At 45.7% G+C, this 144,179-nt stretch overlaps 1 protein-coding gene across 1 annotated transcript; it reads left to right on the top strand.

Moving 5' to 3' along the window:
- The first annotated feature begins 82,126 nt into the window (after positions 1–82,126).
- On the top strand, positions 82,127–143,377 carry DAP (death associated protein). Its single transcript, XM_007188254.3, has 4 exons — positions 82,127–82,372; positions 94,672–94,768; positions 139,954–139,996; positions 141,451–143,377. Exons 1-4 carry the CDS (start codon positions 82,318–82,320, stop codon positions 141,562–141,564), a joined length of 309 nt encoding a protein of 102 aa, XP_007188316.1. The 5' UTR covers positions 82,127–82,317; the 3' UTR covers positions 141,565–143,377.
- The last annotated feature ends 802 nt before the right edge of the window (positions 143,378–144,179 follow it).

The following is a 144,179-nucleotide window of genomic DNA, read 5'->3' as shown; positions in this document are numbered from 1 at the left end:
CGGGTGGGGCTCCCTCGGCTTCTGTGTCGGGAGCTACTACCACTGGCTCTGTCTTGCTCAGGGAAGGCGGAAAGCACTCAGCAAGCCGTGACTGCACGTGTATCACACACGTACACACACACACGAGAATGGTCCCCCTCCTCTTTTCTGAGTCAAGCTTTGTCTCTTCTCCCCAAGAGAATGGCTTTGGGGGCCCCTCTGTCCCATAAAGACCTCCAGGTAAGCAGCTCCGAGGGCTTCTGCCCACAGCTCATGCCTCTGAGCTTAGGCACAGGCCAAGGGCCTGGGTGGGGAAACCAACCTTCCAAAACACTCCAGGTTGTTTTTTTTCAACCCTCAACCCAGCACACAGCCTCTCTCCATTCTTTGCCCAACCTCAAAAATCCCACATGCAAATTAACTTCTACAGACCCCTCCGGGCTTGCTTGAGCTCTCAGTCCGTCAGTTTTGCCCAGATGCATGGAGATCCTAGGCCAGGGGGGTCTCAAAGTGTGGTGCTTGACCAGCAGGGGCAGCACCTGGGAGCTTGCATCTCTGGAGTCAGGCCCAGGAAGCTGCGATTACAGGAGTTCTCCACGTGGTCCCTACGCTCACACGTGAGAATCGCTGCCTTCGTGTGTGCCTTCCGCAGCCACGGATGCACCCTCAGAGGACAAAGTCTCTGCCCTCCAGGAGTGATCTTGGGTCTAGGGTCAGCTTCCCCGGAAGCCAAGCCTGAGACACGGAGCAGCTCTTGGAGGAAGGAGCGCTACATCCCGGAGAAGGGGCAAGGGAAGCAAACAGGGAGGTGGTCTCCACGGGGGTGGCCCTCAGCCGGACCCCAAGGAGAGCTCCGGAGCATGAACAGCGTCCCAGAGCCGGTCCCATTCGAGGCAAGGAGGGTGGATTTGTCCCCATGCCACCGGGAGGCTATGAGCTGCCTCCCCACCAGGGCTGATGCCAAACCTTCTGGGTGCTTCCAGTTCCCGGGGGGCAATTCCCAGACAGGAGAGTGGCTCTGAGCCACCAGCAGCCCAGACTCAGAGCAGCGGGGGTACCGGTGCCGTAGAGGTGACCTGGGGGGGGGTCACTTCTATTTAGCCCCCCTGGATCCCTGAAATGTCACAGGCCTTCAAGATATCTGACCCAAGGACTGAGGAGAGGGCAGTGGGTTCGGAGTGAGGTTCCTGGGTGGATTCCTTTCCCAGGTCTGCTGTAACAAAGTAGCACAGACTGGGTGGTTTCAACAGCAGAAACTTACTCTCTCACAATTCTGGAGGCTAGAAGCCAGAGATCAAGGTGTCTGCAGGGCCATGCTCCCACCCAAGGCTTTCAGGGAGAACCCTTCCTTGCCTCTTCCTAGGTTCTGGTCCCAGCAGCCCTTGGCATTCCCTGGCTTGTAGATACAACACTCCAGTCTCTGCCACCTTCATCTCATGGCCTTCTCCCTGAGTGCCTGTGTTTCTGAATGTTCTTTCCTTTCCCTATAAGGACACCAGTCACTGAGTTTAGGGACCACCTTAATCCAGCATCATCTCATCTCGACCCTTAACTGCTTACACCTGCAAGGACTCTATGTCCAACAAGGTCATTTTTGTAGGTACCAGTGGCTAGGACTTCAACATAGCTTTTAGGGGGGGACACAACTGAACCTACAACCCTGAGAATTGGGCCACAGGGGACTTAACGTGCCACAGAGGCCGCCACACACCAAGCCAACCTCCAGGGAACTCTGTATCGGGCCCTTGAGCGGGAAGCTCCTAACAGACAACATTAAAGCCAATTCTGAGAGGCTAAAAGAACAGTCATCACCCAGGGGTCAATTGCCTAAAGAAAAAGCGCATTCGAACAGCCGGGAAAATTCCTTGTACTGGTTCTGCTTCTTGGTACAGTGGGTAGAGTTTGGCCCTTGCAAGAGTGCCAAAGTGCCAGCAAGGGCGGCATCCAATGACTGTCCCACACAGGGAGCCAGTCCGGGCACCTGGTGCTCGCTGAGCCAGATGTGACTGTGAAGTAGCCCCCAGGCGCTTTTCCTACCCAGTAACTATGCTTCGTCGTTTTCCCTTTTTTTTTTTTTTTAAAACGTAATGGGAACTTTATTTTTTTTATTTATTTTTTTAACATCTTTATTGGAGTATAATTGCTTTACAATGGTGTGTTAGTTTCTGCTGTATAACAAAGTGAATCAGCTATACGTATATATATATCCCCATGTCCCCTCCCTCTTGCGTCTCCCTCCCACCCTCCATATCCCACCCCTCTAGGTGGTCACAAAGCACCGAGCTGATCTCCCTGTGCTATGCGGCTGCTTCCCACTAGCTATCTATTTCACATTTGGTAGTGTATATATGTCCATGCCACTCTCTCAGTTCGTCCCAGCTTACCCATCCCCCTCCCCGTGTCCTCAAGTCGTCTGAGTCTTTATTCCTGTCCTGCCGCTAGGCTCTTCAGAACCATTTTTTTCTTTTGGTCTTTCCTCTACCAACACCAGACTGTGAGGTTGCGGGAAAGAGACGGCCCCAAAGAGGCAGCCAGATCAAGTCACCAGACTCTGCTTTGGGGAGCTCTGGGGTGAACTTCTGGGAATCCAGAGCAGAGGCATGGTCTTGGAAATCGCAATTCTCCGTCGTACGGTCCAGACAGGTGAGGGAGGAAAGGATTGATGTCATTATTCCCAGTAATATCAAGAGCCCAGCCTGGGGGGACGCAGAGTAGAGAGCTCATCCACAGCACAGAGTGTGGACGGAGAGCCCTTCCTGGGTGGGAGCTGTGAGGCTCAGGGTAGGACAGCCAGCAGGGAAGGCGAGGGTGAGGCTCAGCGCCCTCTTGAGACCAAACTCCCCCCTCCCCAGTAGGGTCACGACCCAAGAGCGGCACAGGCTTGTCTGAGCGTCTAGAGGGGAGCTGACTCCTCAGATGTCCTGAGCTACATGGGATGGTTCTTGGAGCACAGAAGAGGAAGCCCCCCAAGTTGGAGTGGGGTGTCAGAAGAGCTGGTTGTTGAGAGGGGGCGTGTGAGGAGGGTAGGCGACTGTGCTCTGAGATCAGGAGCCGTGTGTGCAGCCTGAGCTGGGGACTGGATGCAGGGCGAGGCTGAGTCTGCAGAAGCTAAGCCAAGACCTGGGTGTGAACAGGTCCAGCGGTGATGACAGCTCAGCTCCACTGGATCAATCACAGAGGGTCCCCACTGTGGTCAGAGGTCCCACTGCGGTCAGAGGGTCCCACTGTGGTCAGAGGCTGGCTCCCAGACCAGACCTTTTGCCTCCTGGCCATGTTTGCTAGGACACAGATCACCCCAGGGGAAAAGGATAGGGGTGAATGGATTAGAAATCCTGAATTAACTATGTATTTTCCCCCCGCAAAAAAGATACTGAATTTTCAACCAGGGCTGAAAGAATTACCGGGAATCGGCAAGATTAAGTTCTCTGCCATTAGCAGAAATGAAGCCTTGTGAGCTAAATTAAGCTCAATTATAAAACAATAAAGAAAGTTTCATGTCTGTACACTGGAGTTTTTATGATTGTGAAATTTGTACCCACCATACGAGAACTGTAATTGCAATGCAAAGCAGTATGTGATATATGTTGTATCAATTGTAGCAGCAAAGTGTTTTATGATTTCAAAGAAAGGAGAAAGCATACCTACTGGAGTTTTAGAACATGTCTCTGTTTGTAACTCAGCCTGTTCATTTTATAGATTGCCTGACACCTTTCCTCAAACCCAACTTCCCAAAACTATATTAGTTATGATTCTTTCTGCTGCAAGTGACAGAAACCCTAATTCAAACCAGCTTCAGAAAAGGAAAAGGACTTTATTTGCTCTCAAAACTGAAGAATCCAGAGGGAGTTCTTGCTTCAGGTATGGTTTGATCCAGGCTGAAATCAAATGATTTCTTTGGGTTAGAGCTCTGTCTCTGGATTTCTCAGTTCTCCTTCCTTGATGTTCAGTTCATGCTCAAGCCCCATGTGCTCACAAGCTATCTGCCACAGTTCCAGTCTCATTTTATGCCAACAGGAAAAGGAAGTATGCTTCCCTGATAACAACAAAGGCCTGGGAACTGAATATCCTTAGCTGTGGTGGGTGGGATTTGTGCCATGTGACCATGAGGAAGCCAATCACTCTGGTCTGAAGGCTGGAAAGTGCTGATTGGTAACACATGGAATAAGCTTGTCTCAAAATGCATCATCAGAGAATGGGAGCAAAGGTTCCCAGAGGGCAAGGAGAGACAGCTGGGGGCCAAAACAATAAAGGTCCAGCATCCTGTCTCAGATTGCAGCACACAGTTTGGTTGCTTTCCCTTCCGATGCAGACAGACTGTTCCTGAGGCTGGGAAACATTCTGCTTGTTTTCCCATCACAGAGTCACAGAATTGTGAGCTCGATGGGCTCTTTGGATTAGTTAATGTCATTGGCTTCAAATAATGTATACCAATGTCTGTCCGTTTGGGCTGCTGTAACAAATACCATAGACTGGGTGGCTTATAAACAACAGACATTTTTCACTCACAGTTCTGGAGGCTGGAAGTTCAAGATCAAGTTACCAGCAGATGTGGTGTCTGGTGAGGATCTGCTCCTCTCTGTGTCTTCTCTCTGTGTCCTCACATGGTGGAAGGGCAAGGGATCACTCTGAGGTCTCTTTTATAAGGGCACTAATCCCATTCATGGGGGTCCCACCCTCATGGCCTAATCACTTCCCTAAAGCCCCCACCTCCTAACACCATCACCTTGGGGTTTAGGATTTTAATATATGAATTTTGGGGGGCACAAATTTTCCGACACAAATATTGGGTGCAAGTTACCTTCAGAGGAAAAAAAGCAACATACCATCAAGCCACAGAGGGGGTCTCATAGACCCTAAGAAAGAACGGATTTGCATCCAGCCTCAGAAAGAGATGAAAGCAGGCCCTGGAAAACCAGGAACGCAGGAGGTGCCCCTCTGTTTTCTGTCCCTCTTTCTTTCTGCATGCCTAAGGCAGCCTCTTTTCTCATTTCCATCAGAGCTTTGTCCGCTTCTGTCTGCACTGTGAAAACAGCCCCAGCCCCAGTGGTAGAGGATATTTGGTAGCTGGGGCTGTCTTTCCCCTCTTATTCTAAATCATTGACTCCACACCTGGTTCCAGGTGAGCCACGGTCAGAGCATCACATTTTCCCAGCCACAGGGATTGACTCAGCTGCAAGCACGTGATTCAAGCAAAGCCAATGTTGATGAGGCTTCAGGGGGAGAAGGGTGCACTCTTCCCCACAGACTTGAACTTGGGAGTTGTAAGCTGGAGCTGCTGCAGCTTTCTTGGTAACGTAATCTGGGATTGCACCATCCAGAGAAAACAGAGTCAAGTAATGGAGACAGAATCTGGGTCCTGTTATGATGTTCAGGGTCCTGGATCAAACTAAACCTCTATTGAGTCCTAGCTTTAGACTTTTCAGTTATAGAGTCAATAGATCCCCTTCTGCTTAAGTCAGTTGAGCTAGATTCCAGCCACTTGCACCTGAAATAATTCTGATATACAGTATCCATATGTTACTGTTTGTATTAGTCTGTTCCAGCTGACATAACGAAATACCACAGACTGGATGGTTTAAACAACAGACATTTATTTTCTCACAGTTGTGGAGGCTAGAAGCCCAAGATCAAGGCGTTGGTTTCTGGTCCAATGAGACGTCTCTCTCTCCTGGGCTTGCAGATGGCCTTTCTCACTCTTGCCTCACATGGCCTTTTCTCTGTGTCTGCATGCAGAAGGAGAGAAATACCTGGTGTCTCCCCCTTTTCTTATAAGGACTCCAGTTCTATTGGATTAGGGCCGTACCCTTATGACCTCATTTAACCTTCATTACCCCCTTTAAAGGCTCTATCTCCAAATACTATCACATGGGGGATTAGGGCTTCAACATACAAATTTTAGAGGGACACAATTCAATCCATAATACCATTTTAGTAGCATACGTAGAATGAGTATCTCTTATAAAATCCAGGCTTCAAGGAAAAGAATCTTAGTAGCCCAGCTTGGGTCATGTATCCATAACTGGCCCATCCAACTGTTGCTGGAGAGTTTTGTAATGCCATCATGGGTGTGGGCATTTCCAGCAAAAGAGGGCACCATTGGAAGCCAGGCAGATGTATGCCATATGCAATTTGTCCCAATGTACCAATGCTTAGATGTCTTCCCTGAACCTGGGGTAAAGAGTACTTTTACCTACTTGGTCTATGTTCTCAGCATATTGATGAGCCTTGCTAGGTCTAGGACTAAGAATATAATATATTAGGTTGTGTAAGGCCATCTCTCTTTAAAGGCACCTCCACTAGCAGAGAATATGGTTGTCATTCTTTGAAGGGTTGCCATGTTTTACTCTGAATCATTAGCATGTTGTCCACCAGTGTCCCTGGGTTCCTCGGCCTCCTCCTTGGTGAGGAAGCTTTTCAGTTAGCACATGATGGAATCCCAGTTACGTGCAACTAAATACTACTGATGGAGGGGCCTCTTACATCAGCCTCAGGAATTGTGGAGGAACTACAGAGTCTCCCTCAAGTTTGCCCCTCCCAATACAGGTCTACTGTGCAGAGTGGGCCTTTCAATGGTCAGGTTTCAAACACACTCCACCATGAGTAAACATGTAGATCTTTCAGCAGAAGTCCTCATAGGTTAATTGGATTTGTTTCTCATCTTGTGTTATGGACTGAATGTCTGTGCCCCCACCCCCAAATTCCTATGGTAAAGCCCTAACACCCAATGTGATGGTATTTGGAGGTGAGGCCTTTGGGAGGTAATTAGATTTAAATGAGGTCATGAGGGTGGGGTCTCTAAGATGGGATTAGTGTCCTTAGAAGAAGAGGAAGAGACCAGAGCCCTCTCTCTGTCATGTGAGGACACAGCAAGAGGGTAACAGTACAAGCCAGGAAGAGGGTTTTCAGCGGGATCCCACCGTGCTGGCACCCTCATCTTGGATTTCCCAGCCTCCAGAACTGTGAGAAATACAGTTTGTTGTTTAAGCCACCCAGTCTATGGGATTTTGTTATAGCAGCCTGAGTAGAAGATATCTCGCCTAAAAAATTGGATGAAAAACATCCAAGGAATGAAGAGAAGGAAGCAAGCCTTCTTCTTAATGTGGATATTTGCTGGGTCCAATGTGGATATAAATCTATTCTTAGATACTTGGGGAAGTTTTTCTCAGACACAGCTTGCATTCAAAGGTTCTTTACATCATCAAAATGTACTCAGATTTGCAAATCAGTGAGGGCTGCGGCAGTACTAATGTAAACAGGGAACAGGTGCAGGATGCTGTGGGTGACAACCAGAGGCAAGTGTCTGCACGGCATTGAGTGACTAATGGGAGAAGGATCAAATGAAACAGAAGAAGAAAGCCTGGCTATTGAATACTATGAGTATCCAATTACTATGGGCATCAGTCAGGGCTCAATCAAAGAAGCAGAACCTAGGACATGTGTATACATACATATGTATCTGTAGATGTGTGCGAGCATATATATTATATATTACATTTTATATACATATATCATGTCATATATTATATATTATACATTTTACATTGTGTATTATGTTATATTATTAAATATTATATTATATATCATGCATTACATGAATTTTGTGTTATAGACAAAGATTTGACATTATGCAATTGTGGAAACTGTGGTCCCAGAGCCTGACTCTGGAGCTTGATATCTACAGGGCATGCAGTCAGGAAGAAAAGATGGTCATAAACTGGAAGGGGGACAAGGACAAGCTGGTACCCATCATGTGTCGGGTCTTGTTGCCTCTAACATTGTGATACAGGTGTGCTGAAGAAGTCTGGTCCTTTGTCACGATGCTAAGCACACATGAGCCCAGAAGAGCAGACACAGGTCCCACGGCTGCCTTATGCCAACGCACCAACACATCAGCGACAACGCACGTGAGCTACAAATGGCTGCCACTTGGCTTCCATCCTCAAAATCTCCCAGGAGATACCCTCTTATGGCCCATCCTGACTGGAACCACATAGGGAAGAGATTCTGACACATTGCAAACCACCTTACTATGGCTGTGTAATAAATTACCCTAAAACTCAGTGTTGTAAAACAACCATTTGTTATCCTCATGTATTCAGAGGGTCAGGAATTGGATGGGGCACAGCAGCCATGGCTCACCTCTGCTCCATAATGTCTGGGGTCTTGAAGGCTAGGGGTTGGAATGATCTGAAGCCTGTTTACTCACAGGTCTAGTGGGTGATGCTGGCTGAGGCTGGGTTCCCAGCTCCTCTCCACGCAGGATCCTCCATGTTTGGCCTTCCTCACAGAATGGGGGCTGGGTTCCCAGGGCAAACATCTGACAGAGCGCCAAGTGGAAGCCACATCGTTTTTATGACCTAGTCTTGGCAGTAACGTAGTATCACCTTCCCCATTTTGTCTTGGTTGGAGCAGTCCCAAGCCTCACCCAGGTTCACTGGGAGGAAACACAGACCCCACCCCTCAGTGGGAAGATAGACACTTGCATTTTAATAAGAGACTGTGGGGTGACATATGTGTATACATGCAAGTGTTGTTGGAAACACAAGCTGCCATTCTACATGTGCCAATGTGATCATCCCACATTATAGGGAAAACCATTCCAGTGCCATTTTGTTTGACCCAGGGAGTGAGAATTCTGACTTACCCTATATCTCCTGTCCCAGCTTGGCTCCCTAATTTTCAGTAAGGCTTCTATCCCAAAAGAGAAGTCTGCACTGACCTTAGGACTTCTAATGCCTGATAAAGAAGAGCATTTTTCCTGATCATGCTGGCAAGTTCCTGGGGAACACTCTGGTTGGTCTAGCTTGGGTCATGTGCTCATCGCTGAACCAATCACAGTGACCAGGGAAATGGAGAACTCTTATTGGTGCTTCCTGGGGCAGGCTGGTCTCATAGTCAGATTCATCCCCACACACGGACAGAGCAGGGATTTTACTGAGGTTCAGGAATGTCTCCAAGATGAGGAGATGTGGAGCAGACCAAAAATATTTCACGTCACCACCCAAAGGAGAAAGATGTAATCATGCTAATATTTCAGTCATCAATAGCTAATCACTTATATTTTCTGATTAAATTTTTATGTGGATATCCAGATGATTCACTGTAAAATAAAATAGCCAATCAATTTAACTCCAAAGGAACTCAAGGGAAAAGACTCCTTAAGTAAATGTATGGAATACTATTAAGTATCACGAGGGAAATTTTACACCAACATAAGATGTAACCTAGTCAGTGTGGAAACATCACACCTCACAACCCCAGGCATCAGCTCAAAAACTTGGCCTGGGTATTACTCTGTATTAACAGAGTACCATAGACCAGGCAGCTTAAACAACAGACTTATTTTCTCACAGTTCTGAAGGCCAGAAGTCTGAGATCAAGGTGTCAGCAGGATTAGTTCCTTCGGAGGCTGTGAGGGAGAATCTGGTCCATGCCTTTCTCCTGGTTTCTGGTGGTTTACTGGCCATCTCTGGTGTTCCTTGGCTTGTAGAAGCATCACCCCAATCTCTGTCTTCATCTTCACATGGCCTTCTCCCTGTGTGTGTCTCTGTTTCCTAAGTTCCTCTTATTATAAGGACACCAGTTATAATTTATTAGGGTCCATCCTAATGAACTCATTTTCATTTGATTATCTCTGTAAAGTCCCAATTTCCCAAAAAGATCATATTCTAAAGTACTGGGGCTTAGGACTTCAGCATATCATTTTTTTTGACGCGTGTGAGTGGGGGACATACTTCAAGCCATATAAGGCTGGTTTCATGTCAAATATTTTAAGTACACTTAAAATCTACTTGCTACTCCCTAAAATTCACATCTTATGGAATCATCTTAGCAAAGACCATTATTTCCTTTTGGAACACTTCTGCTATCATTAATAGTCATCTTTCCATGAAAGCAAAAGCTAATACTTCCTCAAATATTAACACAATATGATTATTGAATATTTCTTGCTTATTTGGCTATTCCTGTATAAGATATTACATAACATTTTCCTCTATCCACAAGAACTAGGAATGGACAAACACAGTTCCATACCTGAAACCGAAGAAGCAAACATTACCTCTGTCAGAGACAAGCTAATATTAATCATCATTGCCAAAGTAAGAAGAAATGTCCTGTCATTCAAAGCAAACTGGTCAGGCAACTTAGTCAAGTATAATCAAATATTTGGAGAAAATTCTAGAGTGTTAGAAAACTATATCAACATGAAAAGTCTTGGAGTACTCATTGGCTTGGAGGAAATAAGTATGAGGCAAAGTTTATATGTCCTTTTTTTCATGATTGTTTCAAGTTACCTTTTTCTGTAGTCAGCAAAAAATAGTGATTTATCTCATAAATACAAAAAGAAAGCTATAATCTGTCACTAGCTCACCTTTGTAATTAGATCCTTAGCTGGTGCATAGTCTCAAAAATGGAGGTTGAAATCCCGTCTATTAACTGTTAAAGTCTGGACTTGTGTATGGTTTGTTGTTCATTAAACTGGTAAATACTTGGTTAGAGGCTGCATCTGTGAATTATTGATTAGCCTTAAGTTTACCTGGACTTTTGGGGGGAAAAAACAGAGTTCTAATCCATAGAGGACAAAACTATTTAAAACTTTCAGCCTTAATTTTTCCAGTCATTCCATGGGCATGCCCATATTTACCTTATTAAGAGAGTGAATTCCAATTTTCAAAGTGTTAACAAATAGTCTTTTTCCCCATCAAAGTATCAAACGCTTTCCAAGTAAGAAGAAAGGCTACAGTATTTAGGGACAATATAGAATACTAGGTTGTTGGAATTCAAATTCAAAAGGCTTTCCTCTATTGTCCTTTTATTGGTCAAATAGGGATGGAGAGAAAAGAAAAGCCACATTCAATATGATTGTTAATTTTCTGGGGTGTGATAACAGTATTGTGGTTATATAAGAGATTGCCCTCAGTTTAAGGAAGTGCATGCTGTAGTACTTAGGGATGAAATGTCAAGACATTGGCAACTAACTTTCAAAAGATTCAGTAAAAACCATAATATATATTTACATATATTTAAAATTTGCAATTGAGCTTAGAATTTAGATCCTATTATGTTATTTTCCCACTTTCTGTATATTTGGCAATTTTTATAACAAAATGTTGTGAAGGAAAAGAGATGGTGACAATGGGAAAAGTTTTCTTCTTCTGGTAAATGTGTCAATTAACACTCATCCTATATCCACACATCCAAAGTTCAACTCATCACATCCCCTCAACACCCCAAAAGAACATAGTAAGGCTTAAAGCCCTTGGAAATATTGTTGGGAAGTGAAAACATTTCCGTTTATATTTTCAAATTATTGCTTACTTCATGGAGTGTTTTGAGGTTTAAATGGACTATTTTGAGTAAGGTGCTTAGGAAAATACTTGGCACAAAGTAAGTACCCAATGCAAGTTGGCTACTGTAAACTGTTACTGCCTACAAATACAATACATGCTGTTGGCCTGGTGCTAGCAGTTAAGTGCTGTTCTACTAGGAAATTACAGGCATTGGTAGGAAGAAAAGACCCCTACTGGCTCTGGTGAATGGAGAAGGTCAGACAGAGCTAGCAGGATGGGGGCTTCCACGAACAGGGAGGTTAGAATTCAGAGATGTGGAAGGGATACACATGCTCTCTCACTCTCTTTCAGTAATTCGAGAAAGAAAATAAATCTTCTATTAAAATGTGAATCTTTAACTGACCCTACCCTGACCCCAGCCTAAAATGGCATGAAGTGCAATTACTGTGATGAACACTTGTCAGAGTTAAGCAATGACACTTTGAACCAGAAAAACTACTCCTTTAAAATGTTTGTTGACTTATTTCATTAAAAACGTCTACCTTTCTTTACATAGGAAACTTCAAATTTTCTTTGCAGAACTTTAAGAAAAGTTGTGATGTAAGCCATATCATACCGATCGGCTAAGACTCTACTAAACAAAATAGGGCTACATTTTTACAATGAATATACATGGAACATTCCAAGGTAGACATACTCTCCATGTGTTATCTCCTTTGAGCCTCCAGAACTCTTGGTGGCAGTCAGGGTGTGAGCCTAGCTTGTCTCTTTCTACACCCCACACTTTCTTTTGGAGAATTTTGAAGGGAAAGTCAGCACGTGCGTTTCTGGAGCCTCACTCTTGAAACCGCCAGCTGGAACATCTGGAGCATGATTATAATCCATCCAGGAGATTCCATCTGGGAACTATATTAGCTGAAGAACCTTGTGTGAAACTTTCAACATTTCAGAACCTCAATTTTCTTATCCTTATTTACCACTCAGATTATTACATTGACCAAGGAAGGTGTATGAAGGCACTTGGTGAATTTTAATACTCTATATGAATGTTATTGGTATTGCTTTAAATGACCAATTCTCTAAAGAACTTACAGAGGAAAACTTAATAAAGAGCAGTGAATAGTTTCACTCTCCAACTTGACATCTAATACAAACTGCTACTTACTAAGTGCTAGCTATGGGCCAGACTCTGGGCCCAGCTTTTTCATGCATTATCTCGATCTAACCTTCAGAACAATGCTACAAAGTGGGCATGATTGCTATTCCCATTTTACAGATGAAGTGTACAAATACCCCACCCAGGACCACGCATCATGGATGTGGGAGCCAGGCTTTGCCCTCAAGTGTGTGGGTCCAGAGCCAGCCGTCTCCCCCGCTGTGCTTCTTGCAGGGTTTGCAGTCCCTGCCTGTGCACGTGGGCTTGTAAGAATATGGTTAATTTTACTAAATCACATCTCACAGAATTGTCTCTCCAACCACCCCAGACGCACAGGCAACAAACACGGGGTGCTGTGCACCACTGTGGTTGTGCGGTTACTTGGTGCACAGCATCACTGGGGCAAGAGATAACTGCTATACCAGGGCGTTCCAACATGCAGCCAATGGGGGGAATCATTACCTGGTTCATCTCAAGTGTCCTAAACACAGCTCCTTCTGCCCCCAACACACTGGCTAACTCATACCCCACCACAGCCCTACACATACCCACCCTTCAGGTTCTTGTTCTAAAGGTCATGCCATCTGGAAACATCTTCCCTGGTGCCCTCCCCTCCCAAGTCCCCTCCAGTTCCCCCTCAGAGCAGCTTTAATGTTCCTCTCCTGTCCTCCCAGGGCCCCAGATACTTTTCCCAATAAGCACTTCTCCCAATTCATGTGTAGCAGATGGAGAAAAGCTTTATTCTTAGGAGGTGGTGGGAGTATTGAGAGTCTGGCTTACTCACAAAAGGATTCTACTAAGTCAAGAGGCTGGATAATAAAGAAAGGCAAAAAACAGAAGGGGGGTTTAGTGAGAATGGTTAGAAATGACCCAACTCCGTGTTTGTTACTCTGCAGAAGAAGCATTTAGGAAAGAAGGATGTGGAGGGAGGGGAGAGGACCCGAATGTAACCATCACTAATAACTGTCCCAGACAGAGCGCTTTACAGTTTGCACCACGGCTTCTAGGCACAAACTGCTCAATGAATATTTAAACATGATTAGAACTACCTTATTACCTGTGTCCTTCTTGATTAATTGGGGGAAAAGTTCTACATGCTGATAAGTGTTCTGTGCTTATATGTGCACTAGAGTCATTCATCTAGGACAGTGCCACATCTAAATCCGATAATTTGGAATGACAGAACGTAGTATTACTTATAAAAGAAATTGTCTGTTATATAAGTATCACCAACTCAGACCTACTAACAAAGCTCATTATTGCAAAATACATTTCCTGGGATACCTTGTTTTTATTTATAGATAAGATCCACTTGCAATTACCTTATGAGTTATACATGTAAATGTAGGGCCTAAAATGTTTGGTGACTGGATCTTGAATTTGAAATTTGCCCCTTGTATTGAAATATTATCATTAGCTTTAAAGAAAGTGTTTGCTAAATGAAAGAAATATCACTTGAGTTCCAGTCTAAATGATTACAAAGTTTCAATTGATGAGGCCTAAATGGATGAGGTATGTTTGCTATCAGAGATCTTGACTTTCCATAAATTATGATTTAGATTAGCTGCCTAAAATATATAGATGGAAAATTATACTCTTTATATATTTTATCTTCTGCCGGTGGAAGAATATAAAAAAATCATCCAAAACTTGGGTCATGCTTCCCCCCAAAACTGTATACCTATATTCATCAAAAAAGCTGTTCTAGAATGTCCACAGGAGGACTATTAGTAATAGTCCCAAACTGGAAACCACCCAAATGCCCATCAACTGTAGACTAGATAAATAGAGCTATTCTAGAATATTTGCCTATTCTATTAGTTGTCTAGTCTATCACAATATATTATTTTATATATAATAACATTGTAATAAGGTATGCTCTATTACAATATAGTATTTTATATATAATCATAACAGTATTATAATAAGACAACAAATTCCACACAATGGAATATTGTGCAGCACTGAAAATGAACACCCTACGACTGCATTCTACAACATGGATGAGCCTCTTAAACATATTTTTGAGCAAGAGAACACAAGAGACTTCACGTATAAGAAGCATGAAAACGGGCAAAGCCCATGTATGCCTTTATTTATTTTTTTATTTTTTTATTTTTTTATTTTTTTATGGGAATTATTTATTTATTTATTTATTTTTGGCTGTGTTGAGTCTTCGCTTCTGTGCGAGGGCTTTCTCTAGTTGCGGCAAGCGGGGGCCACTCCTCATCACGGTGCGCGGGCCTCTCACTATCACGGCCTCTCCTGTTGCGGAGCACAGGCTCCAGACGCGCAGGCTCAGTAATTGTGGCGCACGGGCTCAGCCGCTCCACGGCACGTGGGATCTTCCCAGACCAGGGCTCGAACCCGTGTCCCCTGCATTGGCAGGCAGACTCCCACCCACTGCGCCACCAGGGAAGCCCTCCCATGTATGCCTGTAGAAGTCAGCCCAGGGATTACCCTTGGAGGGAGTGGTGACTGAAAGGGGACATGAGGGGTTTCTGGAGTGTTGGAAACTTTGTTTCTTGCTCAGATCACTGAATATATGGATGTGTTTCATTGTTGAACATTTACTGGGTGGAATTTTTCTGTACCATGGTATACATCAAGAAAAGTGTTTTCTTTTTTTAATTGGAGTGAAAAAATAATACCCAGCTCAGAGGAGTACAGAACCTGCCACAGGAGAAGGTGTTTACAGTCCACTGTCATTGAAATTGCATTAGAATTCTGTCTGATGAAGAACAAATTCAAAATAAAACACTACAAACAGATGCTAGAACTGCCGGAGGGTCCAACACACTTTAAAACACTGTGTGTGTGTGTGTGTGTGTGTGTGTGTGTGTGTGTGTGTGGTGGCGGGTAAATTAAGAATTTGGGATTAACACACACACACTACTATATATAAAATAGGTAACCAACAAGGACCTACTGTATAGCACAGGGAACTCTACTCAATATCTTGTAATAACCTATAATGGAAAAGAATCTAAAAAAGAATCTATATCTGTATAACTGAATCACTGTGCTGTACACCTTAAACTAATGCAACATTGTAAATCAACTATGCTTCAATAAAATACAAAAAATACCAAAACAACAACAATGACAAAAACCACTGCAGAATGAAGAGACTGCTCATTTGGCTTTGCCAGGCATTATGGAGTTAAAAATGCAGACACACCTGAAGGAGCTGAGTGTGGAGGGCAATAGAAATCACTCTGGACATGGTAATGTGCTTGAGGTCCAGGGGGAAATTCTGCATTTGCAAGTTGCACGACCCCAGGCAAATCATAATTTCTCAATTCCCTCACCTGTCAAATGAGACCAAGAATACCTACCATACAAGCTTGTTTAAAGGATCAAATGAGAGAAAGAGTGGGAAACATTTGTTGACTGCAAGGTACTATACACATGAAGTCACCAGGTTAGAGTGGGTTTTTTTCAACATCCTGTACAAACCAGGCACAAAATACTGTCACTCCTGGCCACAGTGAGGCTACAGTCTGAACATAGGGGTGTGTTTTTATACTTCAAGTCAAAATGATTCATCCAGAGCAACCCAATACCAGAAATTGGAATGCTGTTTCACTGTTCATTTATTAAACTTTTATCTAAAACACAAGATCTAATAATTCAAAACAACACCATTTTATTTTTTTTTTTTTTAAATAAAATTTGTTGTTTTTGGCTGCGTCGCATGGCTTGCAGGATTGCAGTTCCCTGACCAGGGATTGAACCCGGGGCCCCGGCAGTGAAAGCGCTGAGTCCTAACCACTGAACCACCAGGGAACTCCCAAAACAACACCATTTTAATTCAGAATTATCTCTCATAATCCTTCAAAGAAATAAAAGATTGCTTCATTATCCAGTGTTCTAAGACCAATTTTATCACTTTGTGATCACCTATGGCTTGCACTTTTCATCTTTATGAGCCCTTCCTTCCAGTGTATGTGCACCTAACTCTAATTTGGTCTAATTTGGGATCCACAAATATAAACTTCACATAGCATTTGACTTACCTCCGAATTAAAGTTATCGCTCTAGTTCTAAATTCCTTCCTCCAAAACATTATTGTTTGTTGAATTATTGATCTTGTTTGGAAAATTAGAATATTAGCTTTCAAGTCCTTTACATTAAAATGCCGTTTGTTAATTTGCATTAAATAGCTGGCATTATGGGCCCACTGAGAATTAACTTTGCTTCTAGCTGTTACTAATTATTAACATATTTTTACCCTTGGCCTTCAAGTATTTGTTTTGATACCCTACTTTCCTAGCTGTTCCAAGTCATAAGTCATCAGGGAGGAAGCAATTAAACTACCAGATTGCCCTAATGGCATTAATCCTGGGAGATCATTCATATTATGAATTAGAGTTTGTGTTTCAACAACTGGTAAAGACCAATCTGTTTAAATATTGAGAATTAATAGAGACTTCGTGATTTTATGTATGAATATCCAGAGTCTTCTGCTTGACTTTGGATTTCTGGCATTGGAGAGACCTGGGGATGTCCATTTCTTCCTCAAAAGCAGAGAAATCCTGGGTAAATATTACAAAATGTTTTAAAAGTACATAGTCAAGTTCAAACGTAAGGGGAATTTTCTGGTGCTGCCAGAAACTGTTCGGGTGCTCACACAAAGAAATGCAGGTTTGGACAAGGGCCCTACCAACTGAGGGCCAGAGTTTTAATGCCCATGTGGGGAGACATTGGTGGGGTCTTAGACCCTGGGGAGCTAGAAGTAGCTGGAATTGCTAGCCCTACATAAACCCAGCACCTTTGTAGGCCTTCTGCCTCCATCATAAAGTCATTCTGTTATTGGAAGTGGAGTAGGATTAGTTATATATGGCTGTGTAACAAATTACCCCAAAGCCTCTCAGCTTAAAACAACAAACATTTATTATCTTACACTTTCTGTAGGTCAGGCAACTGGATGTGGCTTAGCAGAACCCTCACACCCAGGATCCCTCACCAGGCTGAAATCAGGGTGTCAACCAGGGGTGGGTTTGCTTCCAAGCTCACTCATGTGGCTGTTGGGAATATTTCATTCCTCACAAGCTGTTGGCCTGAAGGCCTCAGTTCATTGCTGAATACCGGTCAGAGGTCTCTCTCAGATCCTCGCCACTGAGTCTCCCTATAGGGCAGCTCGCAACATGGCAACAAGCTTCCATCAGAACAAGTAAGCAAGACAGTGAGAGACGGTAGGCATGATGAAAGCCAGAACCTTTTGTAACCAACCTCAGAAGAGGAATCCCATCGTTTTTGCTACATTCTGTCTGTTTATTAGGTGCAGATCATGCTCAAGGGGTGGGATTTATGCAAGGCTGTGAAGACTGGGAGACAGAGATGGTTGGGAACCATCTTAGAAGCTGTTTAACACATGGTTATTGATCTGGACCCATATGTTCTTGCCCAGGAGTCGGTTATTAGAATGTAGAACTTTGGAGGAGAGATCTTGCAGACCTAAGATTCAGAGCTCTAAGGTGTGCAACCCAGCTGGCATTGGTGCTTCTGGGGGTAATGCTGACACTGGTGGTATGAGAAGAAGCTAGAAGCTGGAACCACTGCCATCACTGGGATGATGAACCATTGCCAAGATGATGCTTCAGGAGTAGTGAGCAAACAGGAAGTCTATTCTCTCTCCTTCTGCCTCCCACTCTCACTCTGAGCCCCTTATTGGCAAAAGCCGAAAGAGAGGAAGATGGCAGAAGGGAAATATGATTTGCAGAATCCCAACCCTGGCATCAGAAAATACAGTGTAGAAGGAGCAGGGCAAAGGCTGAGAGCCCACAGCTGAATAACCAGCACAAACAGCAAAAAGGACTATCTTCCTACTGGTCCAAGAAGGTGGCAAGAGGCTTCTCTCTGCCTGGGGATCTGTATGGAAAACAATATTAACATCTCCAATGGGAGATCAAAACAGTAATTTTGTACATAGCATAGATGTGGAGTATGAATTTACGCTATCCACATAATACAGGGATCTCAACAAATAACAACAAAAAATCCCAGGTAAGTGAATCCTTGTGGTTCCCAGCAGGAGCAGATGCAAAACCCCTCTGTAGGGACGTTTATATAACTCAGGGCATATGGGCTTCCCACAGAAAGAAAGAAATCTCCACTAAAGATGAGCTCATTATCAAAAATTAAAAAACCAAAGAGGAAATGGTTCACCATAATGGGATTCAATGATCACAAAAACAGAAGAAAAAAAAGAAAGAAAATAGAAGTAGCCCAGTCAAGGGCTTGAGAGGTTAGAAGAATCTTTAAGAGATTTTAAGTTCATCTGTTAAAAAGAATAACAAAGATCAAAAAATAATCATAAAGAAAGAACAAGAAAACACGAGGAAAAAGAGGCAGATTTTTCTAACAGTTAAAATAGGACATCTAGAGGAGAAAAATATGTCGATTAAAATTTAAAACTCAGTGGTCAGGTTAAATAGCAGATTAGACAAAACTGAAGGGAGAATTAGCCAACTGAAGGCTGTAGATCTAAACAAATTATCTAGAATGTAGCACAGAGAGAGACAAAGAGTTATTTCTTAAAGGGGGTTTCTAGTTAAACATGGCACCTTTAATATAAACATTTATCACCCTCCTTCATGAAATCTCCCCTAAAGTGGTAGTGGTAAAAAGAAGGCAGAGGGACTTCCCTGGCGGTCCAGTGGTTAAGACTCAGCACTTCCACTGGAGGGGACATGGGTTTGATCCCTGGTCAAGGAACTAAGATCCCACATGCCACAAGGTGCAGCCCCCCCCCCAAAAGAAAGCAGAAGCTCAAAGGACAGACAGAATGGGAGAGGAGTGCAGTAATAAAATGTTAGTAATTAACATTTAACCCAGAAAAAGCTAAAACCTAAACTGGCAAACCTAAACTGGCAAACCTAAAATGGCAAAACTGGAAAGCAGGCTGATTCATGCTGTAAAGATCTGGTACCTCTGAGAGCAGGGGTGCATGTAGAACTCCAAACAGAACTGGCTGAAAGACTGAATGAGAAAAGGTTGGGACCAGTTCCCCTCTCATTCCCTAGCAGAAAACTGAGGAGAAGTTGAGCTAGACAGACTCTGGACTCAGCAAAATTCACCTCTATCATAGACAAGGACCATGCTAAAAACTGACGAGTCAGCAAAATTCTGCAAATTGCAAGATGAGCCCTGGACACTTTCTGCATCTGAGTTTGAGAATGTCGGCAGCCACTGCCTACCCCTCAGACAGGCAAATGCAGGACATCCCCTTTGGGAGAACGAGCAGCTCCAAAGAAAACATCGACTATTTTTAATATAAAATACTTTCCTCCAATGCCTTGTAATTTTTTAGCTAGCTTCATATTAAGAGTGAGGATTAAAAAGTTGATTGGGGGACTTCTCTGGTGGTCCAGTGGTAAAGAATCCATCTTCCAATGCAGGGGACGTGGGTTCAATCCCTGGTTGGGGAACTAAGATCCCACATGCTGCAGGCCAACTAAGCCCACTGGCCACAATTACTGAGCTTGTGCACCTCAATGAGAGAGCCCGCAGGCTGCAAACTACAGAGCCCATGAGCTCTGGAACCCGTGCACCACAACTAGAGAGAGAAGCCCGCATGCCACAACTAGAGAGAAGCCTGCACGCCACAATGAAGAGTCCGCACCACATCAGTAGATCCCGAGTACCACAACTAAGACCTGATGCAGCCAAAAAAAAAGTTGATTGGAAGCTCTCTGTACTGAAAAGAAAAAGAAAAGAAAGAAGTGAAAAGAAAAGTAAAGAGGCTCTGAGGAAACATAGGCAATACTTAGAATTAGAAGAAACAGAAAAAAGAAGCAAAAAAAAAGTATAATATCTTCAGAGTTATAAGAGAGGACAGCACATACATTAAACAAAAACAGGAGACAATTAAAAAAGGAAGAACTGAAGAACAAAAATAATCTCTTGGAAAATAAAAATATGATGGTAAAAAGAAAATTTTCCATGATGAGGTGAAAGATAATGGAAGAAAGGGGAGTGACGACAAAGAAGGTGTAAATGAGAGCTAATTCCTCACCTTCTGTAGTAAAAAATCAGTAGATGATATCCAAATCTGAAAAATCAATAATAACATCAGCATGTTGTAGTAATACAGAGGTGAATATCAGAAGAAGCAAACAAGAGTTGAAAACAGTTGTGTCTGGGAGTTGGAATCTAGTGTGAGGCAGGGACTACTCTATCTGGTCATAAGTCTTTTAGAACCATTTGACTTTTAAGCATTGCATATGTATTACTTCAACAAAAATAAAGTTAAAACTATATATGTATACATATACCTGTGTGTGCATGCATAGGAATCACATGGGATAAAATGAGAAGATCCAACATATGTCTAAAATATCGTTTCAGAAGGAGAAATAGAGAAAATGGGAGAGATACAATATTTTTAAAGATAATGGCTAAGAACTTTGCATTTTTAAAGAAATACATGCTGTTCAGATTAAGGAAGCTCTTTAAGTCTCAAGCTGTGCCTGCTTGATGAAACTGTTATGTAGGTTAAATGAGCTAATACTTATGATGGGATTAGAAGGAGCCCTGTCACAGAATAAGCTCTCAGTATATGTCAGTATCACTATTTCTTAATATGCAATTGAGACAACATTCCAGGATCCTCAGGGTCCTGGAAGAAGAATTGAGGGGTCCACGTGCCCTACCAAACTGTAATGCGTTAAAGGGCACCACAAAAGCCTTATTTGATTTTACTGATATGCATCTAGTTATCCAAGTCTGATAATTCAGTTTTGCAGGTGTAATAACATCAGTAGGTACCATCTATTGAGCGCCAACTGTGTGTGACTCCCTGTGTTTTACATGCAGCATCTTATTTAACCCTCGTGACAATCCTATGCAATGGGCGCTATCAGGATGCCCATTTTACAGATGAGGAACCCAAGGCACAGGGGGGTTGATTAACCTCCCCCGAAAGATAGAGAATAGCAGACCCAGGGTTTGAATCCAAGTATTCCCAGCTCCAGAGTTAACTTCTCTAGAAAAGGGTTTCTCACCCTCAGCACTACTGGCACCCTGGGCTGGATAACGCTTTGCTGTGCGGCTGTCCTGTGCATTGCAGGATGTTGAGAAGCACCCCTGGCCCTGAACCACTAACTCCCCCATCCAATCATGATAAATAAAATGTCTTCAGACGTTACCAAATGTCCACTGAAGGTGAACAATCCCCTGGTTAAGAGCCACTGCTCTGGATCATCTTCCTGTATCCCCAGACTAGAGGCTACAGTCGTCTCCTTAAATCAGCAGAACAGAGGTCAGGAAATGGGCTCAGGGGTCAGGACGACAGGCTCTGTTGTCTACATGGGGCTCTGAGTCTGTCCACACCTCAGTCTTCTGTACTTTAAAATGAAAATGGATTGGATGTGAGCTGAGGATTCTATCACCTCTGAAATCACATGATCTCCATACAACCTGGAAATATTTTTGAGTATGGTGATCCAAAAGTGGTATGTTTCTACCAGTCAGAATGGCCATCATCAAAAAGTCTACAAATAATAAATGCTGGAGAGGGTGTGGAGAAAAAGGGAACCCTCCTACACTATTGGTGGGAATGTAAATTGGTACAGCCACTATGGAGAACAGTATGGAGGTTCCTTAAAAACTAAAAATGGAATTACCATATGATCCAGCAATCCCACTCCGCTGCATATATCCAGAAAAGAAAAAAACTCTAATTCGAAAAGATACATGCACCCCAATGTTCATAGCAGCACTATTTACAATAGCCAAGACATGGAAGCAACCTAAGTGTCCATCGACAGATGAATGGATAAAGAAGATGTGGTATATATGTACAATGGAATATTACTCAGCCATAAAAAAGAATGAAATAATGCCATTTGCAGCAACATGGATGGACCTAGAGATTACCATACTAAGTGAAGTAAATCAGGCAAAGACAAATATCATATGATATCACTTATATGTGGAATCTTAAAAAGTGATATTAATGAACTTATTTACAAAACAGAATCAGACTCATAGATATAGAAAACAAATTTATGGTTACAGAAGGGGAAAGGTAGGAGGGAGAGATAAATTAGGAGTTTGGGATTAACAGATATACACCACTATATATAAAATAGATAAATAACAAGGACCTACTGTATACCACAGGGAACTATATTCAGAATCTTGTAATAACCTATAATGGAAAAGAATCTGAAAAAGAATATAAATATAACTGAATCACTTTGCTGTACACCTGACACTAACACAATGTTGTAAATCAACTGTACTTCGATTTAAAAATAGTGGTATGTTTCTGAGGCACAAATTGCAGCTGCCTACTCTACCGTGCCCCCTGGTTTGAGCGACTCATTAAAATGGCCCCATAATGGGAGCCCCCGGAAGGAATGGCCAGTGAAGTCAGAGCAGCTTGTTTATCCTCTCATTTGTAGTTCAGTCAATCGGCCATGTATCTGTTCCATGACACTCTACCAATTTACTCAATATGCTGCAGCATCCAAAGGGACACAGAGCAATAAACAGTATTGCAACACGTGATTATTCTCTGAGGGAGCACAGAATTACTAGAGAATTCTAAAATAGAACCATTCTCCTCTGCCTGAAATGAGTAGATATCTTATTTTTAAAGAACATGAGTTCTTTTGAAAAAATTAACTTGTTTTCTAAAATAAAATCTAAATTTACCTGTTTTTCAGCGGAACTTTGAGATCCTCAAAGAATGAAAATGCAGGGTCCACTTACACAGTATCTAATATCTGTTCAGCACTTTTAAACCTATGACCATGTTTTAGTACCTACTTTTTATTTTCACAACACTGTGAGTTCAATATCCATTTTGCAACTATTATCATTCTTAGATGAAGAGAGTTAGGCACAGACCGCTAATTGCCACAGATTACATGACAGAATAGTGCTGAGGTCCTTCCATCTCGGGGTTCTCATTTCAGTGGTGTCCATTACCCAACAAAGAACACATGTTGACCTGAAACGACAACTTCTCCACACATTCCATGGCGGTCTGGTCCCCATTCATTTTATGTCAAGTTTTGAGGCTCTGCAACTCAACAGAGATAGGGGGAAATAAAAGGCTTGGGAAAAGTTCAAAAGCAATGGACTCCATTTGAATTTGAAAAATGGAACCTAACAGAGGAAACTTGGAAAAAAGAGGAATGGGGAAGACAAGGCAGAATACAATTGTTCATACAAAATCAGAATTTTTTAAAAATCCAGCTAGAATTAATCAAATTTAGACCTGAATTAAAGCAATGAAAACGTGAAAGTTTGCAAATAAGGTCCCATTAAGCCCCCTGCGGAGTTGCACATGCAGGATCCTGGGGAGAATCACAGGGCAAGGTAGAAGTAGGAGACAGCTGATGACAGATGATGATCTCCAATCCTTGCTTAAAGCTTCCCAAATCATTACCCTCCACCCTCTCATCTCTGCCAAGTTACTCTCTGTACAGAGCTTTGTCAGGGAATCTGGCCCGCAGTTTTCATTTTGCCCTTGTGGACATTGGAAATAACCTGTTGCAAAGGAAAAAAAGTCAGGATTGGAAATCAGGAGACCTAGTCCTAGACCCACTTCCACTATTGACCAGCTTGATGACCCTTGACAAGGCATTAAACCCCTGGGGGCAGCGATTCTCCCTTGTGGAATGACTGTATTGAAAAAGCGGAACTTAAGGTCACTTTTTGCCTTGAACTTCAATAAGCCAGTCCAGATGAAGAGAAAACAGTTAAATCCCTGAAGTTTAACTGAGATCCCTAGAATCTCTAGCTTTTCTTTTCTCCCCGTTTCTGTCCAAGCAGAGCCTTCAGTTCCCATTTCCCCATTAAAATAGAGTAAAACTGATTCCAGCATTTGTACTTTGTCAGAAAGCATTTTATACCAACCTGTTGTCTCCCGTTATATTTATATAACAAGTCTCTGAGTCTACAGTAGCCCAGATGAATGGAGTTGCAGCCAAAGCCAAGAGGAGAGATTTAATGTGTAACAGGAATGTCATTTCAGCTCTTGCTAAGCCTTGCCCTGTGGATAACCTGGCTAGAGGCATTTCAGAAAGTCTGGGAGGTTGGGTCAAAAGAGGCAATGTGGAGGCTTGCCTCCTCCACCGCGCACCCTCCCCACCTCCACCTTTCCCTTCTCTTCATCCCATTTCTTCCCAGAGGGAGGCCCAGGAGGATAGCACGTGTGGGCAGAGGTCTGGGGGTCTTCTTGCCATTGGACCCTGAGCCTGCAAAGTACATCATCCCTGGGGTCCACACATTTGGGAGACTCTGCACACCTCTCAACACACACAGGAGCCAATCGTGTGTAGAATGTTCCATTGCAGACAAGTAAAACCTGTGGCAAGGTAGGTCTGACATACCATACCTAAGAGTTATTGGGGCTTCATGATAACTAGGGATAAACAATAAGAAGTCCATTGGTCTGGTTTGTGAATGAAACCTATTGCCTGCTCTATCAGTAAGCAAAGGATGTTGCAGCCATCAAGCCATCGCATTACAGTCTTCCCGATGGTGAGCCCCGAGGGAACTCAGGGTGAAATCAGGATGCCCAGCATCTAAAGCAGTCAGCCGCTGCAGCCACCCCCAATAATGCACCCTGAGGAGACTGGGGATGAGAAAGCACAGGATACTGGCCCCAGGGAGCTGAGGTGCATATCAAAGGAATGATTTCAGTGAGCCCAGACTCTTGCATCTTCCCATACACAGAAAAGCGCTAAATTCTTTAACTTGAGATGTCTGGTTTTCCTTAATTAGCACTTCTGATGTTCCGACTACCTGGTCTTTGTTACAGAAACTCCTGTGTATCCTAGTTCCCTCTCTTAACTCTTTGGAGCAGTCCCTCAGAGTGATCTGAGATGCTGGGTCCCAGGCTTAAGTCCTCAGTTGTGTCTGCCAAATAAAACACAATTCTCAACTTTTAGGTTGTGTTTTTTTTTTCCAAGTCGACACAGTTGTGTCTGGGGGCTTTTCACTTTGCTGGCCCCTGGTTTCTCCGGGTGACAGTCTTCCCTGCTCTTCTGTACTATTGAATTCTAGTACCCTGCTCACACTCACTCTCACACCCCCAACACACTCAGGGAATTTAACTCTGTGCAACAAGAGTTTCATTCTCTTGGAAATCTGTGTCTCCTGCTCCACGAGATTTCCTGGGTTCTGTCCCAGAACCCCAGTTTCACCCTTCACGTGCCCAGATTCCCAGAACTCTGCCTTCACGTCCTTCCTCTTCATCCTTTTACCTGTAGCATCCTTAATCGCCACCTCGGGTAAGGTCTCCACCACCAGCACAGTGAGTGTGGGCTCTGACTAGTAGATAAATGAAAAGGAAATAAGGAAGCTCAAGAAAGGGAGAGAAACAAAGTCTCCAAACATTCAGAGATGCAAAGGGCTTATCTTCTCTGATCTTCTCAAGGCCACTCCACTTTGACATCTCTTATTTTTCTTCTGAATACAGTGGCTAGAAGTAAACTGAGAAAATATGTAAAATAAAAACACATGAATAAGTACCAAGAACATGAAACTGGGACTCCAACTCTAGAATCTGATGATTCCTTGGAAAATTATTTCTAACAGATGTTCCTTTGAGATCCAGAAGGTCAGACACACCAAGACATTTAAAGCACCTCTCGCTGTGTATGAAATGTTCATCCCCATAGGGAGGGGAGAAGAAGATGCAAGTTACAGCCCAGATCAAGGTAGATTGATCTGCAGGAAAACCAGGAAGCCGGAAAAAAAGAGAAGGGAGCTGAAATTTCAGGAAGGAGCATTCTTCACTAAACAGTCAAGTAATCAAATCCAGCTTAACAACACATATGTCCACAGATGCTACAGACTGTGATCAGAAAATTTTAAATAACCAGCAAACAAGACTTCCTTCAAACATGGGTTTCTTCCTCCTGATAGAAATAGAATAGTCAGTGCATCCACTCTTACAGTAGGAGAGGAGGGGGAAAAATAAAGGAAGAAAAAGTGAATATCCAAGAAAACATCCGCATGCTGTGATGCCTTAAAATAAAGCAAAAATATTGACTCTGTGTATTAATCGAGGAGGAACAGCCACATGCAATTTCCCAAATAAGAAGTAGTTATGGTTACTGCACTTTGGAAAGCAGGAGTGGAGGGAAGTGTCACTTTAAATAACTGCAATTTAAGCAAAACAACAGCTTAATAAAGTGCCAGCAGCTCCCTCACAGTTTAAAAACAGATGGGCTTTGCTACTCAGGAAGAAAGAATTTTTCGACGTGCTGAGATTTGGAGAGTCTGTCATCGCCCTTTACTGAACCATTAAAACTCTGAAAAGCAGAAATAATGATACAATTTCCATTTCACTTCAGAAACTTTGGTGCTGTATGTTTCATGCGGTCAACAGTATAAAACCATCATCGTTTTCACATTATTATACAGAGAACAGTTATATATTTGCAAACTTTGAATAGGATTTTAGCTAAAGTATTTTTTTACAATCTTTTCATCTTTTTTTTTTTTTAAAAAAAAACGTAATCTCAAGACTTTATTGTCTTTGGAATGAAACAAGATACGAAGCTGAGGACTGGATCACTTGGTCCTTTCTCTTCTTATGTCTTCCCAGTTCAGAATGCTTGCATCTCTTAATAGCCAGCATTCGCTTAGACCTGCAGTTGGGCTCAATGTATTCAAGCCTCAGCACAATCTCCTTGGTAATTGTAGGCTTTTTCTGGAAAATCAGTTTAGTCTGTCCACCGTAGCCACTCTGCTTCTTGTTATAATGCTGCTTTCCCTGGGCACACAGAGAGTCCTTGCCTTTCCTGTTCTGGGGGATTGGTGTTTGCCATACTTCTTACAGAAAGTCTGACGGGTTTTAGGAACGTTCACCATGTTTACGTGAACACTGTTGGCATGGAAAAAAGGCTTTTTATTTTTTTCTGATCGAATATTCAGGATGCTAACAAAATAGCTAATATTTCAACGTCAGACCTATGAATACTATGTGTGTGTGTGTGCACGCACAAACGTGCGCCCACATGTGTATGCATGAGTGTGTGTGTGTGTGTGTGTGTGTGTGTGTATTTCAGCTATGCAAGGTATAGATTTCCTTCCTGCCACAGAGAGGGTGGGCATCTCCTTCCAGGATGTCCAGAATTTTTCTAGTTTTAGCCGTGGACAGTTCCAGTTTCCTGAGAAATTCCTCTATCCTAAGCAAACCAGGACTGTTATTTACCCTAGTCACAGGAGACTTTACCTCAGTGCTGTCAGATGCTACTATAAATTGCTGTAGAGTCTTTTTTCCTTTCTTTTTCAACTTTATTGAAATATAATAGATACATAATATTGTGTAAGTTTAAAGTGTACAACATGTTGCTTTGATATATTTATGTACTGCAATGTGATCACCACCATAGTGTTAGTTAATACGTACCTCTATCACATCACATAATTGCCATTTCTTTTTTTTTTTTTTTTCCTGTGATGAGAACATTTAAGATCGACTCTCTTAGTAACTTTCAAGTATGTGGTACGGTATTTCTATCTATAATCACAAAGCTGTGCATGAGATCCCCAGAACTTACTCATTTTCTAAAGGGAAGTTTGCACTTTTTGACCAACATCTCCCCGTTTCTGCCATCCGCTAGCCTCTGGTAACCAACATTCAATTCTGTTTCTATGAGTTTGGCTTTTTTATATTCCACATATAAACAAAATCATACAGTATTTATCTTTCTCTGTCTGATTTATTTCACTCAGCATAATGTCCTCTAGGACCACCCATACTGCCCTCAAAATATTAAAACTGGAACTGCCATATGATCCAGCAATCCCACTTCTGGGTACATATCCAAAGGAAATGAAAACAGGATATCTGAGGTCCCTGCACTCCCCTGTTTATCTTTTGTGATAATCATAGCAAAGAGCCTTTTTCTTGATGGAAGGGTCTGGCACCTTAAGGAAGCTGTGAGAATCCATTTCAACCCTGATCCTAATGTAAGAAGCTTGGCATCTGCCTTAGTTTCCATTTGGATCTGGAAAACAAATCATTGGAGAAGGAATATGTAGTTTGTAAAACCTGTGCTGCAAACAAACCTAGGAGTTACCAAGACTTCCAAGGGTTCTTTTATCACAAGCCCTGCAGGATATTTAAGAGGAAGGACTACAACATTCCCTCAACAATGTGGAAGCAGCCCTGGCCGGTTCAGGAGACCTAGGTTCTTAACCTGGTGCTGCCCTGACTAGCTGTGTAAACTTGAGTAAGTCTCTTCACCTACATGGTTGACTAACCAACTGGTTGACCAGTCAGCTGGAGGGCTGGGCTGGGGGTTCTCTTCCCAGATGTCTGACTCTCATTGTTACCCCTTGCCAGTTACATGACATTAACCCTGCCCCCTCTCTAATAATCTCCATATGCTCGTGTGTCCCAGCGATCAGGCAACTTGAGGCAAAGATATAGACCTTCAGTAGGACATGTTTCTTCAGGCTACCAGTAAGTTTCCGTAGGGATGATAAGGTTAGGGAACAACAGTTTTCTAGAACATTCACTCCTCTAATAATCAGGATTAACATTTCTCCCCAAATTCTGAAACCAGTTAGAATTTCTACCACATGGAAGCAAGTTACTAAATGACACTACACTTTGTGTTTAATTACTAGTGAAAAGAGGACAATATGGCATCATTTAATCGAAACAATAGAAAGGACAGCTTTAAGTGATAGAAGAACTATGCTGGGGTTTTAACCTTTAAATAGAGAGATCATACATAGCTTTATCATAATGTTGTATACTTCTTCCCATTACAATTTGATTCTCATTTGGGGGTTATTAAACCCATCATGGCATTTTATTTAAAAAGTAAGCTCTTATCACACCAACATAGAAATAAGAAGACAACACTGTTTTCATTGCAGCTCAGTGTCAATGTTGCAGATCCCAAGGCAACAAAGCTTTGTCCCAGAACAAATTTGTCTCCCTCACTTTTGCTTTGTGACATTGGAAGGAACCATCAACAAGCCCAATACTTTCTATGTTCACACTTTTTGTGTTCAAGGTGGAGTAGGTCAGTAAAAATTAATTAAAAGACCTACTTAAGCAGAAAAGAGAAATTTACTGAGCAATTTCCCACTTCTTGGTGAAAACCTCATCCCAGGCAATAGTTTCTCCTGAGCAAGTGGCCTTATTTCTGATTTAACAGTGGGGTATTTCTTAGCTTCCGCATCCCATCTGCATCCATTTTCACAATGACTGAACAAATGCAATTAGCTTGCAGTGAGCCAAGTAATGGTTTTCTTAAAGGATTGGGAACACTTTCTTAGACTCTAATATGCATGGGCATCTGCCCCGGCTCCTTTCAGCCAGGCTCCCATTCGTAGCAACCACATGTCTTTCCCTAGTGCACCAAGGCAAAAGCTTTGCTGCAAGAAAACAATACCAGGGGATTGAAGAGCCAGCTGAGGGTGTGGATGGGGAGAAGCAGGGCCTTACTGCCATTCCTAGCTGGTAAAATCTACACAGAAAGAAAGAAAACTAACACTCATGGCACGCCTACTGAATGCCGGGCATTGCACTTATGCTTTTACAAGCATTATGCCAGAGGTCTAGAACGTCGGTTCCATCAGACCAGAGATCTCATCTGCCTTACCCACTACTGTATCCCCAGTACACATGAGAGGCACTCAAAGAATATTTGTTAGGGGCAGCAACCTGAAGACCCCTAGGAGTCATCTCCACCCTTGTATTTGGTAGAATCCAATGTAAATATCGTCTCACTGTCGGTGGTCCGGGAAACCAGCTGGCTTCTCAGCAGTCATCACACCTAGGAATCCTCTGAAAGCTCGAAGGTAGTAACTCCAAGACTTTCAGAGTTAAAAGAACTTGGAAACATTTTCATGGATACCTTTGATTCACTGTTCAATGCAGAGGCCATAGTGAATAGTGTCTGAATGACCACATGTGGATAAAAATATTTGAATGAGACAATCTAATCTTGAAAGGGGCTCTCCACCTTCACTGATTAAATTAGCTAACACTGTTCTCTAACGTTACTGGTCATCCAGTATTCTTCAGCTGTGTTTCTTCAATATTCGTCTTCAATAATAAATACTTGAGAGTCTGCTATGTGTATGTTACACACTCTACCAGGCAGGGTGGGTTTTACAAACTGAAACAGACATGGCTGCAGTTGACCAACTGGCCAGCATTAAGACTCCTGCATGCCAGCCCACTGGTAACTAAATTTCATCAAATCTAAGATATGTTAAATGTACAAAACATCTTGATTTCAGAGATGGTATAATGTGAAAAATGGTATTTTTACCTCTCCCTGCATTTAGTTCTGCTCTGTTCTTTCTTCTATCGCTGTTGTGTTACCACTGACCCACACATAGGAACGAAGAAATCTGAAAGTATATGATGGTTTAGGGTGGAAATGGGGCTCTTCTCATTGTAACAGATGTTGTAGTAAATAGACTACCCATTGAAATCTATTCCAAGCCTCAATGTCCTTCTATTACTGCAATCTACTATATCACTTTCATCTGAATACACATTTTGCAAACACACAGAATTTAATCTAAATGGGAATTGACAGTAAAAATACATTTTTAGTGGCAAAGTAAAGTGATATAAGAATTGAAAAAAACTAGATTCTTATGCTTGTATACTCTTTGGTAGATCCATATTTAAATTCAACTGCCACTGATAAAAAAAGAATTCTAATTTTTTCATAATTAGTGCAAAACGATTTGGCAGGCTAAAATCTGCATGCTTCAAGTACTTTATTCTCGGTAGACATTTTCAATGAGTTCATATAACAGACATATCCTGAGTCTTATTCCAGAAACTGACACCAATATCTTATGTTTTTGTAGCCCAGAGGAACTTGCCCAAACAACTTACTTTTTAAAAAAAGAAATTAACAGTAATTTTCCTTAAAATCATTTCTCTTTCCAGTTCCTTTGGTGGAGAGGGTGAGTTTTCCATTACTAAGTAGAGTTTTCCATACAAATAAATCAAGACTTCCTAATCATCATGATTTCTAATGCTGAATCTTGAAGAATTTTTAGTACACAGAAACTTGATCAGCAAAGTAACCATAGTTCCCTGGAAATGTTCCATTCTGTAAATTTATCACAGCAAACACACTCAAACAGGAAAGCAAAAGGCATAAATATGAAGTCCCTGAACCAACAGTCTCCCAAAGGGAAAGGATGGGTGCTGGGTTTCATAGCACCTGGCATGAATGGCTTTGAATGAATGGATGGATAGAAGGATGGATGAATGGATGGATGAATGGCTTGCATCACCACGTAAGAAGAAGCTATAATAAGCAAAGGATAATAGTTCCGGGACTATAGAGCATTAAAGAATAGCTACAAGAAACCAGGGAGGGGATTCGCTGGCTTAACAGGATGCATTATCTGAGATCTAGTTAGCTAAGATGGAGGTCGTTCTTTATTTCCAGAATGAGTCATGGATTTATTCTATCCCGTCGGTCTAGAGAGATTCTGCGTGTTCACACAGAGCAGGGAGGCAAACTCCAGCAGAATATGGACAGGCTTTCTAAAGTGGGATATTTTAAGAGCTTCAGAGCCCACTTACTGCTCTGTTGGCTTCCCATTGTGGACTCTGCAAGACCCAAATAAAGTTCATGCAGGTTATTTAGAAAATTAGATGATTTCGTGTATCATTTCTTGGAGGTTGCACAGTCCGTAGATGAATTGCAACAGAGGTAGATCCCAAATCCTTGAGTTCTCAGTCTGCGCCCAGAGCTGGCTCTTCTAAAACATAATGCTTTCCTGAGTCTCTAGCAAGAAGGCCAAGGGTTTGATGGATGGACTCTTCTTGAGTCCTGAAAATAACTGACATGGTGGCCAAAGGTAAACAGGACAGTCATTTGACTCCGTACTTGTCATTTAGCCTCGTCACGTGTCCTAATCAAAGCAAGAGGGCAGAGTCTGATGTTGAACATTGCTGCCATCTGCTGCAGAACCCCTCCCTCACCCCCAGTGAGGGGTGGGAGGAGGACGCAGCCAGGAGCCACCTTGCTTTGACTAATTCTAAACCACAGCGGCTCAGCACCAGCAGAACTGCTGAGCTGGGTTTTACTTCGCCTCAGGTGTCACTGACAACACTGTCAGTTGAGCAGGGATCGCTGCTGAACCTTTATTTCTGGCAATAAGGCGAGAAATGGCAAAGGCACAGCTGGATCTTATGATCACAGGTCGGGTTTGCAAGGCTTAGGGTTGGGGAGGGAGAGAGTCATCTTCTAATTCACTACCTGAACAGTCAGGCTGGAAGTCAAAATCTATAAAATCGAAGAGGGAATCCCATATTTTGTCTGCTTCCAGTTCTCAGATGGGGCTCTTCTTTCAAAAGAAAGAGCAGTGTTCTTTTAGGTGAGTTAAATGAAACAGGTAACCCCGCCTGCCCCGAAAAGAAGTAAAAGTCATTGGATTTAAATAATTTACATACAAATCCTGTCTTCTCTTAATAGCTTGTCTATAAACTTCTTGAGAGTAGGGACCTTGTCTTCCCCCTCTTTTATGTCCCACAGTACAATTTATGGTGCCATGCACGAGGCAGGGAGCGAATAAATCTTTTTGGAATGAATGAAAGAATACAGACTCAACAGAGCTTAAATCTCCATCAGGCAGAAATGTGTAGGCCTGAAAGGAGACATAAAAAAAACACACAGAATAAAAACTTCTGCAACGAGTATATTTGGAAGGAAATACTCCTAGGAGATAAAGCAAGGACTTAAGGGTAAGAGCACCCGGGGCAAATCCTGGCTCCACCACCTTCTGTGTGACCATCAGGAAATTATCCCATTTCTTTTTCAAACTTTTTTATTTTTTGCTTTTAAAGAAATTGAAGTATAGTTGATTTACAATAATTCGGGTGTACAGCAAAGTGATTCAACTATACGTACAGAAATTATCTTATTTCTTGAGCCTGAATTACTGACTTTGCTGGGTTGTCATGAGCCTGTGAAGACATAAGTCAGATTATATCACCCCTCTGCCCCAAGACCTCCCTCCAGTGGCTTCCCATGTCATGCCAGGTAAAAGCCAAAGTCCTGACACGAACATTCTCCCTACTCTGGCCTCAACCTCGACTTTCTGTGGGAGAAGAGCTAAGATAGATCCTATATATTTTGTTGATTTCTTTCATTCATTTCCTGGTTTCCTCCTAGAACGTAAGCTCAGTGAGGGCTGAGAATTCGTAGACTTTATCCACAACACTTTGAATGGTACCTGGAACTCAATAAATATGTACTGGATGAATGGATGAGTTTCTAGCACAGTATCTGGCACATAGGAGCACTAAATGGAGATTTTCACCATGAGTCGGCCCTCTTGCTGCAGATGTGAAACCCGAGCATAAGGAGAACCAACTGTATTCTTTGCACTGGACCATTTTACACAAGGGACTAGAGCATCCGGAGATCTGGTATTCTCAGGGCTCCTGGAACCAACCCCCCACACAGATACCGAGGAACAACTGTATTCTTATTATCTAGGATCTCAGGAGGAACTAAAGCTATGTACTGTGTGCTTTACATTAGACACAAAAATCAGTCTTCTAAGAACAAAACCATAAACATATACAGTGAAATGTTTTTATATAATATTTTTAAGACCCCCCCCCCAAAAAAGAAACCCAATAAAACGAATAGGAGACACAGACCACAGAGTAAAGAGCAGCTGCAAGAACCTTAAAAGGTAGAAAGAGGTAAGGATCTGTGCTGGGAAGAGTTAATATACAAGAAAATGGAGTAAAGAAGGCAGAGAAGGCAGAGGCTCAGAGAGAGAGGAGAGAGAGACAGAGACTATTAATTACACATTTTTGCAACGCTGTCTCCACCTTTATAACTTTGAGATGCCAGTTTGAGGATTTAAAAAGCTCTATTTTCTTTCCTTGAAGAGATTTTCCCCAGCACATTGCCAGCGTGGCAACTGCATTGATTCCATTCAGTGGTTCCAAAGAGGCATACTTTCTCAGAGATTCAGAGTTTCAAACATTTCAAACATTTTTTCAGAGTTGCTAATATAAAAAAACTTCTCTTCATGATTGCACATCTGGAAAACCCAAATGAATCACAGGAAAATCTACTATGATAATAAAAGAATTTCGTAAGGTAGCAATTTTTTAACAAAGAAAAAGAAATACCCGTTATATATAATAAACAAAAAACTAGTGAGATATAAAAAAAGATCATATTTATGATAGTGAAAAAGAGAAGACATACATCTTTCAGGCATCAATCTTACAAAGGAGCGTCTGAAACCCATATGAAGAAAACCGTAAAACACTCCTGAAAAGACACAAAAATAGACAAACAAATGGGAGGACACTCCACTTTCCTGGGCTGGAAGACTTAAGATCAAAAAGGTATCAGTTCTTGCTAAGTCAATGTATGAATTTAATGTGATCTAAATTTTAAAATTTATCAATTTTTTTCCCCTCTGGGCCAGAGAGGTTGATTATAGAGCTCATTTGGAATAACAAGCAAGAAAGCATAACACCCTGGAAAATAAAAAGAATGAGAGAGAAGAGAGGGTGGGTAGACCTATCAGATATTAAAACACACTATAAAGCTTCTATAATTTAAGAGGTTTTGTATTGGTACTTGAATAGACAAACATGATACAGGATTTTTAAAAATCCAGAAACAAACTCACCTGAATATGAAAATTTCATATATAGTAAAAACTACATCTTAAGTCAGTAGGGAAAAGATGAACTTTTTCATAGGTGGTATTGAGATAACTGCATAACCATATGGAAAATTAAAACTTAAATCTTTACTCATGTTGTACACCAGGATACATTGCAAATGGTGTATGTTTAAATGTTTTAAAAAAAATAAGATACCAGAAGAAAATTTGGGTGAATACTTTTTTAACCTTGGAGTGAGTAAAACTTTCCTACTTATGACTTGAAATCTAAAAGCATAAGCAAAACGATTAATTTGGTTATAAGAAAAACACTTTTTATGGCCAAAAAAAAAGCATAAGCAAAGTAAAAAGACAAATGACACTAAGGGAAAAATTCATGCAGCAGACAGTTAATAAACCTAATTTATAAAGAGGTTCTACAAATAGAGAAGAAAAAACTCCACCAAAAAGTAATCTAGAAATATGAATAGATAGTTTATGGGAAAATAAGTGGACTCACTCTTAAACAAATAAAAAGATGCTCAAGATTACTTTCAGTAAGGGAAATACAAATTAAAATTATTCTGAGACAGAGAAAGACAAATATAATATGATATCACTTATATGTGGAATCTAAAAAATGATAAAAATGAATTTATTTATAAAACAGAAACAGACTCACAGACATAGAGAACAGACTTATGTTTACCAAAGGGGAAGGGGCGGGGAGGGATAAATTAGGAGTTTGGGATTAGCAGATACAAACTACTATATATAAAATAGATAAACAACAAGGTCCTACTGTATAGCACAGAGAACTATATTCAATTCAATATAAACTAAAATGGAAAAGGACCTGAAAAAGTATATCTATCTACCTATATATATAGGTAGATAGATACATCTGAATCACTTTGCTGTATACCAGAAGTTAATACAACATTGTAAATCAACTTTACTTCAATTAAAAAAATTATTCTGCCATGCCATCAAATTGAAACACCTCAAATATGATGAAATCCCTATGTTCATAATGATATATATAAAAAAATGCTTTCATTCTTCCCTCTGGAAGATGTCTGTGAACCAATTCATTAATGTGAAAATTCGTAAGCAAAGAGAAAGGATCAAGCATTTATCTTGCCTTCCTTAAGTGACTGTCCTTCAGTCTAGTCAAAGAGTTGATAAAGGGAACTTTTGCTTAACAGAACCATTCTAGCTAATGAATGAGGAATTATGGAATTTATATTTCACCATTTTGCAACCCCTAATGAATTAATGGATTGTCAAAAATCTAAAATTTGACACATGTGCTTCTCATTTACCCTATCTATCCCACTTCCGGATCTAACCCAATGATACACTGGCAAAGATTTGAAAACCCATATTCAAAAGGCTATTCGTCACAGCACTATTTTTTTTTTTTAATTCATTTTTGGGTGCGTTGGGTCTTCGTTGTTGCGCACGGGCTTTCTCTAGTTGCAGTGAGCAGGGGCTACTCTTTGTTGCAGTGCGTGGGCTTCTCACTGCGGTGGCTTCTCGTTATGGAGCACGGGCCCTAGGTATGCAGGCTCAGTAGTTGTGGTGCGCGGGCTTAGTTGCTCCGTAGCATGTGGGGCCCTCCAAGACCAGGGACCGAACCCGGCACCCAAGTAGCAGCCTTGCCAAATAAACCAAATCTGAATCTGATTATCCATCTACCTATCACTTCATAGGAAAGACAGCAGACAGAGGGACAGGATAAATGTCACAAGGGGGAAAAATCAGCAAAATCTAGACTGCTGGAAACCCTACAGGATGAACACCCAGTCACGTCCGCAAGCCAGTGCAGGGAAAACCAAGGATGAAGACAGACATAAGAGAGCTGTCATCCAATGCCCTGCCGGGGCCCTGTTTGCATCATGACTCAAGCAAACAGATGGAGCAAAACCATAGAAATGCACAAGACAACCAGAAAAAGGGAAGCCCCGCCTGGGTATTTAACAAAATGAAGGCATTGCTATTACTTTTGTTTGGATGTGATGATACATAATATATAACACGCACATATACTTTATTTTAAATAAAGTTGCTCTAAAACCAGCTTGTGTAGCAATCTACCCGGTATACTACCTTATTCTTTTTCCGTTCATCTCTAGCTTGCCTCCTGGCACCTGGGTCCACGTCCCGCCATCCTTTTCACGAAATAGGAACAGAGAAAGGTGCCTCCCACGGGTGTCTTTACCAACCAACCCCCAAGACTAAAGCCCCTTCAGTCAGAAAGAGATGCTGCTTCTTTTTATTCTTCACGAAGAGGAAAGCAGTTTCTCCCCCATCGACATCAAACAGGGAGGTTGGGAAAACCCATTTGCCTCCCAAGAACCTCCCTCAGAACCTCAGAAATGACTGCAGTTCTGGGGGGTCCCACTTTTACAAACTGTCCCCTGTGCAAAGCCTTCCAGAAGGTGTGCTGGTCTTTAAGTGGGGATGGAAAGGACCTCTGCAATGACCTTCAGTCCTGCCCTTGGGGTCTGAGATTGCTGGACACAGGATGGTGGCCCGAGAGGGAAGGGGGAGGCCTCCACAGCGGGGACAGCTGGGGGTGGGGAGGCTGCCCCAATCCTGTCCCCTCCCCCATGACATGGAGAAGTCGCTGTTTGTGATCCGGACTCCTGTGCAGTCACACTTCCCGTTTCCACTTCTAATGCTGATCCTACATTGCCCTTCTTCACCTTTCCGTTTCCCCAGGGACACTGCTTCTCCCTAATCAGAGACTTCCCTGTCCCCGTCCCATCAGAGGAGGTGAGCATCACTGGCCGGGGCCGCTGCCCTGACCACGCTCCCTTCCCGCTGGCCCGGCCTGAGGCCCCAGGGATTCCAGAACATCTTTCCCCTTCCCCCGACTTTTGCCTTCTCCCCAGTTTTTCCACTCTTCTCAGTGGCACAGTGTTATTGTGGAGAAAAGTGCTTTTCCAAAACGAATCTGTGCTAGGATATTAGTGTTTAATAGCCTTTAGTGCTTTTTGAGAATTGTCTACCCCAGAGGCTGTTTCATCTGAGAAGGTGCCAGAAGAAACCAGTGGTGACGACTAAGATGACCCAACATGGGCACTTGCTTTTCGGTTCTACGCGGCGGGGAGGCTGGTGGTGCCGGCTCGGGTCCTCTTTACCATCCGGTAGGTGCCTCCACTTCCGGGCTGATGAAAAAGGTTGACTGGTGTTATGGATTGAGTTGTGCCACCCCAAAAGTTCCTGTGTTGAAGTTCTAGCCCCCAGAACCTTATACTGTGACTTTATTCGAAATAGGGTCTGTGCTAATGAAGTCATGGGAAGGGCAGTTAACCCTATATGACTGGTGTCCTTATACAAAAGTCCCCTTTTATTTGGACACTTACAGGGGGAAGACAACGTGAGGAGATACATGGAGAATATTCTTTTTCAAATTCTTTTCCATTATAGGTTGTTATAAGATATCGAATAGAGTTCCCTGTGCTACACAGTAGGTCCTTGTTGTTTATCTATTTTACATATAGTAGCATGTATCTGTTAATCCCAAACTCCTAATTTATCCCTCCCCTATCACCTTTCCCCTTTGGTAACCATAAGTTTGATTTCCATATCTGTGAGTCTCTTTCTGTTTTGTAAATAAGTTCATTCGAATCATTTTTATAATTTTTTATTATGTTTTAATTTTTTTAACTTTTTATTTTATATTGGAGTATAGTTGATTAACAATGTTGTGTTAGTTTCAGGGGTACAACAAAGTGATTCAGTCATACATATACAGATATCTATTCTTTTTCAAATTCTTTTCCCAACTAGGTTATTACAGAATACTGAGCAGAGTTCCCTGTGCTATATAGTAGGTCCTTGTTGGTTATCCATTTTAAATATAGCAGTGTGAATCATTTTTTTAGATTCCACAATAAGTGACATCATATGATATTTGTCTTTCTCTTTCTGACTTGCTTCACTTACTATAATTATCTCTAGGTCCATCCGCATTGCTGCAAATGGCATTATTTCATTCTTTTTTATGGCTGAGTAGTATTCCATTGTATATATGTACCACATCTTCTTTATCCATTCGTCCATCAATGGACATTTAGTTTGCTTCCATGTCTTGGCTATTGTAAATAGTGCTGCAATGAACATTAGAGATCTTGATTTTGGACTTCTGGCCTCCAGACTGTGAGTCGATAAATTTCTGTTGTTTAGGCTCCCCCCACCCCATCTGTAATACTTTGTCACTGCAGCCTGCGCGGACTAATACAGCTGGTAACGCACTACTGGCCCCATCTCCTGAGCATTCTCCTTGTCCTAGTGGAAGTTGCTGCACCTCACCCCATGGCCAGTGACCAGTGACGAAACATGTTATCAAGGGCCGGCCTTCTTGCCTCTAAAGAGACCAACCGTGTGGTACGATTCCTGCTCCAGAGCTCCCCGTGGGATCAGGCTGAAGCTGGTCTCCAGTGGAGCCCACATTCTCACCTGGTTCCCCCCCAGAACACATCTCCCCTACCCGTCCTCTCCCTGACCCCTCCTGCCCTTGCCCTGAGAGCACTTCCTCAATGAACACTTTGCATAATGTCCCTGCTTCTGGGAGCCTGATGTAAGACACTCAGCATCTAAGTAAGAGAGTATCTGGGTGGGTGGTACCCACCACCCCTTCTCAGTACAGAGGCAGGTCCTACCCCATCTCCACGTCTCCAGCTTGATATCCTTCCTCCCTGAAACCTCATGGCTCTGATAGCTGGGACCCTGGGGCACCCTAGAAATCCAACTCCATCAGGGAGACTCCAGGGACACCAAGTCCCCCTCCCCTCCACTGAGCAGCATCGCAGAGCCCCAGGGAGACCAGCACATTTTATTCCTCTGTTGCCATGGCTCCTTCCCCACGTACCTGGCTTCTCAATGCATTTAATGTGCCACCGTGTTGGGGATGCCTGCGGATCATTACAGAGCCTATTCAAGTCCTTGTCAGCAGGCCTCCCAATGTGACAGACAGAAGAGGGGAAAAGAGAAAGAAAGGGAGGGAAATCTTACTGTTTTAAGATTCACTAAGGGAAAAAAATCCACCTGTTTTCCCACTAGATTTCACGTCGCTAATGGTTTCATCTCTCAGTTTTCTCTTGCAATAATGAAAAGAAAGTATTTTTCCCTTCATTTTGCAGGCATTTTGGAGGAGAGGTAATATTTTTGGTTTTGTTTTTTGTTTTTTGGGGTTTTTTTTTACCTCTAATTGGGTTCCTCACTCTAATGACGGCCCAAAAAGCAAATAGGAAGGGACAGATTATGTAAATCACTTTCCCTTTGATCATGTTTCAGCGAGTCCAAGCCAACCCACACTTACGCATGGTTTCCATGTGCACGCAGAGCAGATGGTGCTAAGGGCGTAGGTTTGCACTCAGAAGCCTGCTCCCTGCTGAAAACTGCTGCTCCCACACGCTACAAAGCATCTCAAACGCAAGGTAATTCCAGAGGAAAAGGAATTCAGAGTCCCCCCCCCACTTCCGGCCACCTTTCCAATGCAAAGCTTCTGTAAAGTTGTCTCCAGAGATCAAATGTTTTTCTTTAAGAAAAAATTCCAGAATATTCAGGCAAAATTCTACCCTAAGTAGCCTATATTTTAAAATATAGCTGCAATAGCAGGTGAAGTAGTTAAGTCTTTCTTCTATTCAGGGTTTCTCCCACCTAGAGTTTCACATCTTCCTCTGGGTCATTCCAGAAGTGACACAACTCAAATTCGCCTTTCCTATTTCTTATTTTTTTAATGGGCATTGCTTTAATTTTTTGTTCCTAATTTAAAAATAGGATCAAAATATACAGCAACAAAATTTAAAACAATGTTATTTTATCCCACTCATCTTTGTGAAGATATGCTATTTGTCTACTCATCCTAGATTGAAGATGGAAAGATGAGCGAGATGCAGAAGCTGTGCTCAAGAATTTTACAGTCAAATATTAAGGCAAGGGACTTTCCTGGTGGCACAGTGGTTAAGAATCCGCCTGCCAATGCCAGGGACATGGGTTAGAGCCCTGGTCTGAGAAGATTCCACGTGCCGTGGAGCAACTAAACCTGTGCGCCACAACTACTGAGCCTGCAATGAAGACCCAATGCGGCCAAAAATAAATAAAATAAATTTTAAAATTTATTAAAAAAAAATATTAAGGCAATAAAAAATACTCTTAAGTTGATCACAGGGCAGAATACAGTGCCTGTCATGAAGATTTTACACAGTGGTGCAGGGAAGGGAAAGCGTGATCCCACTGAGTTGTGGGTTTGGGAGACCGCGCGGCTTAATAAATGTGATTTCAACAGCTAGAGATGGGAGGGGCATGGCATGGAAATGCAAAACTATTTTCCATGAAAGGAACAACATGTGTGTGCCAAGGCACAGAGGCAGGAAATCTCAGGCCATGTTCACTGCATGGAAACCAGCCCAGTGTGAGTCGATAAGCAGTGAAGATAGTAAAGGCAGATCAGCTCCGGATCGTAAGGTCCCGTAAAGGCCTTGGGGGAGGAAGTCTGCTTAATGCTAAGAAACTAGAATCCATTATAAAGTTTTTGAACAAATGAGTGACTTGATCATAAGTGGTCTGTGTTCATTTCCTAGGGCTTCCGTAGCAAAGTACCACAGACTGGATGGATGGCTTAAACAAAAGAAATTTATCTTCTCACATTTCTGGAGGCTGGAAGTCCAAGATCAAGGTGGCAGCAGGGTTGGCTTCTCCCCTGGGCCTCTCTCTAGCCCCAGATGGTCATCTTCTCTTAGGTTTCTTCACATGGTCTCCCCTGTGTGCACATCTCTGTGCCCTAATCTCCTCTTCCTACAAGGACACCAGTCATACTGGATTAGGGCCTACCTTAATGACCTCATCTTAACCTAATCACCTCTTTGAAGGCCCTGTCTCCAAATACAGTCGCATTCAGAGGTACTAGGGGTCGGGACTTCACCATATGAATGGGGGGTGGGGGGACACTATTCAGCCCATAATGTAGTCTATGTAAAAAATACCCTTAAAGAGGATGGAGGCAGAAAGAGCAAGAAGGCAGTGGAGTCTGGGAGGCCACTGGAGGCTGGCACCATGGGTCCAGGGAGAAACAATGAATGGACAGGCATGAGGAGGTTTCGTGAAGACGGATGCTTAGGACTTGGCACTGATGGATGCTGGAAATGTTGGGAGGGAAGGAATCAAAGATAGCTTCATGAAACTCCATGGGCCGGCTTGACATTGGCATGGACCTCTGCATAAAATAGCTCGTCAGTAAACAGGAAGGAAGGGATGGAATAGCGGGAGAGAAGATTTGGGCAGGGACTAGTGTGGGAGGCATATTTGCTTTTTTTTTTCTGTAATTTTTAAAATTTATTTTATTGACATACAGTTGCTTTACGATGTTGCGTTAATTTCTGCTATACAGGAAAGTGATTCAGTTATACATATATATAGACATTCTTTTTCATATTCTTTTCCATTACGGTTTATCACAGGATATTGAATATAGTTTCCTGTGTTCTACAGTAGGACCTTGTTGTTTATCAAATTTGCTTTTAACAGTACTTTTGTATTGATTGGCTTTTTAAAAAAAATTACATGCCAATTCAAAAAATCAAACACAAAAATAAATAACTGTGGAATTTCAAAGCCCTTCTGGGCTGGCTTTTTATATCACTGGACTCTCCCCCTGACTCCTGGGCATGTATGTTGGGGACATCATCCAAGAAAACAACCCAGGGAAGAAATTATAGTAGTCAAAGGTGAGGTCAGCGGCTAGAAAGAGAAGAAGAAATTCACCAGAACCACAACAAAACGGTTATTTAGAGAGAGCAATTTGATGTAAGAAGGATTAACCTTGGACTCTTCCAAGGAGATTCAGTTACTCAAGTTCCACCCCTCTTCCTCCAAAAGTCTCATTACAAGGGGGCTTCAGGCTGTTGACATGATTGAAAGAGATGACACCTATAAGGTGCTGAGCACACCACCTGGTGCAGAGTAACTACCCAATATGTTAGCTATTATCAAGGCACTGATAGCATCCTAGCTGTTATGTATCCCATTTTGAAGAGCATCGTCTATGAGTCATGTGGACCAGAGGGATGCAGTGGTTCTTGGCTGATGCCTGACCATCTCCTTCCTTGCAGCTTCCCTCCTCGCCTGCTATCAGAATCCCAACTGTGTTCAGGGTCTGGAAGGCCTTGTGCTTCTGTGGACCAGGCTCTCTATAGTTCCAGGGCGAATCTTGATTGGCCTAAGCCAGTCACTGCCATTTTACTTTCCTTGTGGGTGATGGATTTAGGTTTGGAAAAGGGTTGCAGTCATGGTCAAGTGCAATGGGAGGAGGAATCTGCTGGGAAATACCTGGGAAATTATTTCCTGCTCTTACAGAGGGGTAGAGATGGTGTCATCTGTGTGGTGTGATGGGAATTGTAGCAGCTATCTTTGGACTATGAGGGAAGCCAGCCTAAAAGGACAAACCAAGCCACCGAGGGTACCCAAGAGAGAAGGGGGAGAGTAAACTGCATCTTAGATGGTTTTGTTGAGCTGCTGACTTAACCAGTGCTGGCACTGGTCCATCTCGGGACTTCTTTTTAAAGGGTAATGAATGACCTTAACCTTGTTATCTCTTACTTGCAGCCAAAAGTACCCTAATTAGTATAACTCCCTTTGGTCCACGTGGAAAAGTTCGACTCCTTTTCCTCTGGTTCATGTCCGTCTTCTTCGCCCAGACTAAGGGTGGAGTTTGGACGTCCCTGTGTGGGGCTCTGTACACCAGCATCTGCTACACCAGCAAGACACACATCCCTGAAACAGCCACCTCTTGGAAGAACCTGGGAAAACAAGTGCAATTTCCTGGTAGCCAAAGCTCACACATTTCACTCCGACTCCCCCCCAAGTTGGACCTTCTGTTCTGAAGTGACTCACATTGCTTTTCCCTGGACTCCTTCCAATGCTTTCAGCATCCTAAACCCCAATGCAGAACTCCAACTGTGGGCTCGTCAGCTTTCTCCAGACTATTTCCTCTGTGTTTGCCAGGCTTCTTTTCTGATATGAGTCACAATGCTTTGCCTACGTTATCTGCTGATAAAGAAACAAGTCAGCCTCCCCGCCCTGCCACACTGGGCTGTCTGCCATTTCCCCCAGATCCAATCTCCCCTGCTGGACCTGAAATAGTAACAACCACAACAATGCCTTACATTGCACTACAGAGCTCTCAACAGTTTACAAAGCATTTCCAACATGCCACCTAATTTCATCCTTGCAATGATGTATGAGCTAAGCAGAGCAGACAGAGTTATTCCTATTTTGCAGAAGAAGAACCACATTTAGAGAGGATGACTTCTTGGACCGAGGTCAAGTGGCAGATACCTGGCACTAGTAGAAATCAGACCCAGAATTAGACAGAGTTTCTCTCCATCTAATTCAGTTCTGTCCCACGTGTATTTACTCTGTCTTCCCTTTGCGCTCAGCATTTGGGGGCTTGCCTGAGACAACTGGGAGAATGATAGCTGGCATTCCTGCTTAAAAGAGACAGAGGGGGGTCAAGCTGATGCCAGCGAGCAGTGCCTAGGATCAAGTCGCCTCTCGTTTTGTAACTTTTGTGTCCATTTAATGTGGTTCCAGGAATATAATATGCTCTGCTCTTTCTCCCACTAGGAAGAAGCCCTTTGGTTTGTTTTTTTTCTTGGACGCTATATTGGGAAATGAAATGCAGGGAGTGGAGGATGTCCATTATCTACAAAGCTGACCGAAGCACGTACTCAGCATGGCGAGCAGAGGCGAACGGGGACTGGAAAGGACAGTCCCACAGGAAGGGGGCTCACAATGGTGGAGCCAGGACTTATTTGATGAGCCGGATAATAACCTAAAAATATTAGCTATGCTTACAAACACTTATTGCGCCCCAGGTGTATCAATTCATTATTGACGAGTAACAAAAAGCCCCCCAAACCGTGTGCCTTAAAACTACAGCCATGTATCATTTCTGAATCGGCTGAACTGGGCTTGGTTGTCCTTGGTTGCCATGTTCACGAGTCTGCAATTAGTGGGCAGTGTGGCTGGGGACGGGCTGGTCTACGATGGCCTTGGGCTGGGACGACTTGGCTTTACCACACATGGTCTTTCATCCACAAACAGGCTAGCCTGGCCATGTTATTACAGCAAAATAGAGATGCACGAGAGAGAGACCAGAAGTGCACAGGGTCTCTGGAGGCCCAGGCTCAGACCTGCCCCACGGCACGGTCACATCGACTGCATTCTTTGAGCCAATGCAAGGCACAAGGTCAGCCCACGTGCAGAGTTGGGGAAATAGATGTCACCTCTTGATGAGCAGAGATGCAAAGTCACCTGATAAGAGGTTTGGAAAGAGGGAGGGGTGCAGAATAGAGGCCCATTATATGTGTGGAATTTTGAGGGCTGAGAGAAATCTGTAAGATTGTCTTAGTTCTTCAACATGGAAAATAATTATAGGTCAACCCTAAGACCTGTTAATGCACGCTGTGTAGGATCACTTAGAAAAGCATCAGCTGAGGCTTCTTTGATGATTACAAGGTCAAGGGGATATTTTTGCATGAGAGAGAGTAGCAGTCCCTGCACCTAAAAGAGGAAAGAGCAGACCAAGAATGGCATCTTTGGTCAAGGTCAGGGATATTAGCACCTCCTGGGGCAGTGCCATCTGGGGAGTTTGGAATGCTCACCACATCCAGATGTGGTTCATGCTCGCCGTGTGAAGAGGGCTTTACACACATTGTTATGTGTCAGCCCCACAGCAGCTAAAAGTAAGGAATATTCTGAGATTTGTTATTGAGTTTTATTCAGCACACTTTTGAGAACCCCGAGGCAGACAGCAGATGTCAGTTTCACCTGAGCTGTAGTGGACGAGAACACCTCTTTGACGGAAGCAGAGGAAAAAAAGAATCTCTCTTCTACAACTTGTGTTACACAAAAGCAACATCCTTATTTCCAACCAGGCCCCTCGGAGCTATAGAATATTTTAAGGCTTGAATTCTTCTATTTGAAACTAAAATTAACTGTTAGGAAAATACAACATCTGAAATATATGTTTTTGTAATTATCTAAATATCAGTAGTCAAATTTTTTATGGCCTGGTGAAGATCAGGCTTGATCTAACACCTACCAACAGTAAACAGGTGGGACAAAAGCATATTTCTCCATGAACCCAGACATGTCAGTGCCCTTGTTCTATTATAAAGAGTGTTTTAAAAATAAGAACTGCTACCTTTAGAACAACTGTGGACACGTTCTAAAGGCCACGTGGAATCAGCCTGGAGACACTGATAAAAATCGAAAATATATGAAATTCATAAACTTGTAAAATTCGAGCATATTCCCTTTCACAGGCAGGCAGCAAAATGACAGCTGTGCTCAGACAAACAAGTGGTTCCAGTTAAGGAAAGGAATATAACCGAGGCTTTGTTTGATCAAGGCTGAGTTTAAACTCGTCAGAAGAAGCATGATCTGGAAAAGAAGCCAAAGAAGACAGCCAAGCAGGTGCACCGTCAACACCGCCGCTGTTTATTCCCCTTTGCTTTATTCATCAATTACCGGATGTTTTGAGCACCTGCTTTTAGGAGGGCATCACCTCAGAGGTAAAAATCTCCCTCTAGCCCTGCAATGGTTCTGAGAGGTTTGAGGGGTGGAGGGCAGGGGGACAAAAGGCCTGGCCCCAGCAGCCATGGGCTTTTGTGTCACTTCACCAACGCCCACACTTACGTGGCCTTACATGGTCCCACCAGGCACCTGGGACATTTTTGCATGTCTTCTCAGATGGGCCCTGTCCTTCTGCAGCTCCTCCTGGTGGCCGAGGGCAGTGATCTCCTGCCACCGTCCAAGGGTTCTCATGCACCCACCCCCAGCCCCAGCAGAGCCCAGGGGACACCCTCAGGTGCAGGGAAGCACCCAGGAAGGGCCTGAGCTGGCCTGGTTGAGCGTGAAGTCCACACGCTGCCTCAGGCAAATCTCTACTCCCTGGGCTCTAGCTCCCCCCCAGAGCAGAGCCAGGCGCTGGGTCCAGGGATGGACCCCCGTGCTTGGGCCTTGCCTGCTGAGTCTGAACAGGAGCCGTCTCCTGGGTGCAGCAAAGTCAGGGCGTGGCATGCAGCGAGAGTTAAAGGCCCCTGTAGAAATGGATTCCTCACCCGGCCTGGGAAGGCAACATTGCTATGGTGACATTTGAGATAGAAAATTGGTGGAGGAGAGAGTCTCAGAAACTGGCAACTAAACTCAACAGCTGCCTTTGGCCCTTGAGAGACTGAATGGAGATGAGCGGCTGGAACTTTGGCCTCCAGTTCTGCTTCTGCCACTTGCTGGCTGTGAGATTTTGGACAAGTTACTTCATGTCTTGGGATCTGTCTCCCCATCAGTGAAATGGGAATAGGAGTTACCTGCCCCAGTGGATCCTTGTGAGGTCTCAGGCTTCTATGATGCATAAAGATTGTAGAGCAATGCAGGTAAACTGTAAGCCCATATAACGGCCAGAGCAGCCCAGCCTCAGGGCACAAGGTGGAGGCCAGGGCTCCTGCCCACATCTCTCACTCTGGGTGGTGACTCAGGCCTCCACCCCAAATAGCCTAAGCAGTAGCTACAGAGGTCAGACTAGAGCCAAGAGCTGCAAAAAGGTTCAGGTCCCTGAGATCAGTCTAAGATTTTAGTGGTGAGGAGAAGGAGGCGTAGCCGGAGGCCAGAGAATTCTAGGGAAGCCGGGAAGCTCTGACACGTGGCCAGTCCAGACTCCCACCTCCGCCCCCCACCAGCCAGGCAAACAGGCCAAATCAGCTCTCCCTCCCTCCTCATGCCCCACCAGCTTCCCAGCCAGGGCATCTTCTTCTCTTTAAAGGGCCCCGAAAGTTAAGTTTAAAGGGCAGGAAGGAGGAGTGGACGAGAGAAGGGGAAGGATGTGATCAGCGTCGCCCCAGCCTCATATTCCCCTGGGGAGTCCCTCTTCACTCTCACAAGGCCATGTTCAGCTCTGAGCAGCTCTTTGCCCAGCTAATGAATGCCCGGGTGGGTCTGACGGGCTCAGGTAGGAGGGGAAGGTGGTGAGGAGGAAACTGTGCAGGAGGGAGGGGCTGTTTGGCCCCTCGCTCACAAAGAGCTCACACATGTGTTCACACGCGCACACACACAGAGGCACACGTACACACAGGTCCACCTTCCAGTTGAGCGATGGCCTAGGCAGTGGCAGTAGGACCCTCCAGTGTTCTCCTCTGTTGGTGAAGCCCCAGACCAAGTTCCTAGACAGCGACTCTCTGTCCAACACTTGTACCATGTCTTCTAGGGCTTGAGTCACTGAGACGTGATGGCCGCAGGCACTGGAGAGCTGTAAACACTGAACAACGGGCTCTTAGGGAGCGGTGCGGAGGCCATGATTTGTAGATGTTGCCAATTTCTATGGTGTTAATACTCCATTGAGGCCAGTTTCACGCTCACTGAAAGTGTGGCTGGGAGGAGACAGCTGTGATCAGGTGTGGTGAGCAGCACACCTCGCGGGTACCAGGGAATCACAGGTCTCGCGATTGCAAGAAAGGCTTCCCAGTTAAAAGACCATGATACTCAACCCCAGCAAGAAACAGAACTGAAACACCAGCCGCGCTGCTGGCTACAGTGTATGTGTTCAACTGACAATATTTACTTGAGTAAGCGAAAACCATGGCGAAAAACTGGGGGGAGGAAAGGTCCTTGTGACTTTTGCCACGATGCATGGTTAACACAGGGGGAATGTTTTTCTGCCCAGAAATTGGCAGAATAAACATTACTGGGTAAGCTCCCGGAGACATCACCTCTTATGAAATTTTTGTTTATTCTGGTGTAAAATAACTTCAAACAGCTTTATATCGTACGAAGTCAAAAAAGAACTCACTAGAAAGGCACCCCAATCTAACTGAGGTCACGTGGAAGGATTCTCTGCCTCAGATGCGTAGGATCCCCTTGCATGAAGGATGAAGGGTAGTGTGAACCTTCTGGAGTGACTGCCTGGGGTGGGTGGAAGCAAACTCCCCCCTCCTGAGAAAAAGCGAAGTCCTTCTGCAAGTGACAGCCTTGTCCCATTGTTCCGCAAAATCCTCATCAAACAACTTCTTTTCATTCCTCTGCTTTTGCCCAGTTGTTTGCAGCTCACATTTTTAGTAGCTTTTCTGAACGTAAACCTGAGATGACTCCCAATGCAGACAGAGAAATCTTCTGTTACAGTCTGTTGAAAAACTGCTCACTGGAATAGGGGAAGAGAATGGGAAGAGAAAACACATTTCTGTCTTTATCTAAAGGAAATGGAGCCTCAAACAATAAGTTAAGATTATAATATTCTTGAGGGAGGCAAAACCCTCAATTGCAATATAAACTATACAATTGGTTATCTCTATACCGTTAAGAAAGTGTCCCAGCCAAATGAACTAAACATACTCTGGGTAGCCCAGATCCCTTACAGAACAGCAATCTGCACAAAGGCAAAGAAGAGATAAAAATAGAACACCTCCCCCAGACAGTAACCCCAAGTGGAAAGCTCTAAACCTATTAGAAGTGTGGGTTTAACATCTCACCCATCAGGAGTTTATTAATGAAGCTGTTGGATTATCAGCGCCTGGATTTATGTGGCACAAACTTCAGAACTGACACCCGGACACCAGGACTCAGAAGGGTGAACATCCAGCCACAATCCCACTGCAGGAACGTGGAGGAGTCGGAACCAACGCCAAGTCCAAGGTGAATTAGGTCAGGAGGACATGGGGATGCCACCTTATCAAAGTATTCTTTCCATAACATTCCTTTAAAAAATAACTTCCCCCTCGTGAATTTGAAAGATACAAACGTTCTATTTTGTACACTTTTCCAGAAACTCATGCTTTTTTTTTTTTTTGAATTTATTTTATTTATGGCTGTGTTGGGTCTTCGTTTCTGTGCGAGGGCTTTCTCCAGCTGCGGCAAGCGGGAGCCACTCTTCATCGCGGTGCGCGGGCCTCTCGCTATCGCGGCCTCTCTTGTTGCGGAGCACAGGCTCCAGACGCGCAGGCTCAGCAATTGTGGCTCACGGGCCCAGCCGCTCCGCGGCATGTGGGATCCTCCCAGACCAGGGCTCGAACCCGTGTCCCCTGCATTGGCAGGTGGATTCTCAACCACTGCGCCACCAGGGAAGCCCAGAAACTCATACTTTGAGTGAACAGAAGTGAATCTGCTTTTCCATGTAACAGGGGGATAGAACAGGGAAAGATGCAGCCTCGTGTTCCTCAAAAGGCTGAGGTATGAGGGTCCTGGGGTCCTCAAGCTGATTTCTTCTTCCACCATTTTAAAGCTGCGCAATCCTTGGCAAGTTAATTTTTCCATGACATGTCAAGCCTGGAAAAGAGGAAACCCAAGTAGCGTACTTGATAAAATGTCCATAGTGGGGTGTCCACGCCATGTCCGTTACAGGTCAGTGTCTCTAGTTGTTTTTTAGACCATGCTACCCGAGCAACTCACCAGGAAGGTGGGACGTATGTGAGCTGGATTTGGCTTTGTAATTGAAGAAAACTTGTCTCAAAGTTAAGTAGACATTTTTTTAATGTGCGTAAGTGTTTATCCACCCCGTGACAAGTAGGCATGGATGATAAATAGTTCATTCAAATAATAGTTATTGAAATTATTTCTGCAATAGCTCCCTGATATTTTGTCTCATCTCACCTTGTTGTGTAGCTGAAATCAGCATCCTGGTTAACAATTTTCCTGAATATTCTCTACAGGTTAGCCCCAAGGGTGGGATCCTCTGCACCCCTAATCTCACTAGCCACGGCCAAGATGAAGTTTCCTGGGCCCCAAAGGAAGGAATCCGGAAACAGCACAAACAATTACTTCCTGCTTCCTGCTTCCCGCTTCCAGTTTTGGCCAAAGCAGCGGGAATGATGGGCTCCTGCTGCTTCTGCCTCAGAATACATGGAGGAACATAGGCAGAGGCTTGGTCCACAGATGGAAGAAGGCGCTCAGGAGATGAGCTCTGCAGAGTCGGAAATCTTTGCACAGGAGGAAAGAATCCAGCCTAAAGAAAGGGGAGGGGTGACGGGAGGGGGAAGCTCCAGCCTCTGTGAAGGCGGCAAAGGGAGGGAGCCAGTGGGGAAAGCCAAGTAGCAGGGACCACTTCACAGGGCAGAACTCCAAGGAAGTGGTGGACTCTGGCCTGGGGCTGCAGCGGGGGGAGCCCAGAAGCCCCAACTGATGCTTGGGCCGTGCGGTCAGCAGCCTGGAATTAGCAGGGATGGCCCACAGGTTAGCCTGACTTGGTGGCTGCTCAGGAGGAGGTTGGGAGGTGGCCCTGAGGGCTGTGTCAGCCCAGAGCAGGATTTCAGAGTGACCTGGAGGCTGGGTTCAGAGGTGCACCCAGACCTCCACCGCACTGCCCAGGAGACAGGCAGGTTAGTTGGCTGATGTCTGAAATACCGTTTAAAGGGGGCAGGATCTCTCACTCCACAATAGGAGAATGGTTGCCTAAAACGTTAACTAAAGAGAAAAACAACCACCTGAGAGAATTTGCACTTAGTTATAGCTCTGAGTAGGGGATCTAGGACATTCAGTATGGCTATCATATCATACTTTGTCCTGTTTAGCCTCAGGGGAAAAAAGGCCTGGTAAGTTGCTTTCTCTCTTTCCCCGGATTTGAGAGCCTTCTGCCTGCCTTGGAAGGACAGTGTTTATTCTGGGATGGATCCCATCCCTGGCCGCCTCGTCCAGGCCTCGCTGACGTAGGCGGGGCCAGGGCTAGCCTCACAGCTCCTTCTTCCTCGTGCAGTGGACTTACTGGGGTCCCCAACCTACAGCTCGCTCAGCCAAGCTCAGGGTCCTCAGGGATGAGAACTGCTGAGGTCACAGAAAAATCCACCATCATTATTCCTGAATAGAGGGCCCCAGGCCTGGTACCCCTGACCCTGATTTTCCATCTAACCATGAATAAATGATAGCCACTCTTTTCTTGTTTTGATCAGTGGAGAGGACCCAAGGTGAAAAGGCCTGAGAGGTGGACGGGGGCACTGCTGAGGAGATGAAAGGGCAGAGGAAGAGGAAACAAAGACCATCTTGCTGGACTCTGCAGTTTCTCCAGGGCTCTGCTTTGCTTCCATCGACTCTCGCAAAACAGAGGTGGGTGGCTTCAAGAGGTCAGATCATGTCCAACGTCCAGAATCATGCCTGGCTCAGTGAACACGCTGGCATGAACCACTTGTAGTTTTCAGTTGGTTGATTGCATATTTAATCATTTTAATTCCACCATTGGGGTAAATTGAAAAATCACTTTGCAGAACCTCACCTGGCAAATAAAGGGGGCTGAGACGTGTGAGCTGGTACTGACATGAGATGTGTCAAGAGAAGGTAGGTCTGCTGAGAAAGCATCAATTAGAAGCTGGAGAGTTTAGCACTGGAGAAACTGGAGAAGGGGGCACACACACATACACACACCTTGTTATCCTGTTTTATCTCCATCATTGCTGTTCTCACAACCGGAACACACTTCATGGATTTACTTGTTTGCACCTGTCAGCCCACCATAAGAACACCCCTGAAGGCAGGAACCTTGTGTGTCTTGTTCGACTCTAGGGTCTCCAGGATCTACAACAGTGCCTGGAACCAGAGCTCATCACTGTTTGGAAGAGAGGAGAGGAGGGAGGGCAGGCAGCCGGGCACTTGTCCCATAACAGATGCTGAAACCAACCGGGCTGAACGGACCCACACAAGCTGGTCATGTCAATCTCCTCCATAGTCGGCAGGCCAAGTATGAAACCACGGATTTGGGATAATGACCATCTCTTGAATTCTACTGTTACCCAAAGGGCAGCTCCGTAAACTAAAGAGTGTAAGATGGAGAGAAAGAAAGTCTTTCCCGGTTCCAGACACACAGGAGGGGAGGGGAAAAAACAAACACGCCAACAGAAAACCTAGCTGCTGGCTTGCTTGCTGTGAGAAGCCGACGTAAGAGGAGAGTTTGGGGTTGGCCCCGCCCAGTGAGCAGGAAACCCCGGGAAGGGTCCCAACAGTAGGGACCCTGTCCCTGGAACACTGGGGTTTACTTGCCTCAGTTTATAACTTTGCCCTGGTTGAGATAGTGGGAATGAGTTCTTTAGGGTGACATATACATAGAGTCTACAGTCTGTGGCCTACAATCTGTGCTTAGCCCATATTCTGATGTACTTATGTGGAAGGAACAGAAACTGTGTGGTCCGTCCTGATGGGACACCAAGCACATGTAACTGGGAGATTTTTGTTTACTCTGAGCATGATAAGCCAGCACATTTAGAGCAAGATTGTGTGAAAACCCAGTTCCAGTCTACACTGGGGACAACACGTTAAGATGCTCATCAGCAAACTGGAGGGTCCAAGAAGATGGGCCACAATTAAATGTGCAATAGGGAGCAGCATGTCTTCTGAAATTGTTCTAACCTGGACTGGGGCCCTACCCCACCATCTACTAATTGTGAGGTCTTGGGCAAGTTACCCAATTTCTTTAAGCCTCAGTTTTATCATCTCTAAATTGGGAAACATGACAACAACTTCTTCAAAGTTTGCTGTGAAGGTTAAAATTTAATAATTCATATAAAACAGTTAACACAGATAGTAAGTACCCCATAAACATTAGCTATGATCATTTTATTATTATAGAAGATTCAGGACATAGCCACCTATTACATGAAGGAGTCCTGTTATAGGTTGAATTGTGTCCCCCAAAAAAGATATGTTAGGGCCCTAACCCCCAGGACCTCAGACTGTGACTTTATTTGGAGACAGGATTTTTACAGCAGTAACCCAATTAAAATGAGGTCATTAGGGTGGGTCCCAATCCAATAAGCTTGGTGTCCCCATAAAAAGGGGACATTTGGACACAGATTGGGGGAAGACAATGTGAGGAGACACAGGGAGAAGACAGCCGTCTACAAGCTAAAGAGAGAGGCCTGGAACAAGATTCTCCCTCACAGCCTCAGAAGGAACCAATCCTGAAGGCCTCATGAGTTTGGACTTCTGGCCTTCAGAGCTATGAGACAATAAAAGTCTGTTGTTTAAACCCCCGAGTCTATGATACCTTGTTACAGAAGCACAAGCAAACTAGAACGGGTCCCCACTCACCAAAATCGTGTGGCCTCTTGTTGGGGGTGGAGATGGTCATGACCAATTTACCATCTGTCATACGGGTGGAGATGGTCATGACCAATTTACCATCTGTCATACATAGAGACTCCTGGGCATCACACCAGAGACCGATTCAACTAGGTCTGGACTGGACCCCAAATCTGCATTTAAAAAACATGCCCAAAGTACAGCAGGTGATGGTTGGTTTAAAGCCACTGGATGGACAAACTTCAAAGTATTCTTCAGCTCTGTTTGCTGTCCATGTGAAGCAAATATGACAAGGAAGGTGTGTGTGCACACGTGTGTGTCTGCGTGTATGTCCACGTGTCCATGTCTGGGTCATTCAAAGCATATGCCCGTGTTCAGAAAGGATGTCCATTTCAAGATTCTACAGATGAAAATGAGAGAAGAAAGGTAAAGAATACAAGTTGAATTGATTTGCCTTTTCCACACGCAGCTCCCATCTCGGTCCAAGCAGCCCTGGCAGCAGAGTTATGCCTCCTGCTGCCCACAGTTCTGGCTGACGGCCACCCAAGCAGCTGTCGGGGGTGCGAGGGGCAGTGGGGTGAGCAGATCCGGCTGGGGCAGCTGCAGCTGCTCACGGCGCCTCTGCAGACCGCAAGTGCTGGGAGCTGCCTGAGCACGAGGGCTGTTCCACGGAGTGCACAGAGGGAACTTTTGCAAAGTCCAAACTTGTCTTTGTGATATGCCATAGTTTCATTTTCAAAGAAAGAAATAGCAGCTCAACACAAAGTGGGCATCTTCTGGTATTTTCTTTTGTATAAATATTAGCCAATTCAGATATAAAAGACCATTTTCCCACATGAGCTAAGATATTAGGTCTGTGCATAAAGATAGGTGAAGAACCAGCCCCCGAGCAGTATGTGAACCTACGAGAAGACAGACAGGCCCGGCGCGTGTTTGAAAATAGGTGGGGACATCTGAACTTGTGTCAAATAACAGTCTACTTCCAAAGAGGGATACTTCAGCTGTGTAGTATTTTCCAATTTCATTTAACTTAAATAAAGCAGACTGAACAAGTTCTATCAGCCTGAAAGCTGTATTATTCCCTCATTCAGGTCTGGGTTTTTTCTCCTGTGTAATGGTTATCTATAGCTGCATAACAAATTACCCCCAAAATGTAGCAGCTTATCGACAGATAAATGGATAAAGAAGATGTGGTACATATATGCAATGGAATATTACTCAGCCATAAAAAAGAATGAAATAATGTTATTTGCAGCAACATGGATGGACCTAGAAATTATCATACTAAGTGAAGTAAGTCAGACAGAGAAAGACAAATATCATATGCTATCACTCACATGTGGAATCTAATTTTTAAAAATGATATAAATGAATCTATTTACAAAACAGAAATGGACTTACAGATTTTGAAAACAAATTTATGGTTACCAAAGGGGAAACATGAGAGGGAGGGATAAATTAGGAGCTTGGGATTAACATACACACACTACTATATATAAAATAGATAACTAATAAGGATCTACTATATAACACAGGGAACTCTACTCAATCCTCTGCAATAACCTATATGGGAAAAGAATCAGAAAAAGAATGAACACATGTATATGTATAACTGAATCACTATGCTGTACACCTGAAACGAATGCAACATTGTAAATCAACTGTACTTCAATAAAATAAAATAAAAAATGACACACATGTATTATCTCACAGTCTCTGTGGGTTGGGAATGCAGGGGCGCTTAGCTGGGAGCCTCTGTCTTGGAGTTTCTCAGGAGGTTTCAGTCAAATCATCAGTCAAGGCTGGGATCTCATCTTAAAGCTGACTTGGGGGTCTGAGGTCATGGACTCGCTTCCAAGTTCACTCACGTGGTTGTTGGTGGGGCTTGGTCTCTTGGCACACACATCTCTTCACAGAGCTGCTTCACAGGCTGATGTCCCCCAGGGCAGGCAACCCAGGAGAGCATGAGAGAGCGAGAGAGAACCCAGGACAGAAGTCACAGTCTTCTTATAGCCGAATCTCAGAAGCAACATCCATCACTTTACCATATTCTGCCCATTAGAAGGCAGTCACTAGATCGATCCCGCACACAGGGAGAGGGGCTGATTCAAGGACATGATGAGGAGGAGAAGGGGATTTGGGGGAGTAACCTGCCAGGCTGCCTCCTACATTCTGAATCAAAGTAAAGTTTCATGTCGTGAAACATGACATCAACATAAACATCGTCATGTCTCCCTAGGACATTCTACCAAAAACTGTTCTTCACAACTCATGTTGCAGATAGGAAAGGTGGTGCACTTGGGAAGGATCTACTGATGTCTGTTGGAATACATGTAAGAAATAAGGGGTTCACACAACATTGTAAATCAACTATACTCCAATAAAAATTAAAAGAAAAGAAAAGAAAAGAAAGGGTTAAACTTAAGTCATGGAAAATCCTAAAGTGGTCAATTATCAAAATATTTACTGAGTACAAAGTGCTTTGCTTCCACTTTTTTTCCCCCGATACGTACAGCAGAGCTGAAATGTGGAAAAAAGCATCCTTTACCTGATTTAGTGTCATAAGGAAGTCAGTCTGTGCCCACCCCTGAGATATTGCCTCTTTTGGTGCCACTAAGTGATGCAGTCGACAGGGGTGGGCAAACTTCCTACACAGATCAGACAGTAAATATTTTTCGCTTTAAAGGCTCTGTCACAACTATTCATCATTACCATGACAGCACAAAAGCAGCATTAAGTAATACGTAGAACAGGCATGGCCATGTTCCAATAAAACTTTATTTATACAACAGGCATCAGGCAAAATTTCATTCACAGGCGTAGTTTGCCAAACCCACAATTGAGAATAGCCTGTATTCTATTTGTGAATAAAATAAAAATTAGCAATAAAGGTACAGTAGCACTAGTATGTTACTATTTCTAACAAAGGCCTTCAGGTCACATGTATAAAATGTTTCATCACAAACACGTGCAAATTATATTGAGTCCATATTGATAATCACCAGCCAAGTACAGGACATATGACCTGTGAATTCTCTTGTTGCCTGCAATCATGTTAGAAGTTGTGTGACAACTGAATCAATGGGGTGAGCATAGGAAGGCCTGAAATTACCTGATATTTTCCCTTTGCCACCCTAATAATGAATTTCTACCTAGTCAACTAGAACAGGAGTACCATTCATTTCTTTTAGTTGATGATACAACAAAAGAAACATTGTGCTGACTGTGAAAATCCCATCTGATTGGAGGATACAGGACATGTAAATGAAAGAAAAAGTTCATGATGATAATTACAGTACTAAGCCTAAAGTGAAGATAGAGGAAGAGGCTTGGTCATGGAGATTTTTAAAGTCTGAGCACCTGGAAACAGAAGTCAGGCCCATCATCACAATTTCAAGGAAGTTTGATGGAATCTTTTTGTTAGGAGAACCACTGACCGAAACCGCCCACCCTGGCCAGCCACTATAGTAACCACTTGCATGAGTTATCTTACAACAGGAGGTCCTGGTAAGGAATATGGAACTAACAAGCTACCACCAACTGCAAGAATTCGAGAAAGGTCAAAAGAAGAGAGGAGGTGCCAATCCACATATCCCACCAACCTCCCAGAATCCTTCTCGCTGGAATCCATCTTGGCTGACCGATGCACATGCCACCAGGAAGGACCCTGAGTCGGAATGATTGGCCAGAGACAACCTGGAAACTAACCCCATCACCATAAAACCCGAGACTGTGAGCCATGTGGAGAGCGGTTCTCCTGGGTTCCCTTACCCTGCTGCTCTCCGCCCGGCCGCCCCTTCCCAATAAAGTCTCTTGCTTTGTCAGCACGTGTGTCTCCTCGGACAATTCATTTCTGAGTGTTAGACAAGAGCCCACTCTCGAGCCCTGGAAGGGGTCCCCCTTCCTGCAACATTTTCACTCATCATTCATCCACGTAACCAGGGAAACATATTCCAAACAATGGACTAAAGTCTCCCAGTGCTTACCCTTCAATTTCATCATGTAGACTGCATTTTGGAAATCCCAAACATTGAAACTCAGTGTTCCCAAATACAGATTTTTTTCCTCTTTAGAGCAGGGCAATAGTGAGCAAGAGTCAGCAACCTCGGAAGCAGCATCACACTTATCCGGGGCAAGAAGGGCACAGCCATCTCCCTCCCTTTCTCGTACCTTACACGTGAATCTGTAAATCAGACTCGTTCACAGCCTCCTGGGACAGCAAGGGAGTTGTTTGTAATCACAGAGCACTAATACACATAATCAGTCAATGTCTTCTCCTCAACTGTGATCAAAAATTAATTTAAAGAGATTTAACTTTTTAAAGGGACATTGATGTGATGTTCATAAATCAATGAGCTAAATATTAGCCCTCATAAGTGTTATGAAATCAGTTAATGATACCTTCTGCGGTGAATACAGTTCTTAATCATTAATGCCACTGCTATATGTAATGCCTCTCTTAAAATGCCTCAGCCAATGCATCTCAACATGCAACATTCACTTTCTTAGCAATCATGTGAAAAAATAAGGATATATCAGGAATTCAAAAACTGCTTCGGGGTTTTGACTTCCTGGTAGGTCCCTAAATATTATAAGAAAAAAATCATATTTGGTGGTTCTCAAACTTTAGCATGAAACAGAATCACCTGGAAGGCTTACTAAACTACAGGTTGCTGGACCCCACCCCAGAGTTCCTGATGGAGGAGATCTAGGGTAGGGAGAGAACTTCCATTTCTTTACAAGGTCTCAGTTGATGCAGGTGCTACTGGTCTAGGTGTAACAGGGAAGAGCCAAATCTGACTACAAGCTGGATCTGTTTCTTTTACTTTAACCTTTGCTTTCTGCTGCTTTGGTTCACTAAAAGGATCCTGTCTATACTTAATGGCCTGCTTTGGGGACCCTGCCCCTCTCCCTGAATATTAAACCAAAGTGCCTTTGTTCAGGGAAGCATCCAGATCCTGTCCACCTGTGGACGGCTACAAGAAAGAAGAAAGTAACACATCCCCTCCCCAAGGCTGGCCATTCCAGGGGATATTTGCAAAACTTATGGCCTTCTTACTTTACTTCCTCATCTCCTCCCCTTCTCTGTGCTATAAAAGAAACTGGCATCCAAATCCCAATAAGATGGTTATTTTGAGACTTTAGTCTGCCATCTTCTCGGCTTGCCGGCTTTCTGAATAAAGATGGCGGGCTAGGAGGACGCGGAATTTGTGTTTCCGCACAACTAGGGCACCTACCAGGCACCGGTGGGGGACCACGGACACCTAAGGGGACGGGAGGAACACCTAAGGGGATGGGGAGGGAAAGGGATCCCTTGCCCGAAGGGGGAAATTGGGGAGCCATTAGGAGGGCAGAGGATCAAAAGGGAGCGTGGCCAGGTTTGCCCTGCTCACTTGGGCCCCCAGGAACCGGCTGAGATCCCAGGCCTGATCCTCTGCCCACTGAGGCCCCCTCCAGCGACGTGGGTCCTGAGGGAGAGGGAGGGAGGGAAGGGGGAGCAAAAGTAAAGCCCTGACCTCCGGGACCAGCACCCCTGAGGGGTGGCTGGGGGAGGGGAGGGGTTCCTACACCCAGCAGGACCCACCCACGGTTAGGGGTCCAGCGGGGACACAGAGACCCTGGGGGAGACAGTGCGGGGGGGCAGGGGGGCACAAAGGAACAGAAGGGAATGCGGCCAGAGCTGTCCCTGTCCATGTAGGCACAGGGGAGCCTGCTGGGCTCTGGGGCCTAATCCTCTGTCCTCGGGGCCTCCCTCCTTCCGTGCAGAGCCTAAGCCCTGCCCCTACCCCCCCACCCAGGGCCCCACCTCTACACTCGGAGACCCCCTCTGATACCCCCTTCAACGTGCTGGGCCTAAACTCCACCCACACACCCCGACCCAGGGCCTTTCCTCCAAACTCCAGAACTCCACACTCCAGAGGCCCTCCTTTCCACGTGCTGCCTCTCCCCTTCTGCGCAGGTCCTAAGCAGAGGCCCCACCCCATGCTCAAAAGTCACCCCCCCACCTGCCTAGGTCCTGCCCCACCCAAAACCCCATCCCTGTCTAAGTTCCACCCCCACCTAAATTGCGCCCCTTAGCCAAGGCTTTTCTTTTATTTTTAATTTTTTTTAAAAAATTTTATTTATTTATTTATTTATGGCTGTGTTGGGTCTTCGTTTCTGTGCGAGGGCTTTCTCTAGTTGCGGCGAGCGGGGGCCACTCTTCATCGCGGTGCGCGGGCCTCTCAATATCGCGGCTCTCCCGTTGCGGAGCACAGGCTCCAGACGCGCAGGCTCAGTAATTGTGGCTCACGGGCCTAGTTGCTCCGCGGCACGTGGGATCTTCCCAGACCAGGGCTCGAACCCGTGTCTCCTGCATTGGCAGGCAGATTCTCAACCACTGCGCCACCAGGGAAGCCCTTTTTTAAATTTTTAATTTAATTTTATTTATTTTTTTATGCAGCAGGTTCTTATTAGTCATCAGTTTTATACACATCAGTGTATACATGTCAATTCCATTCGCCCAATTCATCACACCACCACCCCCACCCCCCCACGTCTTTCCCCCCTTGGTATCCATATGTTTGTTCTCTACATCTGTGTCTGAACTTCTGCCCTGCAAACCGGTTCATCTGTACCATTTTTCTAGGTTCCACAAACATCCGTTAATAGACGATATTTGTTTTTCTCTTCCTGACTTACTTCACTCTGTATGACAGTCTCTAGATCCATCCACATCTCAACAAATGACCCAATTTCGTTCCTTTCTATGGATGAGTAATATTCCATTGTATATATGTACCACAACTTCTTTATCCATTCGTCTGTCGATGGGCATTTAGGTTGCTTCCATGACGTGGCTATTGTAAATAGTGCTACAATGAACATTGGGGTACATGTCTCTTTTTGAATTATGGTTTTCTCTGGGTATATGCCCAGTAGTGGGTTTGCTGGATCATATGGTAATTCTATTTTTAGTTTTTTAAGGAACCTCCATACTGTTCTCCATAGTGGCTGTAACAGATTGGGGCTCTGTTTTACCTTGTTGATTCATTGTTGTTGATTCTTTTATATATTTATTTTTCCTGATAAATCTTTTATTTTTCTAATTTTATTTTATTTTATTCTTTATACTTTGTTAGTGATCTCTCCTTTTGGTTTGTTTGCCCACCCCACCCCACCCCCTTTTTTTTTCTTTTTTCTGTGTGGTTTTATTTTACCCTGCTGCTGTTGTTTCAATTATAGTTTTATTTTTCCTAATATGTTTTTTATCTTTCTAATTTTATTTTGTTTTTTATTCTTTGATATTGTACTGCTTCTTTTTTCTTTCTTTCTTCCTTTTTTTTAATATTTTTATTTTTTAACCACACCACGAAGCTGGTGGTATCTTCGTTCCCAGGCTGGAGGTTGGGCCTGAGCACCAGTGGTGGGAGCTCTGAGTCCAAACAGCTGGACTAACAGAGTACCTCAGACCCCGGTGAATATCAGTCAGAGTGAGGCCTCCTGGAGGTCCTCACCTCAGCACCAAGACCCAACTCTATCCAACAGCCTGCAAACTCCACTGCTGGACATCTCAGGCCAAACAACCAGTAAGACAGGAATACAGCAACACCCATCCAAAAAAAAAAAAAAATGAAATGACCAAAAAATTTAACAAAAGACGGAGCAAGGTAAAAACCTACAAGGCCAAATAAGTGAAGACAAAATAGGCAACATACCTGAAAAAGAATTCAGAGTAATGATAGTAAAGATGATCCAAAATCTCGGAAACAGAATGCAGAAAATACAAGAAACATTTAACAAGGATCTAGAAGAGCTAAAGCACAAACAAACAGTGATGAACAACACAACTACTGCAATTAAAAATACTCTAGAAGGAATCAATAACAGAATAACTGAGGCAGAAGAACGGATAAGTGACCTGGAAGATAAAATGGTGGAAATAACTGCCAGGGAGCAGAATAAAGAAAAAGGAATGAAAAGAATTGATGACAATCTCAGAGACCTCTGGGACAACATTAAACGCACCAACATTCAAATTACAGGGGTCCCAGAAGAAGAAGAGAAAAAGAAAGGATCTGAGAAAATATTTGAAGAGATTATAGTCAAAAACTAACCTAACATGGGAAAGGAAATAGTCAATCAAGTCCAGGAAGCACAAAGAGTACCATACAGGATAAACCCAAAGAGAAACACGCTGAGACACATATTAATCAAACTATCAAAAATTAAATACAAAGAAAAAATATTGAAAGCAGCAAGGGAAAAGCAACAAATAACATACAAGGGAATCCCCATAAGGTTAACAACTGAGCTTTCAGAAGAAACTCTGCAAACCAGAAGGAACTGGCAGGACATACTTAAAGTGATGAAAGGGAAGAACGTACAACCAAGATTACTCTACCCAGCAAGGATCTCATTCAGATTTGAAGGAAAAGAATAAAGAATAATAAAGAATGTTACAAGAGACAAGGAAGGACACTACATAATGATCAAAGGATCAATCCAAGAAGAAGATATAACAATTGTAAATATTTATGCACCCAACAGAGGAGCACGTCAATACATAAGGCAAATACTAACAGCCATAAAAGGGGAAATCAACAGTAACACAATCATAGTAGGGGACTTTAACACCCCACTTTCACCAATGGACAGATCATCCAAAATGAAAATAAATAAGGAAACACAAACTTTAAATGATACATTAAACAAGATAGACTTAATTGATATTTATAGGACATTCTATCCAAAAACAACAGAATACACATTCTTCTCAAGTGCTCATGGAACATTCTCCAGGATAGATCATATCTTGGGTCACAAATCAAGCCTTGGTAAATTTAAGAAAATTGAAATTGTATCAAGTATCTTTTCCGACCACAACGCTATGAGACTAGATATCAATTACAGGAAAAAATCTGTAAAAAATACAAACACATGGAGGCTACACAATACACTACTTAATAACCAAGAGATCACTGAAGAAATCAAAGAGAAAATCAAAAAATACCTAAAAAAAAATGACAATGAAAACACGATGACCCAAAACCTATGGGATGCAGCAAAAGCAGTTCTAAGAGGGAAGTTCATAGCAATACAATCTTACCTTAAGAAACAAGAAACATCTCAAATAAACAACCTAACCTTACACCTAAAGCAATTAGAGAAAGAAAAACAAAAAAAAAAACCCAAAGTTAGCAGAAGGAAAGAAATCATAAAGATCAGATCAGAAATAAATGAAAAAGAAATGAAGGAAATGATAGCAAAAATCAATAAAACTAAAAGCTGGTTCTCTGGGAAGATAAACAAAATTGATAAACCATTAGCCAGTCTCATCAAGAAAAAAAGGGAGAAGTCTCAAATCAAAAGAATTAGAAATGAAAAAAGGAGAAGTAACAAATGACACTGCAGAAATACAAACGATCATGAGAGATTACTACAAGCAACTCTATGCCAATAAAACTGACAACCTGGAAGAAATGGACACATGCTTAGAAATGCACAACCTTCTGAGACTGAACCAGGAAGAAATAGAAAATATGAACAGACCAATCACAAGCACTGAAATTGAAACTGTGATTAAAAATCTTCCAACAAACAAAAGCCCAGGACCAGATGGCTTCACAGGCGAATACATCAAACATTTAGAGAAGAGCTAACACCTATCCTTCTCAAACTCTTCCAAAATATAGCAGAAGGAGGAACACTCCCAAACTCATTCTACGAGGTCACCATCACCCTGATACCAAAACCAGACAAAGATGTCACAAAGAAAGAAGACTACAGCCCAAAATCACTGATGAACATAGATACAAAAATCCTCAACATAATACTAGCAAACAGAATCCAGCAGCACATTAAAAGGATCATACTCCATGATCAAGTGGGGTTTATCCCAGGAATGCAAGGATTCTTCAATATACGGAAATCAATCAATGTGATACACCATATTAACAAATTGAAGGAGAAAAACCATATGATCATCTCAATAGATGCAGAGAAAGCTTTTGACAAAATTCAACACCCATTTATGATAAAAAAGCCCTGCAGAATGTAGGCATAGAGGGAACCTCCCTCAACATAATAAAGGCCATATATGACAAACCCACAGCCAACATCGTCCTCAATGGTGAAAAACTGAAACCATTTCCACTAAGATCAGGAACAAGACAAGGTTGCCCACTCTCACTATTATTCAACATAGTTTTGGAAGTTTTAGCCACAGCCATCAGAGAAGAAAAAGAAATAAAAGGAATCCAAATTGGAAAAGAAGAAGTAAAACTATCAGTCTTTGCAGATGGCATAATACTATACATATAGAATCCTAAAGATGCTACCAGAAAACTACTAGAGTTAATCAATGAATTTGGTAGAGCAGCAGAATACAGAATTAATGCACAGAAATCTCTTGCATTTCTATACACCAACGATGAAAAATCCGAAAGAGAAATTGAGGAAACACTCCCATTTACCATTGCAACAACAAGAATAAAATGCCTAGGAATAAACCTACCTAAGGAGACAGAAGACCTGTATGCAGAAAACTATGACACTGATGAAAGAAATTAAAGATGATCCAAACAGATGGAGAGATATACCATGTTCTTGGATCGGAAGAATCAACATTGTGAAAATGACTATACTACCCAAAGCAATCTGCAGAGTTAATGCAATCCCTATCAAAATACCAATGGCATTTTTCACAGAACCCTGCATAGCCAAAAAAAGCTTGAGAAAGAAAAACAGAGCTGGAGGCATCAGGCTCCCAGACTTCAGACCATACTACAAAGCTACAGTAATCAAGACAGTATTGTACTGGCACAAAAACAGCAATATAGATAAATGGAACGGGATAGAAAACCCAGAGATATACCCATGCACATATGGTCACCTTGTCTTTGATAAAGGAGGCAAGAGTATACAATGAAGAAAAGACAGCCTCTTCAATAAGTGGTGCTGGGAAAACTGGACAGCTACATGTAAAAGAATGAAATTAGAACCCTCCCTAATACCATACACAAAAATAAACTCAAAATGGATTAAAGACCTAAATGTAAGGCCAGACACTATAAAACTCTTAGAGGAAAACATAGGCAAAACACTCTACGACATAACTCACAGCAAGATCCTTTGTGACCCACCTCCTAGAGAAATGGAAATAAAAACAAAAATAAACAAACGGGACCTAATGAAACTTAAAAGCTTTTGCACAGCAAAGGAAAACATAAACAAGACGAAAAGACAACCCTCAGAATGGGAGAAAATATTTGCAAACGAAGCAACTGATAAAGGATTAATCTCCAAAATATACAAGCAGCTCATGCAGCTCAATATCAAAAAAACAAACAACCCAATCCAAAACTGGGCAGAAGACCTAAATAGATATTTCTCCAAAGAAGATATACAGATTGCCAACAAACACATGAAAGGATGCTCAACATCACTAATCATTAGAGAAATGCAAATCAAAACTACAATGAGGCATCACCTCACACCGATCAGAATGGCCATCATCAAAAAATCTACAAACAATAAATGCTGGAGAGGGTGTGGAGAAAAGGGAACCCTCTTGCACTGTTGGTGGGAATGTAAATTCATACCAACACTATGGAGAATAGTATGGAGGTTCCTTAAAAAACTAAAGTCACTAAATGAGAATGGACTTGAGGATACGGGGAGGGGGAAGGGTAAACTGGGACGAAGTGAGAGAGTGGCATTGGCATGTGAACACTATCAAATGTAAAATAGATAGCTAGTGGGAAGCAGCTGCATAGCACAGGGAGATCAGCTCGGTGCTTTGTGACCCCCTAGAGGGGTGGGATAGGGAGGGTGGGAGGGAGACACAAGATGAAGGAGATATGGGGATATATGTATATGTACAGCTGATTCAATTTGTTATACAGGAGAAACTAACACAACATTGTAAAGCAATTATACTCCAATAAAGCTGTTAAAGAAAAAATAAACTACAATGTGGTATCACCTCACACCAGTCAGAATGGCCATCATCAAAAAGTCTACAAACAATAAATGCTGGAGAGGGTGTGGAGAAAAGGGAACCCTCTTGCACTGCTGGTGGGAATGTAAATTGATACAGCCACTATGGAGAACAGTATGGAGGTTCCTTAAAAAACTAAAAACAACACTGTAAAGCAGTTATACTCCAGTAAAGATGTTAAAAAAAAAAAACAAGAAGAAGAAGAAACTGGCATCCAAACCCTGATAAGATGGTCATTTTGAGGCTTTAGTCTGCCCTCTTCTCGGTCTGCAGGCTTTCCGAATAAAGGCGCGCTCCCTGCCTCAACACCTCGTCTCTGACTTATTGGCCTGTCGTGTAGCGAACAGAGCAAGCTTGTACTCGGTAACACGGGGACCACACTTTGAGAACTGTCGACTGAAAAAAAATCCACAGCCTAAAAGTTGAGAATTATGTTTTATCTGGTGGCCAAAACGGAGGACTTAAGCCCAGGAAGCAGCCTCTCAGATGGCTCTGAGGGATTCCTCTGAAGAGATAAGGGTGGAGCCAGGATTTATAGGGGTGTTTGCAACGAAGTCCAGGTGGTAGGAACATCAAAAGGTTACTGTTAAATAAAGAAAACCAGACATCTCAAGTTAATGAATTTAGTGCTTTTCCGTGTATGGGGAGATTCAAGAGTCTGGGCTCACTGAAATCGTCCCTTTGATATGCACCTCAGCTCTCTAGGGCCAGTATCCTGTGCTTTCCCATCCTGAGTGTCCTCAGGGGGCACCGTTGGGGGTGGTCGCAGTGGCTGAGGGCTTGGCAAACAGACAGCCTGCTGGTCTCCATCCTGAGTTCCCGCAGGGCTCACCATTGGGGGCTGCTGTAGGGGCTTGATGGCTGTCACATCCTTTGTTTACTGATGGCAGGCAACATTTTTCATCCACAGCACCATTATTCTAAAGGAGTGGGCAAACTTTCTGTGAAGGGTCCAATAATAAATATTTAGGTTCTGCAGCCCATACCATATCTGTTGTAGCCCCTCAGCTCTGCTGCTGCAGCATGAAAAACAGCCATAGACAATACAGAGATGAATGCACATAGCTATGTGTCTTTAAAATTTTATTAGAAACCAGTGGCGGGTTGGACTTGATTCATGGGCTGCAGTTTGCCCACAACGGGTCCAGAGGAGGAAGGTCTCTCCCCACCAGACCTACCCTGGATCCCAGGGCCTGAGCCACACCTGAAAGTGATGAATGGAATATTTATAAATGGAATATTTCCTGCCATATCAGTAAACAAAGGATGTCACAATCATCAATGATTGCAGCCCTCCAATGTGAGCTGGTGAGCCCTGAGGAAACTCAGGGCCGAAAAGAATACCTACCATCTAGCAGCCAACAGCCTGCATCCACTCCCTGTGGTGCCCCCTGAGGAGACTCAGGATGGGAAAGCACAGGACACTGGCCCCAGGGAGCTGAGGTGCACATCAAAGGAATGATTTCAGTCAGCCCAGACTCTTGCATCTTCCCATACACAGAAAAGCACTAAATTCCTTAACTTGACTTATCTGGTTTTCTTTAATTAACAATAATCCTTTGACGTTCTCAACTACCTGCCCTTTGTTGCAAAACTCCTATATATCCCGGCCCCTCTCCTCGCCTCCTTGGAGAAGTTTCTCAGAGCTATCTGAAACGCTGTCTCCCGGGCTGCAGTCCTCATTTTGCCCCAAATAAAACTCAACTCGCAACTCTCACGTGGTGTATTTTTTTAAGTCAACAAAAAGAATAAAGGGTATGCAAGACAATCCCTCCACACCCACAGTTTCTTCCTGAAGGGTCTTGCCTGACATGAACAGAGAACCAGAAACACCATGACACCAGAATTTTATCTTTTAAAACATGTCCCAGGGAACCCTTTGTTCAGTATTTGTGCAGAAACAACACAGCATATTCACATCACGAAGCTTCAGAACCTGGGGAGTTAGCCAGCGTTTCAGTTGGTTTGGAGGAAAATGTCAGAATCCTACCTCTATCACTTGTCATCATGCACAGTTTCAGCCTCCAGTCGTCCAGAATAAAGGCTCTAAAAAAGCTTAGAATTATCTTCAATTTGTGGAAAAGTGCCTGGCACTTTTGAGGGTAGGTCCTCGAAAGTGTCTGTTGAATCAAATAAAGTCTATGATGTCCATAAACCCATTTCTAGTCTTGAGATTTCTAGGTTTATCCTCAGAGCCTGGTAGCCAGCTGTGCCTCCCTCCTCCTTTCATTATAACCCTGGGATGGTAGTGAAACTGCACAACTCAGACGAGAGGCTAACTCAGCCGAAACCCAGATTGGGACCTGAACCCATGAGCTGGGACTCGAACCCACTGTCTTTTAATTAAAATCGCACACCTGGTCTCCTGACTTAATGAAGCTCAGGTTCTATATGTCTCAGCACAGAAGGAATTCAGCGAGAGGCAAAGTGATAGGTAAGAAGTGGATTTATTTAGAGAGATACACATTCCGTAGATAGAATGTGGTCCATCTCAAAAGGGCAAGAGTGGCCCTGGGAGAAGCACACTCCACAGACAGAGTGTGGGCCATCTCAGAAGGCGAGAGCCTCCAAAATATGGGGTGGTTAGTTTTTATGGGCTGGATAATTTCACAGGCTAATGAGTGGGAGGATTATTCAAACTACTTTGGAGAAGGGGTGGAGGTTTCCAGGAATTGGGCCACCTCCCACTCTTTGGTCTTTAGGGTTGGCCCCAGGACTGTCATGGCACCTGTTGGTGTGTCATTTAGCATGCTAATGTATTATAATGAGTGCATAATGAAGCTCACCATCTACTGGAAGTCAAATCTTCCACCATCTTGGACCTAGTTGGCTCTAACCAGTTAATGTCTCAACGGTTATATCATTCTTTTAAAGGTCGTGTCCTGCCCCCTTCCCTTCAGTTTCAGTAGGAAGGACAGGGCCTCCAGGAGGGAGGCTTGGGACAAGCCTATGTCTATCAAGACCACCTCCTGTGAGCAGGTGATGAGGACAGGTTTCCTTTCTATCTCTCAGCTACTATAGCAGCTGCTGGAATCTCAAGGACCACTCAGTTCTCCAACCATGTAAGTGAAAGTTGGAAAAGTTGGGATAGAACACCAGGAAGGAGCCTGGGATAAAAGCAGAGAACCTAGGGCAGCTGATGGAGAGCCTGGAACGAATGCTGTGTCTTATGTGACAGGGAAGATTTTAGTATCAGAAAGGCCAGCAAGGTAGTATCAGAAAGGGGGTGATTGGGGGGAGGAGGGGTGGAGAGCAAAACTTCTGCATGTGTCATGAATCCATTAGAGGAAATGCTTTTTATTTATGTGCAATTTGCAAGTGTGAAAGGAGAAAAACTAGACCTCAAGGTCTGAGAATCTTCCAACAAACACGAGATTTTACATAAGATATATAATCTAGGGTGGTGAGTTAAACTGATACAAAGCCAGGGAGGTCATTTTGCAGCTTGAGTTATTAACATTAGGCATGGTTTGTGAAGTAACACTATCCCTCACTAGGTGTAGGTTTAGGACTTGATGCAATTCTCTTAAATGTATTTTACAACTTGGTGTTACACAAGGAATGGGGTTAAAGGATTACATTCCCCAATGAGTAAACAGTGGATAACAGGAGTGTCCTTATCCCTTGACATCAAATTCCAGAAAAACCTGACAGAGAGGATCAGTAACATTTTATGATAGATAACAGAGCCTCGTGAAATTTACGTTACCTGAAATCTTCTAAGCCTGATGAGTCAGTTAACAGAGCTCCTTGTTTATTTAGTTCACTGGGTTGTAAATGTTCTATCCACTTCAGCTTATTTAGCAGCCCCCAGAAAAGTCACTTAGAGTGTAAAACAAAGAATGTTGCCCACCATCCAGTTCTACAAGGATCAAGTCATTAGCCACTGCAGTCACTGAGCGACAGAGCACCCTGAAAGGAATTCAGATACAAATGTTCTAGCAGGGCTCTCAGGAAACTTATTTTCTAGACCATCCCCAGTTCCTGAGACTGAGGAAAAGAGAGAAAAGAAGCCTTTTTAAACTCAAATGAATAGATAATTCATTCCAACTGTTATTTATAAACTAGTGAGTTTTATATTGTAATACCTGATTCATGATTAAGTTTTAAAATGAAAACTATCCAGGATAGATAAGAAGATGTACCCTACGATTCCCTTGGGCTCAAGGCCACTTGTGTGCCAATTTAGATAGGACTCCAGCAAATTTACCATTGGTATGAGCCTGATGGATCACTGATATCTCATGGGTATAACCATTTAGCAGCTATCTTTGTACCTTCAGTAGGATTGGGAAATGTAATCACCCACGTCGAATCCTTAACATAATTCACTCAACAAACCTTAAGTGATAGTTATCAGGCCATTATGCTACTGAATTCTGAAGTCTCTATGATGAGAAAAGCGGTATTACAAAATCACATGGCCCTAGTACCTCAAGGAGGCACCTGCACCCAGATTCAAACTGAATGTTGTGTCTTTATACCAGATTAATCCCTTAATATAACACATTTAATGACCCACATGAAAAATCAGATTTCTGCCTTGAACAATCCACTCCTTAGTCTTGGTGATCTCTTAAAGAACTGGGTTGGTAATGGAAATTCTTGGCTTAAATTCTTTTTTTTTTTTAAACATTCAAATAATCTTTTCTGTTTATTTATTTATTTATTTATTTATTTAATTAACTAACATTTTTTTGGCTGCGTTGGGTCTTCATTGCTGCGCGTGGGCTTTCTCTAGTTGCCGAGACCGGGGGCTACTCTTCGCTGCGGTGTGCGGGCTTCTCATTGCAGTGGCTTCTCTTTGTTGCGGAGCGTGGGCTCTAGGTGTGCGGACTTCAGTAGCTGTGGCACACTGGCTTAGTTGCTCCGCGGCATGTGGCATCTTCCCTGACCAGGGATTGAACCCATGTCCTCTGCATTGGCAGGCGGATTCTTAACCACTGCGTCACCAGGGAAGTCCCTTAAATTCTTACTTATGACTTTATTAATGCTACTAGCTCTATTATCTGTATTTTACCTATTTTACAAGATTGTTGTTTCTTGTACTACCCAATGTGTAACAGAGTCTCTGACAAAAATAATGATGACTAAGCAACTTGAAATGGTTGACCAAATATATAGTTTTACTTAATACTGAAATGATTGTAATAGTGTAACTCTAGATATGGGAAGACGCAACAAGGGAGAATCATTTCATGGGTCATAACAGAGTAGTAAGTCATGTGATCCAGAGACTTTTATTGCTACCATTAACAGGGTCTAGAAAATTAAGTGGCCTATCAACGGAATCCTCGCCTGACTTAGGTATGAGTCTTCCTAGCCCTGTGAGACAAACTGGTCATGAAATGCCTCCCAAACCTTGGTTGAATGTATAACCAAAAGGGGGGACTATAAAACAAAGAATTTTGCCCACCATCCAGTTCTACAAGGATCTAGTTATTAGCCACTATCGTTACTGACCGATGGTGCACCCTGAAAGGAATTCCGGACAAAAAACAGGATGAGGCACCCTGTGCGTTAGAAAAACAGACCCCCTCAAATAGTTAGATGTATATTTTAGGAAGAATTTTAATGAACCCGCATTCTTTCATCTTCTCATACATAGAAAAACACTAAAATCATTAACTGAGATATCTGTTCCTTATGCCTATCAGTTATCTTTCACTGAGATGTGTGCTTGACTGCATGTACTCCCAAGCCAAAAATCATGTATATACTGGCTTCTCCCCCTTCCTCTTTGGAGCAGTCCCCCCAGAGCTACTCAGAGGCTGTTTCCCGGGCTATAGTCCTCAGTAAATTCCCTGAAGAAAACTGAAACTCGCAACTTTTACATTGTGCATTTTTCTTTCAGTCAACAAGGGCACAGCACCTGAATTAAAGTAGTTTGAGGCCCAAGGATGTTTCATGTTCTCTGAATCTGATCTTGAATGGAGGGCCAGGTGAGTGAAAACAGTTGTAGCTAGTGTATTAGTCAGGGTTCTCCAGAGAAACAGAACCAAGAGGAAATATATCTATGTCTATATCCACATCTATATGTGTATCCATATCTATCTAGATAGATTGAGAGAGAGACAGAGAGATTTATTTTAAGGAAGTGGCTCATGAAATTATGGAGGTTGACTAGTTGAAAGTCTGCAGGGTAAGCCAGCAGGCCGGAGACCCAGGGAAAAATTGCAGTTCGAGTTTGAAGGCAGTCTGCTGGCAGAATTCCCTCTTCCTCTGGGAGGTCAGTCTTTTTCCTGTTAAGACCTTCAGTTAGTTGGATGAGGCCCACTCACATTATGGAGGGTAACCTGCTTTACTCAAAGTCCATTGATTTAAGTGGTAATCTCATTTTTAAAATGCCTTCACAAAATCATCTAGAATAATGTTTGACCAAATACCTGGGTACTGTGGCCTAGACAAGTAGACACATAAAATGAACCATTGCCTGGAGTCATCCTCTGACAGCATTTTAGAGATAGAAGCTCAGTTGTTGGTATCCCTAGGGCTTCCATGTTTGTTTGTTCCTGAAGCTGCAGGAATTCTCTCCTTAATTTCATGAATTCTTCCAGTATTCTACAATATTCCAATAAATACTCAGAGTTGGTTTCTCTTTCTGAAAAGAAAAAAGAAGAGTAGAGAAGAGGAGAGGGGAAAGGAGAGGGAAGGGGAGGAAAGGAGAGGAGAGGAAAGAAGAATAACATCCTTAAATGATAGGGGAGAAGTGAAAAAGCCAAATCCAAGCTAGTCCAGCAGTTACTCTCCCATACTGTGGAAGTGATATCACATCAAGTTTTACCTTTTCTGCGGGCCCTGCAAGGAATAGCTTAAGTGTAGCTTTTCTTTACCCGAACACTCCATGGTTCTCTGTTAAGGAGATGAACCATTATGTTGGAAGTTTCCAGCAGGCTACTGAATCTTGTATATTTTCTCTTATCTCTTCCATGGTCAGTGGCAGTTTATTAATTTATGTCAGTGAAAAGCTATGAACAGTGCCCCAGAGGGGCCCTCCAAAGCTGAAGTATGGGCTCGGGATTTGTTCTTATCTGGATTAACTGCAATCATATTTCCCAAGCTTGGACGTTTTTCTAAAAATTGAGCAAGAAAGGAGGTGGCTTTTCTGCAAACATGGTAAGAACTAGGATGCTGACTGAAATCATTATTTACAGCCTTCTCTAGTCTGCAAAGTCACACACGGATACTTCAGCCTGAATGGAATAATTAATCAATTATGTGAAATCACTTGGCTGAGAAAAAAAGATGGCTTTAAAAAGAAACCCAGGGCTTCCCTGGTGGCGCAGTGGTTAAGAATCTGCCTGCAAATGCAGGGGACACGGGTTCGAGCCCTGGTCCGGGAAGATCCCACGTGCTGCGGAGCAACTAAGCCCGTGCGCCACAACTACTGAGGCTGTGCTATAGAGCCCGCGAGCCACAACTACTGAGCCCATGTGCCACAGCTACTGAAGCCCGTGTGCCTAAAGCCCGTGCTCCACAACAAGAGAAGCCACTGCAATGAGAAGCCCACGCACCACAACGAAAAGTAGCTCCCGCTCGCCACAACTAGAGAAAGCCTGCGTGCAGCAACGAAGACCAAACGCAGCCAAAATAAGTAAATAAATAAAATAAATTTATTAAAAAAAAAAAAAAGAAACCCAGGTAATTTCAGCAGGGAAAATAGGTTTTAAATTTGTAAGGCAAAGTATTTGCCATCTCTAACTCCAGAATTGTGAGAGAGAAGAAAACTGAGATGAGAAGAGCCCAAAGGTTATCTTCCAGAATCGTGGTCAGGTATATGTTTATTAATATAGACTCTTATCAATTATTAGGCAACTTCAAGGTTATGATATAAAAAATTTAGCCTGTGTTCACACTGATTCCTAATAGACAGCTTAATTCACGAATAAATTAATCTAAATCTATAAAACAACCATATTTAAAACACTTTCTATCAGAGAGGTGATCTAGGTGAAAATTATCAATGGTAAGTCATATTGATAACATGTACCCTTGATACCATGTGATGAAAATGGCAGTTCACTTATATGGCCTTCCTTTCCAAAACCCATAACCCCTGTTTAACAATGAGACGGGAATTCTCTGGTGGTCCAGTGGTTAGGACTCGGTGCTTTCACTGCCATGGGTGGGGGTTCAATCCCTGGTTGGGGAACTAAGATCTTGCAAGCCACATGGTGCAGCCAAAAAAATGACAGAAACATCAGACAGACATAAATTGAGGGACAATCTACAAGATGAGATCATTAAAAAGAATCCTGATCTATTTTTTTCTGGAAGCCTAGAGGGACATACAAAGTATAAGTGGTAGACTCTAATGCTGGTAGGATTATTGAGAAGCAGTGACTTACTTTCTCCTTTGGACATAAAGAATACCGTTATTTAGGTTTTCCAAAGTATACTGCTTTTGTATTTTTTCAAAATGTATTCATAGAAAATATTTCTTGAAAGTAGTCAAAACATTCATATGGCCTATTGAGGGAAGGCACAACATGAAGCTTTGGAGGGAAAAATATGGCCAAGAGCTTCATGTTTGAGACTTCTGCCATTCCTCACTTAAAAAAGCCTGTGAATTGTTTTTTCTAGTTCATTATAATTTTGATATGGATTGCACTGAATCCAAAGACGGTTTTGGGTAGTATGGACATTTTAACAATATTGATTGTTCCAATCCATGAACATGGGATATCTTTCCATTTGTTTGTTTCTTCTTTAATCTCTTTCATCAAAGTCTTGTAGTTTTCATAGTACAGATCTTTCGCTTCCTTGGTTACACTTATTCCTAACTATTTTATTGTTTTTGATGGTATTGTGAGTGGGATGGACCTTAAGGTTATTATACTAAGTGAGGTAAGTCAAACAGAGAAAGATAAATATTGTATGAAATTGCTTACATGTGGAATCTAAAACAGCTGAACTCATAAAAACAAAGAGTAGAATGGTGAAGGCCGGGGGTGTGGGGAATGGGAGAGATGTTGTTTAATGTACAAATTTGGAACTAGTAGATAAATAAGATATAATGCACAAGATAGTGATTATAGTCAACAATACTGTATTATAAACTTCAGAGTTGCTAAGAGACTACATTTTAATTGTTCTCACCACAAAAAAGAAATTATAACTATGTGACATGATAGAGGTGTTAGCTAACGCTAAGGTGGTAATCATATTGCAATATATAAATGTATGAAATCAATACATTGTACATGTTAAACTTACACAGTGTGATATGTCAATCGTATCTCAATTTTTTAAGCCTGTGAAAGCAGAGCTTTTGAAAAATGATGTCAACAACGTTATCAAAACTCTAAGATTGCTCAAACTGCCTTTTCAAAGGCAAACAGCACAGCAGGTGGATTTTGTGGATCAAGAAACAGCTGTGGTGAGTGGGGAAGCCCAGACAGTGGGGACTGGTGCTGTCATTCTGGAGGCCAGCCTCACACCTCCATCCCAGCTGACCCGGCTGGCCCAGCGCCAGCCGGGTCAGCCTAGAACAGGGGAGCCCCTGAGAGTCCCCCTGCTGCCTCAGCCACTGCTGGGGCGATACCACCTGGCATTGTAGTCCTGGCCAATTGTAGGGCTGACATCACCACTGACTACAGTGTGGTGGTTGTATTTTAATCCAAACATATATTTTTCTTATTCTTAGATCAATAAGTGTCTAAAGAATGATCAAGAACAGCAATTCTCAAAGTGTGGTCCAGTGACCCCTGGAGGTTTTCTAGACCCATCCAGGGGGTCTATGAGGTCGAAACTAAGTTTTTGTTTTTGTTTTTTTTTTTAATAATACTGAAATGTTACTTGCTTTTTTCCAGTATTATTCCCTCTCAAGTGTACAAGGAAGTCTTCCAGAGGCTACGTGACATGATATTGCAAGAGACTGAATGCAGAGACAGAGAGGAGAATCCAGCTGTCTTTCTTCAACCATACCTTAAACCAGGACCTTCTGGCCCGCTGTTACCTTTCCACGCTCATCCCACCCTCAGGTCAGACTGGACCAATCACCGTCTTTGGCACGTGAACTGCTGCCCCAGCTCCGCGCTTCTCCTCTGCCCTTTCCCCGGTGGAACGCCCTCCTCCTGCCTCCTGTCAGCTGGAAGGGCTCAGTTCCACACCCCGCCCCTTGAAACCTGTTCATTATCGCCATGTCTACCCACCCACAAACCAGCGGGAATCTCCTTTCTGTCCTATAACATTTATCGTCTGTTTTGTACTTTAAATGTTTACTTTGCTGTTGCTCTAAAATCTCTAAGAAATAATGTGCTTTGGGTAGACTTGTGTTTAGTCCTTTAACGTTTACCAAGCATTTTCAATACACTATCACGTATACTTCCTGTGAATATTGTAGAGGGGCATGTTATGTTCCCCACTTTAGGTGAGGGCGCTGAGACTCAGAGCTCTCTGATGGAGAGCTTCCGTTGCTGTGGAGTGTCTCTGATGTTGCGCATTTAACGTGTGGTCAGGCTGAGTCTCAAACCTCAGTCCAGAGACCCCAGGACCCGTGCTCAGTCATTTATAGATTCTCCTGCTCACACTGATTCCACATGGAAAGCTGAGTAGGGGCTAATGGGCCTGAAAAGACAGGAGTAAAGCTTCAATGTACTTTGGCTATTCATCTGTCACTCAAGCTCTCTGAATATGACATACTCATAGCCTTTCACACCCACAAAAAAAAAGTTTAAGGAGAAAAGGGTCAAATAATGTCCTAATGTCCTAGTACCACTGAATCCTGAATAGATGGTTTAAAAAAAAAAAAAACGAACAAAAATACATGTTCTTCAATTTCAGATTTCAGACTCCCCTGAGATGATTTTATCTTGCCTTCGAAAGCCTCTTTATTCTTGATGTCTTTGTCATGTTTATTTTTTGTACTTATAGCAATTCGTATGCCCTTGTAAGAAATTTTATACAGGGAGATAAATGCTAAGACATAATATTGAATAACTATTTGAATCTTTGTGTAAGATGGGTATTACTGCCGCTACTACGGAACTATGATCACAGAATGTGGAAGTAGCTTGCGCAAGGTCAAATAATGACTCAGGGGAAGAGCCAGAAATAAAATGATCCCTACCCTCCACCCCCATTTCTCTGCTAAAACACATTTTTCATAAATAACTTACATAGCATTTGCAATTCTGTGGGAAATCAGTATTCATGGTTGTAGTACTCCCATCTTTTTTGCAGTTTCTATTTTCTAACTTCCAAATAAAGATAAGAGGAATATTTTGCTGAGATTCAGGCTGGTTATTTTTTCCTTCAAATATCCTTAGCTAAAGGGTGACCTCAGATGTGATGAAAAGCGACCTCCACATCCTTCACCAGCTGTTGAATCACTTTCGCAAAATACCTCAAAATGTTTCTCAATAACCCTGTAACTGACTGACAAGTTGGAGCCCAATGAAACCCTGAAGGATTCCCCATGTGTGTGAGTGTGTGTGTGTATGTGTACGTGAGAGAGAGACAGAGACAGAGAGAGACAGAGACAGAGACAGAGAGACAGAGAGAGGGGTAGTCCATCATTTTTATTTTGGGACATGCCTATCTTCTTCAAGTATTGTATGTGTACTTGTGGGTGTCAAAGAAATTATATTTAAATAAACATTATTTAAAACCCCCATAACATAATACAATGAGAAACATCCTGGATGTTACAAAGCAAAGTTGAGAATGGCTGCTGCCCTCCCCTTCCCAGCAATGTCAACAATGGAAGACAAATCCTGTGAAGTGAATAAGAATTCTCATCCATCAGACAACAGCACAGGGAGACAGAATGTACGGGCCAGCCAGGAATAAGAAAGCAATGTTCATCAAACTGATTGATAGGCGGGGTTATTTTAATACACCGTGGGACAATTCTTGTATTTCATGAATGTTAATGAAAACTCCATCTGCAATAACAACAGTATATTCTGTAGTATATTATGGTTTACAAAGCACTTCCAAACGTGCAACCAGGATGGTGGTGAGAGCGGGCTCTCCCGGGTTTCCCCACATTAGCTACCGACCCCTGTGCTTGGCCTTTCACAAGCTCGGTTCCTCCAAAAATGAGGGCAGAGAAGCCCTCGTGTCTCAGGATCTTACGGAGAGCAGATGGGACGATGCTGAGCTATAGGGGCTTGCAGGCAGCACTGAGACGGCCCTGGATTCTCACACCAGTCCTGCGGGAGGTCAGTGTTCACATCTCCAACTTGCAGATAAGAAACTGAGACTCAGAATGTTTCAGTGACATAGTCAAGGTTCCAAAATATACACATGGAGGAGACAATCTGCATTTTCTGTTTCTTCTTTGAATACTTTTTCCAGTGTTTACAGCATTCACATTAAGTAGTGTCTTAGATTCAATGCCATTTTTTCCGGCACCACTTGGGATTACAAAAGAGCCTGCTTAGAGAAGGGGAAACGGCTCCCAAAACTCTACTTTAGAAGGCAGCCAACGGTGGGGAGAAATGGGATTGGGGCTTAAAGACCTGGCTTCTGGTTCCAGTATGCACTCAACAGGATTGTGGCCCACATAAGTTCAACCATCCTTTCTTCTCCCTTTTGTCTGTTTGCTTTTGTCTTTCTTGGTAAAAATGGGTCAACCTGCCTTACTCCCAGAGTTATAGTGAGCTTATAAGATTATTCACTCAGAATTCTAATAATATCTATGGAATGTGCATGTCCACATAAAAAGCTTCCAAAGGGTCGTGTCTGACATACATCCTCAGCAACTAGGACTTGTGGGGCTGGACACACAAACACACACATACACACGAATATACTTATGAGTGAAAGTATCAGAAAAGATTAGTGGTCATCTGTATTAATGTATTAGTGGCCAATCTGTGTTAATTATCTATAATACATACTGTAATGTATATTTTTCATTCTCTGTGTAGACCTCATTTGCTGTTCTTCATTTACATAACAGTTGTGAGAAATTAAATGTATCTTTGCTCCAGAATTATGTGGGATAATATCTATCGAATGCTTCTTCTGTGCCCACCCCGGTTTTGAGTGGTGGAAATACAGTGAGCAAGATGGACAAGATCTCCCTCCTCAGTGGGCTGCCAGTCGACCGTACAAGTCAGAGGAGAAACACAGTAATGCCCAGGGAGATAATGAGGGATGACGATGAAGACAAGGTTATGAGAGTCGAGTGCCTGGACTGCCTTCTTCAGATCTGGTGGTCAGGAATAGGCCCTTTCAAAAGCTGACTCCAGAATGCAAAGGAGTTAGCCATGCACGAATCTGGGGGAGACGGTCCCAGGTGGAGGGAACAGCTAATGCTAAGGCCCAAAGGGAAGGGTTGGTTTGTCACATCTGAGGAGCATCAGAAAGGCCAGTGTGGCCAGAGGAGCTGTGAGAGATGAGCTCCTAGAAGCAGGCAGGGCCCCCATCACCCAGGGTCTGGTAGGGGTTGCATTTGGCTGCATGTAAAGACACCAATCACAGGGACTGCATCTACTAGGGGTTTGTTTTCCACACAACAAAACAGTCTGGAGGCAGGGTCCACTGCTCTGCAGAGACACCACAGAACCTCAAAGTCCCGCATCCTTTGGTCTTCCTGTTCCGCCACCTTTAGCATATGGCTTTCATGCCTTTGCTTGCCTTGTGGTTGCAATACGATTGCTCTGCCTTCCACCTTCTGTCTGAATTCAAGGCGGTGTGAACAATGAAGTCACCAAGAGGAAGGGTGGTCCTCATATCAAGAATGCGGAAACTTCCCCAGAAAACCCCAGTCGACTTCCACTTACATTTCAATGGCCAGAACTGCCTCTTGGCCCCCCTTAACTGTAAGGGAGCCTGGGAAATATGGGTGTTTGTTTTCAAGCTAAATTCCTTAAACAACCGTATTTTCTTCAGTAGGAACGCTACGGATTAGGCAGGTACTCACACCGTAAGGAATAGTTTGGATTCTCCTCTAGATGGGAAGGTATCTATGGGTAGGTGGGTGAGTCAGGAGTTCTGCTTCCACGTGTAAAACTAGGCATGGCTGTTAACACTACAGTGTCTTGAACAGTGTGGCCCCAGAACAGGTCTCAGGGGAAGATACGGGTCCTCTCAGGCCTTGGTGCAGCCCAGGGGTGACCGGAGCCTCCAGAGCCCTTGGGTAGCTTAATTCCTTCCTCAGCATGCTCCTTCTTTTACCCCCAGGGTTCCCTAGCAATGCCATGGGTCACTGAATCGAAGATGCTATCGCTCTTAACATATGACTTTAGGTACCACCAAGAGGAAACAACGCCGCCAACTAAACTATAACACAATGTTTTCTAACCTAGAATTTTTATTTCATACTTCTTAGAAATGGTTCTTTTAGACTTAAGGCATGAGTTTTTAACCATATAGCACTCTTGAACACACATAAAGAAGAAAATATTCATACAATTAATTTGGTTAGGTACCCTTAAAGCTTCTTTCTATTTAGAATCAAATCATCAGTGTCTGTGGATTTCCTCACTCTGTTCTATGAATAGTGTTAGTGATGGAGCATCTCCTAAAAGAGTGTTCCACTATTGATTTCAGATTTTCTTCTAAGCTGCTGACACCTGTCTGCAAGTTTTGATGTGAATGCAAGACAAAGACAACTATATCATGACTGCTGCCTGGCCAACAGCTGTCCTGCTGGTAGTGCTACTGAAACGTCGGGGGAAAGTCCCAGATCAACGTAGAGTATGTGCATTTCTCTGTGTGCCGTGATGCAAAGAGCTGGGCAGCGCTGAGTTAGACATCTGGGTAAGGGAGGTCAAGGGCGCAGCGGAATGTGAGTCTGGAGCTTAATGGAGAGGCAGGCATAGAGAAATGGGTTTGCAGATTTGGGATCCATAAGCGTATGGATGATAGTCCATACGCATCATGGCCTCATGTGACCACTGAAGCCAAGTCTAGACACGGAAGAGGGCTGGTGTTGAGCCTTGAGAGACTCAAGCGTTTAGAAATCTAGAAGAGGAGACAACCAACCCAACTGGGAGTTAGCAGCCAAGCCTCCAGCCCAAGCACTGGATGTCAAGGCCACGATGCGGCAACCCTGAAGCTAAGGAGGAAGGGGACGGTCAGCTAGGTCAAGTGCTGCTGACAGGTCAAGCAGGATGAGAGTGAAAGAGTGATCACTGGATTGGGCACCGTGGAGGTCACGCGTGACCATGATAAAAGGACGTTCCTGGCTGGTGGCAGCCTTTGTGGGGGCTGATGACAACCAGACGGACGGGACTGGGTTGAGGAGCCGGGGGGGGGGTGTGGGGGGTGGGGTGGGGGTGTTGAGATACTCTTCGAGCAGCTGTGCCGTCAAAGGGAGACATACAGCCAAGAGAGCCGATGGTGTTTCCTTTTCTAAAGACAATGGACATGTCTGAACGCTAATTTAACAAGGCGGGATTGATGGTCAGTAGAGGATACCTGTAGTTACAAAGCGCTTGAGAAGGCGAGAAGGTTGCAATCCGAGGCACAAGGCCAACGGGTCAGCTTTGGACAGAATCAAGACCCAACGCAACAGGAAGACGGCAGAGACAGGGGACACAGACGCAACCTTGCAAGACCTCTGTCCAGGTTTCCAGACTTCACAGCTCTGCCTTTCTCTCCCGGGGGCAAGGCTCTCCCATTTGCAGCATCTTTTAACAAATCCCCGGTATTCTTGGGCCCCCGGTCGGTCCCACCTGGGGTCTCATTTCCGCACTTCACCGGTCGCTCCGAGCGTGAGCTGGGTGAGGCCATCTGGCAGACGGGCCTGTTCCCCGAAGGCACACAGCACCCCTGGGCGCCCCACTGTTGAAGCTGTTTCCCCACCACCTTCACCGTCTATCTGGAGGGTTGGTGGAGCACCGTGCACGGGGGTGCCACCCTCCTGCTGGGCTCTTTCCAACCTCGGGCGACTGTCGCCGCCGGCACCAACGCCCGCCTCTTCTAACCGCCGACGCCCCGCCCCCGCTCCCCTTCTTCCTCCTCCGCCCTTGGCCGAGGCGTCCAACGTGGCGCCGCTGACTGCGCATGCTCAGTACCCGGGGCGCGCGGGCGCCGGCGGGGCGGGGCGGGGCGGGCGCAGTGACGCCACCGCGCAGCCGCGGGCTGGCGGGGCCGCGCCACGTAGGCGCGCGGCGCCCGCGCCCCCTCCAGGCGGCCGCGGTTTGTCCGCCTGCGCGCGGCCCCGCCGCCCCACGCACGCGCCTCCCTCGCTCCCGGCGCTCACGCTCGCGCGCACTTTTCTCCAGGCCCGCGAGCACTCGACGACCGCCGTCCAGGTCCCTCTGAAACCCGGTCGCACCATGTCTTCGCCTCCCGAGGGGAAGCTAGAGACGAAAGCTGGACACCCGCCCGCCGGTACTGACTCGTTCCCACTTTCTCTCCTCTCGCGGGCCCGGAGGGCGGGCTCGAACCCGCGGGCACGGGGCGCGGAGCGCGGAGCGGGGCGCCGGGCGGGGGAGGCAGCCGGCCAGCCTGGGACGTGTCCGCTCGTGGGGTCTAAGTTAAACTCAGCCCCGCACTGGTGAGACCTGTTTCTTTGTGCGAAACATCGCAAGCCTGTGCGAGTTGCACGCAAATTAGAGTGACTTGAACAAGACCAGATGCACAACTTGCTCCCAGAAGTTTGGGCGGTGAATACTTACTTAGAATGTACAGATGTTTTAGAAAAACGAGTAGCCGAAACAATGACAAATCAGTGTTTTTAACGTCATGATGATAAATCGTAGGCTGACAGCATTACAAAAGAACCAAAGGAGCGGAAATCATTTTTATCATTAATCACTCAATATGACTTTTTTTCTCTCCAGTTTCTGTCGCATTCTGCTTTTCCTCAGAAGCGGTTTTGTGTTTTGCTTTTGCACAGCCTAAACTTCCGAGCCAAGGAAGTTAAATGCAGGAAAGAGTCATCTTTCTTAGAAAATGTGTCTCTAACCAACCTTCACGTTCAAACCGTCTCCTCCCCTTTCTGAGCCCAGTTCCTGTTTGCTCTTTCGAATCTGCCCAAACTGGTGGATTGCTTCTTCTCCTCTCCTTTGGAATGACGATCGATCCATATGGAAGGACACTGGGAGGGAATCAAAGGTGACTGGGTCCCAGGATACGAGTCACTTTAGTGTGGGGGGTTTTTAGGGTCTTAGCTGCACACGTTAGTTAAAGCATCAACTCAGTTTGCTAATAACAGAAGCCTTAGCCAAAATGGCTGCTTTTTGTGGAACATTTGTGCCATCTTCTTGTTAGAGGAAAGATTGCCCTAATCTCTGTCTGCCGCCCCCCACTATAGGGCACTAATTCTCTGCCTCAACACGGTGAATAGAGAAGTTCTTTACATATGTTGCATTCCAGAGTAGGGAATGCTTTTCACTAGTGAAGCAAGCTCTGAACAACAAGAAGACTGGCAGTAGGAAAGAAAAATGGCTAACCGATGCGTGGGGATGTAAGAGCATGAGATTTTAGAAAATAGTTCCACTGTAATGGAAGATGGACTTCGGGGGTCTCTGTGTTGAATTAGTTTAAAATTAAAAAAGAACTTCAAAGGCATTTCCTTTAATGATAACTCTGACTTTTAATTCCTGCCCCGGAGGGTTCATGTCCATCATTCCTGCCTCATGACCTGGGCAGCACGGCAGGAGGGAACACCTGCATTTACACTCGTGGCCATGGACCACGCAGCAGCGGTCTGCACAGGGCTCCCCGGGCAATGAGTGGCATTAGACGTATGTGCTGGAATGATACCAAAGCAAAGTAGCAGTAATGGAATTGCATATAGAGACAGCCATATGGAGAGTTTTAAGATCAGAGGTATAAACTGTCTATATTAACTCCCTGGGAGAAACTTCATGAAGGACTCTGATTTTCTTTGAATTGTAAACAGCTAGGCTGTGTGAGTTACAAGTTAAACATCTTATTTATGCCCAAGGAGAGGGGAGCCAGTGTACTTGTGCTGCTGTAGCAGTGAACTTGGGTTTTAAGTTTTGAGGCCTGTCACTTCTCTAGGGTTCAGTTTTCCTAATCCATGAAATGGGAGGTTCAGGCCAGATGGCCCCTGAGAAAGTAGCAGGGCGGGGCTGCCTTTGTGCTGTTCCTGTCGCCATCCATCAGGATTGGAGCCCAGGGGCAGTTAGTCCCACAGGTAAACTCCTCAGGTGACTTCAGGGCAGGTCCCTTAAGCCTTTGAGACCCCCGTCCAGCAGGAGCTGCTAAGGAAGCTGTCACTGTCATCCTGCATTTCCCAAGGCCGGTCACACTTGGCCAGGGGTGCAGGTTAGAAAGAGACCTTTCGTCCCTTATGGTATGTTGCCTCCCAGGTAGTACCACTCAGGTGCTTTTTCTCCCTGTGGTACAGAGGCCCCTGTGTGGAAGCCTGTTTTGGCAGAAAGTTCTGGGTGGCCTTGTTTACTCCGGTATGATCAGAGGTTAGACAGTTCTGCAGATTAGATGTTAAAAAAAAAAAAAAAAAAGGCAACCACTATAATAAAGGATAATCATCAAGTACCGCCCAGAGCCCAGTTCATAAATCAAAATAACAGCCTTAAAAACACTGGGAACACTTTCATTAAGGGCTTAAGTTGGATAACAAGAGCTTGTGCTTAAATCTGCAATTGAAAGGACTAAAACTCTCCTCCATGACTCTCTTCTTTTTCTTCTGTGTTTTCTCGTCACTGCTGTGTGAACCGGGGATGCACCTGTGCACCCCCACAGCCTCCACCTGCCCGCCTGTTCTTCTTGCTTCCAGAGCTCAGTCCCATTGATGCGTGGTGCCTGGTTCAGAGCACTCAATAAATAGCTCCCGAGTTTCTGCAGAGCCTCTCACTGCCTCTCCCTTGCTCCATAGCGTGTGCGGCCCACAGCTCCCCTCCACTGCTGAGTGTCTCCAGCGGGCACTGGGGGTGCAGGTTGGACGGTCAGCCAGCTTCGGCAGCAGCATCACAGCGGAAACTGTAACTAACATTTGCTGAGCGTTACAATGCGTGGAGCATAGGGGAAGAAGAAGGATTTTCCCTTTACCCTTCTAGGTTCTTAGCTGAGATCCCCCTTATGATAAAGAACAGATTAACAAGGGAAAAACTGAAGTATAATAACATGTATATCTCCTGTATACATGGCAGATAACTCAAGAAAAATGAGTAACTCCCAACCACCACCTTAAATAGTAAAGATGAAAAATGCCAGGGAGAAGGGGAGGCCCCCGTTATGGGAGGGAACCAGGAAATGCACCAGGGGAAGGAAGACGGTTATGCAGATGTAAGATTCTCCTATAATTTTGTCATCCTTTTCTTCCTGGTACAGAGAGGGAGACACTTACAAGGGGAGATTTCCCTTATAAATGTAAATGTTCCTAACAAGGGTGACTCCTCGGTATACGGCTTTTCCTTGTGTGCTGTTTCTTAATCAGCTCAAAATCATACTTCTGCCAAAGAGCCATGTTTTGGGGGTGGCATGCTCTGCTCCCCTTCACCAGCCCAGTTCTAATCGCTCGGATCTCATGAGCTCATTTAACTCGCAGTCACCTTACAGTTGGGATACGGAGGACAACACACCCTCTGGAGGATTGCCGACACCCCCAAGCCTTGAACCGGCAGCCCTTCTCGACAGGGGGCTCCATCGCTTGCCGGGAGCCTCCTCCCAAGGTGTGAGATTAATGAGGCTTCTGAAGAGCCTGGGACAAAGGTGCTGGGCGAATAACTACAGAGCCCACCCCCTGAGTGACGGCTGGCACTGCGCGGTGTCCTGCAGTGCGCTGGGGGCCGGGTCCTCTGGAAAAGTAACCCGGTCTTCACGATTTGAGACCTTGCCTCTGCCCTCGGCCACAGATATCTGCGGAGACATGGGGTGAGACTGCTTGTTTTATGGGAGTTCTTGCAAATGCAGATTAGCAAAGTGAGTGAGGTTCTGTTTCGTCCAGCGGCAGCGCTCTGATCGCCGGCAGAAGCGGAGACGTGATGCCAAGCCCCACTGTTACTCCTGCCGGTTTCCATGAGTTTGTGGTGGCGACGGGGATGACGTCTCTTTGTTAAATACGTTTTGCCGGCCCTGGTCCCCCCCATTTCCAAGCGGAGCCAAAACCGTCTGTCAGGAAAGTGCTCATAAATCTAATACAGGATAGCTTGGAGCGTTACTAATTTTTACATATGGTTTTCTTTCGAGAGTAGACTTTATGTCCCTTCTAGAACTGAGTCAAATGGATTTATTAAAGTAAAATGAGAAAGAGACCACTTTGCTTTTCTTTACTAACTTCAAAATAATTCAGTTCTCTGTTCTCTTGGTCAGTCAGAGTGCATTTAAAGGGCTGTGGGTGATACTTCTCCCTGAATTATCTCCGTCGGGGGTTTTCATGTTATTGCGGCCACTCTGTTGCTAGAAAGGCAAGACTGATTTGGTTTTTAGTGTATTAACCATGCAATCACAGGTGTGCTAAGCACGCCCCCAGCACCCTCAACCCGGTCACTGATCACCGCTTGAAGATGCAGGAGAGAGGTCTGCCTTTGCTCCTGACATGCCAAGAAAAAAGAGAGACCCTGTTAGTCACTGCATTTTTTTTTTTGATAATAATATTTTAATTTTAATCTGAACCTTTTTTTTTTTTAATTTATTTTGTTGAAAGTCACTGCATTTTTTAAAAAAGCTCCCTGTCAGGGTGGACCGAGCACCTCTAAGACGTGTTTTCGATTTCGCCTCTGTGCTCTAGGACTTCGGGGGATAGGCACGTCCTCCTGTTTTCTGTGAGTGTCCTGTTTATTTCAGACGACGCCTGTGCACTCTTGCTTGGTTTTGTGAGTGGTTTCCCCTTCCCAGCTTCAGAAATTCTTTTGTTTGGATAGGGACTATTCACTTTTGTATAAAGTGCTGTATTAGTTACAGTTTTATATTGTACTCACTAATTGCAACAGACAACCCCAAATCTCGGTGGCTGAGCCAGTCAAGGTTTATTTCTCTTCCGGTGGCCCTCCTACCAGGAGAAATGCAGAGGCCCAGGTCCCTCCTGCCCAGCGACTCCGCCTCTGCGGAGGGGACTGGGTGCAGGCCGTGGTGCTTCGGCCTGGGAGCGGCATGTGTCACTGCGTTAGTTTCCTGCGGCCACTGTAGCAAAGCGCCATACATTTAATGGCTTAAAACAACACAACTTTATTATCTTCCAGTTCTGGAGGTGAGAAGTGCAAAATGGGTCTCACTGGGCAGAAATCATGGTGTTTGCAGCTTCCTTCTGGAAGCTCTAGGGGAGAATCCATTTTCTTGCCTCTTCCAGCTTCCAGAGGCCATCCACAACCTCAGTTCCCATCTGTGACATTCCTTCCCCTTTGCCATGCAGCCCAACACATAAACGGGTTCCAGGGACTAGGGCGTGGCCATCTGGGGAGGGCGCATTACTCTGCCTCTTTTTGCTGTATTAGGGCCACAACCCGGGTAAATGGCCCCAACCCAGCTGCAGGGGAGACTGGGGTTAGGGTTGATGAACGCTGCCTCACTGCCTGTCCCCAGGTACCTCCAGGCACGGATGCTACTTCGTGGACTTTCTGAAATCCGCCGCCCTGAACGCAAGGTTTCCCCCGCGGCTGCCCACACCCTCCTCGGGTTTGGCCCAGTCGCGCCCGGCTGGCCCTTGTCTTGGCCTGCTCTCTGCGCGGTCTGTCCTCCGGGGCGGCCTGTCAGGGGTGGAGCGGGCCCTGCATGGAAGACGGGCCGGCCTGTCCAGTCCCGGTCCACAGCCCCGTGGCCCTGCCCCATGCTCCACGCCTCTGAACCCCACGTCCCCTCCCCTGCGGGGTGAGCGGGCTTGCCGCTGTGTCACTGAAGGGCCTTCCCCCCTTAACACCTTCCGACTCTGAGCGCAGAATAGCAGTTTCCCTTGTTAGGTCCTCAGTTTTCTTAGAGAGGAAACCGTCAGGGCTGCAAGTTCAGCAATTTATCTGGGACTCGCTTTTTAGCGCAAGCATCACTTTCCCCCGCTGCGTCAGGCCGGAAAGCTCCCTCCCGTGGGGGGAGCTGCACTTGGCCTCCGGGGTGAGGGGTGCCGGGGCTCCCGGGGTCCTCGTGACTCACTGCCTTTCACCCTTCAGCCTCCACTCTCCCTTCACGGGGCTCCCCACCTCGGGGCCACCAGCCTCCCCAGACGGGCGTGGCTCTTGTGCTGGCCAAGGAGCCTCCTCTCCTGGTGGAGCCCTTCCTCTTAACCGAGAGGGACCACATTCCTTTGCCCTGATCCCACCACTGTCCCCCATCCCCGGGGCTGTCCGGTCCCGTGTCCACTTTGCTCTCCGGCCGCAGTGCTGCTCTACCTGAGACGATTACGTTCTCGGCTAACCTGCAGCTCTGGGTGTTTCTGGTTTGCTTTCTTTTGTTCTCACCAGAGCAATTCTCGGAGCCTTTCATCTCTTTTTTGTGCGTGGATTCGGTTTCCTTTGCATCACATTTCAGTAGCTCTTCTTGGGCAAGAACAAAGAAAGCATCCGCTCACGAGTCCTGCTCAGCAGGCAGCCAGGGCTCGGGCTGCTCCCCGGTGCGGGGTGCTTTTACTGTCCATCTAGGGACACCCTTCTCATCCCCCTGCCCGACGTGCAGCTTGGGGGGGGGGGTCTTCCTAGCCTGCTGTCGAGTGTGGGCCCAGAGCCAGCTGTCGGGGACCATCTCACAGTCAGGCACCCAGATGCCTGAGGGGATGCCCGGCCCCGGGGGGATATGTCATCAGCTGCTTCCTCAATATTTGCCCACCTGACAAAGTCTGACCTGGAGGACGCTTCCTCTGCCCCCTTTGCTCCTTGGGTAGGAAGCTGCTCTGCAGAGAGCTTTCAGCATCAAACACACTTTCTTTCCTGGCCTAGACCCTCCCCATAGGCCATCACTCTTGTCTCTCCGAGGAGGAGTGTCGCTCTGTTTCCTGGAATGTTCAAGCAGGGCAAGGCCTGCGGGTTGTGATTAAAGGCGCAGGCTGCCGGGGTCAGAAGCTTGCTACCTGTGCGACCGGGGCCACTGGCTTCCCCTCCTCGTGGGGGGGGTGGTCTACACCATAGGGTGATTGGAAAGTCGGGGGGTAGCGGGGCGCCCGGCCAGTGGTTAGAACAGGGCCTGGCATGTGGCGGCATGAAGAGTGGAAGGATTCTCCAGGATCTGCAGTTCTCCAGAACTTACTTAGATGTGGTGAGATCCTGACGACAGTCCTGGAGGTGGTCAGCTGACCAGGGCAGTGGAGCGCCCCATGGTGGGCGAGCACTTTGCAGGGTGTGTCACTCACTCCCCAACAACCCGGTACATCGGTCCTGCCATCCCCACTTTACACGTGAGGAAACTGTGGGGAGGAGGTGGTAAACCACCAAGGACTCGCACACTGGAGGGTTCTCTAAGTGCTAGATGCTAGTTGTGAAAACCCGTCTCCTAGGAGTAGCTAAGAGTTGAGCATTCATGGGAACCAGGCCCTGGCAGAGGTGTTTCACATGGGCTCACTCCTTCAGTCCTCAGAAAACCCCTGGTGGGGAGAGCACTGCCACCCTTTCTTCACAGACGGGACCCTGAGACAGTGCCAGCAACTTGCCAACACACACACACACACACACACACACACTCACACACACAGAGGCAGAGCTGGGATTTGAACCCAGGGATCTAGCTCCAGTATACATGCCCTTAACTTCAGCTTGGCACTCCTGTTAAGGGGAAGCTTGTTATTCTTTCCCCTCCACCCCTTAAATTTATTTATTTATTTATTTATTTTTGGCTGTGTTGGGTCTTCGTTGCTGCACGCCGGCTTTCTCTAGTTGCAGCGAGCGGGGGCTACTCTTCGTTGCGGAGCATGGGCTCTAGGCACCCGGGCTTCAGTAGTTGCAGCATGTGGGCTCAGCAGTTGTGGTTCGCGGGCTCTAGAGCACAGGCTCAGTAGTGTGGTGCACGGACTTAGTTGCTCCGCGGCCTGTGGGATCTTCCTGGACTGGGGAGTGAACCCACGTCCCCTGCATTGGCAGGCCGATTCTTAACCACTGCGCAGCTTGTTATTCTTGAAAATTGAAGCTCACATTTGAATAACAAGCACCACAACAAAAATCTGAGTTGTTGTTTTTTTTTACTAATGTCTCAGAAAAATACTTACATTCACAAAGAATTCTGCAAAGACTTCTGCAGAAATAACTCTGCCTTTGCATTTTTTTCCAATGAAGAGTCCTGGAGACAGTAATAAAACATTTGATAAATATGTGCTGTCGTATTTTTTTGGCAGTCGTGCAAGTTAGAATGACTCTGTCTCAGCCTTGAGTTATTATTATTATTGCCACTTTTTATTGCTGCATTAATCACCACACATACTGTGAGAGATTGACGAAGTTAATTGTTTTTATAAACTAGATTAAATGAAGTGCTAATGTGGGGTGACTGGGTTTGGACGTGTGTACTTACGTCAACAGAGAAGTGGACAGGCTCCCTGTGAGCTTCCCGAGATGCGATTGTTTCGAACGTCACCTTGACATTCATCCTCCATTCCTTTTGTAGTGAGTTGTACACTCTTTTTACTGTTAGCCAGTTTATAGAACACACCTGGGATTTATAGTTTTAAGGTTTTTGTGTCTGCCAGGTTGAAATGATTCAGAGATTATTTTTAAATGGGCATCTGTATTAGTTTGCTAAGGCTGCTATAACAAAATACCACAGACTGGGTGGTTTCAACAACAGAAATTTATTTTCTCACAGTTCTGGAGGCCAGAAGTCCAAGATCAAGGTGCCGGCAGGTGTAGTTTCTCCTGAGGCCTCTCTCCTTGCTTGTGGACGGCCGCCTTCTCACTGCGTCCTCACGTGGCCTTTCCTCTGAACACGTGCATCCCTGGTGTCTCTTTCTCTTCTGATAAGAGCATCAGTCCTATCATATTAGGACCCCACCATAACAGCCTAATTTTAACTTAATTGCCTCTTTAGAGGCCCTGTCTCCAAATCCAGTCAGGTCTGAAGTTCTGAAAATTAGGGCTTCAACCTATGAATTTAGGGAGATCACAGTTCAGCTCATAACAGCACCTTTAATCAGTTTCTCATGGGCCTGGGATAGGGGTGGGATAAATGGGGGAGGAAAATGAATTAAAAAAAAATTTAGTGGGACAGTTCTTCTAGCCTCCTCTTTTGGCCAAAAACATTCATAATCTTACATTTCAAGAGAGTGAGTAGATAATTATCTTAAATATATTACAGAAGTTTATTTTCAGTCTCCATTTCTTAAGGTTTGGCAGGCTACATAACCTGGGAAATCTTGATAAGCCACCTGCAAATGGTATTTTTGTTTTCTTATTTTTTCTTTTTTAAATTTGAACCCAAAGTGAGGGAAATCTGTAGGAATCACACCCAAAAAAGTAGCTAAATTCAGAACAGTTAGCCTGAGCCTTGGGCCCACATGAGGCAGGAAGTGACCTGGTGTCTCTTCCTCTTTTTATAAGAGCACCAGTCATACTGGATTAGGGCCCCACCCCTATGGCCTCATTTAACCCAAGACCCCAGCTGAAAGCTGGTGCTCAGAGGCCAAACTCATGGATAAAGGGTGCGGGAAAAAAACTGTCCAGCAACACAGTGGGGTGGTGGGGAAGCTGGTGTGTTTCAGCCTGGCCTCTGGATGGCAAACAAAGGCTCCTGGAGAATTTGAAACTGCAGGCCTGCCTTTACATGGGCGATGAGTTCAAATTTACACTGTTTGGCCATTCCTGTTCTCAGTTAATGTAAAAAGGATTGCCAGGTTTGACAGAAGCACGTACAGCATCTCTCCAAAGGGACGCTGCCTGCACCCCACACCCCAGAGGATCCCCACAGATAAAGGCTTACTGAAGACAAGCCCGTGGCCCACACTCACCTCAAACAAGAGCCAGAATCAGAGAAAAACGAACAGTGAATGAGACTCCCGAGGACCTCAGATAATAAAATAATTAGATATACAGCCATGAGACAAGTATGCCTAAGATGATTAAATACATAAAAGAATTAAGAACACGAGATCTGAGTAATGCACTGTCAAATAAAGACCAGACAGATTTGAGGGGGGAAGAGCTCTAGAAATGAAAAATAAAAACGATCGGAATAAAAATCGGTCAGGATAAAAGCAGATTGTTGAGAGAATTACTGGACAGGGTTCTATTTCCTTCTTAACAAAGTAAATGTCCCCTCCCCACTGAAAAGAAGTGATGGTGGCAGCAGGGAGATTCCTGTTCCAAAACCAGACCAGCAGACGCATCATTAAACACGGGTCTTTATTTCACATGCCCTCTGCTTTGCTTTCCTCTGACGGACTGCAGCTGGGTACCGCTGGCCATGCAACAGGCATTGTCAGCTTCCTGAATCCTCCCGGGGAAATTGAAAACTAATAAACCCGAAGTGTATAAGCCTCAGGGTGTTTCACATTCTCCTTCCTGTTCGCAGCATCGTAAAGAAACCAGTCCTGGGCTTTCATAATTCAGCAGGGTCCAACGTAATTTGAAACACCGGAGGATGTGTCCGGGCAAGCTGGTTGTACTGTGTGGTCAGAGCAGGGCTGTGGCAGGACGCGGAGTGGCTATCCTGAGGAAGGAGGGTGAACACCCTGGGCCCCACACCCGAACCTGGGGCCAGTGAGCTCAGTTAATACACTCTACTTTCTATCAAGTGCCAGGAAGCTGCTGAGCACCTCTGTCTTTGTCCTTTTGGGCCGCTATAACTGAATACCACAGACTGGGTGGCTTGTAAACAGCAGACATTCTCCCTGTTCTGAAGGCTAGAAGTCCAAGGTCAGGGCACCAGCAGATTCGGTGTCTGGTGATGTCCTGCTTCCTAGTTCACAGACGGCTGTATGCTCTGTCCTCACCTGGCAGAAAGGGTGAGGGAGCTCTCTGGGGTCTCTTTGTAAGGGCACTAATCCCATTCATGAGGGCTCCACCCTCATGACCTAAGCACCTTCCAAAGTCCCCACCTCCAAAGAGCATCACTTAGGGGGTTAGGATTCAACAGCCTCTCTTCTCATCTAAACTTCTCCATCTTAGGACGTGGCTCTTATCCCCTTTCTGGAGATGAAGCATTGAGGCTTTGAGAGGCTGACTAATCTAAGACCATATAGCTGAGGACATGGAGGGACTTGCTGACCCTAAAACACGCACAGGCGACTGCCACGTGGGGCTGGCTTTTTGGATATAAGGCCAGCATTTCCAAACTTTATCCCATGGAACACTAGCATCCTGAAGAATGATAACCAGCATTCCCTGGGGGAGGAGTTATGTGGTGAATACACTTGGGAAAGATGGCATATTATATGCCCCATATAAAGCTTACAGTGTGCACTAAAGGCAGAAAATCTGTCTTGAGGAAACACATTTAATTTGTTCAACCTCGCATTTCCCATACTTAATAGATCCTAGAATCCCCACTTCTGTTGTCATTTTTTTCTCTTGCAAAACATTATTAACATACTAGCCATTAAGGGAATACAAATCAAACTACAATAAGACACCACTTCACACCCACTAGAATAACTATAAAAAGATAGACAGTAACAAGAGTTGGCGAGCATGTGGAGAAATTGGAACCCCTACTGGTTGGAATGTAAACAGTTCCATGGCTTTGGAAAGCATTTGGGGATCCTTCAAAAGGGTAAATATGGGGTTACCATGTGACGCAGCTATTCCACTCCTACATATGTACCAAGGAAATGAAGGTATACGTCCATGTGTCCACACAAAAACTTGTACATACACAGTTGTTTATATCTGCATTATTCACAGTAGCCCAAAAGTGGAAACAATGCAAATGACCACCACAGATGAATGGATGACAAAATGGGGTCCACCATGCGTGCCGTGGAGTATGATTTAGCCATGAAAACGAGTGAAGTACTGACACAGGCTGTGACATGGATGGACCTTGGAAACATTATGCTAAGTGAAAAAGCCTGTCACCAAAGACTATCTATGTATTTTATGATTCTGTTTATGTCAAATGTCCAGAAGAGGCAAATGCAGGTGACTGGTTGCTAGGAGCTGGGGGAGAGGAGGGATTGGAGAGTGACCAGTGATGGGTTTCTGTTTAGGGTGATGAACATGTTTGAAAAGGATCGTGTGCAACTCAATACACTCAAAACCAGAGAACTGAACACTTTAAATGGGTGGATTATATTGTATGTGAATTATATGTCCCTAAGGCTGTTTTTAAAAACCAAATAAACTTCTGCCAACTCTAGGGTTTCACAGCACAGTTTGGGAAAGGTTGCCACCGCAGTGGACTCTGGCTGTGTGCACAGCAGCTGTCCTGTGTCACCTGTGGCTGTATCACCCCTTCGAAAGCACCATCTGCATTTGAGAAAATATTACAGGCAGGGATTAAGTTGGGTTTTTTTTGCATCGAGAAGCTGAGTATAACCGAAAGTAAGCAGCCACTGTGTCCACACGGTTTATACTCTGGTTGCACTACCGCTCTTACCAAATACTTGAAAGGAGACCAGACAAACAGAGGAGCCTTGGAAACTTTCTAAGTGGATCTGAAGTAAGAGACAGCATTGAGTGTCACGTCATATTGAATCTCCCTCTGACAGCCTTAACCTCTGGGGTTAATCACCGTCGCCGCCGGCTGATCTGGACTAACCTGGGGCCATGGGACAAACACACACTCTCGAGCTAGTTCCCCTGCCGTCCGGTGGTTCCGTGTCCACACTGATCATACCCTCTTTGTCTTCACTGCAGTGAAAGCCGGTGGGATGCGAATTGTGCAGAAACACCCGCATTCTGGAGACACCAGAGAAGAGAAGGACAAAGACGACCAGGAGTGGGAAAGCCCCAGGTAGGAGAGTTCTGGCGAACCTTGAGATGTCTCACAAATCACCGTTATTCAGTTAAACGTTAACGTTTGTTCTCTGCTCCGTGCTTCTGATAACCCCTGGGCTTCGTGGGCCCTGTGCTGTGTGCTTTTCCTCTCCTGAGCAGTGACGTGGGGCTTGTGTTCCCAGACGGGAGAAACAGGGCATCGAGAGTACGCCCTCTGCCTGCATAAATCCGAGCGGGTGCATCTGTCTGTGGGCAGAAGCCCTGAACCCCCACTACCATACTGAAATCGCCCACAGACCTTTGAAAACGCCATACTAGTTGAATCTCTGGGCTGGGACTGGCATTCTGTGCAGTGAGAGCAGAGAACTACTGATTTAAATAATGTTTACAAACGTTAGGGCTTTGCCAGTTTCAGCCAAGCAGAATCACTGAGGCCACACCCTTATGAGTGACTGAGTGCCCTTAAACGACATCTCTGCCCACAGCTCCCTGGGTCCCTGACAGCTCGTCTTCCTACAACACCACCATCTCTGTTTACACCTGTCTTCCTTGGTGATTCTGATGTCAAGTTTGGTCCAACCACCTTGATACAAGTCCATTTCCTTCCACCTTGTAACATAGAAACATGTGCCACCAATGCGCACCTGTCTGTGAGCTTGTCCATGTAAAGGAAAGTGGACACTAAGCTTTCTGCCTTATAACTCGCCCCCAGAGAAGTCTCAGTCAGAGGAAAAGGAAGTGTGGAGGGCAGCCAGCCTGTGTTTCTGTACTTCATTCCGACAGTCCTGAATAGCAGGTGGAACGCTCCCTGGGTTACACGTGGGAGACTGAAGACCGCAGAGGCCATACGCTTGCCATGCCGAGCAGGAGCTAAACCCAGGTCTGGGGTCCAGAGCAGGGCAGGCTTCCATAAGAGTAGCTGCCGACAGCACGCACCCCCTAAGAAGGACGTGCATGTGCTTGGTGACCCCACGTGTCTGCTTACACATGTGCTGCGCCGTTGGGTATTTTCTATAAAACCTCATGTGATATGACTTACAGGGAAGTCACTGGAGGGGAGGACAAAATTTGAGGTGAAGTTTCTGAGTGATTATTGCCCATTTTAAATCATGAGATCAGCAAAGGGAAGGTTCTGCCTAAGTTCTGGTTTTATAAAAGAAGAAGGTGGTTTAAAGAAAATTCTAGAATTTTCTTTCCACTGGCTATCTTCACAAGGCTGTGTTCGGCACGTAACAACATCAGGAATTCTCCTACAGGTCCACGGTCCTCTATCTGAAAACCCTGGGGCCTAATTTATTTCAGAATTGAGAAATTCTGTTGTTTTAGGAGAGGAAGCAGGTTTTAGGAGTATAAGACCGTACACATTTCATACAGCACCCGTAGTGGGGTCTCAGGCAGCCTAATCTGTGTATGATGTTCACACCAGCAGAGATGCATTTTAAAAATTTACAGACTTGGATCAGTCCAGGTTAAGTTTCGCCTGCATAAGAGTTGTAACGAAACTTTAGTTCAGTGTGTGAGAACATTCTTGGATTTGGAACCGAAGATAAGAGCATGTGGCCTGTAGTCATTTCCTCCTCTAGGAAACCCAGGATGTCACTTCCCTTCATACCCACTGGTTCCCTAAGAAGGAAGAGAGGATGAGACAGAGAGCCATGCCTGGGAAAAAATCCTGGAAAGTTAATGAAACGTGCTTTTCTGCATGAGTTTAAGTGGAATAAGGGACAAATAGCTATTTCTCTGCATAACACAATGTCAATACAGTGACAGATGATAATTTATTAGCGTGTTTAGAAATAAGGACAGAACAGCCCTTAGTTTTCTTTCTATTGATTTTTTTTCTCATGAGGTGAAATACAGCATTTATGGAAGATGTACAATTTAAATATATGTGCTAGAGGATGAACGATTGCATGAGAAAGGGGAGAGCACCCAGCTCTCTAGATTTTAGCATCTTACCCACTTTGAAGGTCGGTTGGAATGAAGTGTTTTGAAGCAGGCGGACTGCAGGGCAGGGTTTGCATATGAGCAAGGGTATGTGTGTTCCCTGCAGTCAGATTGTTGTCCTGTGTTCCTCATGGGTGTGTTAACTCTTGTCCTCTGGACTTTGGCTTCTCTCTTTACTGCTGTGGGTTAAACCACCGGACACACCATCGACAGAAGGGGTAAGCCCCTGCAGACTCAGAAGCTATTGGCATATGTTGCCAATACAATTTCTTCCAAACCCCTACACCAGACCTGGTACTCTGTATAATAGGTCATTTCCATCACCATGCACTCCCCGTTTTTCTGGTGGGCTAATTGAATAGTCATAGTTAATAATGGTCATTGATAATGTTACAGAATGCAGCGAACCTGGCCCTGTTCTAAGTGCTCTGCCCATGTTTTTTCATTTGAACCACTTGCAACAGCTCTATTCTCATCCCTCTTTGAGAGTTGGTTCTTGATTATTGTCCTCATTACAGATTACTACTCCCACTTCAACAGCTCAGAGCGGTTAAGTGACTTTTCCAAGGGCACATAGCGAGTGAGTGGCAGAGCCAGCATTCCAGAGTGGCAGCTGGGTCCATAGTCCCCCACTCTTAGCCCCTGGGCTGTGTGTACCAACTGAGCACCTGTTTTGTGCTGGGCACTTACTAAGTGCTTCCCATTGGGTTTAATGCGCACACCACCTAAAAGTTGGTATTACTATGCCCATTACACAGCTGAAGAAACCAAGGCCCAGTGAGGTTATCTGACCCAACGATACGTAGCTAGTCAATGGTCTGGCCAGGATTCAGTCCTGACCCTGTCTTGACTTGGAAGCCTATGTCCTTAATAGGCTACAGAAGCCCCCTGAACTGACAAAATATTTTTAGGATCAACAGACTGTAAATCCAAATCCCTCTGTAAAATAAACTTATTGATTCTGGGGTTGCCCATAACCTATTCCATAGTCCTCAAGCCCATAATCCCACCCATGCAGCCCTACCATCAGTAGATGGCCTAATTCCAGCTTACAACAGCGTTTCAGGGCACTGGGCTGGTATTACTTTATATGTGGAAAGACCTCTTTATTTCCAGAATTTGTCAGACATTTAATGTTTTACATTAATTTCCCTTGGAAATGTCATGGCATGTGACTTCAACATTCATATCACCCTAATCCTAAAGTTCTATATTTTTTCATGTTTTGATCCAAGTGTTCTTCAGATATGAAAATAAGTGCCCAGTCTCAGATGCCAATTTCCTCCTTAGAGCTGCATTTGCAAAACTCTTTGCTTTCCTTCCCAGATATTTAAAATTGGCTTTGTATTTACTGACTCATCTCTGGTGGCTTCCTTCCACAATCAGTAAATCAAGTACTGATTACAGAGAAAATGAACAACTGGAGCGTTAAAGAGGTTATTATGTGACCCAAAAAAAACCCCAAACACTTTTACTTGTAATCTTTTTTTGCAAGTCTTTATGTTACTCTTACTCCCCATAATCTTGTAACTTTTCAGATATAATAATAAAATAATTTCTTCTGCCACCAAATTGTTTTGAAATGCTCCATTTAAAAAAAGAAAAAAATGATAATGTAGCACAAATGTGAAAATGTTTCCCAAGAATTCCATCAAGCTGAGTTCTAGTTACCTGTGGCTCTTCATATCGAAACAGAGTAAGAGACTTCATTGTTACGAGCTAATACTTTCCTGAGTGGCTGCTGGATTCCATCTCAGAACTGACCCAATCAAGGAAAGCTCTGATCTTCCTCAAAGCCTTCTGTTGAGCATATTAAGATGAAGTGCCCAGTTTCATAATGTAAAAGAGAAATTGCAGCATAGAATGGACTTCAGTAGTCAGTAGGATTCACTAAAAAACAGTGTAGTGGTGAACGTGTACTGAGGTCCTACCATGAATCAAGCTTGATAAAAAAAATATTTAAAAAGGTAGGTGACAGGAAGAGTAAAGTAGAAATGGAAGGGTTTGTGTGTGGACTGGGGGTGGGTAGGAAAGGGGTGGAAGGAAGAGGGAAGTGGGGATGGGGCAATAAGGGTGGGAAGGGAGCAGCCCTTCTTTGAGCGCGGCAATTTGTACAGCTCTGACCCAGGGCTGTGGTGCTGCTTTGTGTTCACATACCCCCAAGATAAGCAAACAATTCCAATCATCCAGAATGTGGGAGAGATCCAAGATGGAATACACACACAGTAACAGATGGATCTAATTGTAATACAAAGGCTACTATTACCAACTGAAAGGCGTGGGTGGGAGAGCGACCTAACCTAAGTACAATAATAGTATTTGGGGAAACAGTATTTTGACTGGATACTATAAGGCTAAAGACAAAAAATGCAAAAAACTGTGCATAAATGCTACACTCCAGTTAGTAAATATGTCTTCAGGGGTTTGGGTTAGCAATTCTGAAATTGCTTTATGTGTATATTACAGTTGAACAAACAAGTAAATATCTTGTGGCTAATAAAGAGTCAAACTTCTCACTGTTAGAGAAAAAAGCTTACAAATAGGAAAGGGGGAAGACTAAAATGGCTTTGTGGTGTTTAATTGGAATTGGAGGTATTAGTATGAACTCATAGTTTTAAATGGATGGCTGGCTGGCTGGATAGTAGATACATACAGACATGTACGTACATACGTAAATAAATATACATGGGGGAGGATGAGTGTACACACCTGTACTTCCCAGCTGTGTTCACCGGCAGGGCATAAAAGAACTGGCACCATGAAGCCATGAGCATTCCTAGGGCCAGGATCTTGGTTTCTAAACATTCCCCAATCAAGTGAACTAGGGTGTTTTGGAGAAGTAGTTAATTCCAGGACCAGGGCTGGAAAAATACCAGATGAGCCAGGAACAACTTGTAGCGCCAGAACATAAGGAAAATTCCAGAAAGGATGGGACATGTCAAAACAACACAGAAGCCAACCTGAAGGCACACCTAGTGGCAAAGATGGAACAATCTGTGATAAAATAAATAATGATAGTATTGGAATATAACCCATAGAGTAAAATAGATATCCATGAGTCCATACTGATATAAATAAGTTGAATACATAAATGAGAAGGGGCAGCTCTTCTTTATAGAAGAACTCCAATTAATATTGGTGTAAGGAAGGCGGGAACTAGAATATCACCAATAGGCGAACATCACAGTGGCTGTCAGCAAGATCCACTGGCGGATGCTACGATTAGTGGGCAAAAATTTAAGGAGAAACAGGATGATTTTACAGTGTCAGTTTCCTCCAGTATATTTATTAATTGCAAAACAAGGAATGTCTTTACATGGAGACCGGCAATCTTTGGCATCCCCTGGCTTGTAGATGTATCACCTTGATCTCCGTCTTCACATGGTCTTCTCCCTGTGTCACTTCACCTTCCCTCTGTATATGTACTGTCTCTGTGTCCAAATTTCCCCTTTTTGTAAGGACATCAGTCATATTTGATTAGGACCCACCCTAAAAGCTTCATTTTAACTCAGTTACTTCTGTAAGATCCTATTTCCATAAAAGGTTAAATTCTGAGGTACTGGGGCTTGGTAAGGATTTCATGTATTTGGGGGTGGGAAACAATTCAGTGCCTAACGGATGTCAAATAGTAATCTATGGTCATTTTTAATGGTTCTCTCCGTTAAAGTTAATTCTGAAGATAAGAAACAGAAAATTGAAAACGCTGAAGTTAAAAGACGGCACAGCCTGTATGCCTGGGAATTTTTATCTAAGCCATTATCTGCATGTTTGAACTTGAACTAAACCATGTGGCTTGCGAGCCAATTTCAACATCATCCTTACTTTGCCAACAATATCATCTTTTATATCCAAGCTAGTTGTCAGCTGCCTTTTTTTTTTTTTTTTTTTTTTAATTTATTTAATTTATTTATTTATTTATTTATATATTTTTGGCTGTGCTGGGTCTTCGGTTCGTGCGAGGGCTTTCTCTAGTTGCGGCAAGTGGGGGCCACTCTTCATCGCGGTGCGGGGACCGCTTTTCATCGCGGTGCGCGGGCCTTTCACTATCGCGGCCCCTCCCGTTGCGGGGCACAGGCTCCAGACGCGCAGGCTCAGCAGCTGTGGCTCACGGGCCCAACTGCTCCGTGGCATGTGGGATCTTCCCAGACCAGGGCTCGAACCCGTGTCTCCTGCATTAGCAGGCAGATTCTCAACCACTGCGCCACCAGGGAAGCCCGTCAGCTGCCTTTTAAAAGGGATGTATCTTTCTCCCTGTGACGTGTGGAGATGCGGTTGGACTAGGAGTGCTGAGTGCCAGCCAGCTCCCAGCTCCTGTGCTGTTTGGATGGCCTGTGTCGGCAGGCAGGACCCATGACGTGGCAGCAACAGTTGACCCGGGTGCTGGAGCGCCGTGGGCCACAGACCCCTGCCCTCGGCCGAAGGCAGAGTCTCGGTGTGGTGGGGACATTGAGTGACATGGAATGTCCTTGTGATGGGGGTAACTGGTGTCACCTGCTTGTGGGCTGAGATGCCACCTCCAGGCAAAAGCCGTCTTAAAGGTACAGCAAGATCCTCAGAATAGAAAGCACAGGAGGAGGGAGGTCATAGCAGCGTGAAATAGTAATGGACGGGCCTGTCTGCCTCAGTGAGGAAAATGGGGAGAGTCTAGTTGCTGTTCGGCAGCTCTCACTGTCAGGTTTGCCCACGTAGGGGCTGGATGTTTGAGATGAAGGTGTCAGCAGGACCCTGCCCTCTCTGAAAGCAGTAGGGAAGGATCTGTTCCAGACGCGTCCCCTGGTTCCTTGGCTGGTGGTAACGTAACTCCAGTGTTCACATGGCATTCTTGCTGTGTGCGTGTCTGTGTCCAATGCCCCCTTTTCATGAGGATGCCAGTCATACGGGATCAGGGCCCACCCTAATGACCTCACCTTAACTAATTATGCAACAACTCTATTTCCAAATAAGGTCACATTCTGAGGTACTGCAAGTTAGGGCTTTAACATAAGAAACTTGGGTGAAGGGTGGGGACACAATTCAAGCCATGACAAGCAGGCAGCACCTCAATGCCACGAGGCATCGGTGGGTGGTGCCCAGCTCCAATGACATCCCAACAGCAATTGTTGCTCAATAACTTATGAACCGTGAGACCCACATGGCAAATGACTCTTGCTTCTGTGCGATCCGTTATGGTTGCCCAGGCTGAGCACTGCAGCAGCCTGCCTTCCCGTCAGGTGGACACCTTGTACCAGGGGTGTGGCCCCGAACTTTGATCGTGCACTCCATCAATTTAAAAAACGCTCTTTGCCTGCACCCTCCATATGTATATATTCATTTAAAAATTATACATGCATATTTTGCTACCATTATATACATTGTAAAAGGTATGCAAAATGGATATTAATGTTTTAGATCAAGGTGAAATAAGCAATATTTTAAATGTCTTGCTAACCATTATGACTTTTTATTATCATTAGCTAACATCTCAAGGTCCAAATACCCTCGGGGTAGTGTTTCTCATTAATGATTCCAATGTAAATCTAAATTTCTAATGTCCTTCCTCGTGATTTCAGGTTTTATGGAGAAGGGTGGCTTCCTGTCACGTCTGATTAGATCTTTGGTGTTTGTAATGTGGTTCATGAAACACTTGTGCCAGGACAAGAAGCGAGAGCTCTTCTTTTATTATTGTTCACTTGTGCTTGTCTTGGTGTTAACTTCAGCCTCTGGAGGATTTGTTTTGCAGGAATCTTTTGAAGCCACATGTTCCTTTTGTCACAGTTAGTTTAAATTCATCCATTATACATTTGAGCACAGATCTAGGTGCTTGGGATATAATAAGATAGAACGAGAGAACTTAATTCGTTAGCCCGTTAACCGGACAGTGTCCTATGTGTGTTGCAAGACACAGGAAGCAAAGGAAGGGGCGCAGGGACCTGTGGGTGGTGACCCCCCTCCTTCCTCCAAAGCCTTAAGGCCGTGAGGCTGGGTGATGGACAGTCAGCCTGCAGACTGTAGTAAATAGTGGTAAAGCTTAGTTCGTTGTGTTTTGGTTCTTTAAGTAGAAGATAAATGCAAATAGAAAAATTTGCACGTTTATCTCACTTTCCCAGTGACGCTCTGGCCTTCTGAAGCACAAGGACTGCCTTCCTCGCTGACTGATCGGTGATGGCTCCAATACCAGTTCTGTGGTTGTATGTAGTATAAATTAAACGTGTCTTCCAAAACCTGTGGCTATCTGTGTTTTAGTGTGATCAATAGGAGTGCAACTGTGTACATTAGGAAGTTTTGCCCAGAATTGTCCAGTGAACACAGAGCAGCTGGCGTGGGACGCAGATGGTTTGTGGCCCAGGAGTCGTGGGCAACGGCGTTGCCAGGAACTCGGTGTCTGAGCTCCCCTTGCACGTAGATGGGCCCCAAGGAAGACTCGGGTCTGGCAGGTAGTGAATCAGAACCTCACCGTGCCACAGAGGGAGGAAGGATAAGGGCATCCCTGTGTTACGGGAGCCTGGCTGGCCTCCACCGGGGTGAGGATGAGAAGGAAAGTGCCGGAGTCTCGGCTGCCCTCCAGCGCCTAGTGCTGTTGGTCATGGGCTCAGAGGCAGTATTGGCCCAACATCTGGTTCTGTAACGGATGCGGGAATGGGGTGTGATGGATGAGCTTCTGAGCATTCCGTTCCCGGTCCCTCTCCCTCCACAGGCCTCCGGCCTCCTTATGAGACTGCCACGCTCCCCTCCACCTTTTATCAGATAGAAAGAGGGAAGAAAGGAAATGGAGCAATCGGTTTTCCTCTCCAGACACAGCCCTGTTCATCTGTACTGGAGTCAGCCTCTTGGAACAGATAACTCTTTTGTTTTTATGGTGTTCCTCAAAGGGTTGTGCTGTTTACCAGGAGTGTTTCCTTATTACATAAACATAGAAACATAGAATTTAAATCAACTCTCCAGCAGTTGGATTTTACAGGATGCAATATGTAAGAATAACTACGTAGAATAATGCTGCATAGAAGAATAACTGCATAGAAACAAGAGCCCTTTATTGAGTTTATTACATTACGATTACTATTCCTGAAATTTTTAAACCCTCTATTTAAATAAACTCCCTTGACTTAAACTGGGTCAGAATGCGTAGCGCTCAGAAAATACTTAGTGAATCAGTAATAATTAGCTTAGAATTTGATTCTTTAAAGGTATGTAGTTAATTAACTTATTAACTTGATTACTTCTTATTTTCCAGCTGGTGGAAGAGGTGAGCTAGGTAAGGTCAGTGTTGAGGATGAAAATTCTTCACCCTTGCGGGCATATTCTATTGAGCCCTCAGCTCTCTCTAGGGAAGATATTGACTTTGATTTCTGGTTGTGCACATCCTCTGGGGCAGAGATATACTCATTAATGTGACTAGAGTCGTGAGGATGGTATTGTACTCAAGAAATCCTCACAGAATCATTGGATTTAGAGCTGGACATACCTGAGAGGTCACCTAATCCAGGTGTTCCCAGGTGGAGCTCTTGAGAAGTAAGATGGCAGATTTCACTCAAGATCTGGAAGGGTCTAGATACCATGAGCAAAACACCTATTAGGTAGAGATCAACAGAGATTTTTACATTAAAAAGAAGCCCTTGCCCACTTATGGGTATATATCCAAAAGAATTGAAAGCAATGTTTCCAAGAGTTATTTGCACACCCATGTTTATGGCAGCATTATTTACAACAGCCAAGAGGTGGAAGCAACCCAAACATCCATTGATGGATGAATGGATAAACACAATGCCTGCGGTATATACATACTATGGAATACTATGCAGCTTTAGAAAGGAAGGAAATCCTGTCACGTGCTACAACGCGGATGAACCTTATGCTAAGTGAAATAAGCCAGTCACAAAAGGACAAATACTATATGATTCTACTTACACACATAAGTATACTTAACGCTACTGAACTGTGCACTTTAAAATGGTTATGATGCTAAATTTTATGATATGTGTTTTTTACCACAATAAAAAAAAATTTTTTTAAAGAAACAGACAAAAGAAGCCCTGCTGCTGTTGTAAGTAGTTTTTGGCTCCTCAAAAAGTAAACACGGCATTACCGTGAGACCCAGCAGCTCTACTCCCAGGTTTGTATCTAAGAGAATTGAATACAGAAGTTCATACAAAAACTTGTACATGAATAGAAGTTCATACAAAAACCTGTACGTGAATTTATCACATCATTATTCACAATAGCCAAAAAGTGGAAACAACCAAACACTGCCATATACACCATATGGTATATCCATATAGCGCAATATTATTCAGCCATAAAAAAATGAAGTGCGGATGCATGTTATGACATTGGATGAACCTTGAAAACATGATGCTAAGTGAAAGAAGCCAGACACAAAAGACCACACATGATATGATGTCGTGTATACGACATGTCCAGAATAAGCGAATCCAAAGAGATTACATATAGCATTACATGCAGATTACATATAGCAGATTCCTGGTTGCCAAGGAGCTGGGCAGAATAGGGAGTGACTGCTTACTGGGTCTGGGCTTTTGTTTTGGGATGACGGAAGTATTCTGAAATTAGATAGAGGTGATGGTTGTATAACAAAGTCAATGTTAAAAGAGCCACCAAATTGTATTTTTAAACGGTTAAAATGGTGAGTTTTATGATGTGTGAATGTTACCTCAGGTTAAAAAAAAAAAAGAAGTCCTCAGGCATGAAAGGTTGGGAAGGGAACCATGGCTGTAATCCAGCCCCCGCATTTTCATAGCTGGGGAAGCAGATGCACACTGAAATGACTTTCTGGAGGGCCATGGCTGCAGTACTCGAGGATAGCAGGACGACTCGGGGAGGTGAGGAGAGAGACATTAGTTGGATGCCGTCCACTGCCAACAGCAGATGACCCCGGTGCAGATGGGCCCAGGCATCAGGGACATGCGCTGTCTCCCATGCAGAAGGCCCAGAGTAGGTCTGGCTGCAGGGGAGGTGGGTCTTTCTTCCAGGACGGCCCTGCCCCACTGGTGTCTCTGGCTGGTCCCGCAGCAGCTTTCTCCGGTGGTGGGTTGGCCACAGCAGGTCCCGTCTTCACATACCGATGTATGGTACCCAGAGGAGGAAACAGGCATCTCTTCTTACATCTTTTTTAGGAGCAAGAAAAGCTTTGCCAGAAGCCCCCTAACAAACTCATTGGCCAGAACTGGGTCCCGTGACTCTTCTTCCTAACTCGTACCCTGTGGTTTGCAGTAACGTGCACGTTGTGGATGTCGAAAAGTCAGGCGCAAAGACCAGTACCCTGGGTCATGCGGGTCATCCGGGGGGGGGGTTCCTGGAGCTGGGGGAGGGGCGTGGGAGGGGGACGTGACAGGCCCCAGGTCTACACAGGAGAGGAGGGAAGTCCAGGGAGGGCAGCGGAAGCAGAGGTCGGAACCTCAGCCTACAACCTGAGGGACAAGGTTTGGGAACCGCAGGGTCTCAATTCAGACCAGGGTCTGAATTAAGAGCTGGCACCTAGCCAACGCTACAGAAAGATTCCTCTCCCAAGGGCACTCACAGACTCCCCACAGAGTGCATGTTTGAACCCATACCCATTTAGGACGAAAAACTGAGGGATTTGTGAGTTACGCCAAATCTTCTTAAAGGTTATTCCTTGTTGACACCATCAAAACTGACCAAAGATCACTGGTTCAGTTACTAGAATTGCACCGTGCCCTGTTCTTCTCGATCTTTATGGGACAGAGCGTTTTTGTGCCTCAGTGTTTTTCCACGTGGTAGCCTTTAGTGACTTCCCAGGGCGCACACATCCACGTCCTCCGTGCTCCAGGCCTTTCATTTACTCCCCCCGCCTCTGTAAGCACCTACTGTGTGCTGGCCCCATGCTCTGCAGTTGGGACATGTTAGTGAACAGAACGAAACCCCTCTTCTCACAGAGCTTACGGTCAGGTGTGGGCACCAGAATCACAGGTGGACGATTGGATATATGTGCGGCAAGTAGCGGGAAGGTTCTTCATCTCCTAGGAGAACTACACATGGAGGAAGCCAGCTGAATGTGCTTCACCTCTGTTAACACAGCCAGGGCTCCTGGGAATGAGGTGGCCTGAGGCAGTCACGGGAGGGGGTGGGATGGAGAGGAAATGAGGATGGCTGCTGGTGCCACTGTCCTAGGACACAGCTGTCAGTGTCCTCCTGAGCCCGCGAGTGTCACACATTAGCTGATCGCCAGGATCACTGACCACTTTTGCTCCACTGTTGACGTGGGGTCGCTGCAAAGGTGAGTTTTCTGCTAAGGGGAAGCGAGAATAGGATCTTGGTGGAAATGGCTTCAAGAATAGTGGTCAAGCCTGAGGCTAAGGATTTTGCAACTAGAGTACAATCATTATGGGCTGGTCGGTGTGCTGGTGGGAGATGGTTGGCAGCTGCTTCCCTGGCGCTCGAGGTGAGCAGAGCCTGGTGAGGGCACCCCAGAGCACTAGAGAAGGATGTGCCCGTGGTACCCCATGAATTTGTCCAAAAGTTGGACTGCTACCACGAACTTTCTGTTCTGGCTAACTTTGAACTTATGTAAGTCAAGACTTAAAGATGAAAACTCGGGGGGTGGGGCGGGGGGGGGGTGGGCGGAAGATTCTAAATGACATCTGTTACGAGTTCCTTTGTTAGCCGGGTCCCTCAGTGTGATGATAATGAGATTTAGAGCATCTTCGGCCAGGCTAACTAAATTTAGAGAAGTAATTGCTGTTTACCCTTTTGGGTGGCGTTGTGGGAAGCATGAAAATGAAGGGACCATAAAAGCCAAGATGACAGAGTAGAAACAGCCAAGTTCTGGTTTGGGTGCCCATTTTCAAAGATAGCAGTCGAGGATAATGTTTAAGTTTGATTATAGGAGCGCTAATTCGTTCCCTTTCTTTAACAACATTCCTTCTGACGGAATAGCTTGACCTTTGCAGCTAAAGTTAACTTTGCCACACGTGGATTCAGTAGAAAGCTGACCAGATGGAGTAGTTTTGACAGCTGTTTGTTTGTTTTTTTTAACTTAAATGTAGTTGATTTACAGCGTTGTGTTAATTTCTGCTGTGCAGCAAAGTGAAAAGTGTCATTGGACTTTTGATAGTGATTGCATTGAATCTGTGGATGACTTAGGGTAGTAGGAACATTTTAACAATATTAATTCATCCAATCCATGAACACAGGGTATCTTTCTATTATTTGTGTCTTCTTCCATTTCTTTCATCAATATTTTATAGTTTTCAATGCACAGATCTTTTACCTACTTGGTTAAAGTTATGCCTAAGTATTTTATTATTTTCAATTCTATTGTAAATGGGATTGTTTCTTTTATTTCTTTTTCAGATAGTTCCCTGTTATTGTATAAAAATGTAGCTGATTTCTGGGTGTGCTGGTTTTGTATCCTGCATCTTTACTGAATTACTTTATAAGTTCTAATCGTTTCTTGGTGGAGCCTTTAGGATTCTCTAAGATCATATCATCTCTAAACTGTTTTACTTCTTCCTTTCTGATTTAGATGCCTGTTATTTCTTTCTCTGGCCTAATTGTTCAGGCTAGGGCTTCCAGCCTATGTTGAACAGAGGTTTTGAGAATGGGTGTCCTTGCCTTGTTCCTGATCTTAGTGGGAAAGTTTTCAACTTTTCATCATTGAGTATAATATTAGTTGTGGGTTTGTCCCAAAGATCTGTGTCTTCTGTCCATACAGACATGCAAGCATACATACACACATGCACACACACACACACGCACGCACACATACACACACTGTGGCTGAATGACTGGTTAGCTGGCAAGTAAGGTAAAACCCAGACCCTTCACAGATGCCAATTTAACAGGAGGGATGGAGGGAGGAGTCGTGGACAGTGTGTGACTTGACCAGTGGTGCTGGCCAAGCAGCAGTGCTCCTCTGAGTGGCTGGGCCTCTCAAATTTCAATACCCTTGCACCTCACCTGGGAATCTTGCCAAAATGCCATGGTCTGGGGTGGGACCTGAGACTGCATTTCTCCTAGGTTCCGGAGGTGGGGCTTGGGGCTTGGGGGGTGAGTGAGGGGAGATAGCCATGGTGCTGCATGTTCCCACCACACTTTGAGCAGTGAGACCATCCCATTCTCTCTAATGCTAGCAAAGTCCATGTGCTTTTCAGAAATGTATCGACACAATGTAAAAGGTAGAAAATGTTATATGAATAATTTACCTTTTAGCTGTTCGTTAGTAATTATAACTTCCTAATTAACCAACATATTTATAAGTACTCCAGAGAGAAGGAGGCAGACACTGTGAGAACTGTCCATTGAGCAGGACTGAACCTTTTTTCTATGGGACTTGAATCTATTGAGAAAGTATCTATCACTCAGCTGGTTGAGTTTATGACTGTGTCTCATCTTAATCGGGCCTCGGGGAATGAGAAGTTTAGATTGTCCCAGCTGTCAAAAAAGCAATTCAGCATCATTCAGAAATCTAATAGCCAAATAATGACAAATCCAAGCCACTGATAGACTAGGTGCTTTATATACTTAGTCTTATTATGTCTTCCCAGTCTGCAAGGAAGGTGGTGGACCCTTATTTTATGAGTGAGGAAATTTGCTCAGAAAGGCTAATGACGTGCCCAAGGTCATTCTGATAGGAGCTGACGGAAGTAGGATTTGAACCCAAATCTGTGATTCCAAACACACGCAGCTATATTTAAAATGGATAACCAACAAGGATCTACTGGATAGCACAGGGAACTCTGCTCAATATTATGTAACAATCTGAATGGGAAAAGAATTTGGAAAAGAATAGATACATGTATATGTATAACTGAATCATTTTGATGTACACCTGAAACTATCACAACATTGTTAATCAACTATACTCCACTGTAAAATAAAAAAGTTTTTAAAAAATGTCCTTTTAAAAAAAAAAAAAATGTCCTTTACTATTATTAAAAGCAACAACAGAGGCTTGCCGCTCTGCTGCCCCGCCCTTGTATTCTGGTGACCAGCCCTCTTTTCACAAGGAGTTGGAGAGAAATTATTGAAAAGAGAGCCTAGAACTCTACTTAGAGTTTTAAAGCCCGGAGACCTATTTTCAGCACTAGGATTGTATTAATAGATACTGGTTTCTAGCTAAACTCATTTAAGATGGAAGAGATTCTGTGATTTTCCTTCCACCCCAGTTGTCAGCAGGCTTTGCTGTTCCACAGGGTTCTGCTGAAGGAGCCCTGCAGTGACCCGGGCCCCTCCCACGAGGGCACGTCCCCCCCAGCCACGCCCCCTCGGCCTGAGTGACGGAGCCCCAGAGCCCGGAAAACGACCATCCCCTTAGGAAGCGCCAGCCCCGAGTATGGGGGACACGGGGCCCAAGACTCAATTTAAGAAGCTCTGAGGTCCCCAAAGTCGGCTGCAAGGAAAGGAAATCAGAGCAGGAAAGTGCAGATAAGAGGAAGTTGGCAGCAAGCTAAAACCGATGCCTCACGGCTACTAAATTCGTTATGACTCTAAGTGGAAAGAAAAGAAATAAGGGCTTAAATTGGAAGGGTGGTGTCACATGGACCCAAGACAAATACTGCTAAAGAATGGAAGCGTCTGTTTTCATTTTGCCTGAGGTTCCAAATGTGATTCTATGTAAACGAATGTAAACCCTCCCCACCTTCAGCAAGGGTGAAGGGTGGATTTCTACGAGAAATGCCTTTGTTGCCTTTGTTGGGTCCGAGAGGAGCCTGACGGGGAGAGAGGCTCAGGTCAGCAGGGTCGATGTGTTGCAGGAAAGAGAGCGGAGCGGAGCGCAAAAGGAGGGTCACAGCCCAGGTCTCAGGTGAGTCCCTGGGACAGCTGCCGAGTGTGGGTTCTTGGCTTCACGCAGGAAAGAATTCAAGAGCGAGCCATAGTAAAGTGAAAGAAGGTTTATGCAGGGAGATACACACTCCATAGACAGAGTGTGGGCCATCTCGGAAGGCGAGAGGCCCGGGGATAACGGGGTTGTCAGTTTTTATAGGGGTGGGTAATTTCATAGGCTAATAAGCGGGAGAATTATTCCAACTATTTTGGGGAAGGGGTGGGGATTTCCAGGAATTGGGCCACCTCCCACTTTTTGACCTTTACGGCCAGCCTTGGAACTGTCGTGGTACCCGCGGTGTGTCATTTAGCATGTTGATGTGCTACAATGAGCGTATACTGAGGCTCAAGGTCTAGTGGAAGTCAGCTCGTCCGCCATCTTGGACCTAGTTGGTTCTAACTAGTTTATGTCATGTCCTCAACGGCTGTCATTCTTTTAAAGTTTGTGCCCTGCCCCCTCCTGTCTCATATTGACCCCCTCCTCTCCTCCAGGGAAGATGAGGGAATTCTACCCCGAGCATCTCTGGGCATTCAGAGCTTATGGCTTCGTGCCCAGATGGCTATCGTCCTGGATGAGAGGCACTGAAAACCCAGGCCTGGGGGTGAACACGAGGGCTCCTTAGGGGGACACAGAACCAGAAAAGAGAAATGTTTCTCCTTGAAGCGTGAGTTTGACCCACTCAGGCCTTTCATCTGTTAGTTTATCTGTTGGTCTTCTCAGCTTCCTTTTTAATCCTAGACCACCCTTATGACCATGAAATCAAGCAACTTAGGTACACGTCATCCTCAAGAACCAGCTTTCCGTGTCTGCCTGAAGTGTGCGTAAAGCAGCTTGGCCTGGGAAAGGCCCAGGCCCGGGGACGAAGCCGGCTCCATGAGTCCTGGCCCGTGGCCCCTGGGTGGTCCCAGGTAGAATGCTCACCTTTGGGGCCTGTCTCCTCATCTGTAGCACAAGATTTGTAGACCCGTCTGTTTCTCTTACAGAACTTTTATAGTGAAAACAGAAGGAGGGCAGTGAATATCTGCAAGCTTTGCAGAGAACTAACAGCACAGCGTGAATTGACAGCAGTCTTACCTGGTTACGGAGGTTCTGCTGTGTGGCGGGCACTCCACTAGACTCAGGAAGAGATGAGAAAACAGAAGTTTGTCCTCCAGAAACTTGGGGGGATGGCTAAGTCCTCACTGAGCTCCTCTGCATTTCTTCGGTGCTAGAGTAGTTCCTGGTAGGTGTTTATAAACCATGTCAGGCTTAAACAGGATGAAACGTGCTGTGCTCTTAAATCTTTTTAAAGCTTTTACTAAAAATTATTGTATGACATTTTTAGGGTAGCACAGGGGAAATGGACTCTCTGTGCTCAATGGCTCATTGAACAAATCTCTCAGGTTTACTTTTGTGCTGTATGTGTCTTTCTGCACCCGAATAATGCACCATTTGTATTTTAGCATTTCTTCAATAATCTTCCAAATGGATGCCTGGCAGATGCACTCAGTGGCACCCAGGCCCCTTAAGATGCAGGGCAAGATGGACGAGCCTCCTTTTCTCATATCCTTAGGAGCCCTGTCAACACTGCGGGTGTCATGACTCAGCATAAAGGATGAAGATAATGACGTATAATAAAATGTAGCGCCAACTCAGACCAAGATTTTTAATAAGGCAGGAGCTTGGTTTCACACGTTTCTTCTTTTGCTTTAGTATCTGGCCCAGAGCCTGCAAAATAATCTCTCCTCGCAAAGTGCCATGTGGTAATTAGTGACTGTAGCATGCTGTCTTTTTCTTTACTAAAAATGCCCAAAACTGTTTTGTTTTCTCTCTTGCCTGGGTATTCTTAAAGATCGTTCCTATACGTGCCTCCGTTTCTCATCTGTTATTTCTCCCCAAGTGTCCCAAGGAAGTGGGCTTAACAATAGGCATGTTGGGATGATCCAGAGGAGCTTAGTATTGTTTCCACAGTTCTGCAGCCACTGAATTGTTCTTACAGAGCATCAAGGTGGAATAGAAGGACTCAGTTGGAAGACCTGAGTTGGGCCAGCTGAACCACTACCTAGCTGTGTGACGTCATGCGACTCAAATTATATTTATAGGATAGATACACACACACACACACACACACACACACACACACACACGGGGAATTGAATTAATTTCCATGGTTTTTTGCATTCATCTATTTTTTATCTAATGGGTTATTTTTTTTAAGTCTTTATTGAATTTGTTACAATGTTGCTTCTGTTTTGGGGTGTTTTTTTTTTGTTTTTTTGTTTTTGGTTTTTTGGGCATGAGGCATGTGGGATCTTAGCTCCCTGACCAGAAATTGAACCCATACCCTTTGCATTGGAAGGCGAAGTCTTAGCCACTGGACCGCCAGGGAAGTCCCTCTAATGGGCTATTAATATGGTATCTTCCCTCTTCTATCAGCTTAAAAGTTTGTTTTCATAAGTACTGTTTTAGAAGGGGGAAATGGTTCCCTTTTTTTCTTTCGTAAACTACTTCCTCTTTAGAGGACAGCATGATAGCAAGAAGAAGGTGAGGCCGCAGATATGTAAGGCATGTCTGTCTATATTTCTTTGGCGTTGACATTCCACCAAGGGACGTGGCTCTGAAGGATGGCTATCCCTTCTCATGGCCAGGACTTTGCGGCTGCAGCGGCCAGGAGCATAAAGACGTGTAAAGAGGATTTTCCGGTGCCTCAAACACTGAATGTCTTGCTGTGCAGCTTTTTGATTGATATTCAGTTCTGTGGGCTCCTTCCTAACTGCGTCCCTTAAAGGGTGGTCGGGAATAGTAATTTCCAGAAAGACTCTGTGTGAGGGTCCGTTGCTGGGTGGTGGGTGTGAGCTGGGAGGACCTCACTGTCAGTGGCTAAGCGTCTTCATTTAGATGCCAACATTTTCCCCCAGACGGTTTTCCTTAGGACGACCGACACATTCCGGGGCATCTGGACCTGGCGGGGGTGGGGAGGGGCGGGTGGCAGCCAGCAGCTGCCTCCCGTGCCGCAGGGACAAGGTTTCGTTAGCAGCTGCTTGTAGGAGGGGTGGAGGGGTGGAGATGAAAAGATTTCTTCTGGCTGCTCACAATGTCTAGTCCAAAGGGAGTTTGCTTGGCACCCTTAATGTGTTCCTGAGAAATTCATCATAAATCAGTTTCCCCAATCAAATGTTCATTTCTCCCTGACGTAATTTCAGAGTTTATCCACCCTTGTTTTCCCACTGAGTCTCCATTGATGGCACTCACTTTCTGCTTCTCCTCCTCACATCCTGTTCACCTCTGAAAACTGTAAATGATCGGTGAGCAACCCTGGGACCCCGCGCTTCCTAAAATCGGCCACAGCTGTTAGAGGAAAAGGGGCTACGCGGCTGTGAGCTGCGCGCCGAGTTGAGTGCTGTGGGAATTATAAACGCGGCCCCGTCGATCCTTGCATCTCTGCCGGCGAAATTAAAAAAACGGTGTTCATCTCCGCCAAATCCAGGCGTGCCGTATCATCAAGAGGCTTCTTGTCGGGTCCAGTTTGGGATCATCAAATTAATTGTTACATGTGACAATGACATGTAAAGAAAGTGATCAATGCCTTGGTGCAGCCTCCCTGTGAAAGTTCCACGGTGAGGTTTCATGGCCCCGGGGCCCGGATGATGGATGAGGCAGGAGAGCTCCCCTTCCTCCAGCGGCTACTCATCTCTTTCCACGGCATCAGGAAAATGACCCCGTTGGCCTAAAACCCCTCATTAACCCACTCCTTTCCCAAATTGTGTTCATTCTTCGCCTTTGTCTTTTGCTTCCTCCCCAGATAAACTCTTGTGGATCGCTTTCCAGGGGGGGCTCTTCACTCCCTAGAAGTGACCCAGCAACTGTTTTATAAGACCCTTGGTGGGGTCCTCAGGGACTGCCTGTTAAGTGGCCCAGAGGACAGGCAGATAGATGACTGCCACTCGCCTGGGTTTCTCCAGGTTGGAGGATGTTGCTGTGGGAACCCGCAGGGGCAGGCTGCTACTGAAGTCCCCCGGGGAGGGGGCGGGGCACAGCCCTTAGACTCAGCCAGCCGAGTGACACCTGCAGGTGGGCGGGAGCGTCGGCGGCCTGTGGCCTGGGAAGTTACTGCCCAGGTTCTTCAGGGCCATTCCCATCACGTCACACGAATACTCCCTCCAAGGAGGACATCAGGCTACCACCTCTACACCTCTGCAGCATTCCGCCTGTGGGTGGGTCCTCCCTTCTCTCGCCTCTAAAAGTAGCAGCTCAGCAACTGTATTTCCCTCCACGGTGGGTGCTGGGAAGTTTACAGCCACATTTGAGGCTCAAACTATAGGAAGGACCTACATAGGAAATCCCTGCTCTCCTAACAGGAGAGCCTACACTCTGCCCATCTATGTTACCTCGTTTATTCAAATGCTTTTGAATTTTTTCCAGTACATTTTTCCTGATTTTGTTTTTGTTTACTCCTTGTAATACAGGTTTTCTCACCATCAGAGGTATGAAATGCAATTATCAAAATAGTACTTTAAACTATGCTCTACTTATTTAGAGATTTAATCACAAGATTTCATGATCACCGCTATCACTTTGTAGTGGTGATGAATGTAAACTGTCGTTTGAGGTAACTGCAATAGCAGGAGCGTGATGTAAGAGTTACAGGTTCTGCTGATACTACCGTGGCTTGTTGCCTGAGTTCATAACAAAAGAGAATGAAAATAAAGATACAGGATTTGGGTTTTGTTTGTTTTCCCCTAGCCTAATTCATGGGGGCCCTGATTTTTAGTTCTGGGCCCCTTGGGTTAAGAACCCTTGTCCTCTTCGAGCCAAAACATGTATGTCTAAACTTGTATGACAGGTTTCCTCTAATTTTCCATCACATCAGACAACTTTTCAAAGGTCTAGATTCCGGCATGATTTTCAGGGTTCTACACCCCACATGTACCTTCATTCAGTGTGGGAAGGGCCCCCAGCTTAGTGTGAGTGATAGGACAGCAAGTCTGCGTCCCTGCCGGCCCTAAGTACCTTCTCCATTTTCAAATATAACAAAAACACCCCCAGGCAGACTGACGCGACTTCCTCTCACTCGGTGCATGTTCCCTCAGCTCAGCCCTCAGACGCCTCCGTGCGGTTTGCTCTTCACCGTCCAACCCAGAGCCTGCGTGTCTTCCTGCCCTCGGTCTCACCTCGGGTGTGGGGTGGGTGCCGACTGCAGCGCTGCTTGCCCAGCTCTGTGGCTCCTCGGGGCGCACCGAGCCTGCCCGCGGTTGCAGGGATAGCCTCCTGGGGTGGGGGGCGGGGCTGGCCTCCTCTCGACCTCTGCAGTGGAAAGGAGTTCGGGGCAGAAAACTTGGGTGTCAATCTCAGCTTTGTGACCTGCTGCCTGTGCGGTGGTAGGAATATATCGTAATTCTGGGCTTTTGGGGGCATAAAATGGAGGGAAAATAATAACCCCTCGCAGGGTGAAAAGACACCAGCTTCGTACAAGATACTGCTCATCGGGAAGCCAAGGGCTTCCTCAGCCTGGGCTTCAGGGCTTCTTTACAGACCACACGCTCGCCCGGCGCTAGTCCACAGCTTTGCACTGTGCCACGTCGGTCTCTGGAGGCCCCGCTCTTTGTAACCTGTCATTGAAGGCCCTACCCAGCGTCACGCCATCCAACCTTCGCTGCAGACCTCAGGTCCCACACTTTTGCACGAATCCAGGCCTGAGCAGAGAGCACACACAGCGCCCAGCCCTCCTCCGCACTTGCGCACTGCCGCTCCTCCCATCTGGAAGGTTCTCTCAGCTCACCTCAAGGCCCCCCATAAGCTGCTCCCGCATTCCTGCAGCCCCCGGGCACTTCTCCCCTCTGAATTCCTTCTACACGTGCAGCTGCATGTGCCCCTGTATCACTTTGCTGGGGCTGCTGGACCAAAGTGCCACAGGCTGGGCGGCGTAGACAATGGAAACGTGTTTTCTCACAATTCTGGGAGCCAGAAGTCGAAGGTCAAGGTGTCGTCAGGGTGGATTTCCGAGGCCTCTTTCCTGGCCTTGTAGACGGCCATCTTCTCCTGTGTCTTCACAGGATCTTCCCTCTGTGTGCATCTGTGTTCTAATTCTCTCTCCTTGTGGACACACCAGTCATATTGGATTAGGGCCCACCCTAATCACCTCATTTTAATTTAATGACCTCTTTAACACCCTGTCTCCAAATAAGGTCACATTCTGAGGTGCTGGGGGTTAGGACCTCAGCATAGGAATTTGGGGGACACAGTTCAGCCCGTAACAGCCCCTCCCTTAGCACAGGGTCACCACCTGCTGGAGTCCTTCCCGGGCTGCCCGTGAGCTGCGTTTGCACCGAGATTGTCTCCGTTTTGGGGGAAGCACCATCTACTGTCCCTCTGAACCCCTGCGGTGCTTGAGGACTCACTCGGAGGTCAGTGTGATTTAGGGGCCTCTGCCTGAATCAGCTGGTCACGGTCTAGTCAGGGACACAGGGTGTATACACCTGTGGACAGGACAGTGAGAAACACCGAGTGGAAGAGGAGACAAAGCACTGTAGGAGGGGCGCTCAGAGGATTTTTAAAGCCACAAGAGTGACACTCGAGGGTCCCGTGTGTCCCCAGAGCACCAGTGGGAAGGACCCCATTAGGATGCTTTTCTCAAACCATGGTCATCATGTCCCCAGCCCCACCCCGTCTGGGGCTGGCCCTCGCTAGAGCACAGACACAGACGCGGAGCTTTGGCTTGGCAGGTGAAACTCTAATGGTTCCTAATGGAGGGAAAGGGTCAGGCCCACAGCGGCTGGAGGCCGGCCATGCAGCCAGCTGGGAGCTGCCAGTGACTGTTGGCCACGCTGATTCCCCGGTCCTGCTTGCCCTTAACTTTCCCTTGCGGTGTGCGGAAGGGCAGGACCCTCTGCTGTCCCCTCGCGCCAAAACCCGGAAGCAGGTACCCCAGGGCAGGATTTGTGTCATGGTTGACAGTTTCAAATATTTCAAGAGCTCATGTTTTACATTCGCTCGGGTTTCAGATAAAGCCCTCAGTTTTCATTGTTTTAGTTACATTACGGGTTTTCTCCATCCCTTCTTCTCCCACTCAGTGTCCTGCCGGGGTAATCTCATCTCCACTCACAGTTTTCACACCATGCATGTGCAGATAACCCCTCAGCCATGGTCTGCGGGTGTAGATAACCCCGGGGCCATATCTCCAGCCCTCACCACTTCTCCAGTTCAGGTTGGAACGGCTAAATCCCGTTTGCCCTGCCCTTCGTGCCCGCTTCTCTTTCATCCCGCCCCCTCGTACCTTACAGCCCTAACAGGGGGACATCTATAGCCCCACCATCACCACAGACACGCACACGCCCCCCTCCCGCCCCCCAGGACTCTGCGCGGCTGGACTCTGGGCGTTCGCACTCCACTTCCTGAGATGACGGCTCGTCTCAGCTCCTCTCTGCCCTGCGCTCTCCCTCTGAGGTCCCAGGAGGGCGAGGGCTCCCTGAGGACGTCCGGGCCTTGCTCGCCTGTGCATTCTCCCATCCTGGGCCCTGCGGCTCTGTGGACTAGATGATAGAGGCCAGGAGCCGCCCCTTCACCTGGCTGATTCCTACGCATCCTCAGGCCCCACCTGGGCTCCGTGGAACTCTGCTTAAGTGCCTTACGGGCACCATGGGTTAAAGTTGTGTTCTAAAATATTTTCTCCTGCCTCCTTGGAACTGTCACTGCATGCCGGGCTCTGGAGCAGGCACGGAGTGACACCTGGGGCACAGGCCAGCCCGAGAGCACTGAGCCACCCTGTAGGCAGCCCATGGGCAGCCCCGAGTGCCACTCCCCGCCTCACCCCCCGGGAGGGACCGGCTGAGCGGGTGTACAGAGGCAGCCGAGCCTGGTTCTAAGCCGGGAGCCTGGGCGTTTTCCCGAGGGAGGCCCGTGGGAGGGCACAGTCCGCCCGGCTCTCACCAGCCAGGCGCAGAGCTCTCAGCTGCCGGGGCTGAAGGACATTCCCAGGGAGGTTGCTCCCCATCCCCTCCAGGAGGCACCTAGCGGTGCACCTTCCTCAGCCCAGGTGTGCCTTCTCCGCCCACATCCCCACGTGATGCCCTTTCCACTGCGCCCGCCGCTGGGTCTGGTCCCTGCTTCCCTTTCCCCTTCCGAGCGTCCCCGCCCCTCCTAGGCTTCAACACCCGATGCACCTGACTTCCCCTCCGACCCCTTTGCGGACCTCCGTGACTCTCCGTGCTCTGTCTGTGCCGTGGCGACGCTTCCTGCAGGCATCTTGGTGCCATGGGCGCAGGATGGGAGGGTGCTAGTTAAACCCGGTTCTGCCGCAGCTGCTGTGTGCTTTGGCCACGTGCCTGCCTGCAGCGCCCTGAGCCTCAGTTTACCATCTTGGCGATGGGGTGGTTATATCTTGTTCGGAGGACTGTACGTGATAAAGCTGGTTGAGGCTTCTGCGTGCTGCCTGGCCAGCGGCATCACGCCGAAAAGAGCAGCCTGCCCTCCTTCACCTCAGGCCTTAGGATGGAATTACTGTGGATGGGCATGGGAGGGGGGGGATAGTTTTTACATTTTGTTTGTGTGTTTGTTGTGTGCGTGTGTGTGTGTGTTAATACAGATTAAAAGCTGTTTCCTGGTCTGTATCATTGCCGGGACACGCGGTAGCGAATTTTCCCCTAGTTGTTTGTGAAGGTGGAGGTGACTGGACCTCCGGGACCTCCCCTCTCCCCGCGAGCACGGTGACCTGGGGGACAGCTTGGTTCTCAGCCTGAGTCACGGCAGCATCTCCTGGGAGTGGATGAAGCACAGATCGCCAGCCCAGCCCCCAAGTTCCTGGTTGAGCATGTCTGGGGGGGCCGGGGCCAAGGGTGTGCCTTTCCAACCGGTTCCCGATGAATGGATGCTGCCGTGTGGGGACCACATTTTGAGCCACTGCCCTGAGGAACATGAGAGAAAGAGGTGATAAATCTGGTTGAGTACTAACAGCCATCCTTCCCTTTTGAGGACCTGCCCTGGGACATGTTACAGGGAGCTAAATGTCAGCTTATTTTACAGTAGCCATGCTTTTCGATGACATTGTGAGATGTGGGTGCCTTCCTTCTGTAGCGTTTTTCAAAGCCTGCTTCCCAGCAGTTCAGCCCTGTAAAATACCCTGATAAAAAAGAGTCCTGTGGCCCCAATTCCCCCCCCCCCTTTGTCTTCCTGTGGCCTCGGGGTTCCTGTGCGGCCCCTCCCAGGAGGCCGCTGGCAGGGAACCAGGGGGCTGCTGTGTGACCTCAGGCCCCACATCCACGGATCACCCACCAGCCAGTGGGCCCCGCACAGGACAAGGCAGGCCCAGGAAATGACCTTCAGGCAGCACAACTCAAGGGCCACAATCAGGACAGCATTTTTTTAAGTATTTTAAAAATATTTTTAAAAACTGTGTGTTAAAGCTCCGAGTATTCTTTTACTGCTTCAAACAAACCAAGGGAAAAAGGATTTGATTTTCAGTCAACGAGGAAAATTGAACACATTATTAATTATGTGATATTTTAAAAAATGACTGTTAATTGTGTTGGGTGTGCTAAAATGGTATTATTTCGTTCTGTCAAAAGTCCTTATCTGTTAGAGATACCTGCGCAAATGTTTATGGATGGAATGATGTGACATCAGGAATTTGCTTTAAAAACCACCGACAAAACAAAGTAGAGGTGGGAGGAACAGATGAAAGAGGAATGTCAGTATGTTAGTTGTTGGAGCTAAGTGCCAGCATATACTACGCTTTCTACTCTTGTGTTTGCAAATTTTAAATAAAAAGTTAAAATTTAAAAGAAAAATTTTAAGAGTCCCATAGTCGGAGGAGTCTCGCCACCATCTCTGGTGGTCCCCTCTTGGGAATTCCCAGCACACCTGAGCCGATGACCTAGCTGGGGAGGCCCAGCCGCAGAGAAAACCAGAAACCCTGTGAACCCAGCATTTGCCAAACCCGTCTGCAGCCCTCCGCAAAGCGCAGCGGGGAGTGTACAGTGAGGTGGGATAGGAAACCTTCTCCCACGGTGGAATGTCTTTAGCATTTGACCTGTTGAGCTCATTCCTCTCTGGGGCCCGTTCTGTTTGGCTCTGGTACCCTGGGCAATAGCTACGCTGCCTCAAGTAGACTGATGTGGGATCGCGTGGAAGTAATTGGACTCTCATTTGTTAATCTGCCATCCCAAGTAATTTGCCTGACTCTTTATAGGAATGTGTGTATATATTCTGAATAGCAAACTTAACAGCTCTTGTAAAGTATAACCTCATGCAGTAGAACTTTACCAATTCGTGTTAATTCTCCTCAATAACAGCGTGATGTACTTTTTGGAATTCCAAGTTAGAAAATATAAAGAAATGTGGTATTGTCGCTTTTGTGGTCCTACTGTAACTCAGACTTGTCTAATTAGAGTGTTGCCAGTAAAATTCCTCACAGAGGAGATGTGATTTCATGCATAAGTAAGAATTCTTTGTAATAAACATATCAACTATTTGTGTCTACAGATAATACACAAATAATATTTTCACCATAGGGTTTTGGGGTTTCTTCCCAAAACCTTATTTTCTTGAGGGGTTTTAATATTCTTCCTATTCTTCTGTTTATGTTGCCTGCTTGTCCAACCTTTCTCCTAAGGGATATAAACTTCAAATTAGTGAAATCTGACTAAATAAGGTTTTACTCTAATGGAAAAATCATTCACCTGATAACACACTCAAGCCGCCCGCCAGTGCCTTGCCATCTGGTCCAAGGACGCTGTGTCCTCATCAGAGCCTTAGCTGTTAGTCTGCACATCCGTTCCTGTAATCGCCCTGTGGTGCAGGAGTTTACCTGCGAAACCCTACAGTAACTTTCATGCATTGTTATAATTACGGAGAAAAATGGAGGCTCCGGAAAGTTTATCATTTCATGCGTTTCCTCAGAGTAGACTGTAGGCTGTGGTCCATTGGTAGATCCTGAGGTCCGTTCAGCTGGAGACAGACCATCATTTTTTTTTTTTCTTAAATGGAATAAGATCAAGCAGAAAATATGAGAGTGCATCCCAGGCTGTAAGAGTCAGAATTGCTTGTTTTAGGTGTGTCCGTGTGCGCACGCTGGGTCACAAGTGTTAATGACCCAAGTTTTTATTGTGGGTCATGATCAAAGCCATCTGATAGAAAATAGTTAAAGCAGTTCCAGACTAGAGAAGAATTAATAACTGAAGATTCAACTTTTTCTCCTTAAAGTTATAATTTGGTCGTATGTGCCCCCCAAGTCATTTCCGTGCTCTGGCAGCCTACGCCCTCTAGGAGCTGCCTGCTAAATGGAGTTGCAGCGAAGCGCAAGTTTGTATCGCTGGTGGGACTCCTTTGCGTTGTTAAAGGATGATTCAGCTCCTTGGGGTGCCGTCCAGCTCCTGGCGCTGACGAAGAGTAGGAGCCCCTCGGAAGAAGTGAAGACCCCACGGTGAGGCAGCAAACCGGTGTGATCACGGAGAATTAAAGCGAGAACGGGGCTGTTAGCGGCCCTGGTGCCACCAGCGTCCCCCACCCCTTGATCAGTGCCGGGTGCTACGTTGTGAAGTACTGTGAATATGAAACTTTATTCAGGGATAACCAGCGTCCTGCGGTTGAGAGAATATGGGAACCGCCCCTGGTCCTTCCTCCCCGGTCCCCCGCCCCACCGCGGGGGCGGGCGCTTGTCTGTTTCAGAGCCTCCGCTGAACGTACGTCATCCGTGCTCAGCACCGCTCACCTTCAGAGCGCAGCTGAAACCTCACGGGCCCTGCAAACCAAATCCCCCGCTGTATGCGCTCCAATCACGCCTTGGCTTCTCCGTAACCGCTCTTTGCCGAAATACACGCCCTCGATTAATTTCTCATTACTCATTTTACCGGCCTCAGACGCGTGCAGCCTGGCCGACTGCCTCGGAGGCAGATCACCGGCTTCCCTTGAAAGCCGCTCCCCTCTGACTTCTCCGTGTGGGCTTTGGAACTAGCTGTCCACCTTGTGTCTCACAGTCGTGGGAATCCAGATCCAGAAAGGAGAACTCAACTCGCCCGAGGTTAGGGGGAGACAGGGGTGGTTTGCATTGTTCCCGAAGCAGGAACAGAATAGTCCACGTGCACCGGGCATGCTGACCTCTGAGCAGTCAGAGCCTTAACCTGCTTTCTCCACGGCCATTCTCTGACCTACAGTGTAGGCTTACATAAACCTGTCTGATGACCTAAGTGTAATTTAATGTATTAAATTTGGATAAGGATTTTCTGACCCCAGGTACTGTTTTGAAGTTAGGAAAAAGTGCGTCCTTGATCACATCCCATGATAATTTTTCTCTCAGAAACTGTTGCAAGAAATTCCTCCTATTAAAATGTTTCTCAGCTGCCTGGTCATTGATTAGTAAAGTGAGTTAGTCTTAACTAGTCTGTCTGTCACTGTCCGATTTTCTTATAAAATAAGGGACATTTTGGGTAAATTCACAAAATTGTGCCACAGCTACAGAAGACCTTAAAGTATTTTGAGGTTGGGACTTTGAAAAGCACTGGCTACCGTTAGGGACCCAGGCTTGTGGGTTTGGATCCTGGCTGCTCCTCTTACTAGCTGTGCAGCCTTGGGCAGCTTACTAAACCTCTCTGTGCCTTAGTGTCCTCATCTGTAAGTAAGTTGTGGTCGATGACAGATCTTACCTGATCAGGCCCTTGTGAAGATTACATGAGTTAATGCATCTCCAGCACCTGGATTAGTTCCTGGCACAGAGCAAGAGAAATATTAGCTCTTATTAGCAGTATGTCCGTAACGGACTCTTTACCTCCATCATTTTACAGTCAAAATCCTAACGAGCTGGAAGCAACCCTCACACTCTAAGTGGATCACTCTGGTTGTTCTTGAACACCGAAGCCCCAGGGTGCTCAGGAGGCCACCTGCCTCTCAGGTTTGGGGGCATCTTTTCAGTGTCCCACTGTTTGAGACAAGTGCCGATGCGGAGTGAAGCTCGAATTTCCCCGTCCAGAGTTTGGAGATCACTGTGGCTTTCTCATCCCACCTAATAACACATGTTTGAAAAATGCTTTGTTTCTAGGGATCTCACATGATTTCGAGGGCAATTTTACTATTACCCAAAGGAAGGCAAAATTCTTATTGCCCAAACGAATGTCACTTTGTTATGGCCCCAGGAGCAAATGTTCCACCAACGATACTTGGTCCAGCTTTCCCACCTGACCGCATAATTTCTAGAATTTCCCAACATGTGGATATATCGAATAAATTCCAAAGGAGAAATCAAAGCTCAAAGGTATGACTTCACTTTTAAATCTGCTGCTGTCCCCTCGTCACCTTGCTCAGGAAAGGGTATACTGGCATGGAAAGGAAGACCGGAGGAGGGCAGAGTCTTAGACCGAAGATGGTTTCCCCTTCCTCCATTAAAAATGTCCATGGTCCACCAGGTTTTGCATGGACGGCATGTGCTGGTGAGGGCATTCAGCCCTCGGTGGGGGCGCTTTGTTTCACCACAAGTGACAAGGTGCCCCAGCGTCTGTGAGCCACATTCACAGCCTTGCTCACCGTCAGCAGTGGAGCGGGCCAGGCTTGTCCATCCAGCGACCCCAGCAGCACATGACTGGAGGTAACTGGCCATGGGGAGGAAACGGAGGAGGATGGAAAAATGGATGCCCTAGACTTGGGTCTCCAGGTAGATCGCTGTAGTTTCTCTTCCAGCCTTGGAGGTAAAAGACTTTCTAAGTGGATCAGCCACTTTCAGCTCTACGCACAGTCAGGGACACAACTGAAGCTGCCTTTAATCAGAGTCTGCGCGTGTCAGTGCCGACAGGAGTTCTGCCCCAAAGGGTTCCACGTTCAGATGCATTTAGGAAACATGGGTTAAATGAAGTTAGCCTGGTTTCCTTATGATGTCTCAGGGCCCTCATGTGCCAGGGGCATTTAGATCTCTGAGAGGAGGAGACAGTCAGCAGTGTTTCCAAAAATTAGTCGAGCAAGGTTACTCAGATCACGCCGCAGGACTGGAGTTGGTTGGAACGTATTTGGGGCCACAGTCCTGAGGGCTGTGCACGTGACCGGTACCAGGGGGACAGTTTGCCAGAGAATCCGAGGACCCAGGTTCTTGTCGGGGCTCCACTCCCTCCCAGACCAGTGACCACAGGCGACATGGCCTCCTCTGTCACAAGTGGCTTCCTCATCTGTGTAAAAGGAGGCCGAGCTCCCTGTGTGCTAGCCGCCCTGCACACCTCGCAGTGAGGTGGCTGGAACGTGGGAAAGCAGGCTCTGAGATCAGCTGCAAATGTGAGACAGGGTTATGAGTACAAGTCCTCTGAACCCAGAAAAGGCTGAGGCAGGCTGCCAATTTGGGAGGAATTCCCTGGTTGCAGTCGTTTTATCCTGCCTTGCCAAAGGTTTTGCTTAAATGCATGAATCAAATTTTACTCTCTATAGATAAATGTGCAGAACTGACCGCAGCTTCTCTGTGTAATCCCAGACTAATGCCAATGATTCTTTTTACCCCTTGACAGCTATACTGTCTTCTTTATTCCAAATCCATTTCTCTTGCTTGGTGGTGGAGGGAGTGATAACCAGAGCCTCGTAGGAGGTAGTAGCAGAAAGTGCCCCAGTGTCCCCAGGGCAAGCAAAATGCACGGTCTGGAGGGTTCGGAAAACTGCAAAGGTTTTCGTATCTTCACACTAAAACTCATATGGTGGCAGAAACTGAACCGATGTGCAGCTATTTATACTCTGTATTTATCCTACTTAGTGTAATCTCTATACGTTTTGCTGTAGAAGATAGTAATGGTTTTAACTGTGGGTTGCTGCCCCGGACCCCTTCAGGAATATTCATTACATGTGATTTATGCAACATGGTGCCTTTATAATATTTGCAAAAAATATGAATTCTGAAACCTATCTGGCCCCAAGGATTTGGGGTACGAGATCAGGGGCCATAATGGAAACTGAGGCGCAAAGGCACACGTGGAGATGAATATCATCCTCGTGGGCTCCGGGGTTGGCGGAGCAGACTGCTCTGTTACTGGTCTCAGGCGAGAGGTTGCCGCACCCTTGTGGCTGCTCTTGACCTCACGCACCTGGGCACCTGGCGAGGAGAAGCCTCATCAGTGCTTTGGAAGCCCCTCCCCCTCTCCTTCCTCCCTGCCTTCCTCTGAAAGCCACAGAAGGGGAGGCGCTGTCTGCTCCACCGGGGATGCTTTGGGAGACCAGCCAAGGAGAAGGCTCCCGGGTACCCCCGCACCCGGGCGGCCAGGTAAAGAAGCAGTTAACATGCACCCCAGACGCTAGCTACCGCCAAAAGCCAGCAGTACTTTATGAGCCTTGGAAATCTTGCTGTACCAGTCCGTTCTGAATTATCACATTAACACTGCCTATTTATAGCAACTTCTTAATGGTTTAATGATTTACTCATCCCTTATGGGTCCTTTGGTATATTTGTTGTAGTTGTTAGAGAAAAGAGTCCTTTTAGAGCTACTTTACGGGGTGACTCCCTCGATGATGCTTCCAAAATTCTAAAATAGAATCCCACTCAACTCTTCCTGACACACATATTGAGAATCCAGCTGAAGAGGCAAAGCAAGCTTAAAAACTGTCCATGTTGAGGGTCGGAATAGCAGCTGCCCATTTTTATCTTCTCCAGGCTCCGGAGAAAATGCCTTGGATATTCTGGTCCCTCTTGCATTAAGTGAAGTCACACTTTATAAAAAAGACTCTGGTTTCTTTATAAGGTTGGCTGCCTTTAAGCCTGGTCCTTAGTCTGGTCACCTGTATGTTTTGAGACTTTTAGGGAAATATGGCAAGAGTCCTGCAGAGAAACCCAGCCCTTGTTGGCATCTGCCAGGAATTGCCATATAGAAAGTTGATGGATTTTTCTCCTGTTAAATTTAATTCAGACTCTTGAAAGTGGTTTCAATAAGGCACCCCCCCTTCTCTCTCTTCCATCTGCCCCTGGCTATCTGTTCTTATCATCAAAGACTCGACTCATGGTTCCATCAGCACTCTCTCGGTTTGACTTGAGATGATTTGAAAACGTACCTCTTAGCCTGAGCCCTCTCTTAATAGGGAGAGAGACTCTTTACTATTCTTCAAGATCATTCTGGCAAAAGCTGGAGGAAGAGCCCATTTGCTTGGGAACTCCAGGTTATGCCCCCATCGCCAGCGGATCTGGCCCAGCCAGACTGGTAGGTAACAAAAACAAATCCACATTTTGAATCGCTCCTTTGCAAGCCTTTGAGGCTCTGGTGCAAGAGGAGTTTCATGCATTCCTAAGACGTGAGCCACAAACAGCCCCCAGGGTGTCACCCTGGTTAATTCACTCCCTGCAGCTGCTACAGGACATGCCGCTCATTTGGTGCTGATGGCATACGTTGAGCCTCTGTGTGCACCAAGCACTATGTCAGGTGCTGGGGACACAATAAATTGAACCGTTGACCTTGACCTTGAAGCAGTGTTAGGCGTGCAAGAGCCTCCACTACACTGTGACACGTGGGAAGTCCTCGTGGGAACACAGCTGGGCAAGGGTCAGTTCATGGAAAGCAATGGAAAGATAACATGTGAACCGCCTTTGAAGCTGGCTCAGGTTTTCAGGTCATACAGGCAGGAGTTCCAGCATTTCTAACACACATGATGAAACTCCTAAGAGCCCCAGTAATGTTGAGGATCTTTCTAGAATTCTGTGTCTCGGCTTGGAGCGGCTGTGCAACGTGTTTAGACTGGTATGTTTTGGGGAGTGAAAGGAGGCACGATGAGTAATGACACCGTGACCGAGGCCTAAAGCCGGACTGTCCCAGAGAGTCAGGGACACCTGGGCCAATTCCGTCTTACCTCTATTGGTCAGGGAAGAGGCAGGAGGGGGTTGGCTGCTTTTTTCTTCTTCCAGAAAAGGATAAGAAGACAAATACAATGCCATCTGCCCTTAGGATCATTTCTGAAGACTGCAATGCAGAAAATGTTTGTACTTATGTCACCAGTAATTGTTTTAGGATCTCACAGCCCTGTTACTGAACCATGAAGATGCTGCTTTTTTCTCTATATTCAAAGCAGCACCTTTTTGAAGCAAGTGCTGAGGAAAAGCAACACATGGCATCTTGAGCTTCAGAATTCCTCTTTGACTGGGGTTCTCCGAAGGGGATAGAAGTTACTTCTTTTAAAACAGTGTTTCAAGTTAGTACCCCCATTCCATCCTCACCTGCCCGCCTGAAAGAAGCAACACAGATAGACACAGGTGATTTTCATCCGGGAAAGCCTCTGGGCCAGTCTCGGGCAGGCACGCACTGCCCAGCACACTCCGCGCTCCACGCCTTTCCAGGTTGTCTCTTGGGTGTCACCGTTCCTTAGGGTCCTCCCCTCTGGTTTCCAAGGTGACAGCTCCACCATCGGATGTATTAACCGAGGCTGTGCAAACCCAGGCGACTTATACTCTCTACTCCAGAGACCACGTGGCCCAGATTCCCTGGAAGAGCTCTCATTTCAAATACCATCTTCCATTGTCCACATAAGGGCTTCTGCTTGTCAGGCAGTGTGTTCTAGTTTGCGACAACAAAATGCAAAACAATGGGGTTCTATTACCTGTGGCACGTGACCCAGAGAAACCCAGAGGAAGCAGGGCCCTGGATCCACTTGCACGTAGTCTGTCTTGAGCCCCGGTCCATGCTGAGGAGCTCAGAGCCTGGCGCAGTTAGGCTGTGCTGGTGCCGCTGGGTCTCCAGTACCCAGCCCCGTGGCTGCACCGGCAGCTGCTCAGTGTTTATTGAACGCGTGGGCCCAGGCACAGGTGGTGGCGAACAGACTCACGTTCATGGACCCGCCGTGCCTTGGGCATCCGTGCTGCCTGGATCCCAGCAGTGCCAGGTTGCGCTCCCCAGCCGGAACCTGCTCTCCCGACCCTAATAACGCTCCCCTTCTTGCAGGGCCAGTGGGTGTTAAAAAGGAGAAAAGTGAAAAAGGCCCCCAGCTCTTCCTCTCCCCCAGCCTGAGTTTGCATCTCAAATCCTTTACCTTTGTGGCAGGGATCCATCACTGTCCTTGACTGAGGGCGTCCTTAGGCGCCTCTGAAATGTGGCCCTGCTGTTCTCACGCTTTCCATCACTCCCTCGGAATAGGTGGGGCTTCGGTGTGGATTTACTTGCCTAACGATGAAGGCGGGCTGTGAGGTAGGGTGTGTTCATGCCTGCCATCTCAGTGTAACATATAGGTTCTCCTTTGATCTCTTAAACACTGAGTTTACATTTAGCCCTAGTACCCCTAGGAGCTCATCATGACCGACCTACTAAGAGGTCAGCCCAGGGTGCCTCATCCCAGCTGCCCTCGTTGTGGCCATGGGACCGACTCTCCAGGTGTGACTGGGCTTGCTAGGAAACTCCAGATTATGGCTTGTTCAGTTCTTCCCCCAAAGCCCTGGCACGATCCACGCTGTGGTCCCCGAGTGTTGCCTCGGGTTTCGGGTTGGCGCTGTCCTCCAGACACAAGGATGTGCTTCTCTGCTCTAATTTTTACAAGTACGATGACCATCCTCCAGTCCTCCCTCCCCACTGCAACGTGGGGATAAATCTGCTTTTGTTTACACGCTAACCTCACGGCAGCTCTCTCCTGGAGTCACGCCTTGCATGCAGCGTGCCTAACGCATGGAGCTCCGCTGATCTTCCCCAAACCCCCGTGAGATCCAGGGGTAACTAGCCCCTCACCTCAGATGAGGAAGCTGAGGCTCAGGTGCCCCTGGCCACCTGGCCGTCAGTGAGAATGTTTTCCGTCTGCCGGCCCTTCTCTCCCAGCCCCATGCATCCGCCTTGATTGTTAATGCTTCCCTGGTGGCGAAGGCAAGTTATCAGGCTGCCCCCAAGGAAAGCAAAGGGCCCTAAGGGAGGAGACACCCAAAGGGGACATTTGGAGGGGAGGGTGGTGATGAGAGACTTGGGGTGGGGCGCAGGGCAGCACGCCTACTCCTGCCCTGCGTTCTCCACTTGGAATCCTTATTGCCAAGTTCGCAGAGAGTCTCTGCTTCCACACACGTGCTCAGGAGCAGCCCTGGGGAATTCGCATCCCCCTCGGAGGGAGGGTCGGCCCGTGGAAGTTCTTCCTGTCGGTAAGGACAAGCTTGGTTTTCTTGTGGTTGTCATGGAGACTGGCCACATTGAGATAAGGAAAACCCATTTCTGGAAAATCACGACGACCTGTTTTCCAGTTTAGCGTCTGGTAAACCTCACAGGTGTGCCGCGTCGGCCTCCTGATGACATTGGAGGGGCCTCTAGGACCAGCTCTCTGAGGACTTTCGTCTTCACCTGACCCCTAACTCAGAGCCCTGCCGTGCAGCAGGAAGAGGAGGACTGCAAGGAGAGGAGGGGCAGGTCCTCCAGATACTACACAGGCAGGAGGCGGGAGGCAGGCCTGATGTAGCGTAAGCGCTTCCTAATGCTGAGGCGTGTTTGGTACTCAGTGTGCACACGTATGTATATTTCTGTTGAGTGGATAAATAAATGACACTGATGAATCAACAAATAACCCAACAAATGAAACTGATGGATCAAAAATAAACCTTAGGGCCCTGAACAGTGATTTCCCAGGCGGGAACCTGGGCAGGGGAGGGGATCAGAGCTTCCCAGACTATTCACTATCAGGCAGAGAAGGAAGACCAGTCAGCGCCCCGCGTGCGTGCCCCACAAATTTAGTGACCTTGACAAGGTCTGTCCGGCTGCGCTCTGGGCTGTTAGAATATTCTCAAGCGCTTGCTCTAAACACGTGGGCGAGGGTGGGAGCTACTGGATTGAATGGAAGTTGTCCTAACTCACTAGCTGGCTTTTTTTAAAGTAAGCAGAATTGGCGGTGGGTTTACTTTTCTGCGTACCTGCTCTTTTTCTGTTAGTTGTGGATAAAGGCATGAGGGCATGGTATGATCTGAAGAGGGCCCACAGAGGCAGCGTTTTAATCAGGCCGCAGCTGAATGTGCAAAGCCGGAGACCACTGAGGACCGCAGCTTATCACTTACGAGGTGCACCCGGATGCCCAGGGAGGGAGTGACGGCTGCTAGCAGCTCACCAAATGCCTCCGCACCGTGAGTTTGGAGGGTGGATTAAGGATGTAATTACTGGTGAATCCAGCAACCGAGAAATCCAAATGCTCTTGTCCATCATTCCAGGTACTTGCCTTTAACCTGAGCCATGTTTGGTCCTCCCAGGCCATGTCTTGACTTTTGCAAGAGGCGAAGCTCCCACGGCCAAGAGAGACCTACCTGCCTGGCAGTCCCCTGAGAGCAAGTTAATTTGGGTCTCCTCTTTACTTGCTAGGGTCTCCCAGAGCCAGCCTAGTGAGAGCTGGTCCCACGTAAAGCCAGCCCCCTGCACCTCCCAAGATGGGAGTAGACCCAGACTAGACAAGTGTTTTGGTGTCTGTATTTTATTTAATATCAGCGTGTACTTCTTTCTAATAGGAATTCTATTAACAGTCATCTTACTGTTACACGTCTTACTTACACGATCATTTTCCTTTTTAAAGCCGTAATAGCTGTCCTCTAGAAAATACATACTTTGTACTTTGAACCGTGGATACCATCCTCCCCCAAATCGTACCATTATAAAACATGACCTTGACCCTGAAGACAGCCGACAGGATCTGATTTTAAGCTATAGACAATAAATGCCCTGGTTTTTAGCACCTGTCTAGTCAGCGTTAACTATTCACTGGTACTTCCCTATATTGGAATTCAGAAGAATGACACTGAAACAGATGTATTCAGAATCAAAGATGGGATGGTTTTAAGTGTAAGTGCTACTTACTGAAATGATGTAACATTAGAATGTTTAATACATATGTATGATAGTTACACAGATTATCTGATGGATATTATTATTATTATTATCTGACAAAGTATTCTGTTATGCCCAGAGCATGTCCCTGTTGTAATGAGCTGATTTGGCCAGTGGAGGCAGTATGCTAGTCTAAGCACAGTTTATCTACATTATTTCATTTGAACTCACAACTGTTCCATAAAATAGGAATTGTTCCCATTTCACAGATGGACATTGAGGCCCAAGGAGGCTACTTATCTGAAGTAAGATTTGAACCGGGAGCCATCTGTCTCCAAAGCCCAGTCCTCAAACGCTGCATTTCACAGCTTTCCTCTGTGATGCTGAGTCCCCTCTGAGCTCTGTAGAGACAGGGGCAGAATGCGGTGAATTTCCAAACAGATGCTCAGCTCACCCCAACACTGTCGGGAGGCCTGGCCGGGTTTCTCTCATAAGCTATGGTGACCACTCTGTACTGTGATGAATGCAGACACACATACTGGTCCAGAAAGGCCCCCCTGTATGAAATCCATAAGATGCAAGCTAACGATTAGAATCATGACTGTATTTATCGTATCTTCTTTGCATCCAGCACAGGAGAGAGAATAAGGTAAGAGCAGAGGGAAGACAGAGGAGGGAAAGCCATAGGTCACACGATGAGACGGTCTTGTGTGTAAAGGGCATTGGTACAAAACTTAGAGTGCCTTTCTGGAAATACGTGTCTAGAGGGAAGATGGGGCTTCCCAGGCCCTGGTAAGGTAGCTGTCACTGTACCTTGTGTGTCTGTGGGACACATCGTTTACACGTAGGCCATCCTCGCCCTACACACTCAGTACTTGGGGTGGCAGCCTTCTCGAAACGAGCAGGTGGTGAGGTGTTGGCATCTGGATCGACAATCAGCCAAGCATCTGTGGGTGGCGTGTCATCTGGAGAGCAGTCTTCTTAGAATCCCAAAGAAGAGCATCCGCCCACCTGGAGACCCGACCCCACACGTCTCTAGGACAGACTCAGAGGCACAGGCTGGGTTGTGCTTTGTCCCAGAGTCATGGCATCCTGGGGTCAGCGGGCCTGAGTCAGGGAACTAGAGGCACCACAGCCGGTGCTGAACCTTGGCCTTCTCGTTGAAACAAAGATGGAAACACGAGCTCAGACATTGTCCCCAGAGGAGCACCTTTGCTCATGCCCTTTGAAAAGATATGACAAACCCTGCATGCCAAATCCTACAAGGAATGGGGTTCCTGATTATTTTCTCTAGATTTAGGATTCTGCCTAAAGCCCTTGAGTCGTGTTTCATTTCCCTTTAGCGAGACTCCCTGGACAATGCCCTAACCCTTAGGGAGAAGGGAACACGCTTGTCCTAAGGTGCCAGTAGCCCCTGCCCACCGCGGACCCCCAGCTCCCTGTTACCCTGGGCCTGGCTGAGCTGGCCGAAGCCTTGCTGGCCCAAGAGCCGCCAGCTAAGAGGACCAGCAGTGCCATCTTGTGGGAGTTCTCGAAGGTCCTAAAATCAGGCGGAAGGCGGGAGACAACCTTGACTGTCACGCTTTGAAGAATGACACACGAAGAAATATATGGGTTCAGTCAAGTGAGATGGTCCCCTCTGGTCACCAGCCATGCTAATTATTACTTTGGTGTCCAGAAAATTAATAACCCAAATAAATGAACACCAAGGCAGAAAGATATTTCAAGAACTACAGTGGCTAGGAAGGATTTTGTTTTCCTTCTATCTACTAGGAAATGTATTTAAAATCACCCCTGGCGGGAATATATTTTTCCGTAAACTCTATGAAAACACAAAGCCATAGGTATTAAAGTCCAAATATAGCCGCGGAATCTGCTTCTAGATCACCTCAAGGCTGTGTCCTTTCATGAGGAGGGTTACCAAGGAGATGCCTTTTCCCAGGAATCTGTTATGGGAGCAGGACCCAAACCAGCCCACCTCCATCACTAAGAGAAGAGGGGCCTTAGACCCCATTCGCTCTGCTGACAGCAGCAGACTAAACTGTGCCCCTTCCTTCTCTCTGTGCTGGGGCATCATGTCCTTCCCATTACACGTGCGTGTGCACACTCACACACACGGATCTCAGCCTAAACTCCGCCTTCTCAGGCTCCGCCCAGACTCCCCTCTACGAAGTACCTCCCCCGCCCCGCTCCGCCCCGCCCCCAGTGTGTTAGCTGCTTGTCAGAAAATGAAATTGAAACCCTGACGCAGCTTTCTGGGCTTGAGTGTTCATGAGAACAGCGCTCCCTGACTCACCAGGTGGCTTTGACTTTTAGGGAGATTCTCAGGGGAAAATCCCTTTCTGAGCGCTCATGTGCTTTCTCACCCGGAAAGGAGGGAGTGTCACGTGACGACCGCTCCCTGGTCCTGATGTAGCCTGGATGGCGCGGCGCTCCCACCACCGCTGACGGTGTCCCCGCCAGCTTCGTTCCGTGCTTGCTTCCTGTGCTGAGACCGGGAGCTGTGGGTGGAGGGGGAACTAGTGGTCTGGATGGAGCCTCTCGCCGCAGGGCAGCGGCCTCGCTGTGAGCTCAAGTGGCCTCATCACTTTCAGGCTTTCTTCCTGTCTTCAGTGGGCTGGGAAACTAACAACCAAGCCCAAGCCGTTCCCATCATGTAAAAGTAGGACTCAAATAGATCAAGGGCCCAGAGAGTTTTTCTTCAAGTCCATGGTTTGGTGGCATCTGTTTTGTGTATCCCAGACCCTCCTTTTGCTTACTTGGGAGGTTTTCTGTCCCAGATAAGCAGGGTTATTCTGCATGGCTAGGGGATCTGAAGATGAGGCAGAGCTGATCCAGTTGTGAATTAGCAGTGGAGACATAAGGAGGGGCTGGAGATGTGTCATCCTCATCCCAACACCTACCATTTGCTGAGTGCTTGCAGTGTGCCTAGGAGCATGTGTACATAGAGAGTCACCTGGCGAGGGAGGGTCCACTGCCTCCCGTTTTACAGATGAGGAAACTGAGCCTCAGAAGTTCACATGCCAACCTACCAGCCAATCATTGGCAGAGCCAGGATGGTCTGACATCAGAACCCACACTCAGCTGGCGTCCACCTGCCACCTTTCCTCTGGGCCTCCTTCTTAGACTGTGTTGACTGCATGTTGACTTGGTGGATAGTTTGAAACCTTCACTGGGCTTTGTTCCTGAAGCTCGGGAGCTGAGATGTGGGTGACGGTGGGACCTGTGACCCAACAAAGAACACGAAGCTGAGAGCTCCAGACCCGCGTCCTCCAGGCTCTGTCTCCGGGACCACGAACAAGGTTCAGCCTCTTCCAGCCACCCATAAAATTGGGATAACACCAGCTGAAGAGAATCAGTTGCGTTAATAATTTATGTGGAAGCACTCTGTACCCTAGTTAAGTGCTGCAGACATAAATGATAATTTTCAAGAAAAAAAATCCATTATCAAGTCAGAAAGTAAATGCTTAGGCAGATTTGAATACCTTGTACCGTCTGGTTGAATAAGGGATATTCTGATTGCATTTAGATTACTTACTTAAAAAATCTCCATCTCTAAATCATGTATAGAAGCCAGAACCTAAAAATAGAGGCTGCTCCATGACCCAATTCTCAGCCCTAAAATGAGGGCATCAGGCTGATGCCCTGGGCCGCCCTTGTTCCAAGTCTGGCTTGGAGCACTTATCTACTGTGCAATTGTCCGGCAAGTTACTGAATCTCTCTGATTTACTGTTCCCTCATCTGTAAAATGCAGATAATAGTTTCTACTTTGTAGGGTTGAAAGGTTAGATATCACAGTTCTGTGTAAAGCCCTTAACTCAGTGCCTGGCCCACGATAAGTGATCAATAAGTAGTAGCTGTTACCATCTAATATTCCCATCCTGCAGAGAAAATAGTGAACAAACAACTCATTAAAAACTATGTGTCCCCATCTCCTGTAAACAATGCCCGCTGATTCTTTCAGAGCGTATTTACACGAAGAGGAGAAAGCATTTGCAGAGGATGACTTGGTGGACTGCCTTGAACCCAGATCAAAACTGCCAACATGAAAAGGATTCTATGAAATAGAACTCTTGGCAATGCCTTTGCTGCCATTTTGACTACTTGCAATGGGATTAGTGACTTGCCTGGGTTCTCGGTCTTACTGATTACTCTGTGTGTGTGTGTGTGTGTGTGTGTGTGCACGTCCCCATCCCAAAACACTCCTGCATGGCAACTCAGCGACCTCAGTCCTTGTCAGGATGCTTGAGAAGGCGTAGGCTGACCAGCCAAGCGGGAATCCTACCCACACCCGACCGCCCCACTTCATGGAAGCCTATTTTTAGATGGAGAAGGGGCCCTGCACTTTTCTGAGGGTGGAATCCCCCCTTAAAGAGGATTTCTAAGGGCTTAACCCCCCGGGGTCCCAGGAGAGAAGGGAAATGGCTCCGTATCACCAGCTGGGAAAGCGGGCCAGTGTAGCGGAGCGGGCACTAGTCACTCCGACCAGGTTACCTATCACCAGCGATCCAGGGAAGACGGTCAGCATTTTGCTTCTCGTCAGGGCGCCCAGGATCACTTCCCCAGGCTGAACTCTCCGTAGCCCCCGAGAAGGGTAGCATCCGTGTGCCTGGACCAGGCGCACGGGTGTCCTGCAGAAGGCTGGGCTGCCAGAGGAGCTTATCTGCAGTGTCCACTGCAGTCTCGGGCAAGACCCTAGAAGCCGCAGCGGAACGGAGGCGGGGAGGGGCCTGAGGCTGTGAAGGAATTTGCAGTCGTGCCCGTGAGTCTGGGAAAGAGCCCTGCTAACCTTCCTCAAACATGCAGGGCCTGTCCCACGGAGGAGGTCGTGGACTTGGGTTGGGGCCGCTGGGCGAAGGGCAGGGAGCCAAGGGCCGTGTCACCATGAGGCCACCCAGAGGGCCACGAGCTCCTCGTCTGCAGAGGCACGAAGGCCTCGGCTGTGGCCGCGCTCCACATGGGCGGGAAGCTGGACGAGGTCACCATTAGGCCCCCGTCCAGCCCCAACTCACCAGCCAGTGGATTCACACCTCTCAGGGCTGGACAGAAAACATCCACATGGCCCGGGGCCTGCGCTGACAGCCCAGGTTGTGAAGTCTTAGGACAGAAAAAAGAATGTGATCTCAATTATTTTTCTACGTGGTGTTTTGGATAAGAGTGAAATAAAATATATTGAAATTTATTTCCATATTCGCTGTTTTAGAGTTCAGCAGAGTTTTTAAGATATGAACTCAGTTTTCTCAGCCCTGGGGACTTTCATTTAAAGATGAGACCGTGAAAACACAGTCCTGAAGGCGTCTGCTTTCCACAGGGTCATGCATTCACTAAGCATTTCTGGCATTTTGTCCTGCCTTCTGCCTTTTCTGAGAATGTCAATAAGGCATAAACCTTATTCATCAAGGAAATTTATAAAATAAAGAATAGGAAACTTTTGTTAAGGACAAACGACCCTGTTAAGAATTTGATGTGGTCCTTGACAGGTGAATACTGGAAACCTACGTGCATCAAACATTTGGCATCTGCACAGGCCAGGTGTGGTGAAGTTGCAGTTTCTGTGGATGTGTAGGAGGGTTACCGGCGCTCTAATCCCTGCTAATTTCATCAGGTTCGCAGTTTCTTTAAATTTAAATAAATATGGTTTTCAAAAACTGGAAAGGCCTGAGGATGTGGGGAGGACAGGAATGATATTTTTCACTGTCTCTGTTTCCTGGGAGAAAGTACTGTTGCTTCTTCAAAACAACATCTGTCAGAATGATTTTCATCAGATTAAATAAATCCTCAAAGCCGCTATCACAGTTTATAGAATCTTGGAAACGTAGGTTACGCTTCGCCTGGAACCCTAATGGAATTTAAAATCTGTGTGTTTTTGCAAACACAGCTTCGAGAGCAGACACTTTACTGGGGTTTGTGAATTTAAGCTACCATGTCTCAAAGAGTTTAGGAAGTGTTTTTACTACATAAATGTAATAGACAATCGTTTACCAATTTGAGATGCTATTAATTGTAGATGGAAAAGGCATTGAGCTTGGGGCTCTTTGGCCAAGCCTGATGAAAAGCAGCATTGCACAGTCTCTGACCAAGAGCTGTGTGAAAACGGATACCACTCTTAAGTATGACACAAGAGGCCAGCCTTCTGTCATCTTTTCACAGGCAGCTGCCATATGTCCTTACGGTCAATTATGGCCTTTTCAGTTTTTTAGAGGAGAGAGAACTTTGTTGCCGCGGGGTGGCGGTGGGGGGGGGGGGTGTTATGTCCTAAAGACCTTGAATGATCAATACAGATTGATATTTATTATTCCTTGCTGCACAAAGCTTACTCTTAAAATTAGTTGCTAAATTTAATCCCAATGAGATACCACTTCACACCCATTAGGATGGCTACTAGCCATAAAAAAAAAAAAAAACCCAGAAAATAATAAGTGGTGAGGATGTGGAGAAATTGAACCCTTATGCATTTGCCTGTGGGAATCTAAATTGGTGGAAATGCTGTGGAATGCCGTTTCTTGGTTCCTCTACAATATTAGAATCTAGAGCATGGTTCTCAAGCTTCAGATGCAAAACCCTTGACCGTGAAATCCCTGGAGACAGAGCCTGTGGGTGATTTGGACAAGTCAAAGCAGGATTCCTTGGATTCCAAACAAATCCAAATGTACTACATCAGGGACTTAACACTTGAGCCAAACTTACTCATCCCTGGCTGACTATTGATCCCATAGCCAAATCATATTTGTAATAAAAGAAAAAAAAAAAACCCAACCCAGTTAACCACACAACAAAAGCTAAATAAAACAAAACCAACGTCACATAGGGAACATTTCTGTGCTGCTTAGTAAGACTTGAAGTTTCTTAGTCTCATGGAGTAACAGAAATTACTTGGGGGAATTTGGGGTGTTTTTGTTAAACTCTTTGGGATGTAAACAGTGAACTTTCTGAATCCTGAGACTTTTGCCTGCAGCAAAAGAAAGCTAAAACAAGGGCCCCTGCAGCAGGGCGGAACAGCAGAGCTGGTGGAAGGCGAGCTGGGCAAGTCAGGGATGGATTCCGCTCTGTCTGCCCACAAGACCAGCCTTAAGCAAAACTGGCCACTTCTGGGAGCATCTCACTTTCCCCACTGGCCAGCCTTGCATTCATCTACAGCTCCCGGGTCCCCTTACCTCTGGCTAAGGCATTTCAGAGGTGTGCACACCTATGTACTACCTGGAACTGTGTTCTGATGCTTTTAAACTATGACACATGCAGTTATTTTTTTAAAGGCATAGAAGAGTCTATAATGCCATAGAAGTAAGCTCGCCAGATACTAAGTGCAGAAAGCAGACTACAAAACAAGGTGATTCTTTTGGTAAGAAAAACGGAAATTTAAGAAGAAAACAAGTGCATCTGTCTATCCATAGAAAGGAAGGCTGGAAGCACATCCCACGTGTTAACAGTGGTTATCTCCAGGTGGTAGAACTACAAGTGGTTTTAACATGCTTGGCTTGTTGCTTTTCAACGATGAACATGTACTGCTTTGGTCCTATATTCCGTCCCCTCGGTATTGGTGACAGGATGGGCCAGCTTAGTACCATGAAAGAGGTTAAGAAATGGTAAGAGCTTCACAAGGACCTTACTTTTTTTTTTTAATTTATATTGGATTATAGTTGATTTACAATGTTGTGTTTGTTTCAGGTGTACAGCAAAGTGAATCAATTTTACATATACATATACCCACTCTTTTTTAGATTCTTTTCCCATGTAGGTCATTACAGAGTATTGAGTAGAGTTCCCTGTGCTCTACAGTAGGTCCTTATTAGTTATCTATTTTATATATAGTAGTGTGTATATGTTAATCCCAATCTCCCAATTTATTCACCACCCCCCTTACCCCCTGGTAACCATAAGTTTGTTTTCTACATCTGTAACTCTGTTTCAATTTTGTAGATAAATTCATTTGTACCCTTTTTTTAGATTCCACATATAAGTGAAATCATACGATATTTGTCTTTCTCTGACTTACTTCACTCAGTATGACAATCTCCAAGTCCCTCCATGCTGCTGCAAATGGCATTATTTCATTCTTTTTTATGGCTGAGTAATATTCCATTGTATATATCTGGAGAAAACCATAATTCAAAAAGACACATGCACCCCAATGTTCACTGCAGTACTATTTACAATAGCCAGGACATAGAGGCAACCTAAATGTCCATCAGTGGAGGACTGGATAGAGAAGATGTGGTACATATATACAAAGGACCAAATGTTTTTAATACTTGGGGTCCTTTAGGGGCCAGGAGCTTTGCATTGGCTCTGGAATCTCACCCGTTAGAAGCTTCCGGAAGCCGTGGACTCTGCGAGGACTCTGGAAGGGGAGCCCCTCAGCCCATAGGACAGGAAGCTCCCTGGTTGGAGTCTCCCATTTATCCAGCATGACCCTGCTCCCGCCCTGCTCCGGGGAGCGCCCGGGTCCATATCTCTTGAGACCAAAACTACTGCGCTTGCCCACAGTTACAGTTTAAGGATTAACCAAACACCGAAAGAGGGCTCTTTGGTGACGCGCCCGCTGTCTGCTACAGTCATTCTCCTCTCTCTGCCTGAGCTCAGCCTCCGGAGGAGGAGGACCCGCTAGTGTCCTGCGTGCAGCAGCCGGCGGGCCCAGGTGATGAAATAACAGGAAGAGGTGTGCCTCCCGCTTCCCACTGCCTCCCGAGGGCCCTCGTTTGTCACACGGCCCTGAAACCAGTCTGCGCATGCGCGTCTCCTGCGTGCTCCTCTTCTGTGAGTCGTGATGGTCAGTGCCTTCTCCTTCTTGTCTTGCAGCCCGCCCAAGCCGACCGTGTTCATCTCCGGTGTTATCGCCCGGGTAAGAGCCCTCTCGTCACATCGGGGCCTCGGCCGCGACGTCCTGACGCCTCCTCTCCTTAGTCAGCCCCCCTTGTCCGCCCAGGTCCGGAGGTCCCTCAGTCAGTCGCCCCCTGTCCACGGGGCGTGCTCCTGTGCACCCGCCCAGCAGGGGCGGGTGGGACGGGGGTGACGCGGAGCCCACGGCCCGAGCTGGCGCAGCTGCCTCTCCTCCGTCCTCGCCCGTCTCCCTTCTCTTCAGACTCAGCCAGGGTCAGCAGAGGGTTTCAGGGTGATCTGTGAGCTGAGACTGTTTTTACATTTTAAATGGTTGAAAATTTGAAATAAGAAGTATACGGCGTGACGTGAAGGTTACATGGAATTTAAATTTCTGTGTCCCTGGATAAAGTTTTAGTGGCACACAGCCTTGCTGTTCAGGGATGTATATCATCTACGGTCCTTTCGTGCTGCACTGGCAGAGTGCAGAGAGTATGACCGGAAAAGCCTAAAATATTTACTGTCTGGCCCATTACAGAAGGTAGTTGCTGCCCTCTGAACCAAACTGATGGGTTTTGGTCACTCTCTTTGCCTTTCAAGAGCCCCCTCTTCTCGTGAGACCTAACGTTTCTGTAACCGCAGACCTCCCCCCAGCAAGCCCCCATCTGGGGGACAGTGCACTAATTCCATCCATCGATCTGCGGCTCACAGCCCATTCGAGCCCTTAGCATATGATGTGTAAAGAAAATGCCACTGGTGGGGACACCTCAGCACAGCCATCCAGGGACCCTGGGACAGACGGACGGCACATCTACTACATGGGAGGAAATCAAAGGTCCACACAAATCTGAGGTCACCCCACGGCTCAGCCAAGAGCTCGCCATGGCTCTGTCCGGCCCGGGGTGGGCTGGACCCCAGCCCCTGTCCCAAATGCACAAGAAGGCAATTCCTCCCTGAAAAGCAGCCGGGTACCTTCTCTGAGACTCGGCTGGTTGAATCTGGCTTATCTCACAGCTTCCAGCCCTGCCCTGTTGTGTTTCCTTCCCAACGAGTGCTCCAGGCCCAGCTCGCAGCTGTGGCAGCAAATCTGAATTTAAGACCCTGGATTTGGTTCTTTCTTGCCCCTCAGTTCAAAAAAATCACAAGAACTGTTCTAGCAGAAGAACGCCATCCAACACCCAGCTTAGTTCTGAGCGCGTCATGTGGTACCTGCTCCCATGGCGTGGCGGCAGGGGCAGCGAGCTTTCTCACCTTCTGGAAGGGACACGGGCCTTGGTGCCCGCTTGGGCTCTCCAGACAGCTTCAGGACCCCCAGCAGTCCCAGGAGGCAGGCTTCTACCTGCCGACAGGTTCCCCACTCCATCACCCACCCGCCCCGTCCCCAGAGGGAAGCCAGAAGATGCTGGGTTTGGGTCTTGCTCGCGTACTCACTCAGCTGTTCACGGTTGATGAACCAGTGCTTTCCGTGTCTCCCGCCAGGGCGACAAGGACTTCCCCCCGGCGGCCGCCCAGGTGGCCCACCAGAAGCCCCACGCCTCCATAGACAAGCACTCTTCCCCGAGGACACAGCACATCCAGCAGCCTCGCAAGTGACTGCCGAGGACCCAGCGCCCTCACCAGCCGTGCCTCAGTTCCCCGACACTTGGTATTTCCCCAGCAAAGAGAACTGGCATCTTCTTCAAGGCGCTGCTCCACTGGGAAATTTAAGAAAAAGCAAAGCGCCCCTCCCTTTGCCTTGAATTTCCATATCTAAAGCTAGAATCAGACCCCAATGCTTGTTTCCAGGGAGTCCTGGCAGGTGCTGTTTGAGAATCACTGTGGCACTACAAGTGCCCTTAGCAGAACTTGCTAAGACTTGAGTGAAATGGAATTGTTCAGAGTTTAGCTTCAGTTCCGGTTCGTCAATTGCCCTGGTCTTAAAAACAAGCGGGCACAAATTTGGGAGGGTTAGATCAGGTCAGGGGAAAACTCAATCATTTCATGCTTTTCGGTAAGAGGACAATAAGTCTTAATACCTAGTGGGGAGAGAAAGAGATGAGAGCATTAATTACAGAAAAACTGAGCAGGGGAGCCTTTGGAAACAGGTAACAGCATCACTGCGTTTCTCTCCTTTGTGTGATGAGGGATCACAGCACAGGGCGACACCAAGCACTCCCAGGAAAACCAGGGAAAAGCTTACAGCTTTGAAACGGCTCTTTTATTCCAGGAGTCATCTTGCTGAAAAATTTGCCCAAAGGGAATACTTCCAGAATGAGGTTTCTCAGTGTGGGTCCCAAGTCCTGCATTGCCCCACCATCCAGACAGGCTTGCCGCAAAAACAAGGCAAACCTTCATTTTTTTCAGTAATCACCTCTAGAGCTGCTCTTGAGTTCTGGGAGTGAGCACTGACCAGGTGGAGGCACAGATGCGTAGCTGATTCTGGAACACTAGAGCAAAAGCATTGACCACGTGGAAAGACCAGACGAGAACCTGCCCTTCGTCTCCCTAGGGAAAAGTAGAACTACCACGTGCCATTTGAGCTAGAAAAGCCTGTTCGTCCATCAGTCGAAGTGTCAGGAATTCCCTCTGCCCAAGGGCACATGTACCTGGGCCCGTGTTCACTTGGGCCTCTCAAATTATCCTACGCTTTCTGCCCAGGTTTCCTACCCAGAGCTGCCTTAGACTGCTCGCTGGCTGATGGCTATTGGGTGCCCTGCTTTTCTGAAAAGCCAATGGGCTCGTTTACTCAGATGTTCAAATCTCCCGGAGCAGGTGCTTTGGGAGAGGGTGCAGCCCAACTGGCACGCTTGCCAGCATGGTGTTTGCCGCGGGGTCAGCAGTGGCGGCAGTGGGCACACCACAGCCTTTCTGATGCCCTTTCCAGCTCCACATCCGCGACTGGTAAAGGTGACACAGACCTCACAGACCCAGCTCTCACCCTTCCCTAAGGAAAGAGCCAGCCCTACTTCACATCCTAAAGGCACCGTTTGGTTTCCCATCTCACTGACTTGCGGCAGCCGGGGTCTCACCCTCAAGGCACCGTGTAGTCACCTCTCGTATTTCTTAATCGCTGAGATGTTGCTAAAAACTGAGGCTGGCTTTTAGAGATGCAGACAGGGCGGGCAGCCTCCTCCCGGCCGTCCCCTGGAGCCGGCATCTCGGAAGGATGCTGAGAGCAGGCAGCCCTAGGTCAGTCTGTGGACCACTGCACCCTCCGCTGCAGAAACGAAGACGCATCCTTGATACTTCTTAGTGTGGCAGCCAGGCCTGCCGTGCTGTTTCCCAAGGTGCATTTTTCTTGTCCTTTTAGCTACATCTGGCATGTATCCGTAGATCACTGAAAGCAAAATGTTCTTCTGAATGAGTTTATCAATGGTTAACCTCAAGAATAATAATGATTATAATAAAGCTCCTGCATTTCTTCTCATGGTTTGTTTTTTCTTACATCTCAGAGACTTCCTTTTCATTTTACTAGAGTTGCCAGATGGTTTCAATAGAAATACGAACATGCAAAAATGAGGGGTATTTTCACAAATTGTTTCCCAGACACAAAGCCAAACTATTGGACAGCAGGCACCTTGAGTCTAATCCTCTACTTTAAAATGTCATAAAATGGAAAAGCTTAATGCAGTTGATTAAAACGCATTCCTTGGGTTCAGCAGCTGGCCCCGTGTTAGGAAGGCCCTTTGGGAACAGACTTAGAAGGAATGATTAGTAGTAAGCCTAGGGATGGCTGTGAGCAGCTTTTGATAAATAAGCTAATTTATCCAAAGGTCTTCTGGAACTTTTATGAGCAGGATGAGAAAATAATCACAATCATTAAACCTCAAGATCCAGAATCAGACTACAGATTTGAGTTGGGAGAGACTTTGAGGTGTTTTCACCTGATGAGGACCTGGGGGGCAGCCTGGCAACCCTGAGCCTGGGGATGGCAGGTATGGCCAGAGTCTGCATCTCCCAACAACCCTCACCTCTCCTTAGCCCTTAGGGTCACCTCTGGACGCTGCAGTTTGTATTCACGCATCCATCTCCCTTACTGTTGGGTTGGCCAAGAAGTTCATTCAGGTTTTTTTCTGTAACATCTTACAGGCGAACCCGAATGAACTTTTTGGCCAATCCAGTAACTCGAGGATGGAATGAGGGTCTTAATGCATTTAGTGTCACTGGGTAGAGAGTCGTTCTCGGTACATAAATATGAATAGAAATGCCAAACACACTCACTGTGGAGC

Source organism: Balaenoptera acutorostrata, chromosome 2, assembly GCF_949987535.1.
Source record: "Balaenoptera acutorostrata chromosome 2, mBalAcu1.1, whole genome shotgun sequence".
NCBI lineage: Eukaryota > Metazoa > Chordata > Mammalia > Artiodactyla > Balaenopteridae > Balaenoptera > Balaenoptera acutorostrata.
Note: the sequence above shows the minus strand (reverse complement) of the source record. Positions and strands in the feature narration are given on the sequence as shown.

Excerpts from the sequence above, each read along its gene's own strand:
- DAP (XM_007188254.3), top strand. The coding sequence starts at position 82,318 with ATGTCTTCGCCTCCCGAGGGGAAGCTAGAGACGAAAGCTGGACACCCG. Across the intron at positions 94,769-139,953 it reads CAGGAGTGGGAAAGCCCCAG|CCCGCCCAAGCCGACCGTGT; the intron begins GTAGGAGAGTTC and ends CTTGTCTTGCAG. Across the intron at positions 139,997-141,450 it reads TCTCCGGTGTTATCGCCCGG|GGCGACAAGGACTTCCCCCC; the intron begins GTAAGAGCCCTC and ends GTCTCCCGCCAG.